This window comes from Bubalus kerabau, chromosome 1 (assembly GCF_029407905.1).
Source record: "Bubalus kerabau isolate K-KA32 ecotype Philippines breed swamp buffalo chromosome 1, PCC_UOA_SB_1v2, whole genome shotgun sequence".
NCBI classification, from domain to species: domain Eukaryota; kingdom Metazoa; phylum Chordata; class Mammalia; order Artiodactyla; family Bovidae; genus Bubalus; species Bubalus kerabau.
Window position 1 is genome coordinate 4,101,147 of NC_073624.1, and position 101,409 is coordinate 4,202,555.

Genomic DNA, 101,409 nt, shown 5'->3' on the forward strand with positions numbered 1-101,409 from the left:
GTGGCCTCACAAAGGCTGGGAGTTGGACATGTTCGAGTTACCAGACACCAGCCACACTGCAATCCCACTGTGGGGCTGAAAGCGTGGCCAGTGCCAGGGTTCCAGCCGCTGAGATGACCTGGGGCACGAATGGGATGCCTAAGAAGATGGGGTGAAGCCTGGGAGGAAATGTACGTGGAGACCAAGGGCACGGATGCTGACTCCTGCAGGCGCAAGCGGGCATGGAGGTGTAGGCTGCCCTCGGGCCACTGTCCACACCGAAGGTGGTGCCAGGATCCCCATAAATCCAGTCTGTCCACGTCTCTTCTGACACAGGCTTTTAGAGAGCAATGAAGTTTGGAATCTGATACTGAATCTGAATCCCTTCTCTGTCTCTAAAAAGCTGTGTGACTTCGGGCGGTTGAGTTGCTCTCTCTGAGCCCAATTCTGTTGTTTAATTGTTGTTCTAGTTCAGTTGCTAAGTCGTGTCCCACTGTTTTGCGACCCCATGAATTGTAGCCCACCAGGCTCCTCTGTCCATGGGATTTCCCAGGCAAGAGTACTGGAGTGGTAGCCACTCCTTTCTCCAGGGGATCTTGCTGACCCAGGGATCAAGCCTGGGTCTCCTGCATTGGCAAGTGGATTCTTGACTGCTGAGCCACCAGGGAAGCCCTGAGCCCAGTTTGCTTGTCTCTAAATCAGGCACAATCGCACCCACGTGGGTGGGTTTCCAGGAGGAATAAATGAAGCACAGGCTGCTGAGTGCAGGGGGATTCAGTGCATCTGGTGGTCTCTCCTTCCCACGAAAGAGAAGCCTCATCTCCCCCGGCGGCTTCTAGAGGGGATCAGAAAGCCCACGAGGGACACCACCAGCAGAGCTCCGTGACGCGCCTGCTGGGCCGAGCTTGGGGCGCGGAGGGTGCTCGAGCCATGCTTCCTGGTCACGGAGGGGTGGCAAGCTGTCAGAAATGATGTGGGTTGGAGGCTTTCCCAATACACAGGCTGGGCCCCACCCCGGAGCCTTGGGAGGCAGGAGGGTTTTGAGAAGGTCTTGAGGAATATTTGAAAGCCCTTGGCTACACAGGACTGCCTCTCTTAAAAGATTCCCATGCACACAGCATCAGGAGGCTCACAAAGCTGTTTAATTTCCCACCTATGATACAGGATGGAGGCAGGGTGCAGAAAACCCAGTGACTGCTTGGTGAACATACTGGAGCTGCACACAAGCCTAGCAGGCTGTGGCTTCACCGGGATGTTCTGTTTGCACACAACTGTAATTGACCTTTGAAGGGCTCCCCGGGGCACTGCGGCCTGCTGCTTCTGGGCAGAAGTTATCATACCTGCTCTTCTTTGGTAACCTTCTTTAGAATTTCATATACAAAACTTGATTGGCAAAAAAAAAGTACCAAATGTCAAAATTTCATAAAACCAGGGCAAGAACTGGTCTTCTCTTGCCATTTGGACTTAGCTGCCCCTTGAAAAATGTTTTTTTTCCCCTCTTGGTCATTTAGCAACGCCCAGCCCCGAGATGGGAAAAGGGAGCAAAATTTAACCTTTGTGTTAAAAGAGAAGCAAGGTTTTCAACCAAACACTTAAGTCAATGGACTCATTATTTAAACACCAAAAGACAACAGATGGACTTAATTCATCTGGCCTAGCTTAATACATGTCGGCCTAACACTACAAACAGATGCATAAAACCGAGATACGTCTGGGTGGTACAAACGGGGACAGGGCGTCGGCGCAGGGCAATGACTTGGCCCGGAGGCACAGACGTGGCTGCGCTGCGAGCCGGCCCCTCAGAACCAATACTCAGAGACGAAGATGTGGACGTGGACGACGTTCCGGTGCGACACCACACCCCCAACCACGTAGTTCATCTCCAGCTTCAGGACGGCGTGGAACGGGCCCACGATGGGCCGCACCTGGCGCACGACGCCTGGGGAGAGAGCAGAAGGTGTGTGGGGAGTTAGCAGGGACCGAAGCAACGTGGAGACCGGGGACACGATTTCCCTCCGGGAATTTCAGAGCTGCAGGAGCGCTCGGACCTCATCAAGTCCCGCCTGAGCCAGGTGCTTGCATCTCCCTCCAAGTGACCACCCCCGGGCTCTGCCACCATCCTGGGGACGAGTGACAGCGGGCTCACTGCAGCCTGTGCGCTGTGAGCAGCTCGCACTGTGAGGGAGTCCGTGCGCGTGGGCTTTGGAGTCCCTGCCTTAGTCCGTGCCAGCTCCTCTTCTGTGAGCCTGCTTTCCTCCTCTACCACCGTCTATCCAACCAAGAACTTAAGAGTCTAGATAAAGGGCCTGGCATGGAGCAGATGCCCAGAAGACACCCGTCCCCCTCTCTCCTAACCCACTGTGCCCACTTGTGACCCATGGGAGGAAACAAACCATGTGTGAGCCTCTTCCCCCAGTCTCTCACGTTGAGGACCGTCCTGGGGGCCTGGAAACCTTTTATCTGAGCAGAGAAGTCCCAGTTCCCTATGGGACACACTCCTGGGTCCTTCTTTCTCCACACCTCTTTTTTGAAGGGTGACACCTGAACCCTTGCCAGGTGTTCATGGTGAGCAAGAGGCAGCTCGAGTCCACCTTGAGCAGCAGAGATGGGTCAGGGCAATCAGAAGGACAGACGGCACGGGGGAGACAGGTGTCTGTCCGGGGAAGCAGAAGCCTGCCATGTAAAGCTCCTGGGGGGTGGCAGGGAGGTCTGCCTGGACCAGCGCAGGGACCCGGCAAAGGCCATGATGGTGGCCTCCCCAGACGGGGCTCAGAAGGAAGGGCAGATAAGTTCAGCTCAGTCACAGTGGAGGAGGAACAACCCCAAGTGTCCTGTCCCCGCAAGTTCCATGTCTCCAGGCCGGACCCTGACATCGCCGCCTGCCCACGCGGGGCACCCAGCATCTCACGGAGAGAATGCCCCTGCACTCGGGGACCAGACGCTCTCCTCCTGGCTGGACGTGGAGAGCCCAGCACCCTCTCGGGGCCTCAGATTCCTCAGCGAGCAGGTGATGCACGTGAGCCTGTGCGTTGCATGGACTGATCCCGACCCATCCCGCCCCCCAGCTCGGCGTCCACCAAGGTGTGAGCTCGGTGCAGGGCCACCTCCCTGCTGGACGGGCAGACTCACTGCCTCACTTTTGCACGTGTTCACGCATTCCTCAACAGGTACCAGGCGCTGTTCATGGTGATGCTGAGAAAACAAACAGAGCCCTGGTTTCAAAGTCGGTGGGGACCTAGGTGAGTGCCGTGCTCTGACAGAAGTCCGCACGCTGTCCAGCGGGGCTGAGGATGGAGGTGAGGAGGCGGGGGAGTCAGGAAAGGCTTCCTGGAGGAAGTGCCTCTCTCCCTGCAGACCCCCGTGCCTGGCACAGAGCAGGTGCCACCCCTACAGCTGTCGACATTTAGGAGGGACCCTCTTCCATCGCCCCGGCTCTGATACTAGGACTTTCCCAAAGCCGTGTGGCGCAGGGCTGTGCTGCAGCAGCTGGTCATCTGGTCCTGCCATATGACAATTTCCAAGCCCAACGTGACGTCACTGAAGGCGGGGTCAAGAACCACCCATCACTGCAGGGCTGTCTGCAAACAACACCCTGGAGCCTGAGAACCAGCCAGAACGCAGATTGTTTGCTGTGTCCAACTGCTGACTGCAGGCTGGTTTGTACAAACAGCCCTGCCGCTGACTTGGGAAATGTGCACCCAGCGTGGCCCTTCACACCCACGCTGAGATCAGCGAAGGCTCTGGGGAGTCTAAAGGGGCCCAAGGCCTTTTGCACCCGTGGCTGGTTCTCGGTCAAGAACACCAAGTTCATGGTCAGGAAGGGGATTTGGGCAGGCCATCCCCCCTTTCACTCCCTGGGCTTGTGTTTCAAGGGTGAAGAGCCCAGCAGTGGGGTGGAATTCCAGGCTATTCTAAGCAAACAAGGGCTCTAGCTCCGATGAAAGATAAGCAGAAGCTTTGGTGGGCTGTCAGCACCCTTTCTCTGCCCCTGCCTGGCGATGACGTCCCAGCTGTTCTGTCTGAACGCCCACGAACACCATCAGCTCCCGGCTAAAGACAGGGGCTTGTCACCACTCTCGGTTTGCCCATGGCCCCTGTGGCGAGCACAGCCCCAGACTCTCCAGTCCCTCAGCACCCTCACCAGCATGACCGTCTCCTCTCCCCGGGCTGGAGACCGCCACTGGAGCCCACCAGCCTCAGTGGCCTTGGTTACCTGCACCCATCCCTGGGGCAGTGTTCAGAGGGGCTCAGGGGGCTTGAAGGAAAGAGGTGAGAGGCTCAGTGAGCCTGAGAGCTAGTTTAGGACAGAGAGCAACGAGGTGGAGGGAACACTTCCGCAAGCTATGATCAGACACGTATTTATTTCCATATATTATCATTATACTGTGTGTGTGTGTGCACGCACGCTAAGTTGCTTCAGTCGTCTCCGACTCTTTGCGACCCTATGGACTGTAGCCCTTTCAATATCATATAGTTAATATATGATATATAAATATATGGGCTTCCCAGGTGGGGCAAGGAGTAAGGAACCCACCTGCCAATGCAGGAGATGCAAAAAGACATGGGTTCAATCCCTGGGTTGGGAAGATGCTCTGGAGGAGGGCGTGGCAGCCCACTCCAGTATTCTTGCCTGGAGAATCCCATGGACAGAGGAGCCTGGTGGGCTGCAGTCCATACAGTTGCAAAGAGTCAGACATGACTGAAGTGACTTAGCACACACGCAGCACACACACATATAAATATATATAGTTTAATTACTATAAATACAAAGTATATATTGCTGTTGCTGTTAGTTGCTCAATCGTGTCTGACTCTTGGCGACCCCATGGACTGTAGCCCACCAGGCTCCTCTGTCCATGGATTTCTCCAGGCAAGAATACTGCAGTGAGTAGCCATTCCCTTCTCCACTGGATCTTCTCGACCCAGGGATCGAATCTGGGTCTCCTGCATCGCAGGCAGATTCTTTACTGTCTAAGCCACAAGGGAAGCCCTTTTAGGACACAAGGTTTGAGTCCAGCTGACCTCAGTCAGCCGCATGATCCCAGGTTGGTTACTGGAATTTTGAGTCCCCACTTCCTCCTCTGTGAAACAGGGATTAAACGGCCATCTTCAGAGTCAAAAACAAAACCACCCCAAGGCCGTGTGCTGCTTCCCCCTCAGAAACAAGCGCTGGACCCCACAAAGCTCCACAGCATTCCAGCGTGATATGAACTTCAGTGCGAGTAGGACTGGATTCCTCCATGATTGAAAAATAGAGCAAATGCTGGACATTTTTATTAGACTGCCTTAAACATTGACGAGAAAGGAAAGCTCTGGATGTATAGAAAATATATTTAAATCTCAATATGTACTGTTAGGGCACTTTATGAGGTTTAGTTTCTATGATGCCTAAAGACCAGAACGTCACGCTGTTGGCTAAATGTTCCGACTGTGAGCAGCTAAGAGGCCAAACAGAACACTAAAGGAAGCTAAGAGCTGCTTTAGAGAAGAAGGGCGTTGAGAAGGGGAAGAGGGAGCAGAAGGCTGAACTTCAGATGTAGGTCACACTCAGGGCCTGGACTGTCTCAGGATCTTTGCATTTAACAAGAGAACGACTGAGGTGGAAGGCACAGGCATCTGCAAGGGTTAAACAAGGCATTGTGGGAGTGACACAGCAGGTGAGCAGGGGGTCAGCCGCCCTGGCCTTCTCCTGTGACCTGGGGTCCACATCCCAGGCCACACCCACTCTGTGGATCTGACCACTTCTTCAGCCTAGCCACACTTCCTGGGGGCCTGATTTCAGTGAACATGCTCCCTTCATTCCCAGGTTAGTTCAAGCTTGACATCCACCTCCTGGTCCTCACCTTCAATGAACCTGGACTTTCTCCTGATATCACTTCTTTCTTCACAGCTTTCCCACCCATCCATCCACCCACCATCCATTCATCATTCATCTACACATCCATTCACTCGTCATCCATCCATCCATCCAGTAGAGGCCATTCTGCACAAGGGAAGTTTAAGGAAGATTCTACAGAGGAGCTGACTTCAAATTGGATTTTAAATACTAAGCAGGGGGCTTCCCTGGTGGTCCAGTGCTTAGAATCTGCCTCACAATCCAAGAGACACTGGTTTGATCCCTGGTCGGGGAGGATCCCACATGCCATGGAGCGAGTAAGCTCCATGGAGCCATGGAGCATGTGCCACAGATACTGCAGCCTGACTGCCTACAGCCTGTGCTCCACGAGAGAAGCCACAGCAGTGAGAAGCCCAGCGCAGCCAAAAAATAAATGAGTTTAAAATAAAAACGACTAAGTAGGAGCCAACGAGGCAAGTAAAGTGAAGGTGTCAGGAGCTCAGTGGTGTCCGACTCTTTGCGACCCCCATGGACTACAGCCAGGCTCCTCTGTCCGTGGAATTCTCGTCAAGAATACTGGAGTGGGTTGCCATTTCCTTCCCCAGGGGATCTTCCCAATCCAGGGATCGAACCCAGGTATTCCACACTGCAGGCAGATTCTTTATCATCTGAGCCACCAGGGAGGCCCAAGATAGGTAGGACCTGTGCAAAGGCCCCAAGTGTGAAGGTTTCAGTCAGTTCTGGGAACAGAGTTAATCTTGGGGAAAGACAGACAGAGGAGGGTAAGGTGGTGGTAAAGGGCTTCTTCAGGGACCTCACACCTTGTCAGGCTCACAGAACTGGGAACCCAGAGCAGTAGTCTCCTGGTTTCCTCACCACCACTGATTCTAGACCACTGTTCTTTCAGAACCACCACCAACCTTCCGGGTGCAGGGAAACAAAAGAGGGAACTAGACAAACCCTTGCTGCCCAAATGTGGCATCACAGACATTAGAAACTGAACCTCCACCAGGGGTCCAGCTGCATCCGTCACTTGCTTCTACAGATGTGTGGCTGGCATCCACTCTGCGCCAGGTGCTGGGGACCAGCTAGACCACCTGCATCCTCTCTCATGAAGCCTTGCCAGCCCCACTCTGCGTCACCTGGTACCTGGTCTCCCTCGAGGGAACCCTCACAGTCGACTCCCCCTGCAGACGCAGGGTCTACATCATGTTCATCTCTGTCCACCGTCCCCAGCGCAGGGCCTGGGGCAGGACACAGTGGGAGCACCGTTACAATTATCCAGTGGGATGAAGGCAGAGGAAGAGAGAGAAAAGAGAAGAAGGAGCGAGGGGAGGGAAGAGGGACCCTACTCCTTGAGGGCCCCTCAAACCTTTGTCCTGAAGGGAAGGGGCCACCGAAGGCTCTGAGCGGGAGCAGCTTTATGTGCAAAGACCATTCCTGCAGCAAAATGCAGGAGAGAGGGAAAGTCTCTTTCCAGCATGCCTGCCTTGCCCATCTTTCCTGCCGGGGTGTTTACCTCCCTAACTTTCAAGAGCTCCAGAAAAAAAAAAAAAAAAAAGGCCACGATGCCGAGTTCAACTGTGTTAATCTTCCAAATCCTCATCTTTGGCATTTCTGCTTCGGGTCCCAGACACTGCTGGTATTCCTCGGCGTGTCTGTGCCTCTGAAAGATATAATTAAGTCTTTTTTTTTTTCCTTTGAAAAATGCAGGTCCCCTCGGGCACTTCACCTTCATGTCTCATCTCTGCTTTGTAAATTGCAGCCGATGTGCCAGGAGCCCGAACACAGAGCCCAAGCGTCCAGCAGGAGACATCCATCGCCTCCTGGGGACTGTGGTCTGGATTCCGGGCCCCTGCAGCCATCCCCAGGCTTCTGCCACTTGACTGGGGTCGCAACTGATCATCCACAGATTGTCTGAAAGGAGGAGGATCATCCACGAGGGCCTCTGCACGAGACACCGGTCTGCGGAGACCTGGAATCACAGCCTGGCATTCCTCTGCTGCGTCCTCACCGAGCAGCCCTGTGACCTTGTACGAGACACTGTCTTTCTGAAGTTCAGCCTCCGACTCAGAAGTCCTGCGATTCTAACGGACTAAGTGTAATGGCGTGAACAGGGCTGTTGAAGAGCATCTTAGCAAAAACGACGATCCATCCAGAGACGGCATGGTACCTCATGCCAGTGGAAATGAACTGTGCTTTTCAAAAGACAGAGCTTCAAGTTAAAATAAAGGCAGAGGGAAGAAAGTCAGCATCAGATGAGAATAAGACGCTACCTGAAATCAGGGTACGGAGTCATTGGTCTTCTCGGTTGTCAGGGTCTCCCCACCGCCATGTGAGGCCAGAGGTCAAGGGCACAGACTTTCTTTTCCGGTCAATCTTTTTAAAATTTAATTAATTAATGTTTAGTTGCGCTGGGTCTTCGTCACCGCAAGCAGGATTTCTCTAGTTGAAACGAGCAGGGGCTATTCTTCGTTGTGGCGGCCTCTCTTGCTGCAAAGCACAGGGTCTGGGTGCAAGGGCTTCAGTAATTGTGGGCACATAGGCTTAGCTGCTCTGTGGCCTGTGGGGCCTTCCAGGACCAGGGATCAAACCCGCATCCCCTGCACTGGCAGGCGGACTCTTATCCGTTGCGCCACCAGGGAGGTCCTCCTGGTCACTCTCCTATCTCTGGTTCTTGGAACATAGTAGGTCCTGGGTCCTACTACAGACCTGCCACATAGGAGGCCCGCAATAAGTGAATTGCTAAATGAACGCATGAACTAGAGACCGAAGCAGTAAGCACAGTTTATAAAGTAGAAAGTTATCATCCGGAGAAACAAAAGTGGCGGGAAGGAATGGGTGATAGCCATAGGTCGCTGGGTTTTCAGGTGTGGCCCATGTGGAAGCAGAAAGGCAACAGGTTAGAACCAGGCCTCCCTGTCTGGCCCTGGCGGCTGCCACACAGAGCCATGAGCTGGGGGGAGGTGACGAGTCCACCTGGTCAGACAAGGTGCCAGGACCGAGAACCTTGGAGCTCAGAGGAGACCCACGTGGTTTCACCAAACACTAACACAGCGGGAGACTGGGAGAAAAGCAAACCATCACCCGGATCTCAGCACATTTTCCTAGATAGGGATAACTCCAGGCCAGGATGAGCAGCACAGAGCAAAGGCAAAGAGAAAAACGCAAGAACAGGAAGAAATATGGTCCGTACGTCTAACATCCAAAGCTATAGTGGTGATGGGCCAGGAAGGAGGTCCACAGCGGGGCAGGAGATGGGAACGGACGGGCCCCCACGTCCACTGTTCCTTCCCGTGGTCCCCACAGTCCTCGGGGGGAAGGACCATCACCTCCCTCCCACTGGGGAGGAGCTCAGGGCTCTGTGGGCTAACGTCCCAGATCACAGGGCTCTCAGGGCACAGCGCCACCCAGACAGGACGGACCCTGAGCTTAGTTCTCTCCACCCGACCGCACCTGCCCTGATGTGGTGTGGAGGAAACTTCCAGAATGTACTGCCCTTGGCTGAGTCATCCATACAGGGCAAAAACGGCAGAGAGGAACTACAGGGCAATCATATCGGTCATGGGCGGTGAAGGAACGGAGCTCCCCAATCTCTGTCTTCTGTTCTTGCCTGAAAAACACCCAGTAAGAGCTTGGAAGGTGGAGGACAGGGGTCTCAGTTGCAGATTTAAAGTCTGCCTTAGCAGAACCAGCCTCCCGACTTCTCGGCTCTCATAAACACACTTCCTCCGGGTCTCTCACAACCAAACCTGAGGGTCTACGTGGGGAAGCATCAGGGAACCGGAGCCAACCCCTGGGGGCCCGCCTCTCCCTCGGGCAGAGAGAGGAAAAGAAACGTCAGCTCCGCACGAAGCCTTCCAGGCTCCTTCCTGGATGCAGGAACCAGCATTTCCAGGGGCACATGGTGGGTATGAAGACACCCCCGTCCACCATCTCCTCCCCCAACATCTCAGCCACACACGCTGGGGCCTCATGGTTCCAGGAGGAGCAACGGGGGCTCTGGGGGTGAAATGAGTTCTGAACCAGAAACAGCAAACCTGCCCCCGAAGCCAGACCCTGGGCCGTTGCCCTTCCACCAAGCTGCCTGGCCTCACCGGAGGGAGAGACAGCCTGGGCAGTTTTCCAGAAGGGATTTGCTGTCTGATGCACCTGCTATTACCCGGTTGGCCCAGGATGCAAAGGTGATGGGAAGGGCGAGAGACCTCCCCTCTTTCTCTGTGAGTCTTCCCACCTGGATCAGCCCCACCCACCTACCTGATGGGGCCCCGTCCCCATCGCTAGACCCAAACTCATCAGCCCCCTTGCATGTCTCCAGGTGCCCCCAGATGAGAAATCTCAAGGCTGGGACAGACCTCAAAGAGGAGGACTCTGCCTGGTTCAAGGTCACACAGGATGGTCGTGGCAGCAGAAACCCCACATCCAGCCCCACCAGGCTGTGTGCAGGCCTCAGTCATGCCGCCCGAGCCTGGAAGCCCCTCTGAGCCTCAAGTGTCCTCAGCTGGAGAAGGGCCATCTCCCACAGGGGTAAGCGACACAGCTGTCGTTCAATCGCCCAGTCGTGTCCGACACTGTGCAACCCCATGAACTGCAGCCCACCAGACTCCTCTGTCCATGGGGATTCTCCAGGCAAGAATGATGGAGTGGGATGCCATTTCCTCCTCCAGAGGATCTTCCCTACCCACGGATTGAACCCTTGTCTCCTGCATTGGCAGGGGGATTCTTGACTACTGAGCCATCAGGGAAACCCAAGGGACACAGGACGTGTGGCCCACATGCTGGGAGTGTCCAGCACACAGCGGTGCCCTCGCTGTTGAGATGACTGTGACCGTCGAGGACCCGGCACTCGGAGTTCTCAGCCATAAGCACAGATGGAACGTTCCGTCCGGGAACACCCGACTCTGAGGCCGCGGGAAGTGCGCTCGGTGACAGTGGCTGATGGTGGGTGTCTGGGTCCTCTGTGTAGTTACGGTTGTCAGGTGAGGCCGTCGGAAGATCTGTATCATCATCAGACTCTTCCCCCCCCCCCTCAATTTCACACAACATGCCTCTGCTGCTGTTTGGCTAAAAACATTTCATTTTCTTAAAAAGAAATAATAATTTATGAACATGCCGGTGATCTCAAAGGCTTTTCAGAAGGTGCATAACAGCAGCGGTAAGAGCATCACAAATCATTCTGGACGCAGCCGATCTGCAGGAGAACTCAGGAGACGCTGAGAGCCCACTCTGGGCTCATTTAACCCCCTGGTGACTCTGTACGTGAGCAGGCAAGTGTGACCCTGCAGCCTGCTGGGCACCGGGCCTGGGAACCTCCTAGTGGGCACACTGTGTGCACCCACGTGTGTGTGCATGCAAGGCTGTGCAAGAAAGAGAGACAAATAGGGTGATGGGGGGCATGGCACAGATGAACCCCTTGTAGGCTCTTGCCTCCAGAAATTTACAACCGGTGGAAGAGGAAGTCAAGCAAAAACTCACAATGGGGACTTCCCTGGTGGTCCAGTGGCTAAGATTCTGCGCTCCCAACACAGGGGGCCCAGGTTCAATCCCTGGTCAGGGAACTACATCCCGCATGCTCACTAGCGCTCACATGATGCAACTAAGACCCAGTGCAGCCAAATTAAATAAATAAATATTAAAAAAAAAAACAACTCACAATGCCGTGACCACACCGCCCCTCCCCGCCAACTGGCACCAGCATTTCTCCATTCGCACGCACAGCAGACCTTCTGGAAGGAGTCCCCCTGTGGTGCCTCCAGGGCTCCCACCCTGATGTGTCTCCCCTTGACCCCACTCCACTGAGAATGGCCTGGTCAAGGTCGCCATCAGCTAGGGCGATACTGAATCCAGTGGTGAATCCTTTGTCCTCATGGTTCCAAAGAGGAAAAGGAGTACGTCAAGGCTGTATATTGTCACCCTGCTTATTTAACTTATATGCAGAGTACATCATGAGAAACGCTGGGCTGGAAGAAGCACAAGCTGTAATCAAGATTGCCAGGAGAAATATCAATAACCTCAGATGTGCAGATGACACCACCCTTATGGCAGAAAGTGAAGAGGAACTAAAAAGCCTCTTAATGAAAGTGAAAGTGGAGAGTGAAAAAGTTGGCTTAAAGCTCAACATTCAGAAAACTAAGATCATGGCATCTGGTCCCATCACTTCATGGGAAATAGATGGGGGACCAATGGAAACAGTGTCAGACTTTATTTTTGGGGGGGTCCAAAATCACTGCAGATGGTGACTGCAGCCATGAAATTAAGAGACGCTTACTCCTTGGAAGGAAAGTTATGACCAACCTAGACAGCATATTAAAAAGCAGAGACATTACTTTGCCAACAAAGGTCCATCTAGTCAAGGCTATGGTTTTTCCAGTGGTCATGTATGGATGTGAGAGTTGGACTGTGAAGAAAGCTGAGCACCGAAGAATTGATGCTTTTGAACTGTGGTGCTGGAGAAGACTCTTGAGAATCCCTTGGACTGCAAGGAGATCCAACCAGTCCATTCTGAAGGAGATCAGCCCCGGGATTTCTTTGGAAGGAATGATGCTAAAGCTGAAACTCCAGTACTTTGGCCACCTCACGCAAAGAGTTGACTCATTGGAAAAGGCTCTGATGCTGGGAGGGATTGGGGGCAGGAGGAGAAGGGGACGACAGAGGATGCTCAGTTCCTCCATGAGCGTGTCTGGTCTCCGGGCTCCAGCCGCCATCCACCCACGATCACCTCCCAGACTTACTCTACCCCTGCGTGGCCAAGGGTGTCCCACAAGGCCCACAGTCTTAATGCCGAAGGGAACATGCGACCTCCCCAGAGCTGCCATGTCACAATTTCCCCCAGCTCACCTGCTGACAACCCCAGTCTGCTTGTTCTTTAGGTCAAGACCCATGCATTCATCTTTGTCTCACACCCAACTGGTCAGCAAAACTTGGCACTACCCCCTGATGTATCCAGAATCTGTCTGCTGCCCACCCTTCCTGCCGGGGCCACACGGTCAAAGCCACGGTCACCTCCAGCCTGGATCACAGGTCTTTTGAAAGGTTTTGCAAGAAAGTGAAAGTCACTCAGTTATGTTCGACTCTTTGTGACCCCATGGACTTTTCCAGGTCAGAATACTGGAGTGGGTAGCCTTTCCCTTCTCCAGGGGATCTTCCCAACCCAGGGATCGAACCCAGGTTTCTCGCATTGTGGATTCTTTACCAGCTGAGCCACAAGGGAAGCCCAAGAATACTGGAGTGAGTAGCCTATCCCTTCTCCAGTGGATCTTCCCGACCCAGGAATCAAACCGGGGTCTCCTGCATTGCAGGCGGATTCTTTACCAGCTGAGCTATGAGGGAAGCCCACAGAGCAAGCCACAATATCCAGAGGCTAAGACTCTGCACTTCCAAAGCAGGGGGCCCGGGTTTGATCCCTGGTCATGGAACTAGATCCCCAGGCTCACCCAGGCGCCCAGACGGAGCGTCTCCCACCTCAACCCAAAACCTTCCTATGGCTCCCACCTCACTTGGCAGTAAAGCCCAAGCCATTGTGGTGGCCTCAAGACCCTGCCTCATGGGCCCCTGCAAGTCGAACATGCCAGGCTTGCCTCTGCCTCAGGGCCTTTGCACCTGCCATCCCCACTGCCTGGAGCTCCCCCTCCAGATCTCCGCACGGCTCATCTCCTCAGCTCCCCGGGTCCTTAGACGAACGTCTCCCACCACCAGACGCACAGTGGCTGCCCGCTCCCCTCTCCTCCCCCGCCCTCTGCACAGCACTCACACTGCCTGACAATGCGGATGTTATACTTGTCTCCTGCCTGCCCCTAACCCCGGAAGAAAACGTGTGCATGGCTAGGATTCACATCTGTCTCTCTTGGTGGCTGATGCATCCCTAGAGCAGAGCCTGCTCCCTTGGGACACACACATTATTTGCTAGAAGAATGAAGACCAGAGTCCTCTAAGAAGCTCGGCCCTGGGGCTTTGGGAGCACAAAGCAGCAAGCCACACACTCTGCCTGTGGGGGTTGGGGCGTGGAGGGCATGTGAGAGGAGGTGACGGCTGTCTTGGGCTCTGAGGGATGAATAGGAGCTTAACCAAGAGGAGAAGGAGGTGAATGCCATAGCTCAAGTCCAGGAGACGAGAGAGGCCATGAAATGGCTGGGGTCTGGGGCATGGGCTGGTGTGCCTGGAGCAGAGTGGAGGGAAGAGGGAGGGAAGAATGCTGGACGCTGTGGAGCAGATGAGCAAGCTGAGGCTGAAGACGTCTCCAGCTGGGCGGCAGGACTGGACGTGAAAGGTGGGGTTAAAACCTGGCAGACCCGTTAGCAACCGGCTGCGGGGGCGGGAGGAGGGGAGCAGAGGGCCCCTGGCTTCCGGAGCCTCGTGGCTGGAGCACCTTTCACCACCATGTGGAAGCACCCTGCTGAGAGAGGAGGGAGGCTCCAGCCAGGCCAGTGGACCTCGTGGCTGGGAGACGACGTCAGGGGTGGGGGGCAAGGGGCCAGCAGGTGTGAGAAGCAGCCCACGTGATGCATGGGTCCACAGGCAGGAGCAGAGAGGTGTCCAGTGAGGCCCACGAAAGCAGAGGACCCCTCTGAGCCCTAAGAGTCCCGTGCCAGCCTGGGGGTGGCCTCTGAGAGTTTCTGCTTCTCTGAAACTGGGTGTCGGGCACCCTCCTCAAAGGCCTTTGCAGCAGGAATAGCTCCTTCTCTGTGAGTCACGATGGCTCCGGGCCCAGCACCTCTGGCCCATCGCTGCTCCGTGAGGCCCCGGCACAGTCAGCACAAAAGGTGCTGGTGTCCGTCACTCTCACGCCCCGTCTCAGGCCTCCGAGAGGGCGCGCCTGCCCTCTGCACCCCCTGCCCTCCAAGGCCCGCCAGCCTCCAGGTGAGGTCGGCGAGGCCCGCCCCTTTGCATCCCCTGGGAAACGACTTGGCTGCCGGCCAGGGTGTGGCCCCGGCGGGTGGGGCGGGGGCTGTGCCTCCCCGAGAAGAGAAAGCGCCTAATCCCGGGATTTGCCGTGAAAGCAGGACAGGGCCGATCACTCATCACCAGCAGAGACGGCCGCGCTGTTGTTTCTAGGTGGAATTTCTGAATCTCATCCATAATGTGTACTGATCCTGGGCCAAGCTTTCCGAATCAGGCTCCCGGACGGGTCAGCAGTGTGTGTTTAACCCCTTAAGAGGTAAAGATTTCGAAGAGGCCATCTGAGCCCTGCAGGCTGGAATGACTGAGAGTGACTTGAAGGCAGACGGCTGGGCAGGCAAGCTCTTTGCTCTGCATGAGGCGTCCCCTGGCCAGGGGCTAAGGTACAGCTGTCTTTACTCACAAGCTCTTGTACTGGGGCTGCTGTGTACAGCTGAGTAAGCTGTGCACTGCGCGTAGAAGAGGCTGTGAATGGTACCCCCCTGGGTTGTAAAGTGCACAAAATAGTCAACTGTACACTGCAGCCTTGCCACATTATTACTTGTCTCTCTCGCTGAGACATTAACAGAGAGAAAACCTACTGCTGAAAAATAAACTGTAGGAACTCATATGGCAGGGGAAGCTAGGAGGCAGCTTCTTGAAAGCAGGATTTGTGGCTTGGGTGTAAACTTGTTCCCCAGCACCCAGCACAGGGTTAGGCATGGAGCAGGAATCCAGGAGGTTCTTGTTGAATAAATAATTCAAGGATGACAGAACTCAGGAGGCATGGCCTCCACCATTCTGCTTCCAGCCTGACTCGTCAGCCCAGGCCACGAGGGGTGCCTATGACACAGCTCCCAGGTAACTGGAGCCACTTTGGGGTGAGCAGTCCCAGTAGCATCCCACGTGCCCCCCGCTGGCTGCTCTCCTGTCCTTTCAGGGGGCTCCGAGACCTCACCAGCTCTCTAGCCCCAAACGGCCTCCTCACAGTGGCTCATTTATCCCCTAACAACCTACCCAGCTATGTTACAATACATACAACTCCTTGCTTATACCCTGGCAAGGCAAGCATTACTACGGCAATCTCACCGAGAAGAAAACCGAGGCTCTGAGAGGTTGTGAGACCTGCCTGAGGTCACACAGCTAGAAACAGACAACCAAGCAGGAACCAATGCTGGGACATCTGACCCCAAGCTCAGTGCTCCAACTGTGGAAGCAGAGGCTCCAGGGTGTTTTGCCCTAAAAGGGCTACCCCAGCCATTGATATTTTTCCAAAGTGAAATACAGTAACAGTCCTTGTATGCTCACAAATAAAACTTAGAATGCTCTTTCAAAATGTAAAAGCTTCTGGTTCCCTTGAGGACGGGCAGTGAGGATATTGTTATGAGGGAGGTGGCATAGGGGCCACATTTGGAGGCTTTGGCACAGACAACGTGGGCTGTGGGAAAAGGGCTGGGTCCACGAATACTGACTGCGCCTACTACAAGCCAGGTGGTGCTAGGAGCTTTCCTTATCATTTCACCAAATGACAAGAATGGTGTCCGCAATTAGGGAATATCCGTCCTCAACCTAACCCACGTCCATGCGTACGTGCTCAGTCACTCAGCCGTGTCCCACTCTTTTGTGACCCCATGGACTGCAGCCCACCAGACTCCTCTGTCTGTGGGATTCTCCAGGCAAGAATCCTGGAGTGGGTCGCTATTTCCTCCTCCAGGGGGATCCTCCTGACCCAGGAATCGAACCCACGTCTTCTGTGTCTCCTGCATTAGCAGGCGGATTCTTTACCACTGGGAAGCCTTACAAGGTGAGCTGGACCATCTCCATTCATTCAGACTTTACTGGGAGCATGACTGGTTGCCATGGTACCCAGGCAGGAGCTGAAGATAGGAGCACCTCTGTTTCTCAGGGGACCCAGTGGGGGATGAGGAGCCCAGGGAACAACCCAGAACAGACTGGACGTCCAGCACACCTGCTTGCCAACTGACACTGATGCTCTTTGTTTTTTTTCCTATAGAAACGGTGATGCCCACCAAGGATCGAGAGGGCCATTCATGAAATCAACCACTGGGTCTAAAAAGTAGCTTGAGCTGAGTGATGTCTAGTTCCTATTGGCTTTGGGGAGGTTCTAGTAGAAATTTTGGCAAAGCACACCCTCTATATAGACAGATTTTTTTTCCTCCCTGTCCTTAGAAAACAGTTTAAAAGGAGTAGTGAGCAAGGAGGGGTCAGGGAGGGCTGAGGCTCAGATACCACCAACCAGCCAGGGCCTGGGAAGGCCCAGGGGAGGGTCCCCCATTGCTGGTTGCTGATGGTACACACACTGCACCCACCTCACCACAGCCCCACGTTACTCATCTCCAGGAACTATTACCTGAAAGACCCCTTCTGGAGCAGCCCCTGATCACAGCCAGTGCTCTGCTGGGCAGAGAGTGAAGCCGGGGCTGGATAAGGAAGGCTTTGTAGTGGCCCGAGAATACCTCAGGCATTAATAGAGCATTTTTTGCACAGGTCGAAAATGCATTCTTCATTTTTCATTGACAGCTGGTGAAAGAGGAATGTAACAGGGCGGCTGCACCCGGCTTTACAGAGAGAGCAGCTCAGCCCTGCTCAGAGCCACCTTTATCCCTGCAGAGAGCTGGTTTTTAAAGAACGCATTAGGGGAAGGTCTGGCCCTTTCAGGTTCTTAATCAACATGGAGTGCTTTCTCCTTCTTCTGTTATCTGGGGGAGCAACGACCTTCACCATCTCACGGTCTCGGTGGCTTGTGCACTGGTTAATTTTCTGGGACACAAACTCTTGGTAACTCTGCCCGAGTCAACGCCCACCATCCAAGAGCTCCAGCTCTGGGTGTCTGGGGAAGACTGGGCTCTAGGCCTGCTCCGCCTCCAGCAGCAGGGGTGCCGAGGACAAACCACACCTGCCTTCTCTGGCCATCGGTCCATCCTCTGTTAACGGGAGACTCCCAACATGTCACAGAGTGTGGCAGTGACGAAGAACTTGCTTCCAGCACTGAGTGTCAGCTGCTCCTTCACGTGCATCACAACCCAGCTCAGACCTCACCTCTTCCCAGGAAGCCTTCCTGACCCAGTGCCCAATGTCCACTCAGGGTGAAGCCTAGAGCAGGCAGGGGTTCAGCCTATGAATAGGTGCAGCCCCTTCCCAGGTGCTAAAAGCAGGAGGGGGCTGCCCAGGGGGGTCTCAATGGATCCAGGAACCCCCCATGGGAGGCCTGAGTGGCCCACAGAACAGTTTCTCCCTCTCCACGGACTTAGAGGGTTTCTATCTAAGACATTGCTTGAAACAAGAATGCACAGCTGAAAACACGCCTGCAAACAGGGCCCTGCGGTTTTCGTAGCTCAGTCTCAAGGTGGTCATTTCCTTAGCTCCCTCCTCTGCCTGATGGAGACAATCACGGCCCCAGAGGCGTCTGCAAAGACCGAGACGGGATGCGGGGGTGAGCGTGCCCAGTGACGGCTCCCATGCCACTCAGACTGGGCTGGAGTCCAGTTGGACAGGCCCATGCCCAGGCCTGGCGTGTGCCAGGGTGGCTACCCTCAGAGTCCAGATGCTCCAGGGGGCACAGGAGTTCTTTGGGGCAGGAGAGGCACTGGAGGGAGCGGCGGATAAGGAAGTCCAGGCAAGATGCTCCGAGGAGAGAAGCAAGGCAGCGCCCGCGGGTGTCAAGACGGGAGCCCAGCATAGCCTGGGTCGCACCCCAGGGAGACCCCGTCCCCACTGGCCTTCACCCTCCACGTGGGAGAGCTCACTGGCAAACTCCAGGGGCCCAACCAGATGAGACGTCCGGCAAACGGACTGAGAAGCTGAAGACACCAGGCCCACCCAGGAGGCCAGACTGCAGGCAGGACGACTTCCCCAGGGCCAGCCTGGGCCCTCTCCCAGCACTGAATCCGAAGACCAGGGCCCGCGGGACCAAATGCGGCAAGGAGAGGATGCTGTGGTTCCACGGTGGCACCCGTGGTCGCCTCTCACACCGGGCTCTGTCCCCTCCTCGCCCCCCACCGCCCTGGCCCGAGTCACCCTGGGAAGACCAGCCAGCTCCCCCTCGCTGCTCGGGAGTCCCCCTCCAAGAAGGAGTTGGAAGGGGTGGCCTCCGGGAGCCTCCAGGCTCCGAGGTGCCAGGATTTTCTGTCCCAGTGGATGGGAACCCAAGAAACACAGACTCCCAGGTTGGTTCTGTTTGGAGTATCAAGGCGGCTAGAAAAACGTGCTGTGAGCACTGGCTCTGGGCCCAGCTGCGCCCGGCCCTTGGCTCAGGTCACTCCAGGAAGGGTTTAGCTGGGAACCGAAGACACGAGCACTGTCCGAGTCCCCAGAGAGGCCTCGCAGCTGCTCGTCACTGTCTCTCCACCACTATGTTCCCATGACCTGTTTCTGCCTCCCCACTGCCACCCGGTGGAATGCAAAGCCCTCAGGGGCAGGGGCTGTGTGGGTACTGACCCATCTCTGTATGCAGAGCGCCAGTACAGAGAGGGAAGAGCCCAGAAACCCAAAGAATGAACGAGTGCGTCAGAAGGATCTGACTCCATCTCCGGCGGTCTAAGAGCTGAGAAGTGCCCCCAGGGCGGCCGTGCTGCAGCCACGCCTGCCGGCCCAGCTTCAAGCACAAAGGCGGTCCCAGGTGGGCTGCTGTGTGCAGGTGCCCGCGAGCTGCTCACCAACCCCCATGCCAGGGGTTGGGGGGGGCGGCGGGGGGCACACAAACCCTCGACCCCGCTTCCTCCAGCCTGCCCCCATCCCCAGGCGCCTGAAGGTCCCGTAACGCATTGCTCCACCTAACAGTGGGGGAAACTGAGGCCCAGGGCGGGCAGTGACTCAGGGGCAAGCAGCAAGTTTTATGGCTGCACGCCCTCCCCTTCTAATCCCAGCGAGGACTCCTGTACTATTAATTGTAATTAACTAATTATTCTTGCTGCCAGCTAGCGGAGGAGGAGGCCGGGGGCGGGGGGGCCCCCAGATGACTCAGTCATGTTTACAACATGCAAACCCATTTAAGAGCTTGTAAAGTCGCTATAAATGGCTCTTTGGCAACAGAGGAGTTAAGGATCCTGTCTCCAGCTGCAGCTCCACGGTCAGGACTGGGGCCTCAGGGATGGGCTTCTGAGGGCCAACAGTGCCACCTGCAGACCGCGTTCCGTAACGCTCCGCTCAGGCCACCAAAACCCAGGACCTAGGAGGCCTGGAGGGGCTTCCCAGGAGGCTCAGTGGTAGAGTCTGCCTGCAATGCAGGAGAGGAGGGGTCGATCCCTGGCTCGGGAAGATCCCCTGGCGAAGGAAAGGGCAACCCACTCCAGTCTTTTTGCCTGGAGAATCCCATGGTCAGAGGAGCCAGGTGGGCCACAGTCCACGGGGTCACAAATGAGTCACACACGACTTAGCAGCTAAACAGCAAACAACAGCCGCAGGTGGGGAGACTGAGGCTCCCGGGATCACCCGAGAGCAGGTGGCTCCGCCCTGCTGGACGCTTTTAGCACTGTGAGTGACAGGTGTGGGTTTCCAGCTGGGCCCTGAAGGACCAGGAGACCCGGGCGGGAGCCAGGCTGGTCTGCGACAGGCCTCGGCTGAGCCACGATGGGCTGGAGGACCAGGGGCATCTGGGTGAACCTGCCGTCTCCGGCCACTCACCCACAGTCATGCCGTCCATGTAGCGCTTGATGATGTCGAAAGAGTCACGGAGGTTCCCGTCCGTTATGTCGAAGATGATGTCCGCGTGGTTGGCAGGATACGCAGGCGTGATGGCCCGGAGGAAGATGATCTCTGCCAGAGAGAAGCGAGGCATGGAGAGGGCGCAGCGCTGGGCCCCGCGACCCCGGAGAGGCCTGACCCAGGGCCGTGAGAACCCAACACGAGGGCCCCATGCATGGAGAAGGTGCAGGGGCCCCGAGGGACCCCAGGTCACAGCCTGTGCCCCCTTTGCACCAACAGGGAAGCCAAGGCCTGGCGAGACTTTGGATCCTCCCGGAAGCCATGGAGCGCGTTAGCTGGTGAGGCCAGTGCTGGGAAGTACCTGATTGCTCAGGAGTCTCCCTGAAGCTGGGAAGATGGGGAAGAGGGGCGGATGAAGGATGTGGGAGAGAGGTCGAGATGGTCCCTGCCCCACCATGATAGGGGTCGGGCAAGGCCCTCCTCGGGCCGGGCCCCAAGCGGGTGGGTGGCTGCGTCCATCTCCCGGGCCACCTGATGTGAAATCAGGGCTGGGAGCACAAGGGCCCGATTTACGCAATCTGGGGGGTGGTGGGGAGCCCTCTATGAGCCTCCGTCTCCCCACCGTAAAGTGAAGCAGGCGCCCGCCGCTGCCCACTAAGGGTCCTCTCCACGTGAACAGTCAGGGTCCAGGTTTCCTGGCCCAAGACGCCAGCAGGTAGCTCTAACCACGCCCAGCTCCCCGTAGCACCGAACTGCGGGTCAGCAGCGGCCGGGGGGCCACGGCACGGGGGAAAGGGATTCGGGAAGGATCTGCGTGGTTTGGTGGAGCCCGTCATGGTGCACGGGCAAACCGCAGTCAGTGATGTGCTCTGAGCCAAGTCTGTGCCACCCTGCAAAGGTTCTGCGCCTCCCTTTTCTAGAGGGATGAGGAGGTGGGGGGCTCAGCTCTCCTGCAGGTGAGCCCGTCCCTGGGCGCCTCTCCTGCCCTCCCACCCCCACGGCCAGGCTCAGTGTTCTGGTACGCACACCCGAGTCACTCCCTGGACCCTGAGGCCATGTGTAGACACGAGGCAACCTGTCCAACCTTCCTGAGACGGACGGAGGGCTCTTGTTCACCACGGCGTCCCACAGTCTGACACCCAGAGGGCTCAGTTGGCTGAATTAATTCTCGTGGGGAGCTCTTCCGAAAGCCACAGGGGAAGGGTGAAGACTCCACAGAGGAAGGGGGTGTCTGGAGACCACGCCGGCCCTGGCACATGGGCCGCACACCCCAAAGGAATGCACACAGAGCAGCTTCCTCCCCACAGCCTTCTGCCAGGCACAGGGAGCCCGCTGCCCTGGCCCCACGTGTGGACAGGGGCTGTGACGGCAGGCTGACACTACAGTGGGAGCTGCCTGTGGCGGGCACCCTGACCCCTTTACCAAAGGGTTCCCTGGGGTCGGTCTAGCCACACCAACCCACCTGCCCCTCGGTCTCCAGGATGCGGCTTCTGTGTGCAAAAAGCATGAGTCACGACCCTCTACTGGCTCCCAAAACCTTGGAGTTGAAGCCCCAACTCCAAGTGCAGGCTCCCACCTACCTTTGCAGCCCATCTCTTGCCAAGCCTCCACCACTCCAGCCAGAAAAACTTGGCTTCCTTCCTCAAAGACTCACACTCCCCACTCACCTCCAGATTTTCCGGAGGTATTTTGATTTGGCCCTCTCTCCCACTCCCCACTTCCCTACATTAACATCCTACTGGCCTCTCAGGACCCAGAGTAGGGTCACTGCCTCCTGGAAACCCTCCCTGATAACCCCACACCTGGCAAAGAATCAACACTTAATAGCTATTCGCTGAACGACTGTTATCCCCCAAATGAGATCCACACCCCCTCCACTGAACTGAGGGCGGGGAACAGGCAGGAACCGGATTGCCTTGTAGTCTGGGGACACAGAGGAGATGCAGAAACAGGGAGGGGTCAGCATTCCAAGCCCCAAACACACATCTCGCCAAGGAGCTGCTCCTGCAGGTCAAGCTATCAGCCTCAGCAAGGGGGCTGCCCTGGCAGGGATGGTCCCCCCGACGCTGGCCTCCGCCGGGACCCCCGCGCCGGCTCCAGACTTGGGAGCGGCCACTCACCTTCTGGGCGGGTGAACTCGCGGAAGGTGGGGAGTGAGACGACGGTGTGGGAGATGGTGTGCACCGGGTCCAGCACGCAGGCGACATCGTTGGGGCGGCAGGACTTGATGCAGCGGACAGTATCTGTCTTCTCTTGGCGGAGCCTGAGGGGAGCCACAGCACAAGACGGGGTGGGAAAGGCGGCACCTGGACACCCACAGAGACAGAGCCCAGGGTCCAGGAGAGAAGCAGGTGGCCGGGCAGCAGCACCCGCCCCAGGCTGGCTCCGTCGTTGAGAGACCCACACCAGCCTCCCAGCCCAGCTGCTCCGAGGGGATGCTTCCGGGTCCTTCTACAAACCGGACCGGGAGTCGAACCCCCAAGACACACCCCAGTTTCCATCTGCCCCGGCCAAGATAAGCAAGGCTTTGCTATTTACCAGCTACACGAACTGAGCTTCAGCTTCTACAACTGCAAATCACGTTCATTCATTCACTTGCTCAACAAGTGTGTTTGGAGTGTCTGCTGGGTGCCACACACCAGGGACACCAAAAGCAAGCAAGGGAGACAAGGTCCGGCCTTCCTGGGACCCCAGGTCGGGGTGGCGGGTGGTCACAGGTAAAGCCCCCAGCTTGGTGCCCCACACAAAGCAGTCAAATCTCCAGTGTCACGTACGTGATGGACGGGGAGGAGGGGCCCGAGTTTGCTACAGGTCCAGGCATACTTTTAAAAACCTCTTAATCATAAGATAAAACACAATGCGAGAGCTACACAAAACAAGGTTACAGCTTAACGAGTATTATCAGGCAAACCGCTTTACAATCGGCACCCAGGTCAAGAAAGAGAACTTCAACCTGGCACTTGAGGCCCCTTCGTGGGCCCAGATCTGTCTTAACCCTCTTGTGCACCCCCAAAGTAACCCCTATCCTGTCTCTGCCAGCAATCGCTACCTGGGTTCCTTTACGTCTGTACCACACATGTGCATCTCAAGAAAATCACTTAAATTTGTCCATTAAAAAAATTTTGCTGTATCTTTCATTTATTTATTTATTTTTTTGCTGTGCCACGAGGCATGCAAGATCTTAGTTCCCTGACCAGGGAGCGAACACATGCCCCTGCATTTGGAGCACAGAGTCTTAACCACTGGACCACCATGAAGTCCTTGTTGTATCTTTATGTATTTTTTTAAAATGAGACATATTGTTTTGGAGACAGTTCTTTATTCTTTTTTGGCTGCGTTGGGTCTTCTTTGCTGTGCACAGGCTTTCTCTAGTTCTGGCGAGTGGGGGTTACTCTCTAGTTGCGGTCATTTCTTTTGCTGTGGAGCATGGGCTCTAGAGCGCGCGGGTGCATGGTGCATGGGCTTAGTTGCCCCAAGGCACGTGGAATCTTTCCGGACCAGGGATCGAACCTGTGTTGCCTGCATTGGCAGGCAGATTCTTAACCACTGGACAACCAGGGAAGTCCTCTCCTGAGTCCTTTGGACTCAGCCCCAGGAATCTCTGATGGCTCTCTTGCTATCTGGCTTAACAAGGTGTTCCAGCCTCATCTTACACTTTTACTGTCCCAGCTATTTCCTAGAAGTGTTGGGTTTGTTTTTTGTTTTCTAGTGGAAAATGATATTTTAAGACCATAATCTGGATACCAAGAATGCTCAGTGCTACTGAGTTGGTCATTGTTCCTAGGCCTCTTCAGTGGAAATTTTTAAAGATCATATACAGTATGAGTTCATACTGATATTTACAAACAAAATAAGAAGCATATAGTTTTTTACTTAACCTCTCCTATATACCAAAGGAATCTCCTTTTTTTCCATATCAAAATTCTGGCTCTTAAGAACACAGGATATGGTAGAATATCCCATAATTATTTATTTTTGTTTATTCCATATTTTGATCCAGTAGTCTCAGAATAACAAAACTAAAATTACTACCACTAACATAATTACATAATTACTTAAAGTAATAATTTGGGGGCTAAGTTCTCCTAATTCTACCTACAACTTTAATAGATGTACTAGATCTACATAGTCTGAGCCTACGGTGATTCATACCATACTCTTTTCTTATAACACTCACTTAACTGTAGTTCTATGGGTAATTATGTTTAATGCTCTCAGGCTGACAATTTCGCATGGTGCTCATAGTGTGTGCCCTTTGTACATAAAGGCACAAAGGCTCAGATGGTAAAGAGTCTGCCTGCAATCTGAGAGGCCTGGGTTCGATTCCTGGGTCAGGAAGATCCCCTGGAGAAGGAAATGGCAACGCACTCTAGTAATCTTGTCTGGAAAATCCCATGGATGGAAGAACCTGGTTACAGTCCATGGGCTCACAAAGAATTGTACAAGACTGAAGGACTTTCACTTTTGTACATAAAAGTCTGTTTTGTTGGGTATAAAATCCTTGACTTACATTTTCTTGAGCATTCTAAGTATTAATTTTCTTCTGGTGTAAGTGTTGTTATGGATAAATTTGATGATAACACAGTTTTTTCCCTTATAAGTCTCTTGCTGTTTTTTACCCAAAGGCACAGGTATTTTTGTTTTCTCTTTATATCTTGGTGTTGGTTGCTCTGAGTCAATATGTTCAAATATATTGGGTGTTCTTTCAATATGGAATTTAAAATCTTTTCCCTAAAATATCTGTAAAGTCTCTTGAATTATCAATTTTAGTAATCATTGCCACCCTCCTTTGTTTCACATTAATTCTTCAGAGATTTCTATTGCCTGTATGTTGGATGTTCTTTGTCTTCAACATCTGTCACTTTCTCTTCAAGTCTTTTCATGTTATTTATTTTTCAATTTATGAGATCTTTTTTTCAGCTTTTCCTTAAGTATTTATTTCTGAAACTGCTTTTTGCTTTAATTTAAAATAATTTCTTGAGTCTCATCACTTCATTTCTCAGTTTTTCCTAATTCTGGCTGACATTTTTCCTTCATTTTTGGTTATATTTTCAGTCCTTTTGGTTTGTTTGATTAGGTTACAGCTTTGATCTAGTCTGTAAGCATATCTTCCTGGAGTACTTTCATTCTCCAGAGGAATGTCATTCTGTTCTTTATTCTCTTTTTCCCTACAATAGCTTTATATGAGATTTAACCTGGATACTTTTTGGCTAACCATCTTTATCTGAAACCAGTGTCACATAAGCAGTGGTCCACACTTCTGATTTCACAGGGCCGCTTCATCTGTTGTTTTTGGCAGCCTGCTCTCTGACAGGCCTCTACACTTACCTGGAGCTTCATTTTCCCCAATAGTCTCTTTCCTACTCAACTTTCTATTTCATTTCCAGCAGTTTCTTCATAGTATGAGTTCCTGACTTTTCAAGGAAGCCTTGGTGGCCGTTTTAAAAGTTTAATGGGGCTTCCCTGGTGGTCCAGGGGTTAAGAATCTGCCTTGTCCTAGGACTAAAACTACTATACGACCCAACAATCCCACTACTGGGCATATATCCTGAGGAAACCATAATTGAAAAAGACATATGTATCCCGATGTTCATCGCAGCACTATTTACAACAGCTAGAATATGGAAGCAACCTAGATGCCCATCAACAGATTGAAGGATAAAGAAGCTGTGGTATGTATATACAATGGAGTATTACTCAGCCATAAGAAGGAATGCATTTGAGTCAGTTCTAGTGAGGTGAATGAATCTAGAGCCTACTATACAGAGTGAAGTAAGTCAGAAAGAGAAAAACAAATATTGCATATTAACACAGACATGGAATCTAGAAAGATGGTACTGATGAACCTATCTGCAGGGCAGCAACGGAGACGCAGAGAACAGACTTGTGCACACGGTGGGGAAGGAGAGGGTGGGATGAACTGAGAGAGGAGCACTGAAATATATACATTATCATATGTAAAATAGACAGCCAGTGGGAATTCGCTGTATGATGCAAGGAGCTCAAACTCTGTACTCTGTGACAACAGAGGGGTGGGATGGGGTGGGAGGGAGGCTCACGGAGGGGACATATGTATACCTGTGGCTGATTCATGTTAATGTATGGCAGAAGCCAACACAATATTGTAAAGCAATTATCCTCCAATTAAAAAAAAAAAAAAGAATCCATTTTACAGTGCAAGGGACTCAGGTCTGGGAAACTAAGATCCCACATGCCAAGGGGCTACTAATACTGCACACCACAGCAGAAGATCCTGCATCACACAACGAATACCCTGCATGTCACAACTAGGACCTGGTGGAGCCTAAAGAAATATTAAAAAAAAAAAACCAGAGAAACTTCCCTGGTAGCTCAGCTGGTAAAGAATCCGCCTGCAATTCAGGAGATCCCAGTTTGATTCCTGGGTTGGGAAGATCCCCTGGAGAAGGGAGAGACTACTCACTCCAATGTTCTTGGGCTTCCCTGATGGCTCAGCTGGTAAAGAATCTGCCTGCTGTATGGGAGACCTGGGTTCTATTCCTGGGTTGGGAAGATCCCCTGGAGGAGGGCATGGCAACCCACTCCAGTATTCACGCCTGGAGAATCCCATGGACAGAGGAGGCTGGCTGGCTACAGTCCATGGGGTCGCCAAGAGTCGGACACGACCGAGCGAGTAAGCGCAGGACGGCCTGTTCCACCCCTTCTTCAGTCCTTGCACACGCTCACCACTGCGGTGAGCAAAGTGGCTCCCAGCCTCAGCCACTCTTCTCAGACTGCGCTACTGCGCTTTCTACAGGACACTGCTGACTGCCTGGGGTTCTTCCACTGCTTCTTCCTGCACAGATGCCAATACCATGTGGGTGGATTTCATTTGAACTATATGTGGGGGTTGCCTTTGTTTAGTTAAAAATGTTTCCCATGGATGAAAAACTTTATCTGGTCATTGTGGTTTTGCTTAGGATCCAGAGAACTTACAAAACTATGCTGCAGCGTCATCCCAGATGTCTGTGCTGGACGGTCTGCACACATCACTTCCTGGACTCCTCACAGCTCTTCCCTCTTCGCCACACTGTCTCCTTCCTCAGCCAGGAAAACACTCTGTGTTTCACTTGAGAATTTTAGAACTGGGCTGGTATGAGGGCTTTCTGAGAGGAAGCTAGAGTAACAAGCTGATGGGCGCTGAGTGATCCCAGCAATCCTGCCCCCTTCAGCATGGGGCTGGGTGTCTGAGAACAGACTCCAGAGCCAGGCTGCCTGGGTCGGAATCCCGCCCCACCTTATACCAGCACTGGGACTTAGGGCGGGTTACTCAACCTCTCTCTCCCTCCATGTCTTCATTGTGAAATGAGAATCATAACCGCACTTTCCTCAAAGGCTCCATGCTGCTGCTGCTAAGTCGTTTCAGTCGTGTCCAACTCTGTGTGACCCCAGAGATGGCAGCCCACCGGGCTCCCCCGTCCCTGGGATTCTCCAGGCAAGAACACTGGAGTGGGTTGCCATTTCCTTCTCCAATGCATGAAAGTGAAGTCGCTCAGTCGTTCAACTCTTAGAGACCCCATGGACTGCAGCCTACCAGGATCCTCCGTCCATGGGATTTTCCAGGCAAGAGTACTGGAGTGGGGTGCCATTGCCTTCTCCCAAAGGCTCCATGAGGGTTAGTTAATTGCTTGGCCCACAGAAGGCACTGCCTAAGTGTTAGCTGTGATAGTTGTTAACTATTTTATCATTATATGATAATCATAATTATCATCCTTCACCTTTGGGCTTCCTGGTGGCTCAGTTGGTAAAGAATCTGCCTGTAATGCAGGAGACCTGGGTTTGATCCCTGAGTCAGGAAGATCCCCTGGAGAAGGAAATGGCTGCCCACTCCAATATTCTTACCAGGGAAATCCCACCGACAGAGAAGCCTGGCAGGCTATAGTCCACTGTGTTGCAAAAGTCAGACATGACTTAGGGACTGAACACCACCACCACCACCACCTTTGGGAGCTTGGTGTAAAAGTGCACAAACATGGGACTTCCCTGGATGCCCAGTGGTTAGAATGCTGTGCTTTTACTGCCAAGGGCTCAGGTCTTTGGTGGAACTAAGTCCCTGTGGAACTAAGATCCCACAAGGCAGGTGGTGCTGTCAAAAAAAACCCAAAACTGCACACACAGGTGCAAGAGCTGGACGTGACGGCAGCTCTACGAACCCTCTCAACGTTCAGTCTCCATTTAAATCAAGATCCAGATGAACACTTGAGAACCTTCCAGTGAACAGAGGCACCAACACTCATTAACTGCCTACCACAGCCAGACGCTGCCTTGGCTTAAGTAACTTCATGTCATTTCCAAAATAGTTCAGAAGTGGGCCTCGAAGCTCTGAAAGGCAAGTGACTTATCCGAGGTCACAGAACCAGTAAATGGCAACGAGGACACTTGAACTCTTGTGTTTCGTTCGGTTGGTTGGGTGGGCTGGTTTGTTTTTTCTGCACTGTGTGATCTCAGCAGGCTGATACAGGAATACTGCTATGTAGCCTCCAGGGACTGCAGAGAGGTGAGCTGCCGTCCCCATGAGTGCACGCAGGTACACGCGCAGACACATCAGAGGTGTTCTCGGATGGAGCAGGCCACCTCAAGAGGCAGGAAGTCCCACAAACAAGGCAAAGTGCAAGAAAAGCTCAACAGCCAGTGGGAATGTAGAGGGATTCTGGCAAGCCTTGTAAGGCCGCTGAAAGGCTTCTAAAGCCCCCAAGAATCCCCCCACATCTTAACACTCCCAGGGCAAAAAGCTCCCCCAGCCTCAATAAGCAGGACCATGATGAAAGAATAGTGAAGTCACTCAGTTGTGTCTGACTCTTTGCAACCCCATGGACTACACAGTCCATGGAATTCTCCAGGCCAGGATACTGGAGTGTGGAGCCTTTCCCTTCTCCAGCCAATCTTCCCAACCTAGGAATCAAACCGGGGTCTCCTGCATTGTGGGTGGATTCTTTACCAGCTGAGCCACCAGGGAAGCCCAAGAACACCGGAGTGGGTAGCCTATCTCTCCTCCGGCGGATCTTCCTGACCTAGGAATTGAACGGGGGTCTCCTGATTGCAGGTGGATTCTTCAGCAGCTAAGCCACCAGGGAAGCCCAAGAATACTGGAGTGGGTAGCCTGTCTCTCCTCCAGCGGATCTTCCTGACCCAGGAATCGAACAGGGGTCTCCTGCATTGCAGGTGGATTCTTCACCAGCTAAGCCACCAGGGAAGCCCCCAGATGAAAGAGTAACTGAACACAATGACGAATCCCTGCTGTGTCTTGTTGATTTCACAGAAGAGGTGGTATCTGAACTAAGCCTTGAAAATACTATCCATCCATCCATCCATGTTTATTCAGATGTTTACTGAGCTCCTTCTACAGGCCAGACATTCTGAAAAGTGTAGAGAATACAGACACAATCTCTGCCTTTAAAACGGTGATGATAAAAACACAAACAAGGACTTCCCTGGGGGTCCAGCGGTGAAGACTCGCACTTTCTGTGCTTCCACTGCGGGGGGCATGGGCTCGATCCCTGGTTGGGGCACTAAGATCCTACATGCTGCGTGGCGCGGCCAAAAATAATGGAATTGATAGCACCATTTACAAGTATTAAAACAAGAACAAGATGCCAGGGTAACTGCTCTGATGGAGTCTACCTGGCTCTGGAAAAGCTCAGATTAAGGAAAGCCTTCACCAACAAGGTGACTTTTAAGCTACGTCCTCAGGGAGAATGGCAATTTGCAGGAGGAAGGCATGGCGCGTGCTATGGCCTGGAGAAAGCGAGTGTAGAGAAGGGCAGGAGTTCTGCGTAACTAGAACACTGGTCACTAGCAGGGGGTCAGCCAGAGTGGGGAACAGGGGGGACACGTGGCTGAAAAGGTGGGCAGAGGCTGGAGCAGGCACGGTCTCAGATGCCATTCCAAGGGAGTTGGGCTTCGTCTGCTAGTCATAGAAGGTTCTAAAGAGGGGAGGGACATGACCAGACCGGTCCTTCAGAGAGGTCCTCTGGCTTCAGCTTGGGAGATCGCAAGCTGGTCCAGACCAGAGGTGCTCAGAGAGGGGTCTGGCAGGACAGGGGTTTGGAGGCAAGTGGCTAGGAGCATGTGTATGCTCCTGTGGCAAGTTACCTGCTGCTTCTGCCACAGGGCACAGAGCACCGTGTTAACTGTATACCTGTCCTCTCCACTAGATAGTAAAGTGGACCCCTTCCCCATCTTCTTCCAAGCCCTTGTAGGAAGGACCTTAGGCCCCTCCAGTATCCTTCACTTGATTCCTCTTGACATTCTGCCTCCCTTTCATGTTCCTACTTGAAAACAGCATCAGCAGCCACAGAAATGCTAGACATGCAAAGCGACGTTGGCAGGAAGTCATCCATTCCGTCAGCAGACAGAAGCAGAGGACCTACGGCATGCTAGGCCTCGCCAGGAGCTTAGGGACATGGCCCTGAACGAGACAGACTTGCTCCCTGACTCCCCAGAGCCTTCTGGGTGGTGGGGGAAACAAAAGTGAAACACAGACAAGAGACCTGCCAACTATGAGGAGCATCACAGGCGGATTAGGGCGAAGACTGACAGAGGAAACATAACCCGGGGCGTCCAGGGAGGCCCAGTGGCGATAGGAACACAGTGACTGAGGTCCAGCCAACAACTGAATGGTCAAGGGTGCAAACGCATGTGCAAAGGGCCTGTGGCAGCAGGGAACTCAACAGTGTGGTTCAAGGGAAGCAAGGCTAGGGAGAACAATTTGAGGTCAGGCTGGAGGTGGATGCCAGGAATAAATGATGCCGTGCCTTGAGAGGCACACGGGGGGCTTGGCTGGGATCACGGTGGAAGAGATCTTCGAAGACAGGCAGGCCCATCGAGGTTCATGTTGGCAGTGTCGTGACGGAATGGAACAGTCAGAGCTGTGCCGTCAGCAAACCGAGGTTCAAAGATCAACTGTGTGACCTGCGCACATGGCTCACCCACCCCTCCCCGAGTCTCTCTGGGATGACACGCCTGCCCCACAGGATGGGAAGTAGCGCACAGGAAGGCCCAGGGCTTACTGAGGGGGCCCAGGAGCGACACATTCATCAGGCTCCCTTTGCCTCCTCCTGGTACAAAGCTGGGGTCCTCTGTGGAGGGAACAGACCTCCCTTAGGTAAGGGCTGCATCTAGGATGCTGTGATCATGTTCAGTGTTCTTCCACAAGTTTGGGCTTCTCATCAAGACAGAATGGGAGGTTTGAGTCCCAAGATGGAGCTTTTATGGTCTCAGTTAAAGGCTCAGCTCCTGGCAATACAGCAAGGAAACCAGGCTGGGACCAGAAGACCTGGCTCCTAGACTGCCTTCTACCACACACAGGCCACGTCACCTTGGTCAAGCCCCTCCCCTTCGCTGGGCCTCAGTTTCCACATCTGTGAAGTGAGAGGGGATGGAGCTCAGCCATCCCTAGGGGCCTCCGTCACCTCGTCCTCCGGGCTCAGCACAAGTAGGGGACAAAGAAGCATCTCAGATGAAACATCCGACCTTGCCCTGCCCTGGCCTGGGGCGCCCTGGCGGTATGGACTGTGACTCCCACTCTCAGGGGCTCCTGGACACAGACCCCTCACAGAAAACACTCCTTGGCCACCCTTGGGGGCGCCAGGCAGTGTTGGGCTCCCCCTTCCCCACCAGGAACAAGCAGCACAGACACTCCCGACCGCACCAAATAAAACCAAGGCACGCCAGCCATGCTGTGTGGGATTGCCCGCTGAGCCTTTATTGGCATCCCGGAGGGGAGGGTGGGGAAAGCAACAAGGGGGGCCCCTCAACGGCCCAAAGCGCGTGCTCAGAGCTCTGCAGATACAAAGATGTAAAGCTTGGCCACAAAGGAGCTGATGGTGCCGTGGCGGGAGAGGTCCATCCTGACGGTCAGGAGCATGTCCCTGGGCTCGGGGACAGGCTTGGTGAGGGCCACCACCCCTCTGTGGTGGTTCACCTTCTGGGTGGTGAAAAAGCCCTCCTCGTTGCCGCCGGTGATGGCCAGCTGCATGCTGTCCCCGGGGACGACATTGGAGGGGCCCATGCGGAAGACCACGGCGGGCACTTGGATGTTGGTGGGGAAAGAGAGGTGGTAGTGGGTTATTCTCAGAGGCAGCTTGGGGCACTCCTGATTCTCATGGCAAGGCAAGCGCTCGCAGCGGCTGCAAGAAAAGTGGACAGAGAGACAAGGAGAGGGTTAGGGCCCATTCAGCAAGCGGAGAAACAACAGAGCGTGGGGCGGGGTAAGCGGGGGGCCTGCTGGGCGGGGCCTCCCGCCGCCCCTCTGGCCAATCAGCCAACGAGAAGAGCACCCCTCACTCACCTGTGGGAGGTGCCGGGGACCTCCAGCCGCTGCCTCAGGCACTAGCCTCTTCCAACACCCGCGGGGGCGCTGGGTGGCTGGGGCCAGGGTTGTGCCTGGAGCAAGGGGTGTCCCTCTCTCACCGGCAGACCCCACCCCAGGCTGTCCTCACCAGGCACACCCTGCTCTCTGAGTGTCGTCCAGGCTCCCAGCTCCTCTCCCAGACAGTGGTCAGGGCGACGCTGGGCGGCTCTCCAGGCCAGCAAACATGGCTGCCACCATTTACAGAGCGTTTGGCTATTCGTCAGCATGCCTTTGCTAGAGTGATCACACCCACACTCTGAGGGGGCGTGGAGGGCCATTTTTCAGATGAGGAAACTGAGGTTGAAAGAATCAGTGGCTTTCTCAAGATCACAGAGTGTGTAAGGAAGCTAGATTTGTGCTCAGTCAAGTATTTTCCTGTGTTTCCTCACTAAAGCTTTGTACTCTAGGCTCAGTTCCCTGTCTGTATTCACAGGACCAGCCAAGGCTTGGGGCAGAGATGGAGACAGGTTCTAACTTCCTGGGTCAAGATGGAGACAGGTCCTAACTTTCTGTGACAATATGAGGAGCGGTTTTAACTTCCTGTGACAGGATGGAGACATGTGCTAACTTCCTGTGACAGGACAGAGATATGTCCTAACTTCCTGTGACAGGATGGAGACACGTCCTAACTTCCTGTGACAGGTCCTAACTTCCTGTGACACGATGGAAACACATCCTGACTTCCTGTGACAGGATGCAGACAGGTCCTAACTTCCTGTGACAGGATGGAGACACGTCCTAACTTCCTGTGACAGGTCCTACCTTCCTGTGACAGGATGCAGACAGGTCCTAACTTCCTGTGACAATATGAGGAGCGGTTTTAACTTCCTGTGACAGGATAGAGACACATCCTAACTTCCTGTGACAGGTCCTAACTTCCTGTGACAGGTTCTAACTTCCTGGGTCAAGATGGAGACAGGTCCTAACTTTCTATGACAATATGAGGAGCGGTTTTAACTTCCTGTGACAGGATGGAGACACGTGCTAACTTCCTGTGACAGGACAGAGATATGTCCTAACTTCCTGTGACAGGATGGAGACACGTCCTAACTTCCTGTGACATGATGGAAACACATCCTGACTTCCTGTGACAGGTCCTACCTTCCTGTGACAGGATGCAGACAGGTCCTAACTTCCTGTGACAGGTTCAGGTCCTAACTTTCTGTGACAATATGAGGAGCGGTTTTAACTTCCTGTACAGGATGGAGACATATCCTAACTTCCTGTGACAGGTCCTAACTTCCTGTGACACGACGGAAACACATCCTGACTTCCTGTGACAGGATGCAGACAGGTCCTAACTTCCTGTGACAGGTTCTAACTTCCTGTGACAGGATGGAGACACGTCCTAACTTCCTGTGACAGGTCCTAACTCCCTGTGACACAATGGAAACACATCCTGACTTCCTGTGACAGGTCCTACCTTCCTGTGACAGGATGCAGACAGGTCCTAACTTCCTGTGACAGGTCCTAACTCCCTGTGACACAATGGAAACACATCCTGACTTCCTGTGACAGGTCCTACCTTCCTGTGACAGGATGCAGACAGGTCCTAACTTCCTGTGACAGGTCCTAACTCCCTGTGACACAATGGAAACACATCCTGACTTCCTGTGACAGGTCCTACCTTCCTGTGACAGGATGCAGACAGGTCCTAACTTCCTGTGACAGGTTCTAACTTCCTGTGACAGGTTCTAACTTCCTGGATCAAGATGGAGACAGGTCCTAACTTTCTATGACAATATGAGGAGCGGTTTTAACTTCCTGTGACAGGACGGAGATATGTCCTAACTTCCTGTGACACGATGGAGACAGGTCCTAACTTCCTGTGACAGGTTCTAACTTCCTGGGTCAAGATGGAGACAGGTCCTAACTTCCTGTGAGAGAATATTTATTGCTCCTAAACTCCTGTGACAGGATTATGAGGATAGGTTTTAACTTCCTTTGCCAGAATACAGACAGATTCTAACTTCCTGTGACAGGATGCAGACAGGTCCTAACTTCCTGTGACAGGTTCTAACTTCCTGTGACAGGATGGAGACACGTCCTAACTTCCTGTGACAGGTCCTAACTCCCTGTGACACAATGGAAACACATCCTGACTTCCTGTGACAGGTCCTACCTTCCTGTGACAGGATGCAGACAGGTCCTAACTTCCTGTGACAGGTTCTAACTTCCTGTGACAGGATGGAGACACATCCTAACTTCCTGTGACAGGTCCTAACTTCCTGTGACAGGTTCTAACTTCCTGTGACAGGATGGAGACACATCCTAACTTCCTGTGACAGGTCCTAACTTCCTGTGACAGGTCCTAACTTCCTGTGACAGGTTCTAACTTCCTGGATCAAGATGGAGACAGGTCCTAACTTTCTATGACAATATGAGGAGCGGTTTTAACTTCCTGTGACAGGATGGAGACACGTGCTAACTTCCTGTGACAGGACAGAAATATGTCCTAACTTCCTGTGACACGATGGAGACAGGTCCTAACTTCCTGTGACAGGTTCTAACTTCCTGGGTCAAGATGGAGACAGGTCCTAACTTCCTGTGAGAGAATATTTATTGCTCCTAAACTCCTGTGACAGGATTATGAGGATAGGTTTTAACTTCCTTTGCCAGAACACAGACAGATTCTAACTTCCTGTGACAGGATGGGGACAGGTTCTAACCTTCTGTGAGATGATAAGAACAGGCCTATCTTCTGCCTCTTGAACTCTATCACAATATGAAGGCAGCTGCCTTAGGAGCAGAGCCAAGGTGCTGAGCCCCACAGGACTTGACAGAGCATGTCCCAGGAAGTCTCGCCATCTTAACTGCGCTTGGATTCTCCAGTTGGGAGCATCTGCTACCGTCCTTGTCTTCCATCATGCCTCCACTTCAGCTTTTCAGTTTCCATGCTTCGTGTTGAGTGACTAGAACTTATTTAACACTTGGCCTTTATTGTTAGCAAGCACTGTCCCTTTTTATATCCTATGTCCAGGCTCTTTATCAGAACTCACTCATTGGAATCCTTTCATTTACTTGGCTGTTTACCATTTTGAGCTCTTAGAAATGAGCTTAGGAATGAGCTCCATGCTAGTAAAGGCATGTGAAAGTCAGGAACACTGAAGATGAAGGTTTTGTAAGGGAGGTGGCCGACAGGCAGAGGGAGAGCAGTGGGAAAGAAAGCAGGCGTGGGTACTGCTGAGGCGCAGCCCACCCCGACAGACACCCTGGTCCAGGCCAAAAGGGGGTGCGCCAGGTGACTGGAAAAACCAAGGAACGTGCCTGGCCTCGTGCTGGGTAAGTCAGAGTTTCTCTTTCCCCAAGCTCCCCTCGCTGTCCCACATGATTCTTGTTTTACTAACAGGAAGACCAAAGCTCAGTGAGGACATGTAACTTGTCCATGTCTCCAGTCTACTAAATGGCAGGCAAAGTTGGCCTGTATTGGCCTGCACTGGCTCAGTTGCTCAGTCATGCCCGACTTTGTGACCCCATGGACTGGAGCCCGCCAGGCTCCTCTGTCCATGGGATTTCCCAGACAAGGATACGGGAGCAGGTTGCGATTTCCCACACTAGGAGATCTTCCTGACCCAAGGATCGAACCCATATCTCTTGTGTTTCCTGCGCTGGCAGCTGGATTCTTTATCACTGAGCTATCTGGGAAGCCCTCGCTTCAAAGGCTATGTGTACACACACACACACACAGACACACAGACGCTCTGGGAAGCCCTCGCTTCAAAGGCTATGTGTACACACACACACCCAGCTGCTCTGGGAAGACCACACTTCAAAGGCTATGTGTACACACACACACACACACACACACACACACACAGCTGCTCTGGGAAGCCCTCGCTTCAAAGGCTATGTGTACACACACACACACACACACACACACACACACACCACCTCTGCTTCAGGAAGGGTCTGGTGGATCTGGCCAGCAGGTGGTCAAAGGCTATATGTGTACACACACACACACACCCTCTGCTTCAGGAAGGGTCTGGTGGATCTGGCCGGCAGGTGGTGCTAGAGTCTCCACCACACTTCAAAGGCTATATGTGTACACACACACACACACACACACACACACACACACACCCTCTCCTTCAGGAAGGGTCTGGTGGATCTGGCCGGCAGGTGGTGCTAGAGTCTCCGTCACGTGTATTAAATTTTCCCACGTCTCCCAGGGTTTTCATTTGCCAAATGATTAACACGGCATGTGTGGAAGGCAGGGAACGTGAGGTGTGTGTGAAGTTCTGGTATCGCCCCCACAGCCATCACACCAGAGAGCAGAACACTGCTTCCTCCCCGATGGTCTCCACACCCCCAACCCCACAGAGCACCCAAGCCCTTCCTCCCTCTGGGCATTTCTGGGCCCAGCTCCTTCCAGACCATTCCATTCCCATGGCTCTTTGGCTTGTCTCCAGTACCCAGCATCAGCTTGACACTGACTACATGCTTTATATTAATACATGCGCACGAGTAAATTCGGCCCTGATTTTCCTGGTCAGTTGCAACTTCAATGATTCCACTCTGCTCTACCCCATGCTTACTACAAACATCCCAGAAAGTGTAACTCACTGCCTCTGGCAAACTGCCTGTCAGACGGGGGGGTGGCGCTGAAGTCTTTGTTAGCGGGTGTGTCTGGATGGAGGAGGGGCTGCCGCCCCTGCATCTATTACAGAGCAGAGGAGGCCCAGAACCCGGGGACCACCCACCTCTGTTTCCATCTCGACCCGTGTGAGAGAACAACGTGCCCCAAGTTTTCAGTTCAATGACTTTGCTCAGGACACCCCAAGTTCCACGAAAATGCAATTATTGGAAGTTACCACACGCCAGAGAAGAAAGGCCCTCAAGGCCAGCGCCTTCTCCCGGGAGGTATGGCTGCTGTGGCCGCCTGAAGCTCGCAGCCATCCCCACCGGCAGTTCCTGTCGTTCTGGACACAAGCCCCAGGAACTAGCCAGGGCAGGGTTCCACCCACTCCGTCCACCAGGGTTACACCCTGGGGCCAGGAGCTGTGCCAACTAAGGCCGCCAGCCTCCCTCTGGCCCTGGCTTCTGAGAGCCCGGGTCTCGGGGTCTGCCCCACCGAGGGGGTAGAGAGGATGTTTTCGGTCCCACACCAGGCTCAGGGACACTGAATATCCCTGCTGTGGGGAGGAGGGAACTGCGTGGTCAGGATCTTAACAGCCTGGCCAATACTTGGGGCCCAGACCTGTGGTTTGTGGCCCGGCCTGCTGGGTCACGCTCCAGTTACCGCCCTTCGGCCACCAGGGAAACTAGCCAGAAGGAGGCTGTTTGTGGAGAGAGAGAGAGAAGGCCGAGGCCCAGCAACAGAGAGAGAGACTCAAATCTTGCCAGTCAAGGCTCCCTGAATGTTAAACCACGGAAGTGCCGGTTCCTTGGTCCTTTCTAATATAGCACTTTTAACTTGTACAAATCGCTTTCTGAAGGTCAGATAAATTCTTAAGAGAGTTTTTGCAGAAAAGGAAAAGGGCCGTGAAACAGAAAACTCCAGTCTGAGGAGTCGGCAGGGCTGAGAGGCTCAGCTCCGCCTCACCTGGCGCTCTGGCCTGCGTCCTGCCCACATCTACACGACGTGTCAGTGGCCCTAAGCTATCGGGGCTCCTGTGGTCCCAGAGAAACAGCCCCCCCATACGTGACAAGGCAACCAAAACAAGACCCCCACCCCCCAAGGCCTGTCAACTGAGGATTCCAGGCCTGGCCCCCACTTCCTGCGCCCAGTGCTGGGCTCCTGGCTGGCCCACGATTCCTCAACAGCCCTTCAGGAGCCGAGTTTCATCTTCCTGTCTGAGGAACGTCTGGATTCTGAGGAGGACGGGGTGGCTCGTGGCCATCTTCCTTACCACCACCCTGCGCCTAATACAGGCAGTGACGGTGCTCCCTCTTTATCACCCCCTGGGCCGGGCACCCGGAGCGTTACTGTTAATCCTTAAGGCGCTGACAAGCAGGTATTGTCAGCACGTGTTACAGGGGGAAATGAGCCCCAGGGTGACCAAGACCCCAGATCACAGGACCAAGGAACAGGAGAGCCAGGCCTGGAAGGCAGGATGGGAGTCCCAGGCCTGGTTCCTTCCTCCTCCAGGCAGCCTCCCAGGCTTTGTCCTCAATTGGACACCAGGGCCACCGTCCGCCTTCCTTCCATCCATAAATACTGGCAGTAAAATGGGCCTGGGGGCACCTTACCCGCAGCCCCCCAGGCTGAACCCAGAGCGAGCCGTACGGAAGCGGCTCTGCCCCCATAATCGCAGTCACCCAACAGGAACCCAGAGGGCGACGCCGCTGCTCCCTTTTCAGCAAGAAGTTCACGGGACCTGCTGACTATAACGGGGACCTGGAATGGACTGAATCTGGGAGGCAAACCTAAGCAAGGCTGACACCAAAGCCAGATAGCTCCAGAATGCCATAGCATTTCCATGAGGCTCAAGAACAGTGAGCGGAGCACAGACCATCGCACCCCCAGGGCAGGGGACACAACTTTCCCAGCTCCACCCGCCTCCCAGCCTCTGCTCGGGCTGCTTGGTGGCGCTGGCAAGCAGCATGTGCTCAATGGGGCCACAGTTTTCCCTGGAGGGGCTGCTTGGAGCCCCAACCCCTCCCCAACCTTGACCGTGGATGGAGCCTATGTCCTGCGCCTAATACAGACAGACAATGACGCTGCTCCCTCTTTATCATCCCCCAGGAGGCAGGGCGATGAACCCAAAGGATGGGGACAGACCACGCCCTGGAGCATCAATGCCTCAGTCAGCAGGCGTGGTTCCTTGCTGGGCAGCCCATTTCCTGGCCGGAACTCCTCTGTTGCCCTTTCACGCAGGTCTACACTCCACGCCCATCCCACCCTCCACTCCCGCCCTCTCTGCCCGACTCCTTCCCCTCTCATTCTGGCATCACCAACTCTAGGTACCCCTGCCTTCTGTGCTCCCCTCTCCTGCCGGCGGGGAGCCCTCACTGATGAGAGCACTCCTGCACTCTGCCCACGGCTGCTTCCGCATGGCCTCCTCCTGGGCTCAGAGCAGGGCCCAGGGGCCTTTGCGGGCCCACTGTCTGCCTAGGCTCACGGTGAACACTCCCCAAACATGTAAAGGACCTTCCCCCGCCGCGGGGCGGCAAAGGATTCCACAGCACCCATCAGTGTAAGGACCGGGGAGGGGAGCCAACCGCAGCCACAGTCTCGGCGCACGATGCCAGCCTGCCCACCCCCAGCGTCGGAGGCGTGAAGACCCCGCGCAGGGCAGCCTCCTCCTCCCCATTTGCCTTCATGACCGCACCCGAGTCTGAGGTCAACAGCAACCAGCCCATCTTCCAGAATCCTCGAACCCAGACACAGACAAGGGCCTGGGAGGGAGTGAGGAAGCACGGACAGACAGACAGACAGGAGCAGCACAGCCTCAAATCAAGGACACGATCATTCTTCCCAGCTCAGGAGCACTTGCACTGCCTGTAAGCTGTTGTACAAACCCCCGGCTCTCGGAATGCTGAGTGCTGGCAAACCCAGCCCTGGGGTGGTTTTTCCCTACCCACAAGAATGCCTGCTGGGGGAAACAGAGAGGGTGGGGGGTGGGCGAGGCCAGAGGATGAACATCCCCGATGCTGCGAAGAACACTGGGGCCATCTGAGCATCTCCTGCTCTAGCTTTTGGCCAGAACAAGTACACTCCGGGGCCTGGGACCTTTGCTCCAGATGGCCCTGAGCCCCTGGCGGGAGGAGCAGGGTCAAGGTCAAGAGGCTGAGTCTCCGAGGCAGCGTGGCTGGGTGCTGGCACTGCCCAGGGCAGGAGGGAAGGGATCCCGCGTCCATGCTCCTAAGATTGGCTCCCACTGAGAAGCTTTCCCTGAAATGATCTCTGGGGGCAAGAAAGGAGACCCACTGAACAAAACAAGGGCTGGGGTCGTGTGTGGCGAGACCAGAGGGTCCTCACTGCTCCCTGAGGAACAGGGTTTCTGGACACCCCAGCAGACATCCGGTAGCCTGCGAGTCAGCGAGCTCACAGTGACACGTGAACACACAGCTTCAAGCTGAGAACCCAGACCCTTCCGAGCTGCCCCCACACCATCGCTGGGCGGGACAGAGTGTGGTTCCAGGTGCAGCCCACCCGGAGTCATTGTATCTCCATCTGAGTCGGCACGCTCTGCCTCCTGTATCCCACAGAGGTGGACGCCGAGGTCCACAGAGCTGTCCCTTGCCGAAGGCTCCACCCCAGGGAGCAGAGGCCAGGTTTCTGCCTGGCTCCACGTGCAGGCAGATCAGCGAGGAGGTCCACCGACCTTCAGCCCGTTTGAGGCCAATTTCCTTCGCTTTCTGCGACCAGTCTTGCTGGCATTTAGGCGCCTGAGAACCGGGGATCCTTGAGTTTCCCAAGACCCACGTGGGAGGCCACAGCTCACGAACACCCCCTTCTGCCTCGTGCAGGCCCGGAGCCCAGCCCCCAGGAAGGCCGGCACAGACAGACAACCGCGGGGCCCGAGGGACTTACGCGTCTGTGGAGCGGCGGTAGTTCTCAGGACACTCGAAGGCCAGGCAGCGGAAGCCGCCCTGGATGTTGAAGCAGGTCTCGTTAATGGAGCAGTTGTGGATGCCGGTCACACACTCATCGATGTCTGCAGGAGACCCCAAGGCAGCACAGTGAAGGCCGAGGCCCCCCAAGCCACCCCGGCCCAGATGGGGGTGCCCAGAGTTTGGGGGATCGGGCCATCCTTGCCCTCCGTTGGCTGCTCTCCAGAGCACAGCCCTGTGCCAGCTCTTTTGTTTATAGGAGATTTATATCTAATTTACCTACTATTCATGATCCCTGGAGTAAGCATAATAACAACAGCAACCTCTAAATGATGGCCCTTGAAGTGTTTGGCAGGAAACACTTCTCATTATAATTAAATGAGGCACGTACTGGTTATTACCCTCATTTTAGGAGGAGCTCGTGGGCTTAAGTGACTGGTTTAAGGCCACACATGTGGTAAGTGGGGGAGCTGAGCTTTGAACCCAGGCAGCAGGCACCTCTCCAAGGCTCTCGAGGTGCATCAGTCTTACCTCGTGTGCCACTTCTAACGTCTGAGGAGGGAACGGGCAGAAGCCACCAGCCCCACGTTATAGATGAGGAAACTGAGGCGGAAAGGGAGTCTACGTTGTGCCCAGTTCCCAAAGTCAGTGATCGTCTGGGTTGGACCAGAACCAGGCCTGGGGCACATCAGGAGGTCACCTGGACATGAGGAGTCATCCCCCACCCCACAGCTGTTCGGAGCAGCCAAACGGTGCGTTCAGGGGACACCACCATGCCAGAGGTTGCAGGGGTGCGTGCTAAGTTGTTTCAGTTGGGTCTGACTCTCTGTGACCCCATGGACTGTAGCCCACCAAGCTCCTTTGTCCATGCGGATTGTGCAGGCAAGAATACTGGAGTGGGTTGCCATGCCCTCCTCCAGGGGCTCTTCCCACCCCAGGGATCAAACCCACGTCTCTTGTCTCTTGCATGGGCAGACAGGTTCTTTACCACTAGCACCACCTGGGAAGCCCTGAGGCATCTGTGAAGAGGTGCCAAATCCTGACCATTGGTAGCAAAAACAGCAGTCCCCAGTCTCAAAGCCCGAGAGAGGCTCAGGAATGTGTTTTCGCTGTGTCTGGCAGGACCCCAGGCTGCAGTGAGGGCACCTGGCCAGGTCATCTGCTCCTTCAGAAATGTGAAAACAGAGCGACTTCCATCCGGAGCTCTGGACAGCCAAGCAGTCCCTCCCAGGAAATGCCGCAGCTCCTGCCGCGTTTGATCACAGTCTGCAAACCCTCTTCGTGACCAGAAAGGACATCTGCAGAACCCCGGCCCCCAGAGCCTCCGGGCCCCGTAGGAGGCTCACTGCAGGGGCTGGACAGTCCCAGCCTCTGATTCAGCTGCTGCAGCCACTGCTGAGGGGAAGGCCAGCACGCCCGTTCCGGGGTTGCTCATTCACAAATATCTCCTTAGCTCCCCTCTCAGTAACCCAAGAGACAGTGACGCAGTGACCCCTGGAGTATTCTTAGAACTGGGAGCCGAGGATAGGATGCAGGCCACTCACCCTTCATTTAGCTGATCCCTGGGCCCCGCAGGAACCCCGGCCGTAAAGGCCTTCGATATAGAGAGCTCAGGGTGGGGACACACCCTGACCAGGTCCATCCCCCTGCCAAGTGGAGACCAGCACCCGGGGACAGAGGCCTGCACCACCGGCTCACTGCTTTGCCCTTAACACCTGGCAGGGCCTGGGTGTGTGGAGTGACTGAATGAGAGATTAAACAGCAGTGCTAAGCTGTGGGGTCCTCTGGGTACTGACGGCCTGCTTCCTTGATGCTGGGCATCTTCCTTTTAAAGGCTGTCAGCCCCACTTCTGGCCCCCCAGGGGCTGCCCGGGGCAGAACAGGAGGACTCAGAACCCCCGGTGGATAAGCGTGCCCGAGCATGGGAGACCAGGGTGCCCATGGGGCGAGGGCACACCCAGGATACAGTCGTCCCCCTCAAACGCACCCCACCTGTGCTGTGGCTGCGGGGCCTTAGTCCCCCCCGCCCCGCAGAGCCCCGGGACGGCCTGGGAGACCCCGGGGCCCTGCCCTGCTCACCTTGGCAGTTGCGGCCGTTGGGGGCCAGCCGGTAGCCGGTGGGGGGGCAGCTGCACTGGAAGCTCCCGGGGACGTTGATGCAGCGGTAGGAGCAGATGTGGCCCCCCGTGGGCAGGGCGCACTCGTCGATGTCTGTGACGGCAAAGCCCACCCTCAGCACCGTGCGGACCCCCCGGCTGGGCTACATCCCCCAGTGGGCTGAGCTGTGACCTGGAAGTCAGCCCGAGGGCGAGCGGGACACAGGGGGTCTCAAAGTGCCAGGGCCGGGGTGGCCTCCGAGGCCATCCCGCCAGAAGGGCGCGCTGAGTCCCAGAGAGGGAAAAGGCCTAGCCTGGGGCCACACAGCAAGTTCTTGTGTGAAGTTTGCGGGGCGGGGAGAGGGAGACTGGGGAACAAAGCGGAGCCAAAGGCTTTGGAATGGCACACACAGAGGTACCCTGCCGGCTCCATCCTGATGCCGATGATTATAAACGTGCCAATAACAGACACACTTTATATAATAAAAATAGGTATAACCTTACAAACAGTTGCCTTCTGAGCACCAACATTGTGCCATGCGTGTATGAAGTGCTCTTGAATCATAATATGTTTTCATCCTCCGACCACCGGGTAAGTGCAGGATGAACCCAGATGTTACAGAGGATGGTGGCCCAGGCCCAGTGAGGGGCTTCTGAAAGAGGCAGAGGGTCGAGCCAGGGGTGTGACTCCTCAGCCCCGCCTCCCCCACCCCCGCCCTGCTCGAGGTCCGGGCGGCACCCATGGCCATCACCACTGTTCCCTTTTATGTCACTAAAGAAAATCTGGGAGTGGGTTTCCTCCTTTACAAACCTCACACTCAACAATGGGCAAAGTCCATCCAAACACATCTCAGAGGGAAGAAACCCAGGCCACTTCCCAGCCAGGAGGAGCAGGGAGTGGGGGACAGGAGAGAGGCGGCCTCTCCCCGCTCACCTTCGCAGGTGACCCCGTCCACGTCGCTGAGCTGGTAGCCTCGCCGGCAGTAACACTGGTAGGAGCCGTAGACGTTGGCACACTCCTGGCTGCAGGGGTTGCTGTTACACTCATTCACGTCTGAAAGAGACAAGGTCCCGAGGCCACCGCTCAGAGCTGAGTCCCTGGTCCCTAGTCGAGTAGGTCATGACCTCTCTCCCACGTCCATGGGCCATGACCTCCCTCGAGTTAACACACACAGAGAGGCAGAGGCTACCACATGTAGGGCCAGGGACCTGCTCGAGGTTTCCCCAAGGGAGAGAGGCTCCCACTCGAGCCCTTCAAGGCTGGGGGATCTGGCATCTCCCCACTCCCACCACTGACTGCTTCAAGCCACACCAACCCTGGGGCTCTTGCTCTTCTGTTCTCTTTGCCTAGAACTGGGATCAGCAAACTTCCGGCCCACCACTTGTGTTTACAAATAAAGTTTTATTGGCACACAGCCACGCTCATAGTCCACGGCTGCCTGAGCACTATAATGGCAGAGTTAAGGAGGCACAATCGAGACGTGGCTGGCAAAGCCTAAAATATTTACTGTGTGGCTTTTAGGACAAAAAAAAAACTTTGCCGACCTCTGGCCCAGAAGTCCCTTCTCATTTTTGTTTACTGCTAAATCTTAGCAAGGCAGGAGGGGTGAGCAGGGGAGAATGTCCTTTAGTGCCTCAGCCCCTCTCACCCCTGCAGCACCCCCACGCCTGGCCTGGCTGCCACTTGACCCTCTGTGCGCTTGGTCCACTCTGCCCAGTGTGGTGTCTCATCACATCCCAGAGACACTTCCTGAAGGCAGGAACCATGTTCTTGCTGCACGCCTGGAGCAGGGGGTGCTTTATAACTGCTCGGCGGAATGACACAGCAAAGCTGGCCGGGTCCTGGATTTGGGCAAAATCGTCCACTAACAGGTATGAGTATCTACTATTTGGTCATTAAGGAGTCACCACGGACAGCACAAGCCACAAATGATAATACCAATGATGCCAGCAGTCCCCATGTCACAAGCGTGGCCTCTCACGCGGGGCACTGTGAAACGCTGGAGGCTCCATTGTATTTCATCCTCATGGCCCCTACTGGTGCTATTAGGCGGGTCTCACTAGCCCCGTTTTGCAGATGAGGACCCTGGGGCCCAGAAATGCCGAGTTACTCTCAAGACCATAAACGTGACAGAGCTGGGATTTGAACCCGGGCCCGAAGGACCCCCCACCCCTGCCCCATGCATGAATCTGGTTCCTTGACATTACATGTGTGTGTTGGGTCTGGTTCCTGGGGATGAATCCCAGAACCTCAGGGGAAGCCTAAGACCCAGGAGCCCCTCACACTGTCCATCCTTCAGGGTGAGAATTACACGCCGGGGTGCATCCTGGCATATCTGTGATCATCCATCTTAATCCAGAATTGTAAGACCTGCCGTGTCTGGAGGCTGGCTCTACAGGTCACCCCTGGGCACTGCACTGCAAAGAAGGGAGCGTGTGAGGGACTGCCGAGAGTGGTCAGAAGCCCTCAATCTCTGCTGACCTGCTCACCTAATTCCTGTAAAGATGTGACACCCGTGGAGCACCTACTATGCGCCAGGCCCTGGGCTCTCACCTCATCTTAGTCCATCCCATCAGAGGGAGGCAGTGTTATTCTTGGCACTAATTCAACTTGGTCGAATGCTCCCACCAGAGATCTGACCAAATATCAGCATCAGCCCAAGACCATGACCCTTGAAATGCTGCCTGGGAAATCTCTATACTGCTAAAGAAAGAATTTCCTGTGTGTTCCAGCCAACGCCGGACTGCAGTCCCTGACCTCCCTTTTTCTTAGAAGCACTTACTTCAGAAAACCTGCAGCTGTAAATCCTTCCTCTGTCCCTTTGAGATGTATCTTCTGCAATCCAGGAGTGTCCTTCTAAGGACATGGGAACCAAGCCTTTCAAATGCAGTCAAGAAGAGGGAGCCCCCCCCTCCACCAACTCCCACACTCTGCAGGAGGGTCAGAGCCAGGGAGCAGACACAGCTGGCCTAATTGCGCTGACCACTGACCTTACCATCCTTCAGTGCTACTCCTTAGCAGGCCTCAGCATTTAGAAGGCTTGCACTTTTTGTCCTGGTGGAGTTGAGACCAGTTTATGCCAGACTCTCTTTCCTCTATTGCAGGAGTGTAAATAAAATCTGTCTTACTACTTTAAACAAGTATCCAGCTTTTGCTTCCCTCTGGCATTGCTGTTGTTTAGTGGCTAAGACAGGCATGACTCTTGTGTCCCCATGGATGGCAGCCCACCAGGCTCCTCTGTCCATGGGATTCTCCAGGCCAGAATACTGGGGTGGGTAGCCATTCCCTTCTCCAGGGGATCTTCCTGACCCAGGAATCGAACCCACATCTCCTGAATTGGCAGACAGATTCTTTACCACCAAACCACCAGGGAAGCCCCCCTCTTTGGCATATACAACCTCATTTCCCCCGTGAGGACACTGAGGCTGGTGAGGTTCAGCCAGCCCCCAGGGTCACGTGAGGACGGCGGTGGGTCAGACACCCTCAGATTCCGCACTCTCAGCCATATCCCACTCGTCCAGCCTCACGTGCGCACAGGCGTTATCTGCACCCGCTGGACCCAGGGGAAACTGGGAGGGCCGTCATCTCTGACAAGCACATTTTTAGAGGCATCGCCCCTGCTGACACGTCATCTGATGCGTGTTGGGGCACGAGGGAGTCGTTCCCAAGTAGGCCTACCGGGGGAGCGGCGGGGAAGTGGGCAGTCGGGGAAGGGAGCGGATGCAGGCCCAGCGGTCCCGACCCCTGCCCACGGCCGGCCCTCACCTTCACAGGAGCGGCCGTCGGAGGAGAGCCGGAAGCCCATGGTGCAGCTGCAGTAGTAGGAGCCAGGCGTGTTCTCACACTTGTGGCCGCACAGGCGCCCCGGGTACCGCCGGCACTCGTTGATGTCTGAAACGGAGCGGGCGGGCGGCTCAGGCAGCGTTCTCCCTGGACGGGGCTGCCAGTCCTCCCTGGCAGCTCGCGACCTCTGTCCCCCACCTCCTCCGCCCTCCTCTCCTGGGGAAAGGTGCAGTGACCGGTCCCAAATGCACGGCAAGTCAGCAGGAGCGCTGGGACCACCCTGCCTCTCTGCCCACTGGGGAAGCCTTGCGCTCCTTCCAGGACAGTGACTCTCTGGGAAATCACAAAGACTCTGGGGCATCTGTCCAGGGGGCTGGAGTCTCGGGGCTAGCAGAGCACCTGTTCTACAGCTGGGGAGCACCCCCCAGGAGCTGCATGACTGGACCTAGAATGTGGGTCTCCTGATCCAGGTCTCTTCTCCAGCACTGTCTGAACTCAGGATTGTCAGAGGTCGGGAGCAGACCACGCGGTCACTACAGGTGCACCCCAGGCTGGTCCTCCTTGGTGTCACCTGGCCAGCCGCCCCCTCAGGGATACACACACATACCCACACATGTCCTGCTGATGCCGTCGAAGTAGTACCCGGCTTTGCACTCACAGCGGAAACTTCCAGGGGAGTTCACACACAGGTGCCCCGGCCCACAGGGCTCAGAGGGGGGAGAGCACTCGTCCACATCTTGCAGAAAAGAAAGACACATTGAAAACCCTTTAGTGGGGGAGGAGGCGTTATCAGAACGGAAGGCAAGGAAGGAGCTCACAAAAACGTAACTGACAAAGTGGCATCGTCTAATTCTTCAACATGATTTCCCAGATTACGTCCTATGCACTGGAGAGACAGCTGACCCGACATAGCCTCTACACTCGGGGGATTCCTGCTACTGCGAGCTAGCAGTGGCCGCAGTTAAGTAAGGCAGAAAGTGCCCAGGGACTGGGGAGAGGCTGAGGAAGGAGGAGACTCCTCTGTGTGGCAGGGATCTGGGCAGGATGCCTTTGCCTGAACCCACAGGAAGGTAGAAGCAGGTGGCAAAGGGAGCAGTGTAAGAGCAAAAGTCACACAGACAGAGACGGGCAGGGCTTGCTGGGGAGCAGCAAGACCTGTTCCATCTGGATTATAAAGTTTGTGAGGTTGGGGTCAATTCAGGAGGACTGAATTGTAAGTGGGGCTTCCCTGGTGGTTCAGATGGTAAAGAATCCGCCTGCAAAGCAGGAGATGCAGGTTTGCTCCCTGGGTGCTCTCCCTGGAGAGCATGGCAACCCACTCCAGTATTCTTGCCTGGAGAATCCCATGGACAGAGGAGCCTGGCGGGCTACAGTCCATAGGGTCGCAAAGAGTCAGAAATGACTGAAGTGTCTGAATACCCTCGTACATACACAAATTGCAAGCTGGAGCATCAGTCATCTGTCTGCCCCAGTGAGGGGCCATCACCAAAGGGAGCTCTGAGCAGGAAGGGGCGAGAGAGCTTTCAGCTCAGAACAAATTGGACAGACTTGAAGGGGCAAAGCTGAAGGCAGTAGGTGGGCTGGCATTCTACTGCAACGGTCCAGGCAATAGCCAGTAAAGACCTAGGCTTGGCGATCAGCCATGGGATAGATGGACAGGTGCACACCACTTCCTTTGGGGATCTGCTCTCTCCTTCCAGAGAAGGGAGGGTTGTGCTGGAGCAGACAGAAAAGTCCATTTCAAACCAGCTTTCGTTTTTAATACCAACCAACGCAGCGGGTTCCCTCCTCGTTGAGATGGTAGCCACGGCCACAGTTGGGCACGTTCTTCTGGCACGTGTAGGAGCCCTCTGTGTTGATGCACGTCTGCCCAATAGGGCACGGGGCACTGATACTCAAACACTCATTGATATCTACGGGGGGAAAGATAGAGATGGCAGGGTTAATCCTGGAGGGCTTTCCCAAACCCAGCACCCAGATCTCCAAAAAAGTCCCATCTCCCTCCTCTTTATGAAACCACAGTTGGAGTTAAGATGATGTGCTCGGCCTGGACCACACGGCAGCCTCCCGCCTGGCTCCCAGGTCACAGTAGCACACCCCACCTTAAGCACCCCCCCCCGGGTCCATCTCCCTGCCCCTAAACCCTCAACACCTCCATCTTCCACTGCACCAACGCCAAGGCCACCTGCCTGTGAGTCCCACACAGTGAACCTGGCAATTCAGGTGCCATCCTGGGTTCACACGCTCCACACGGTCAGTGAGTCTCTTCCCTGAACTGAGCAGGGGTGAGGAACAGACGCGGCAGCCCCTCCGTGTCGGCACTAGCGCTCTGGGCGCCTCCAGTGACTGCCGGGCCCTGCCCGCCTCCCAGCCACGTGGCCGGTCTCTCCTGCAGCCCAGCCTCCAGCCTCAGCCTCCAGCAGCCACGCAAATCCCCCTCTGGGCCTGTCCGGGGAGCCATCGCCCCAGTCTGCCTGGTGGACACACCTCTCGTATGAGCACAGCCTCTGGGGCACAGCTCCCCCGACATCCCCATCCCTACTCCGGGGTCTGGGGGGCCTGTGTGAACTCAGGGCCCAGGGAAGGGCAGTTCTGAGCTCGTGGCCCAGTGGGGTCCCTCCCCGACTGCACACCCCTCTGACGGGGGACCCCTTTGACAAACACAGGCCCAACACATGTAAACCAACCAGAACTGGGTTTACATGACTGCTCACGCTCAGCCCTGGTGCAGAACTGCACAGAGTGAAATTCCTACCAGAAGTAGCCTTCTGAAAGGACCTAAAGGTTTCCCAAATCACCTATAAACATCTAGGGGGCTAAGAGAAGGGGGTGATGGTACAGGACCAGCTGTGCTCCTCCCCTCGCAGCCCAGCCCCATCCTCCCCAGACAAGAGCCAGCCCGACTCCCTCCTCGCCCTGTCAACAACAGCCTTTGTCGGGATGGTCTCACCGGCGCAATACTTTACAGTTTACGAAAGCTTTCGCCTCCAGTCCCACCCTCAACCAGCACATCGAACCCACAAGACAGGCTTGCAGGGATTAAAATCTGCATTTTATAAACAGGAAAGTCCCCGAACTCAGGCCAGAGCCAGGGCCCACTCTGTGCAGAACCAGGGTCTCCGGCTTCCCGGCCGGGACAAGGGCCCTGAAATCTGGGGTGGGCATAGCCCACCAGCCACATCCAGTCCACTTCCTGTCTTTGTAAATTCGGTTCTCCTGGAGCACAGCCAGGCCCGTGCTTTTACGGATCGTCTACGGCCGCCTCCATGTGGCTGCGACAGAGACCCCAGATCAGTGAGGTCGCTATTTAGCCCTTTAGAGAAAAAAGCTCAGCCGTGCATCAAGAACTAACGCAGCATTCAGAACCGTCACCGCTACCCTCCCCCAATCGGGCCCACAGCTCCCAAACCCTGTGCCACGGAACACCAGTGCCCCTTGAGAAAACACGAGCTCCACAGAGGGGTGAGCCCTCCAGCCTGTGAGTGCCACAAGGTAGGGACCAGGCCATCAGGGAGGGGGCCAATGAATGCGTGGCCGGGAGAGGGAACAGAGAGAGCAAATAACACACAAGGTCTGAGGAGGTTGGGAAGGCCTCGTACAAGCCTCTTAGGGCCCCACTGGGAAAAGCCCGGATGATCCCAGCTGTTCCAGGGCCCCCGCTCGCGCCCTTTAACCCCATGGCCACAGAACCCAGCACCCCTGGAGTGGATCAGCCATGCAAGCAGCGCAGTGCTGGCCTCCTCTCTGGTCCTCACGAAAGCAGAAAGGAAGGTGGGCCGGCAGGGGGAAACAGAAGCAGAGAGAGAGCCTGGAGAAGACGTGATAGTGGCCAGGCCCTCGATGACCAGACCTCAAGGGCCTAGAACACTCTACGCTTTGTGACCGGGATGGAGGCCTCTGCTGTGAAAACCCGCTCCCATCCTCTGCGCTGGTCCCCCGCGTGGGGCCCTGCAGCTACGGGGCCGCCGGCCTGTGCCCAGAGGGGAAGAGACAGGCTCCCGGGGCCCAGGGCTGGCTCCAGAAGCCCCAGGAAGATAGTTCTGGCTACACTCGAGGTCAGAGTTTCCCAGCACAGGTCACTGTGTCCTGCGGGAGGGAGAGTGGCATCCCAGCAGTGTGCGAGCAGGGAACCCAGGAGCGCGGGTGGCAGAGGGGGACTGCCCTGGCCCCGAATCATCCTGACACCCTCCTTTTTCCTTGATTCATCTTCTCCTTGTGAAGGTTTTTTTGGCATGATAAAAAGATGACATTAAGGTACTGACATGAAATGATATCAAAACACTTCAGCAGGTCAAAAAAAAAAAAAGCAAGTAGCAGAACTGTGTGGCCCCACTTTGAATAAAAACCAAAGTCTAGGGCTCACAGGCATCGCCGAGCAGGGAAGAAGCCGGCCCTTTCTACGTTTGGGTTTTGCTCACTTTTTCACAAATAAAGAGGGACAAAACTTTTGAAATAAATAGCAATTTTTAAAAAGAAAAACTCCTGAACTTGGTTGCAAGGATCGTGGGCACACAAAAACAGAGACCCCTCTAGGACCTCCAAAGACCCAAGTTCAGGGAGTGGGGGGCGCTGGGCTGCGGCCAGTCCTGGGTCCCTGGCTCCTGCTCTGGCCCCTCCCCCGGCACAGAGCTGCACCCTCAAACCAGGGTGCGGGTGGGGAGTGGGAAACCGGGGCTAAGTTGAGACTTGTAAATGCTCCTTCTATGTGGAACTCGGGCTGATTTTGCCATGAGTCAGGGTTTCCAGCCCCGACAGAAGCCCTCCTCCGCGGAGCCCCCTGCAAGCCCCCTGAAAGTCTGGGCAGGCCCCTCCCCGTCTTGGCCCAGGGAGAGCGGTAAGCCTCCTGCTCCCCGGCCCCCTTCGAGTGACGGCAGCTCCGTGGGCAGGGGGCTGGAGAGGGGCCAGTGCAGCCAAGCTGAGGCCCCCACCGTGCAGACGCCCCGTGAAAAGGGGGCAAATTTGTTTCAGGAACAAAGACTGGGGTTGGCTGCAGATAAAATCACCCCCATCCTAAGGGGCTGCTGCTGTTTGTCTGTAAACATCCTGGGATGGCAATAAAAGGGGGCAGGGCTTTCAGTCAAATCAAAGATCAATGCAGATTTATCTGCGAGGGCGTGAGACAGACACAAGATGGAAAGTCCCGTCCCTTGTCATGGCGCTGCCAGCCTTTCCAGGGGGCTGACAGGGCAGCCCCAGCAGCGTGGGTTCTGGCTGGTGGCACCTGCAGCTCACATCCAGGGGGACGACTGTCTGACCTCAAGGGAGGCCCCAGAATCTTCTGCTGGGGCAGAGGGCAAGGACAGTTGGCAGACCTGGACTCAAATGCCAAGAGCATACAGTGATCCGGCCAGGTGGCGGCTGCAGGAGAAAGCAGGCCCACCTCCTGTCTCCTGGGCTGGTCCCAGGGCGGTAGTGTTTAAAACTACTGAGGGCTTCCCTGGGGCTCCCAGGTGGCGCTAGTGGTAAGGAACCCGCCTGCCAATCCAGGAGACCTAAGAGACACGGGTTCGATGCTTGCGTTGGGAAGATCTCCTAGAGAAGGAAATGGCAACCCACTCCAGTATTCTGGAGAATTCCATGGACAGAGGAGCCTGACAGGGTCCATGGGGTCGCAAAGAGTCAGACACAACAGAAGTGATTTAGCACACACGCACACACACCTTCAGTTCAACACCAGTGTCTCTGATTTCAAAACTCAAGCTCTTTTGTCTGAATCGGAAATTGCTAAATTAGAGCCCTGGGGCCCAACACTGCCTGTCGCCTGTGCTTGTAAATAAAGCTTTATTCGGACACAGCCCTGCCCACTTGTTTACATAACCGTGGCTGCTTTCCAGCTGCAACCTGCAGAGCAGAGGAGTTGCGACAGAGACCACACGGCCTGCAATGCACAATTTATTATCCAGCCTTTATAGAAAAAGCTTGCCGACCCCTGTTCTGTCTACCCTGTGCAGTGCCCCGCCTGCTAGAGACAGGGCCCGTGACCGGACGGTTCCCCTGCCTGGCGGACCCCCTGAGCCCTGGCAGCAGTGTCTTACCAATACAGTTGCCTAGAGCATCTTGTATAAAGCCACTCTTGCACTGTAGCTTGGGTCTGCAGCGGAAGGATCCCAGAGTATTCTGACAGATAAAATCGGGGAGGCAGTTATGAATACCACTCTCACACTCGTCAATATCTGGTACATCATAAAAAAAGGAAATTGTTAGCAAGAGTCCTGCCAGAAGCATCTTACAACACTTTAAAATCACAAGAAAGCTTTTTTTTTGTTTCCTTTAAATGCTCATTACTCAGACTATAACCCAAAACATCCCAATAAAGAGGTCACATACAAGAGCCTTAGCCAAACGGGGCTCGTGTTGCTAAAGACTTAAAACTCTGACTATCCCCCCAAGGCTCTTATGATGCAAATTTTGTTATATAATAAATAACCCAGACATTTTCCTGGCAATAGGTGGTTTGGTTTGGTTTGGTTTTCATTTCAGGCTAAGCACATGTTAAGTTTTAGATTATAAAGCGATGATGATCTTAGTGGCAATAAACACAGTCCCTATAAACTTATTCATTCTTCAGTCCTTGCAATATCCCAAATATTAACAATGGTGATTGTCATGACTGAACGTGTTGGCTGCCCTTCCCTTGAAGTTCATGGGCTGTCAGATGTTCAAAAGTGTATACTCAGCTGGCAGGGACCCTGGGTTCTCGTGGTCCAAGCTGCCCAGGGAGTCTGCAGGGGTGGGGAGCACCGAGCTCGCCCAAAGGCCCTCGGACGTCAGGAGGGTGTGACTTGCTTTTGCGTTACCCTCATAATTCAACCAACATTTTTACACAAGTGGTTTTGTCGTTCCGAAGGGTTGGAAACCCTCAGCAGAAAAGTATGTTCTAACAGATCCTCATCAAAGGCTTATCTGCCAAATAACATCTATGGTTTGGCGGGGGAAAGCCAGCAGCCAAAAATGTCATGCTTTTTACGCAGCGGAAGGGAATATGCTTTGAACTTCAAGGGAGCCTGGAATCAGATGGACAGCAGCTGTTGTGCAAAAAAAAAAAAAAAAATTGGGGGGATGGGAGCAGAAAGCACATGCGAGCACCTGAAATTCATCTCCGGTCTTGTTGTTATTTTAAAATTGTTTTTCAGTCTTTATTCTTAAATTGTTATAATACTGCTTCCCTTTTATGTGTTCTGGTAGTTTGGCCACAAGGCATGTAAGATATGAGCTCTCCGACCAGGTTCGGAACTCATACCTTCTCACACTGGAGGGCAAAGCCCCAACCATTGGAAGGCCGGCGACGGCCCTGGTCTTGTTTTTAAATGATCGTGCTTTGAGCCTTTTCAGAAACCCAAACCCTCCACTGTCATTAACTCAGCACGACGGTCAAGAAGCTAAATCTTCACGAGTGACAGGGTCGGCGGTGCCCCAGGCAAGTCACGGGGGGACACAGCATGGAGCCCTGCACCCCCCCAGCCACCTTCTCATGACATCACAGCTACTCCCGGGGTGAGGTTCTGCGACCCGGAGCCTGTCGTACCTTTGCAGTCATTGTCCTCTGTGAGCTCATAGCCAGTTCCGCAGCTGCTGTCACGCTGGCAGCGGAAGGAGCCCACTGTGTTGATGCAGCTTTCCCCGAGCCGGCAGTTCTGGCTGCCCGTGATGCACTCGTTGACATCTAGGAGAGACACAGGCAACGCAGGAGTAACCGGCAAGCACGCCCGATCCTGACGCTGCGTCAGAAGGACGGACCAGGAGGCAGAGTGGGGTCAGTTCTCTGCATCCATCAAGGGCCGCAGGCCTGTGATAGTCACGCTCTGTACCGGAGTGGAGCCCTGGGTGCTCCCCACCAGAGCAAAGCAAAAGCAATGGTTTCTCTCCCCGGCTGATCTATTTCACATCTATGGCTCCTTCTGAGCATCTGCTAAGCAAGCTCCAGGCCCTGAACTGGAGTCGTGTGACCCTAGAGACCCCCCCTATCAGGGCTGTCGCCTCCCTCCATCTCCCCCATCTCACAGATGAGGGGCCAAGAGAGGCTGGGGATGCCCCCAGGGCCACTCAGCAGATCCTGGACTCAGAGCCCAGTCAGACCCCAAGCCTGCCCCCTTTTCCCAGCCCGGGGTTCACATTCTCCTAGCTGAAAGCCGTGGCTGGGGGATGCTGGAAAGCTGGTCCTGGGCCGTAGTTCCCCTATGAACAGGGCCCCAGGTTGTGCAAAGCGGGCCCTGCCTGGGTGTCAAGCGGAGGCAGAGGCTCTCAGAGCAGGACGACATTTACCTTCACAGGAGACGCCGTCGGGGAGCAGCTGGTACCCCACAAAGCAGGAGCAGACAACTTCCTCCCCCGTGTCCCGGCATTGCTGTTTGCAGGGCCCGCCGCCTGGAACCAGAGCAAATGTGAGCAGAGGCCCGGCGCACCCAGGGACCTCCTGGTGATTTCTCTTTGTTTGGATGGGGCCAGAGGGAGTGCCCTCAAGGTGGACTGATGCAGAAAGGCAGGCTCCCCAGGCTGGAGCCCACTGCAGCCTTCATAGCAACCCCCTTCCCATGAGACACCCCCAAGGTCTGGCCCTGATCTGACAGATGGAGGGGCGTGCGGGACCCCAATACCCCATTTTCACTGGCAGTGCTTCAGTTCCGGCTGCTCACTCACCTGGCTCTCTGAGCATCCCTGGTACCCAACCCTCCAACCACGCTTCCCATAGGGTGGCTAGCGAGATGCTCAAAGAGCTAATCTCATGGGGACAAACCTCCACCAGACAGATTCCACAAAATGAAGTTTGGACTGCTGCCCAGGGCCTGCATGGCCTGCCCACTTGTCCAGCCTCTTCCCCTCTCCCTGTCCCCTGCCCCTCCCCCGACCTACCGCCCACCAGGGCCCAGCTGCTGCGGGTCTTCAAGTCTCTGCTCCAGTTGCCGCAACCCCCCCACCCATGTCACTTCTCTGGCTAGTCCATCCTGGCCCACTGCAAACCAACTATCCGCCCCCCTCCTCCAGGAAGATCCCCCCCACGCCCCCCAGGGAGGATTACGGGTCCTTCTGGGGCTCTCTGCTCTCCCTTCCCCCACCCAGGGCCTCGGTGCCAAATGCCATTGTAACAGACCGCATTATTTTGTGATTAAACTGGCTCCGTAATTAAAGCCCAACATAAGGCAAGTCACTATATGCCCTCAGGGAGCAGACCTGCCAGTCCAGATGTGTAGGAATGTTCCGTCATGAGAAATAAAGTCTTATCTTATGGAAAACAACACTGTAAGGCCCCACTGACTTTAAATTTGAAAGCATCGCTCTTATGAGACAAATGGATATTACAGATGGTATGGCTGGAGCGCCAGGCCACAAAATGAAGCAACACTCACCCCCATCCCTTAAGGGGCCCCCAGCCTTGGCAGTCCCTGTTTAGAGTGACCCCCCCATAGAGTCACCCACAGAGTCTGTGGGCCGTGATGAAAGGGCTTTGAATGCTAGCTTCTTTGCTACAAGCCACAAGAACGCAGCCCTTCGCTACAAGTCCACCCTCTCCCTCACTCGCCCACCAGGTCCCAGCGAGGAGGAGAGGAAGGGAAGGAGTCCAGGAGTGCAGGTGACCAGGACTTGCAGCGGACTCCCAGCCAAAGGGCACATCTCGGGTGAATCCTAGTGAACCCGAGCAGAGCCTGAGGTCAGCTCCCAGACAGATTAGCATTTGACCCTCCCTTGGGCCTCGTTATCCACCAGCTGGGGAGGCACAGGGCTCACCTCGGCAGCGGTCATTCAGGTAGGGGTCCTCTTGTTCCTCCTCGATCTCAGAAACCTTAGCTAAGGGGAAAGAGGCAAAGACACGTTTGTGCACACGCTGTCCACACGGTGGTCCACACCCACATGAGCACACAGGCCACTCCAAATGTTTTCTCTTCTTGTAAATATCAGGCAGCTAATACCTGTCTGTACGTCTTCTTATAAACAGCTCAGTGTTCATTTCATCCTTTTGAAAAACAGAATCACACTTATAAAACAAAATGTCGCTAAGTCTCTAAAAGATCTATTATACCAGAAACGGCAGCGGCATGAGGGCCTGTTAGTCATCCACGCAATGCCAAGTGTGGTTATGTTGTCAACATTACTTGAATATTTCCACAAATGCAACAACCACAGCCCTACTATAAACTCAGTCACACCCTCCAAACAAGGCAACGCACCTGGTGAAAGCTTATTGTTACGGGTTGAACTGTGGGTCCCATCTCCCCACCCACCCCCCCCACAGAAGATGTGAAGTCCTAACCCCCAGTGTCTGGGGACATGATCTTATTTTGGAGAAGGGTCACTGCAGATGATCAGGTTTAGATGAGGTCGTGAGAGGGGGCCCTAATCCAAAGACAAGTGTCCTTACAAAAAGGGGACATTTGGACTCCATGGCAGATACACAGAAGAAAAGAGAGTGGAGAAACAGGGAGAAGACAGGCATCTCCAAGCCAAGGGATACCGGGGGAGATACTTGGAAGGCCTAGCCCTGCCAACACCATGGTCTCGGACTTCTGGCCTCCAGGCTGGGAGACAATATCTCTGTTGTTTAAGCCCCCCAGTCTGTGACGCCTTCCTAGGGCAGCCCCAGGAAGAGAATACACAGATTTCATCCACTTGGCCTGCAAAGTTCAATTTAGTGCCAGTCATCCATAGTCACTCACTCAGCTTGTTCAACAAAGGTATCTGAGCACCTGCTCTGAGGGTGAAGCACTTGGCACAGACAAGGCCCCCCACCTTAATAAAAAGAGTCAACAGAGGGGGTGGTCCAGTGGCTAAGACTCTGCCCTCCCAATGCAGGGGGCCCAAGTTTGATCCCTGATCAGGGAACTAGATCCCACAAGATGCAACGAAGAGTTCACATGTCAGAACTAAAAGATCCTGCATGCTGAAACTAAGACCCACTGAAGTCAAATAAATAAATAAAAATGTTTTTAAAAGAGATTCAACACGGCAACAGAACAAAGAGTGAGGCGGCGGGGGGCCAGGGCCCTGATTTAAAGGGCGGTATTGCACTGCAGTTCTGACATAAAGGAAATGCGTTAGCCCTTTTAACTCCGGTGGATACACCCAGGAATCCCTAGACAACTTGAAAACCAAGCCCCCTGCTGATGGAAGCCGCCACAAGATGGAATGACAGTGACCACAACTCCATCGCAATTCAGCAGCCATCACATTGCAAGGCTGGGTGGGAAAGTACAAACCCAGGGTCTCCTCAGTGCAGCCACGCCTACAGGAGAGAAGCAAAGAAAGACAGAAAAAAGACGGAGAGGAAATGCGACCCAATGGAAACAGTGCCCATCTCTGTGTTGATTTCCTCTTCCTTCTACCTTCCCGTGTCTTCTAAAACACATACGTGTGAGAGCATGATACACCCACACAGAAAACAGACCTCAGCAAAAACACACACATTAGTAATTCTGCAGTAAATTTCAATATAACATAATTTATAGACACTATGCAAAGGACACAGGAAGGCTCCCCTTGTGGCTCAGACGGTAAAGAATCTGCCTGCATTGCGGGAGACCTGGATTCGATCCCTGGGTCGGAAAGACACCCCAGAGAAGGAAATGGCAATCCACTCCAGTATTCTTGCCTGGAGAACCCCATGGACAGAGGAGCATGGTGGGCTACAGTCCATGGTGTCGCAAGAGCTGAACACGACTGAGCAACTGATACTTTCACATCAAAATATGGGAAGGGTCCCTAAATAATTCAAAAACTTTTCAGCTGGGAAGAAACTAAGCAAGAGACCTTTAGGGTGTGAGTCATCTCTAGGTTGGGAGGCTGGGAGCACCTTTGCTCAGAATGGTTAATTTGGATGCAACTAGAGATGACCATTAATGGCAGAAAGAGAAGGGGAACTAAAGAGCCTCTTGATGAAGGTGAAAGAGGAAAGTGGAAAAGATGGCTTAAAACTCAACACTCAAAAAACAGATCATGGCATCCGGTTTCATCACTTCATGACAAATAGATGGGGAAAATGTGGAAATAGTGTCAGATTTCATTTTTTGGAGGGGCTCCAAAATCAATGCAGACGGTGACTGCTTGCTCTTTGGAAAAATAGTTACGAAAAACCTAGACAAATGTATTAAAAAGCGAGACATCACTTTGCCAAGAAAGGTCCACAGAGTCAAAATTATGATTTTTCCAGTAGTCATGTACGGACGTGAGAGTTGGAGTACAAAGACTGAACGCTGAAGAACTGATGCTTTTGAACTGTGGTGTTGGAAAAGACTCTTGAGAGTCCCTTGGAGAGCAAGATCAAACCATTCAATCCGAAAGGAAATCAATCCTGAATATTCATTGGAAGGACTGGTAATGAAGCTAAAGTTTCAAAACTTTGGCCACCTGATGCAAAGAACTGACTCATTAAAAAAGACTCTGATGCTGGGAAAGATTGAGGGCAGGAGGAGAAGGGGAGGACAGAGGACGAGATGGTTGGATGGCATCACCGACTCAACGGACATGAGTTTGAGCGAGCTCCGGGAGTTGGTGATGGACGGGGAGGCCTGGAGTGCTGCCGTCCGTGGGGCTGCAAAAAGCCAGACACGACTGAGTGACTGAACAAGAGATGATCACAGGGCTTCCCTGGTGGCTCAGTGGTCAAGAATTGGGATCCCTGGGTCAGGAAGATGCCCTGGAGAAGGAAATGGCAACCCACTTCGGTGTTCCTGCCGGGAAATCCTATGGGCAGAGGAGCCTGGTAGGCTACAGTCCACAGAGTCGCAAATGAGTCAGACACGACTTCATGACTAAACATGAGATGGTCACACTGAGTGAAGCGAGTCAGAAAGAGAAGGACAAATACCACATGCTCTCACTTATTTGTGGAATCTAAAACACGACTCAAATGAGCCTATCTATGAACAGACAGTGTCACAAACAGAGCAGACCAGTGGCTGCCACAGGAGAGGGTCCTGGTGCAGCATGGACTGGAGGCTGGGGTTAGCAGATGAAAGCGATTACAGACAGAACGGAAGAACAACAGGGTCCTGCTGCGCAGCCCAGGGAACTGCATTCCACATCCCGTGATAACCCATAATGCAAGAGCATATGAGGAAGAACGCCCGTGTACGCATAACAGAATCACTGCGCTGTGCAGCAGAATTTAACACAACACTGTAATCAACCCTCACATCAAGAAGTAGTAATCAACCCTACTAGACGCTAAAAAAAGAGAGAGGAGAAAAAAGGAGGTTTGATCTGGGGACCCTTCATTCACATGGCATTACATCCTGGCAAGGCCCAAGTCCCTGCCACGTCCAGGCACAGGCCAGGGTGATGGAACCATCCTCCAGAGGATTCACGGTGACAAGGTCAGGGGCATTTATGAGAAACTGCTACCTGGGTGATGAAGTTATCGAGATTTCCACAGCATTCTTTGGGGGCTAGTATGCTGGGCAAAGAATGAGAGAAGAGGAATCTGGAATCTAAGCTTCTTGCAGCTTCAGTCGCCCAATCTGTAGAATGGGCGTAACCAAGATACACCCCAGCACAGCTCTACCCAAAAGAACAGGGTTCTTTCCCCCATCTTAGATAACTCACACTTCCATATAACAATAACAATATCGAAGATAAAAACACTTCAATAACTCATAATACAGCTTAGTAGAGAAAGAAGGTTAAGAAAACAGACACAAATCCCAATTTTATATTTAGATTAAACAGATCTGTGTATGTGTGTGTGTTCAGTCGTGTCCAACTCTGCGACCCATGGACTGTAGCCCGCCTGGCTTGTCTGTCCATGGGATTGTCTAGGCAAGAACACTGGAGTGGGTTGCCATTTCCTTCTCCAGGGGATCTTCCCGACCCAGAGATAGAACCCAGGTGCCCCGCATCACAGGACAATTCTTTACCATCTGAGCCACCCGGAACGCCCAGACATGAGTTACTCTATATCAAATGCTTAGAGAAGTTTCTAAAAGGCTTACTGTCCATTTCTGTACTTATTTTACCTCAGGCCGTACTGGTCTGTGGGCCCCCCATGTGGCCCCGTGGTAGCACACAGTAGGCCCACAGTAAACGTCAGCGGAAGACAGGAAGGCAGGTCTGTGCCTGAGTGGGGAGGGAACACAGGAAGTCCTCACAGAGACACCGAGCAAAGTCTGGGGCAAGGAATGAAGCCGATGAAAGGCAAGGGAGAAATAAGACATCTGGAGCAACAGAAAAGCTCAGAGACCATTAACGAACCAAGATATAAATCAACAAAAGTCCTCCCTGGAGACACAGGAGAAAGTCTCCACCAGGGTGAAGAATCTGAGTTTGTTTAGAGTGAAAACGTCATCTCTGATTTCAAAAGTCAAGGAGGGAGCCAGAACATGGTTCCAGTCCCCCTTTATGACTAAGAAATCTGAAGTCAGCTGCATGGCAGAGTCCAGGACTTGAGAAGTCAAAACAAAGAATGAAAGACAGGTCACTTGACCCAGGACCCCAAAGCCACAGGAACAGACAGCCTGGCTCAGGGAGCACTGGCCTGTGAGCTCTTCCTCTGACCTGCTCCCTGCCCCTTCCCCCACACTGAACAGAGGGCAGACGGAGCTCAGACTGAGAAGGCAAAGGTCCCACGCAGGCAGCAAGCTTGGGGCAGAGCAGACGCCTGAAATTTTCCAGGGCTGTTTCCATTATGGCATAGGAAACCATTGCATAAGTGGAAGAGATGATTAGACAACCGAGAAGTTTCCTGAACCGTGTAACTGAACCATGCCCCAAGGCTTCAGGACTGACGTGGCTTCAGACAAATGGGAGGGTGGGGAGCTAAACTGATGGAAATACAGCTGGGAGCTGTCTTGAAGCTGCTTTAGGGGGATCACTGGCCCCTACATTATGTTTGAATGCTCACAGCCTGCTGCTAATGAGTGGTGCCCCCAGCCTCTTGTCCACGTCGTCAGCTCCAGATGGAGAGAGGGCACTGGCCCAGCGTCGGAAGGCCAGAGTTCTGCCTCCGCCGTGTGCTGGCCACGTGACCTTGAATGCCAGGACCTCATCTGTGAAACATGGTGAACGACAGCGCGGCCAGCTACCTATGCTGCCCGAGGCGGCTGGTGGGACGAGACGAACTGTGACGGCAAACGCCGTGTACCGCTTCTTCCATTTCATCCCCGAGTGAGTGGGACTGTAGGCATCCCCATTTCACAGATGAGGAAACTGAGACCTGGATCCATCAGGTTGCCCCAAATACATGTCAGGACAGGGACATGAACACAGATTCGTCAGATCCCAGATTCCAAGCCCTCGGTTTCACTCCAGGACAGCGAGAAGCATGAACCTGCTCTGACAACCAGAACTGGTCTCTGCAGAGTTAAGGCAACGGTCAACACACAAGCCCACACCACCCGTGACGGTCAGCTTTAGATGTCCACTTGGTGGGGCTACAGTACTCAGATATTTGATCCAGCACCAGTCTGGACACAGCTGGGATGGTATGTTTTAGATGAGATTGACCCTTCAATCAGCAGACTTTGAATAAAGCAGACAGCCCTCCATCAAGTGGGTGGGCCTCATCCAATCAGGCAAAGGCCTTAAGAGAAGGACTGGCCTCCCCCAAGCAAGAAGGAACTCTGATAGGAGACGGCCTTCCGAACTGAGCCAGAAGATGAGTGTTCTCCTGGGCGTCCAGCCTGCGTACACAGCCTGCAGGTTTCGAACCTGCCAGCCGCCCTAGTTGTGTGAGCCAGTGAATTAAACCCTTCTCTCCCTCTCTCCCCACACCCTATTGGTTCTGCTTCTCTAAATAACCTCGACCGACTGCCCTGCCCCAGAGGAAAGAAAAGGGGGACTTACCTGTTTCTTGGAGGTCCCCGCCGTCCCCCGGGGCAAAGTCTGCTGTCTCCTGGCCCTTGACGCAGCACGCCCGGAAGACCAGCCCGCACTGGTAGCCGACCATGAGGCTGTACTCACAGCTCTGGCCCTGGGCCTGGGCCGCCCGCCCCAGCAGGCAGCAATGGCAGCACCTCTGCAAACACAGGCAGAGACTCGATGGAGAAGCCAGACCCGTGACACGGCGGATCCCCCGGACCCCTCATCCCCCCCGTGGTAATTCTCCCCTGACGGGGAAGTCACACACCTGACTCGGCTGCCTTTTCTAACCGCTGCCAGGAAATAGCAAAGCCAGCTGAGCCCAAGGCTTGCTGCCCCCCGAACCTCATAGGTCCTGCCTTAAAGGCGCTGATCCTAGCACACGCTCCACAACACCTGTCTGCCCCCCAAACCCCAGCCGGTCCAGCAGGGCCTCCAGGGAGAGGGGGGCTAGGAGAGGGGCCCCTGGGGCTCCCACACGGGCTCCCTAAGGGTCCATGTCTTCTGCACGCTCTGAGATTTCTCTACCACGCCTGGAACGATGAATATACACCCGTCTCCTCCTCCTCACCCCAGGCAGGGTGGTTCAGATCGCAGGAAGAGAACCCCAAGACTGGTCAGCAGGTGAGGGACAGGGCTGCCACAGTCCCCTGTATGCCCCAGGGGTCCCCAAAGTCACGTCTGAAGCCCGGAAACAATATTCACCCCTGGCACATGAAAAGTTCCATTTCGGTCATCATTCTAAGAAACGCACAGAACGTTCCAAAGGTCTATGGCAGGAGCGGGGGAGGTGGTTTAGCCTGAGCTTCGTGGAAGCTGAGGGTCTCGCATTCTCCAGGAAGCACAGGAGCCCGTGACCTCCTCCACCTCACACGTCCCGAGTCATACTTCCCGGAAACATAAATGGCTCATTGGCCGAAGCGATCAGTTTCCACACCCGTTAGAATGTTCCAGGCCTTTCTCTGAAGTCTGAGGACCCAGGCAGAGCCCCCTTTCTGGAAGGCCGGCTCTAAGCATCTCAGGTCCCAGCTCCCAGGAACCCCCTTAACCAGCCCCCGCTCCCCTGCCCACCCAGCCTCCTCCCATGAAAAGCCCACAAAGGCTGAGGGCGGGCAGAGGGGCACTGGACCCCCAACTCCTCAATGTGGAATATCCCTCCACATCCCACTCTGTGTGAAAAGACGAGCCCCACAAAGGAGCCCCACTCTCCCTCCCGGAATCCAGACTTCATTCCAATTATCGCTCCTTGAAATTACTTCATGGGCTCCTAACGGGGAACAGGAAATCTTTCTTCCAGGGAATCCGGTGTCGTCACCTGGCACCTCCACCAGAAACCCAGATGACAGGTTAATTAACTTTCCAAACTTGAGCTCCTCCTGGTCGGGCTGTTTTTCTCCCTTGGTAAGTGGTAAGGGAGGGACAGCCTAGTTTATTTGCAGTTTTCAGACCTCGGAACGCTCTCAGGAACCTCTCCACATCCGTGCAAAGATGCAGGCCTTCCACAGGGACAGAGGCCCCGGGGACCTGGCCTGGACCTGGAGTCGAGGGTGATGACATCCACTCATCGCTGACCTTCTGGACAGGGTTCCCTCTGGGCCAGATGACCCCGTCCCCAGCCCTGCCTCACTGCTGATCTCGAAAGGACCCTTGCTGAGAGGTCACTTTGGAGTGTGGGCCTCTCTGAACCTCAGTCTTTTCTTCTAGGGCAGTTATGGAGGCCATGCGTTCTCAGAGGCATACGTGGGGGCCCATTCTGAACTCTGACTAGCTGGGGAGAGTAGAGGCGTTTGAGGGCCTCCTGAGGGCGGGGGTGGGGATGCCTACCTTGAATTGAGGGTTCAGAAGGCCATGAGTCCAGGTAACCCATGCTCTGACCTCTGCGTCCCTGTTTGAAGCCCTGGGACTGGCAGTCCGTGGGCCTCAACCTTTGCGGCACCGGGGGCCGGTTTCACGGAAGACAGTTTTTCCATGAACTGGGGTGGAGGATGGTTTTGGGGCGATTCAAGCACACTGTTTATTGTGCGCTTTACATCTGATCTGATGCCGCTGCGGATCCAACAGCAGGCACCGGCACGCAGTCCGGAGGTTGGGGACCCCCGCTGGCAGTCTTCAGGGCAGGGCTGGGTCACTTCACCCCATTTCCCAGTGCTGGAAGGGGCCTGGGCTGCAGAGCTAAGAGTCTGCGCGCCCAATGCAGAGGATCCGGGTTCAATCTCTGTTCAGGGAACTAGACCCCGCATGCTGAAACCCTGGGGTGTTGCCCAGAGTTTACTGGGTAAATGGGAGCTGGTGGGGAGACCTGAGTGGCCCTTCCAGCCCCCAGGGCTTTGCACACCCTGCTGCTCAGAGGGAAAGGCTGTCTGAGTTCGGGGTGCAGGGAGGAGAGCGCCCCAGGCCTCGGACTGCAGAAGGGACGGCTGCGCCGGGAGGGCGGGTCCTCACCTTCACGAACATGGCCTCGAGGCTGGTGTTGTTGCCGCGCGGTGTGGCGCAGCTGTCCTGCTCGTTGGCCAGGTTGATGCCCGTGGCGCAGTGCAGCTCCTCCAGCTGGTTCTGGCAACACTGCTCCTGAACCATCCTGTGGGCAGAGGGTGTGGGATGTGCCAGGGGCTCTGCGGGGTTGGGAGGGTCTGCCAGGTGTACCCAGGGCCTGGGAGCAGTAGCCCCTCGGGGACGGCAGCCCTGTCACATTTGAGGGTCCCCCTCCTTCCCCCACCCCTGCCGCTCATCCACAGACACGCCGAGATACACACACAGCACCCGCATGCGGAAGGTGGTCAACAGTGTTTGATTAGAAAGACTGAATGCACGGCGGTGTCTGGGAGTGGTTTCGACAGGCCGACTTCATCTCTCTTGAGCGCTGAGCCTCATCCAGAGAAAGTTCCCAGCTATTTATAACACAAATCAGATTATGGCTGGGATTTTCCTGGTGGTCCTGTGGCTGATTCTGCGCTTCCAACGCAGGAGACAAGGGTTCGATACCTGGTCAGGGAACTAGACCCCACATGCTGCTACTAAAGATCCCACATGCTGCAATAAGACCCAGCACAGCCCAATGAGTTGGGTTTTTTTTAATTAAAAATAAATTTAAAAAACAGATGAGGGCTGGCTCGCGTCTGGACCCTCTCATCCTTTATTAATATGCATCTCCCCAGGTTCCAGAATCAGAGGAAGTAGCTCCAGCGAGGCAAAGGAGGTTGCCACGGCCAAGGGTGATGGATGGTAGCAACATTGAGCCTGGGCCACCGCACCCCCATCTCCTAGCCCTGCTAGGGTCTCCGGGAAGAAGGTCCACGAGGTGGATCTGCCAGAGGTGGTCCCTCAGACACAGCTCCAGGCAGGAGGGAAGGGACGTGAGGGAGCAAGAGGTGTGTGGTCACAGGCGTGGCTCCCCTCAGACCTCGGAGAACCTTGGCTCTGGGGTTGCCAACAAGGGCAGGAAGAGCTGCCAGGCCTGTGCTGGACCGGAGAGGGTGGGGCCCCGCCGGCCTCCCCGTGTGGCCGGCCAGGCGACCTTGGCCCCAGCCTCCACTCTGTGGGGCTGGAGCTCCTCACCCAGCTTCTCATGCACTTCTAGAACTGTCCATGGGTTCCAGCCTGGATCTATCAATACACACAGAGATAGACTGCAGGTTTAGTTCCAGACCACCACGGTAAAGTGAGTCACACAAATTCTCTAGTTCCTTGGAGCATATAAAATTTACGCTTGCACTGTGCTGCAGCCCATAAAGTGTGCAGTAGCATTATGTCTAGAAAGTAAAACATACCTTAATAAAAATCATCATTGCTAAAGAATGCTAGCCATCATCTGACAGCATGGAATTACCACAAACCTTCAATTTGTTAAAAAAAAAAATTCCAACCTTTGAAGCATAAGAAAATGAAACATGCCTATACTCTGTTACCACACATTGGCTCATGCCCTTGGTGAATTTGCAAATAACCGGCATTTTACTAAATTGTTAGGGAGAGCAAACAGATGTGGGTCCAACTGTCCGTTCATTCAAAGATGTTTACTGGCTGAACAGAAAAAAACGAGTGTTGTGGAGAACTTGAACCCTTGTGCACTGTGGGTGGGAGTGTTAGATGGTGCAGCATGGCAGTTCCTCAAAAAATTTCAGACAGAATGAGCATAGGATCCAGCGATCCCAACTCTGGGTATAAACCTGGAAGGATAGAAAGCAGTTGACTCAGACACTGGCGCACCTAGGTTCACGGCAGCATGATTCATAACCGCCAGAAGACGGCAGCAACCCAAGCATCCATCGAGGAACAGACAAGCCAAGTGTGGTCTGCACATACGAAGGAGCTGAACATGGCCTCCACCAGGAAGAAAACCCGAACACGTGTTACAAGGTGGAGAAACGCTGAGGACAGAGAGCTAAGTGAACGAAGCCAGACACAAAAGAATACTGTGATTCCATTTGCATGAGGGACCCAGAAGAGTCAAACTCATGAAGATGGGAAACAGAAGGGATGGGCTGGGGCAGGGAGGGTAACAAGGAGTTTCTGCCTCAGCTTAGGAAGATGAAAAGTTCTGGGGATGGTGAGACAGTGATGCAAATATACTGAACTGTACCCCTAAACATGGTCACAATGGTGCAATCTGCAGGAAATGGCACCCCACTCCAGTATTTGTGCCTGGAAAATTCCATGGGCAGAGAAGCCTGGAGGGTTACAGTCCAGGGAGCCATAAAGAGTTGGACATGACTGAGTATTATGTATATTTTACTGCAATTAAAAAACAATTTTTTTTGGTTGCAACCCTACTGTGTGCCAGGCCCATGCAGAGGCTTCAGGGATGAGAGGGATGTCCTGGAGGTCTTTCTGGGATAGCAGTTATGACACTCTGCACTGGGTGGGCTTGGGCCAGAGCTAGGCGTCCAGAGAACTGGACAGTGGTTTAGTTGCTCAGTCATGTCCACCTCTTTGCAACCCCATGGACTATAGCCCGTCAGGCTCCTCTGTCCGTGGGATTTCCCAGGTAAGAATACTGGAGTAGGTTACCATTTCCTCCTCCAGGGATCTTCCTGACCCAGGGATCGAACCTGAGTCTCCTGCATTGCAGGCGGATTCGGAGCTGCTCTCCCCTTACTACCCTTCGACTTGGACAAGAGATCTTGCATTCACCTGGCTGGCTTGCTCGCCTCCTTCAGGCCCTGGTGAGACACCCATTCTCAGCAAGGTGCCCTCAAACATCTCTATCTGAAATCTTAAACCCACTCTGATCAGGAGACCCAGCCTCTTGTCCCTGGGCTTTCCTTTCCCATGATACCTCGTGCCTTCTTACAAACCAGAGGCTTTACCATGTCATCATCTGCATCCTCTGAAGAGATTTTGCTTATTTTGTTCATTGATTTATCTCCATCTCCTCCAGGATAGCCTCAATACAATTTGTGAAATAAATGAAGGGCTTCAGAGAGTGACTGGTGGATTGAGAAACATCAGCTCAGGATCTGCTTTAGGTTTCGACTCCATGCTAACATGCTAAGTCAACTCAGTCATGTCTGACCCTTTGCAATCTTATGGACTATAGCCCGCCAGGCCCTTCTCTCCATGGGATTTTCCAGGCAAGAATACTGGAGTGGGTTGCCATTTCCTCCTCCAGGGGATCTTCCCTACCCAGGGATTGAACCCACGTCCCCTAGGTATCGTGCATTGGCAGACAGGTTCTTCACCACTAGCACCACTTGTGAACTCCATGTGGATCCAAATTCCCTCGTGGGCTGCATTCAACCCAAAGTTTTAGGCAAATTTATATTTGGGCTTCCCTCATAGCTCAGTCAGTGAAGAATCTGCCTGCAATGGAGGACACCCGGGTTCAATTCCTGGGTCGGGAAGATCCCCTGGAGGAGGAAATGGCAATCCACTGCAGTGTTCTTGCCTGGAGAATCCCATGGACAGAGGAGCCTGGCGGGCTGCAGTCCACGGGGTCACAAGAGCCGGACACGACTGAGCGACTGAACCACCACATTTGGGTCACAAGGCCAATCGTATTTGGTTGAGACTATAATGCACGGCGATGCCTGAAGTGAAACCTCACCTGCCATCTCTCCTGATCACCCCCAAATGTGCCATGTGTCAGAGGCTTGGGCAGAAGCCACACATGCCCGGCTAGAACCCGGGTGCGCTGGGAGGTGCCGGGGCGCCCACAGTCCTCTCCGATCCTCTCACTTACCAGTGTGTCAACCCTGGGCTTCTTAGGCACCACAGAACCCTGGGCGCCCTCCTCCCCCAGCTCTGCCCAGGAGGGCTCGGCCTGGGGCCTGTCCACCCATGCAATCCCATTCTCCTCACCCTGAGCTTAGAACAGCACCAGGGATCAATCAGGATTTGCCAAATGAATGAAAACTTAAAACCCGAGGGCCTGGCACAATGACACTTTGAAGGAGAAAAATAACGCTGGAATTATTGAGTGACCAGGTAGGTGGCTGGTGGTTCTTGTTTCCTGTACCCTTTAACTTATAAATGCACCCTCATAACCCAGATTTGATTTCTGACCTGCTCTCTCCCTTCTCTCCCTTCATTAAAAACACTGAACTTGTGGGGCCTTCCCTGGCAGCCCAGTGGATAGGATTCTGTTCTTCCTCTACAGCAAGCACAGGTTTGAGCCTTGGTTGGGGAGCTAAGATCCTGCATGCTGCGAGCTGCAGCCAAAAAAAAATTTTTTTTAATAAAAATGTTTTTTAAAAAAGAAAGACTAGGACAGAAACACAGAGAGAGAGAAGACATGAGGACGTGGGGAGAAGGTGGCATCTCCAACCCCAGGAGAGAGGCGTCAGGAGGAACTAGGATCTCAGACGGCTGTCTTCAGACTGTGAAGCAGTAAATGTCTGTGGTTTAAGCCGCCCGGGCAGAGGTGTCTGTGCTGGTGGCCTGAGCAGACAAGTACACTCTTCTGCCTAGGGTGGTGGTCCCGGCTGCTTCCCTCCCCTCGGTCATCATCACTGTCCTGGTTTAACATTTGGGGAAACCAAGGGTCCAAGCTGGCTCAAGTCACACAGCCTGAAAGCAAGCCCGATGGGTCCCCAGGGCCTGTCTGCCTTTCTGGGCCCAGTCTGTAAACAGAATGTTTGGCACTCACCAGCTAGCTTCGCCCCAAACTGCCAGCCACCCTCTGACATTTCTAGTGCGAAGCCTCACGCCAAGATCTCAGCTCTTACTCATCAGACACGCCGTAAATCCTCATGGCACAGTCTCCCACTCAGTTCAGACAATCCGAGCGCCCTCTTCTCTCCTTCCCTTGTTTGGTCTATAATGCTTTCGACTTTTCAAGAATTTCCTCAATGGAGCTTTACATCCTCCGTCACTGCTGGCAGGCAGCAGCCTCTCAATGCTCGATGCCAACACAAATGCAAGACTCCAGAACGAGGCGGAAGAGCCTCCCCTGCGCATTCTTTCTGTCTGTGGCAGCTCTCCATCCAGCACCCCCAGGTCAAAGCTGCCTTGGCTCGGACCAGGAGCAGAGAGCATGAATGGATGGCATTTGATGGAACATGTTCATACCCTCGCCTCCCGACCTCTGCTCCCCAGGCAAGCAGATCTGGGTCCAAGTCCTAATGCCTCTAGCTGAGCACTCTGGGGGAAAGCTCAGTTTTCTCATCCGTAAAATGGGCCAGTAACAGAGTTAAACAAGATGCTGGGCAGCAAATGCCTAGCACAAAGTAGGTGCTTCCTAAAGACTTGTTATTATTTTTATATTATTTTGACCGTGATGATTGACATGACATGTATTTATCATTTATTATAAGCTTCCAGTCAGGTGTTCAGTCGCCTCAGTCGTGTCTCTTTGTGACCCCATGGACTGTAGCCCACCAGGCTCCTCTGTTCATGGGGATTCTCCAGGCAAGATTACTGGAGTGGGTTGCCATTTCCTTCTCCAGGGGATCTTCCCAATCCAGGGATCGAACCTGGGTCTCCTGCACTGCTGGCAGATTCTGTACCACTGAGTCACCAGAGAAGCCCATTGTAAGCTTGCTGCTGCTGCTGCTAAGTCGCTTCAGTCATGTCGGACTCTGTGCGACCCTATAGACGGCAGCCCACCAGGCTCCCCCGTCCCCGGGATTCTCCAGGCAAGAACACTGGAGTGGGTTGCCATTGCCTTCTCCAGTGCATGAAAGTGAAAAGTGAAAGGGAAGTCACTCAGTCGTGTCCGACTCTTAGCGACCCCATGGACTGCAGCCCACCAGGCTCCTCCATCCATGGGATTTTCCAGGCAAGAGTACTGGAGTAGGGTGCCATTGCCTTCTCTGATTGTAAGCTTACGTCCTCCCAAAACTCTGAAGGAGCTTGAGTTAATTTAGAGAGAGAGGAATAAACATAGCTGATCCAGATGCTGGCTACCGCATAAAGTGGACAACGGCCTAGGAGGACTTTTGCTCTGGGACTGGCTTCGTCTGGGTGTCGGGGTCTGAAAGCGGCCGTGCTTTTACTGGCAAAGCACTTCCAGTGCTTTGAGATCACATGACCTCACCGGCCCCCAGTAACCACCCGCTTCTGGGTGACTTGGTCACAGTGCCCAGCTGTGGCAGCAAGGGCTGCAAACCCAGATCTTCTTGCGTGCAGCCTGGTGAAATGTCAGGATGCCCTGATAATGCCAGGGAGGAGGGGGAAGGGTAAGCGGAGACATGTACGAGGACCGTGGGGGCACAGAGGAGAGAGGGAGGCAGGGGTCAGCAGCCCACTGCACCCCCCGGCCCACAGCCTGGCCCTGGCGCCTAGCCTCCCCCCGGGGGTCTGCCACCCACTCTCCCTTCCTCTCCTGCTTTTGTCTAGAGGAGAGCTCTTCTGGTGAAGTGCTGGCAGACGTACCTGCATTCCTGGGATTCCGAGGCGTAGGGCAGCGAGCAGGCCCTGTGCTCAGTGGCCATTCGATGTCCGTCTGCACAGCAAGCCTCCATGGAGACATCTGCGCCCACTGTGCAGGGAGGAGAACAGGGTGACAGGCGGCAGGCGACTCACCACACCCCCCAGGGCCCCTGGGATGGGCAGCCTCCATTGGGTGGCCGAGGGCGCCCTACTCCCGGCCGCACCATCTGCACACAGCATCCCAGGGTGATGCTGAAGCACCGTTCAGTCACTCAACAAGCACGTCCTGAAAACTCCACTGGGGCTGGGGCTGGGAGACCCAGGAGCGTGCTCCTCCTGGAAGGGCCTGACACCTCAACCACGATCTGTCAGGGCTGCGGCTCAGCACCCAGGATCCCTGCCCCAGGGCCAGAGGCTGGGGACACGGACAGCCCAGTGCTCAGGGTATCCAGGACACAACCAACTCACTCCTGCGGGGCTCAGAGACGGTTTGTCTCACTAAAGATAACAGTGCAGAATGGAGGAGGCCTGGAGCGTCCCCCAAATGGGGACAACCAAGGAAGGCTTCCCCCGAGAGTGGAGAGTGAACACCCAGGGGGAGGGCACCCGGGGGGAGGGCACCCAGCGGGGGGGAACCCGGGGGGGGCACCTGGGGGGGAGGCACCCGGGGGGCAGGCACCCGGTAAGAGGGCACCCGGGGGGAGGGTACCTGGGATGAGGGCACCCAGGGGGGGCACCCAGGGGGAGGGTACCCGGGGGAGGGCACCCCGGGAGGGGCACCCAGGGGGGCACCCGGGGGCAAGGAACAGAAACCCAGGTGCCTCAATTGCAGCCAGCCTGCTCCGGGGGGAAGCAAGGAGCCTGCATTTCTGAGACCCACTCTGTGTTCTCATTTAACCATCACTGGCACTTGCTAGGGCCTCAGAACTGAAGCTGGTGAAAGTTTCTGCCCCAGACTTATCACAGATTCGCCTCTTTGCTTACAAAAATGAAAGATGGCCGCTGGCACACCCACGCCCTCACGGCTGCGCTGGGCACCCAGCCTTCCATCCACGGCCCAGGCTGCCCCGTGACGGGCCCCCCGGCTCACAGAAGGAGAGGACCCCATGGTTACCAAAGGCAGGAGCCGCCCAGCACCAGGGTACCCTCAGCCCCAGTTCCTTTCACGGCCAGGAGAGGGCGAGAGGGGCAACCGTCTCTGCACCAGGGCAGAAGGTCACCTCTGGGCAGGACATTTCAAAATTGGACTTTATGGAACATGCTTTCTCACGGCTAGCTTTTGCACACCCCATGGGGCAAATTCCACCACGCTTGGCACCGTTTCCTGGCACCAAGGGCCTTGGGTGTTCTGTTTGAGCCCACCATCCTTCTAAGGCCCAGCCCTCGAGGTGGCCCCAGAAGAGAGGGCCACTCCTGGACTCAGCTTGAGGCCAGTGTGTCCAGTAACACCAGCGGTGACGACCTGCCCACGGCCACCTCGACCGCCTCTGGGGAGAAACTGTGCCTGGAGCCCTGAGGCAGCAAGTGGTCACCCCCAGAAGACCCAGTGAGTGTGGTCCATGCCGGCGTGAAGAGCCAGAGGCTGGACAGGCCGTTTCCTCTTGAATTGCTTTTTATTCACTTATTTTTTAACACCAAAAACATTTTGCATTGAGGTACAGCCAATTAACAATGCTGTGGTAGTTTCAAGCCAACAGCGAAGGGACTCAGCCATACATAAACACGTATCCATCCTCCCCCAAATCCTTCTCCCACCCAGGCTGGCACATAACATTGAGCAGAGTTCCGTGTGCTATGCAATGTCTTTCTTGATATCCATCTTAAATAGAGCAGTGTGTACATGACCTTCCCAAAGGCCCTAGCTATCCCTTCCCCACCCCCAGCAACCATAAATCTGTTTTCTAAGTCTGTGAGTCTCTTCCTGCTTCGTAAGTTCTTTGTATCATTTCTTTTTAGATTCCACATCCAAGGGATGTCACATGGTATTTCTTCTCCTCTGTCTGACTTACTTCACTCAGTATGACCATCTCGAGGTCCATCCATGTTGCTGCAAATGTACCGGCCACTTTCTGAGCCAGGAGAAGAAAGGGCCTCGCCAAGTCCCCTGACGGGGACCCCAGGACCCCCATCCCAGGCCTTCTGGGGAGCGCTGAGCAGAAGATCCACCCGCCCAACCCCGGCCTGGCAGTGGGAGTCCCCGGGGGCTGATTAAGGGTGACGGTCCATCCCAGGGCAAAGCCTGCCGGCCCACAGCCACGCGGCCACTTGACCCCTCCCCATCACAGCTGTCCTCCTCCACGCTCCCCCTCAAAGCCGTTTGGTGACTGTGGGGGACACCGTGGCCTGGGGCCCAGATAGTAATAAAGTGAGTGTCACTGGCTTCTCAAATGAGTGCTCCCCCATGGGGGGAGACTTCCGGTTGCAGGGATGACCTCCAGGGGTCCCACTCCTTCCTTCCTTCCTTCATTTTTGCTCCAATTGATTTTAAGAAAAGTTTTCACGAAACACCAGCCCTGACTGTCACAGATACGATGCCCGTGGTTCACTCGCAGGATGACGGTGACCAGCCACGTGGCCGGATGCTGAGGCCAATATCCCCCCGCAGCCCAACCCCTGCGGGCCCCAAGTAGCTCTCCCGCCTGCGGCCTTGCCCCCTGGGGCTCTCATAGCGCCTCCAGCCCTGGCCCACCCCGCCCCTGCCCGATCCAGCCTCTCCCCGCCTCCTGTAGCCCGCCTGCCAGCAGCCCGGCCTGGAGCAAACTCTCCATTGACAACATGTGTCTGCCTCGCCCTCCCACCCACGCAGAGCTGGGCCTGCTTCTCATCCCGAACCTCAGCTCAAAGCTGGCCCTTCACAGTGACAGGGTTGAATAGGAAGAGGATCAGCTTTGGAGCCAAACAGGCTTGGGATCTGATCCCAGGTTCAGCGCTTGCTTGCTCTGTGACCCTCCCTGGGCAGGACGCTTCACCTCTCTGAACCACGGCTTCCTCAGCAGCAAAATGGGGGTTCACGATGCCTTTGCAGAGTGGCTGAGGAGACGGATAGAGCTTATACAGTTCCGAGCACACAGGGAGCTCCAGTAAACAGTGGCTGCAGGACACGTGATAGGAACAAAGGAAATCTGCTTGCCGTTGCCCGTGAGGAATGGGGCAACACGGCCCCGTCCTGGGGTGCAGAACGGCTGGGGTACGAGTGGCGGCTCCTACACCTCCCTCAACTCTGGAAAAGGCGAGCGTGGGGCAAGAAAGCTCAGACTCCCGCAGCCTGCTCAGCAGGGCGAGAACTCTGTGCCCCAAGCTGCAGAAACATTTGGAAATGATTCCTGCTGGGGAGCCCTGAGCACTTTGAAGCTTATTCTCAGTAGAACAATAAAACGTGAAGTCCTTCCCTCAATCCAGAAACTTAGAATGTCCCCAGAATGCTCCAAGCCATAGAGCCGGAACTCCCAGCGGGGGGTCAGCACACCCTCCTCGGGTGGGAGGTGCCCCCCCAAGCACTCCCCCATCAGAGGGGTCACGGGGAGCCCACGGCGAGGCAGGACGGTGACTCGGCAGACGTCAGAGCAGACAGAACACTGTTGTCTTCCTCATAACAGCCCCACACGGAAGGGTCCCAGCCCTCCCACCCCCAACCCCTCACCCCCTTAAACTGCTGCTGATGCCACCATGCCAGGCACGTCACACTGTTGGGTAGAAGTAGCTTTGTCTCCAGCCCACGCCCCGTCTCTGGGCATCTACATCACTTCTGATATTTCACTACAGGAACACACAGCTCTGGATTGAACATCTTCAACCCACCTTGTCTTCAGATTCTAAAGGTCCCCAACTTGGCTACTCCAATGAAACCAGGTTGAGTGCGACACGCTATCTTTCCTTATGTCCTATGGACATCAGTTACGTATGCATCCTTGGGTCAAAATTACTTTGGGTAACTTTCCCATAATTGTTGTTCTGAGGAGCTGACCACCCAACATTAAACAAAAACCCTTCCTTCAAACTGTTATTGTTGCTTTCTGGAGGTGATGGGAGAACCCCCTGCCGACATCACTTCTCCCACCCACACTCAGCAAGGACTCAGCACCATCGGCAGAAGGGGAAAGAGGGACGGAATTCTAGGCTGTGGCCCCACTCTGTCACAGGGCACATGGCTAGGCCGGGAGGGAGGCAAGAAGAGAACCGAGGTGTCAGCCCTACCTGATGCTACACCTCACCGGTACCAAGGGTTTCCGCAGTCGCCAACGGCATCAGGCCCACCACTCACACCAGCAGACCCTGAAAGCATCTCCCAAAGGGTATAAAATGGAAGAAACCTCAGGCACAGCCTCCGTGTCTGAGCCACCTTCCTAAATCATGCCATGAGAGCAACCTGAAGCGACAAGGCCATCACGGCTACTTCGGTCCCCAACCCTGGGAGCGATGCCACTCACTCACGCCCACCACACTCTCACTGGTCACTCAACACCCGTCCTGGGCAGGAAGTGCTCTTTAGAGAGAAGTGGAGCTTCAGGCGAGTCTGGAAATCTACCTCGGGTCGCTTCCCTCTCCAAGAAGAAACCTCAGCAAAGCACAGTTTTCATCTCCAGTCCCTGTGATCTGACTGTATGGATGAGACCCACAAAGATGGAATCCCAAGACCTTGTCCTTCCAAAATGTGGGGCATCCGAATGCCCTTCATGCGCATGGAATGCTGAGATACGAGATGGTGGTTGCTTAGCTCTCTACTTGGTTTTATTTTAATCCCCTCATTTGGGAAAATGAAGAGTTAAAGCAAGGCTCGCACCCCAGCTGCCAAACGGCACTGCCTGAAGCTGCAGCAGAGAGCTGGAGGGGGTCCCCATGGTGTGTAGAACCCACATAACTGGGAAGCCTGAGCTGCAATGAGATGCCAACGGGAAATTCCAACCAGACGGAATCATGCCAGACTCAGCCCATCCCCACCCCCTGCAGGGCCCCCCCCCGACCTCCCAAGCCTGGGGAGCCAGCAGACACCCCTCTTAGGGCTCTTTCGTGTGCCAGGCTCTCTCTGACCCTGGGGTGTGGGCTCCAGAATCAGGACTCTGTTTTCAAGGAGACGACAACCCAGGGAGATGCCAGGAGACTGTTCCTGGGTGTGTCCCAGGGCCCCTGCGTCCCTTTGCGGCCGAGGATGAGGACTGACCCATCTCCCTCCTCGAGGCCCCCAGCCTCCCCGGGAGGAAGCAGGGGGCGCTGAGGCTGTTCTTATGGCTCCAGTCCCGTCCCCAACATAAGAACAGCTGGTGCCCACACCCCCCCGGACATCAGCCCCCAGCAGAGAGACGGGGTCTCAGATAGAGAACGAGCTGGGAGGAGGCAGCAAGAGACAGGACCAGATGGCACACCCCTGAGAAGGTGACGAGAAGCCCACTCCATGTTGCTCCCTCCAGGCAGCTCACGTGAGCTCCTGGACCAACCCCCGTGGACGTGCGGGCCATCCTCCTTCTGCCCCATCTCTCCAGCATCACCCCCTGCAGGACCCAAATCCTCTGCTTCCCCTCTCACCTCTCAGAACACGTGTGCACACCTGTCAAATATCCTCTGCACCCGGCTTTTAGAAACTGAAGCTCTGCCAGGCTGGGGGGTCTTGGGTCCACTCCTCTGCTTGGACTAGCTCATTCACACCCATTCAAAGGCCCTCTCCTCCAGGAAGTCCTCCCTAACCACCGCCCCCACCCCCAACACACACCCATGCACACGTGCGAACATGGGGCAGAGGCCTTTCCTTTCGTGGTCTCTTTGCTCCCCAAACTTCCCAGCACTTCAGCACAAGTAATGAACTGTATGTGTCTCTGTGCCACAAGGGCTAGACAGGAGACTCTTCTGCCCCCGGACCCGTGGCCATCCCGGAGCCAGAAGTGTCCAGGAAGAGACGAACAGATGAATGATCTCGTGTGATCTGAGCAACCCTGGACACAGAGGATGGAAAGAGATGAAGCATGTTGCCCGAGGCCACGGGACAAACAGAGGCAGCATTCGAATCCCGCTGTGACTCTCAAGCTGACACCCACCCACCATAAAACCAGCAGCGGCGGCTTCTCCCTGAAGCTGGAGTTAGAAACATGGGAGACTTTTCAGACGGAAAGACGAGTGAGGCGGTTCGTTCCGCGTCCTGCTTCCGGAACACGACGAGAGAGCCAAGCCGCCCGTGTTCACATCCTGGCGCTGCCACGAAGCAGCTGTCTGTCCACAGCCATCCTGCCTGGCCTCTCTGTGCCCGAGGTGGGGGCGGTCATACCAATGATGGAAAAGGTGCAGCGGGTTTCGGAGAGAAGGCTCACATCAAAACGAGAAGCACGTGTAGGTTAACAAAACTTCCAGGACTTTTCACTCAGGCAGGCAACACAAGTCAGAAGGAAAAATGGGTTCAAAACAAATACAGGCTCATAAAAAAAGAAAAGAAAAATACTGGTTCAAGCCATTAGCACAAAGACACTCTGAGAGCCGGCCTCTAAAAGCCAGCCCTGGCAGCCTCCTAGCTGCCACCCCGGGCCGTGGGGGCGCCCCTGCAGAGGGGTCCTCTCATGGCTCTTTCCTCCTCAAACTGCCCGGGGGGCTCAGTGCCTCCGCCCCTTGTTCTCTCTTCTTCCACACCCGCCTCCCTGGGTGGTCTCGTCCAGCCTCACCTATGGGCTGAGACCCTCATTTCTGTCTGTCCAGGCTCCACCCAGACGTCTAACAGGAGACTTAAAGTGTCCACTTGGGACTCTGAGGCCCACCCCCGTCCCGCTTCTCCACCTCAGTAATTAGCAGTCATCCTGCGTCCGGAGGCTGAGGCCAAAATAACTGGGTCAGCCTGAATGATTCCAGCTCCCTCACCGTCCACATCAAGCCCTCAGCAAGTCCTGTCCACTCGACCTCCCCAACTCTTCAGCTCTGTCCGTTTCTCCCCAGCCCCCAGGCCACTACCCTCTCCAGGCCATCTTCCACCCTGGACCCTGTAGGAGCCTCCCCCACCACCACCCCGCCGGCTTACTCAGCCTCCACTCTAGTCTCCCTGCGATCCATCTACCATGCACCACACAGAGGGGCTGCTGAAAACATGAGTCAAGGGATGTCACCCCCCTGCTTGAGAGCCTCCAGCCCCGGGGCATTGGGATAAAATCCACAGTCCGAAGCCCGGCTTTTAAGGCCCTGCACAAACTGCCTTGGCCCCGCCCGCCTCCCCTCCCTTCACTCCATCCCGTGGTCCTCTGACACACCTGGTCCCCCCGGGGGCCCGTGTACGCCTTCCGTCCCCTTTGCCCAAACGCTCCTCCCCAGGTCTTTTCACAGAGGGCTCCCTGCCGCTGACGTCTGAGTTCCAGTATTATGGCCCCCCCACCGCCCACCCGAGAGCCGCTGGAGTCCCGCTCTCACGCGTCACAGTCGCCGTGGCAGAGGGCCCCACGGACTTCTTGTTAGCGCATCTGTTTCTGTGCTTACTCTCAAGGGTGTATAGCGGCTTCAGAGGCGTCCCCTAGAAAAGACACGTCCATGTCCCGACACCTGGAACCTAAGAATGTGACCTTATTTGGAATAAGGGTCCTTGCAGATGTAACTAAGGATCTCCCAATGACATCATCCTGGATTATCCGGGTGAGTCCTAAGTCCTAGGACAGGTGTCCCTAGAGGTGCACAGGGGAGATGGCCACGGGAAGATGGGGGCAGAGGCTGGACTCACCGCCTTGGCTCTGGGCCCCTGGTGTGGGGAAGGAATAACCAGGTGCCCGTGCGCACGGGATTCCCCAGGAAGTCAGGGACAGACCCAGGTGGGAATCTGGCCCCCCCTCCCCGCACCCCCCACCACCACCATGGAAAACAGCTGTCCTTTCAAACGAGCCCCTCGGCTACACAGCGAGACGGAGCAGGACCTTAAGTTCCTCCCCTTCCCCACCACGTCCTCTGCCTGCCTCCGCTCTGTGGAAAACTTGAGTCAAAGAAGTTCAATCAGAGAAATGAGAAACACAGAGGCAGAGGGAAGCAGTCAGAGGAGACCAGAGAGTAATCGTGTCGTCAGCAGACACAGTCGAGGACCGTCGGTTCTTTCTCAAGGACTAGATAATATTCTGAGCCACATCCTGCGGGCTGTCTTATAGATACCGAAGCCCCAAGTAGAAGTTAACTGCGTGATGACCAGAATGTACCCACGACAGAAGCTGCCACGATTTCGAGAACTGGCCTCAAAGAAATGGGAACAAATGGACCCTGGAACTGAAGATTAAGTGTACCTAAAACAAGCAAGATGACGCCGGTCAGACCACCGATGACCAAGCTGAAGATGACCGTCAGAGCTGACTGTGCTGTTTCTGCGTGTAGCCTGCCCCCCTCCCCACTTCTGTCTACAAAAGCTCTTGCCCACAGTTTGCCAGTGGAGGGGAGGAGTTGGCCTTCGGATAGATGTCTGCCCTGCCCCTGTCCAGTTGCGGGCACCCAAAATAAAGCAAACTTTCCTTTCCACCAACCTGCCCTGTTTACTGGCTTTTGGGGGGCGAGCAGCCGGGTCCCACACTCTTTCGGTAACAGGAGTGCTCAGGGACTGAAGTGTCCGTCCAGTCGAGTGGTGAGGAGCACGGAGTCCCGTGTCCTCTAGGGATGGGCACGCTGTCATGAGCAAGGACTGGTTCCCAGGACCGGCTCTGAAATGCCAGAGCGCAGAGTGTTTCACACTAATGGGCTGAGCCAGTATTTTTTTTTTTTTTTTTGAACCTGTTCTTCCTTTTGGGTCATGTCGCCCGCTGGAGTAACCGCTCTGGCCCCTTGCTGTTGTTCAATCTCTAAGTCACATCTGACTCTTTGCGACCCCGTGGACGGTAGCCCACCAGGTTTCCTTTGTCTGTGGGGATTTCCAGGCAAGAATACTGGAGTGGGTTGCCATTTCCTTCTCCAGGGCGTCTTCCCGACCCAGGGATGGAACCTGCGTCTCCAGCATCAAAAGTGGATTCATTACCACTGAGCCACCTGGGAACCCAGCAGTAAAATGGAAACAACAGTTGTACCTATTTCATGGAGTTGCTGACAGAGCTAAATTAGTGACTAAATGTAAAAGACTTCAATTATAATAATTTCCTAGAGCAGAGAGCGTTCCTTCCACATTTAAGGAAACAGAGCAGAAAGGCTGTGGGAGTCGGTCAAGCTCTTTCGGGCGGGTCACTTTCGGGTCCAGTCTCCTAACCTTGGTCGAGTGCCCGCTCCCACCCCTGGGTGGGCTGACATAGGACCCTCCTGATAACATGCAGGCAGCCGGTTCCCTCCCGCCCCAGCCTCTTGTTTGGACCAGCCTTGGGGGTTAAAGGCGGTGACCAGCAGAAAGAGTGCCGGCCACAGGGCACAGCCTCCGGTCCAGCTGTGCCTGCTACGAGCTGGATGACCAGGAACATACGGCTTGCCCTCAGCGCCACACTGTCTCAGCGCTAAGCTCCCCTCCAGGCTGAAGGGTCTCTGACCCCAGGAAAGTTGACCTAATAGGTACCCGCCCACCTCAGTTTCATTTGAAACCACTACGAGGAAACTGAGACCATGTGCAGCCTGCACAAGCATTTATTAATGAAACTGTTAGGATCTGATGTTTTGCTAACCTTTTATTGTGTGAGATATACTGGCAAAATACTCGTGCGTCCTATTAGAATTGTTTTCCTGCAAAGTTGCTCCACCCACCGCATCCATTGCTCACAGAGACCCCCGCCTTCAGAGGAATGGCGGGGGCTGTCTGAAGGATGTTGGGGTGGGGGCTTCTGAGGAAGCTCCCCAAGCACGAGGAGGGGACAGAACTCCTGAAAGCCCCACGTTCTCTCTCACCTTCTCAACCTTTGTCCATGCTGTTCCCTTTGCCTGGTGACCCTCCCCACCCCCCATCTGCTCCTTCACATCCCAGTTTGCATGCCACTTCCTCCAGGAAGTCTTCCCTGACTCACTCCCAGCTGGAGTTGGTTTGTAATCATCTACTTTTCAGGGTCTCCTGGAAGTTACGCCCCATGGGCAGAAGGCTCCAGCTTCTCTTCCTCTCTGCCATATCCCCAGGACCTAGAACAGTGTCTGGCACAGAGCTGGCCCTCAGCAGATACCTTGCATACAGATGATCAAACGCCTAAGGAGGCCAGCTGGGCCCACTTTGCATGACCTTTACCAATACGGCTGCCTCCCTCCCAGCTCCTGGCTGGGGACATGCAGTCTTAGTAGAGCAGTCTTGGGGGAAAGGACACTGTCCTACTCTAGGAAGGGGACAACACATATAACAAATAATAATAACACAGCCCCCACGACAAGCATCCTCCTATGGTCTTGCCACAGTCCTCCTGCATGCTCAGTAGTGTCTGACTCTTTTGCGACCCCATGGACTGCAGCCCGCCAGGCTCCTCTGTCCACAGGATTTCCCAGGCACGAATATTGGAGTGGGTTGCCTTTTCCCTCTCCAGGGCATCTTCCCGACCCAGCGATTGAATCAGTATCTCCTGCTTTGCAGGTTCTTTACCACTGAGCCACCTGGGAAGCCCCCTCAATCCTCAAAGAGACCTAAAAAGTCAGTTTCTGTTATGTCCATTTTACAAATGAGAACAGGTCATCCCATGCGTCTTCTCTGAGGGACAACAGGCAAAGCTGTTGTCAGTTCCACAAATGAGCTCTCTCCTAGAAGCCTGCTGGGTGCCAAAGGGGAGTGAGCTCCCTCCTCCCCCACCACCATCAGGGCACAAATGCACCCAAGCTGGGGTGGCCCCGGGCAGTGCTGGAAGGGGCGTAACCTGGAGCTGTGGCTCCCCAGAAGAGGCCCTGGCGACGCCTCCTGAGACACCCTGAGTCTCATTCTCCTGCAGCCCCCTCAGCCTGTCCAGCCCCCGCCACCGAGTGGGAAACTTCAGGAGCAGCCGCGGTGCAGCCACGTGTTTTCAAGCCAAGTCCTCTCTCCCCTTTGTTCTCCTCCCAGCAACGTTCTCTGTAATCAGTTGGAAAGGCAGCCCAGCTGGAGCCAGGGGCCAAGAAAGTCTTGAAGAAAACACAACCATCTTTCCCAACACCCTCCTCTCTTACTCCCTCCCTCACTGGCTCTCAGGAAAGCTCAACGGCACAGACAAAAGGATGCAGGACAGATTGATGGTTCCCGCTCTGCCCCGCGGCTCGAAAGTGCAGCGCCCCTCTGCCTTCCCGTGGTCTGGTCACCAGAGGAGTGGCCGAGGATTAGCTCAAAGGCTCACCATCAAGGCTTTTTCCGCGATCACTTTTAAACTACACATTTCCTCCGGACCCCCTCGGCTCTACGGGGGGTGGGGACAGCGTCACTGTCAGCCTTCCAAGGCTCCGGGAACCTTACACTGTCTGAGTTTGCAGGTACAGAAAGGAACCTGGCAGATCTCTCCCCTTCTCTCGCCCCAAACCATACCAAACTTGTTGAAATTCAAGAGAGGGACCTCCCCAAAGATACAGGCATTCTCATCAGCGTGCAAAGAAGAGAGGCTTCTTTACCCACTTCAAGTGAGGACCTGCTCCAGGAAGAAGACAGCAGTAAACCATCAGTCAGGGCTGGGGAGCCATCCCAGCCTAGCACACCTCGGCACTCCTTCAAAGCTGGACCCTGCCAGTCTGCAGGGGACCCTTCTCACACAGGAGGTGCGAAAGAATATCGGTGGAAGGTCTGGGGACTCAGGCTCAGCGAAGTCCAACTACACCTTCTCTCTGTGACTCAGTTTCCTTGTGTGTTAGATACAGGGGGGTGCCAGGGCCCTCTGGGCTTTCGATCCAGCCAGCAGTCCCCTGAATCCCTTCCTCCCCTGCCTGCCTGACAAGCTCCCACTCAAGCATCCGTCTCCTCCAAGAAGCCTCCCATCAACCCCAGGGCCTGGGATGGCTCTCGCTGCGGGTGCTGAGCCCTGTTCCTCCACCCACGACATGTCCCTGGGCACAGGCCCGTGCCTGGAACAGACAGGGTTCCGTGAAGGTCTGCTGCAAAGGGAGCCAGGGAGCCAAGAAATCTCTGCAGGGCTCTCCCCGCCCCCACCCCTCCAGCCTCCCAGGGGAACCCCTGAATCCTGGCAAGGCATTAGCTGGGACAAGTGACCTTTGACAGAGGAAGGGGAGTGGTCACCAGAGAGTTTAAAAGCTCAACTAAGCCAGAGATAAAGAACCGGAGATGCCGAGGGTGGTCGGAGCCCTAATCTGCGCCTGGCCCCAGGAGGGCTAGCCTGACTAATGACTGATAAGTAACTGGGGTCAGTGGAGAGGTCAGAGGTCACAGCTGTGATTGGCAGGGCCTTGCAGTCACCCCTGAGGAGTGGAGGCCTTGAGGATTAAGGGAGAAAGGATGAGCTGGGTGCTTGCCATTCCAGCGCTGTCAGTCCCAGGGCTGGGGGCTCTGTTGATGGAGAACCCCTTGCACCCCCTTGACACCAGACGGCTGGATGGGTTTGGAGGTGGCCTGACCCCAGCCGCAATGAATACGGAGCCTGGCGGCACCTCCGTCTTGAGATCCTCAGTGTCCCAGGAGGGCAGACAGCAGTCTCCCCACACATAGCTGTGACCCTGAACACCTCCAGACCACACCCTTCCTCTCTCCGTCCTGCACGGGCGCCCCCTACTCCATGACAGGGTCTGTGTCTCGAAAAATTTACCGATCCCCACCCCCTAGTCTGTTTTCCCATCAGAACGCTGGGTACCACAGCCCCTGCATAAGGGTGGAGGTGGGAGGAGTGAGAACAGGTATGCCAAAGGCGCTCCAGGGGCAAGGGCAGCCACGCGGGTGGAGGAGGGGTGAGGGAGGGGACGGCGACCTTGGCCACCACCGGCCAGCCTTCCTCTCCCACAGCCGGCACTCTGGCCCCGGCGGGTGGATGGGCGCTAGGCTGGACAGGGTTTGGAAGCGAGAGGACCTGCGGGAGAATGTGTTTGGAGGCATCCATCTCTAAAACAAGTCCCCAAGTCAGCGGAGGTGATCAGGTTGGAAGCCAGGAGACGGGTAGTTGGGGGGGGGAGGGGAGCGCCGCGGGGCAGCTCAGATGTCTCAGGACCGCCGACGGGGGCGCAGCCCCGGGCCGCCTCCCCAGGCGCTGGCAGTCCCCAGAGTCCCACGGGGCGCGGGGTCCCCAGGGGTCGGGGGGGATGGGGGAGTCACTCAAGCGGGGCCGTGGACTCGGGGCGTCCCCTCCCTCCCGATGCCCCCCAGCACCCCTACCTGGGGCCACCAGCAGCGAGAGGCCGCCGAGCAGCAGCAGCAGCAGCGGGACCCGGCGCGACGGGGCGGCGCGCTCCATGGGCGGCGGGCGGACAAAGGCGCGGGGCGCGGCTCTCGGCTCCGGGCAGCGCGGGCTCCAAGCTCCGGCCGAGCCTCCGCAGCCAACGCTGGGCCCCGGCCGCGCGGTTCAATTATCCCGCCCAGGAGGAGGGCGCGGCGGGGGCGGGGCCGCGGGTCGCCCGCTCCCCTCCCCCCGGCCGCTCCCCGCTGGGGACCTCCGGGCCCCCTCCCTCCTGGGGGGCCCTCCCTCCTGGCACCCATCCTCGAAGGGCGCGCAGGCCCACGGCCGGGGCGGGGGCAGGGACCCCAAACTTCTCCTCCGAGGGGGGGGCCTGGGAAAGGGGGGGCGCCATCGGCGGGAAGCACCCCCACCCCCACCCCCGCCCACATACCCCCCGCCCCTTGCGAGTGAAACCCGATCCCCTCCGCACCCGTCGGCCAGAGTGGCGGGCTGGGTATCAAAGGTTAGCTCCGCCTGGCTCCTCCAAAAGCGTGGGTGGGGGGAACCCTGCCTCAGGCAGCGAGGGGGCCCCAGGATCAGAGGCGCCTTTTGAGGGGAAATAAGGGCGGTCCATTCGGGGAGCCCCCTGCGGGACTCGGCCCCGAGTGTTGCCCGGAACCCACAAGTCTGCTGGTTTCCCTCCCCTTCCTGCGCGCGGGTCTCCGGGCACTCTGCAGGTCGGCGGTCGACCTCAGGAGTGCTCGAGACTGCCACCTGGCTCTGCCCTCAGGGGACCCCACGTCGGGCTGACTCCACCAGCATCCCAACGCCCGTGGAGGGTGATGAATCTGGGGCACCCAAGCTCGGGGGAGAAAGAGATTTCTTTTTGCTGATTAGGAAGCAGCCTTTGAGCTGGGCCTGCAAGAGCCACTCTGTGTAGGAAATTCATGGCTGCAACCAGTCAGTGGTTACTGAGGATGAATTAGTCTGCTGAGCTCAGAAATAGAATTATTTAAAAGAATAAGAAAAACAAAGATGTGCGAGATGGGAGCAGTGGGATGAGACCCACAGGGACACCCTTAGCCAAGTGTCGGGGTTCCCTGACCCAGGAATCCCACTCGGTTTTATACCAAGCAGAAAGGCATACGCTCTGGGCACTGAGACAAAGTCATGGACCAGAGTGCTCATTGCTGGGCAGTTCAGGACAGCTTCCAACAGGGAAGGGTGGAGCTCAGCCGCAGCAGAATGAAGGCATTGGGCAGTCTGTGTGGAGCACTACGCAGCCCTGAGAAGGGAGGGCTCAACAACCTGTCTGGAAGGCTCTCAGACAGGAGCCACTGTGGAGCCAGATGCTGAAGAACACTTCCTGCAAGATGTCACGAAGACAGGAACAAGTTACAAGTCAGGAGAGTGATGGGTTAGGGACCAGAGGGGGCCCGAGGTGGCTCTTTAGGGAGGGGGGCTGGTTAGGATGTATTTTTAATCTCTGCGTTTGTTCAAGGTAGGGTTCAGTTTGTGAGATTTTATCGGGCTGTTCACTGACTGATAACGTGCCCTTTTCTGAATGAATGTTAGATTTAAACATCAAAGATGGAGAGACATGGCACTCATTCCCCACACAGGGTGCCTCTCCAGTCTGAGATTTGCAGAGAGCCAGCAAAAGCACATGAAAGGCATGGGACCGGCCCTTTAAAGATGAGCAGCAGCATAAGAAGGGTTTCCTGGGCAGAGGGGGTTGCGTCTACAAAGGCGTGGGGGCAGCAGAAACTCTGGGCAGCTTAGGAAGATGACCTGGTCCATTTTGGCTGCATGGTGCGGGTCTCTGAAGCCCGCAAAGCTGGTCTGGTAAAGTCCCGAAGGCAGTGGATATGGGGATATGGGAGTTTTAAGCTCGAGGCAGATGGAGACTCGTTACTACTTTAACATTAATTTGATGTTTTTAAGCCATGGGAGAATCAGGTTGTCCTGGAAGGACGTTAGAGAACCAGAAAAAAATGTGTTTGCAGCAGATTACAGGCTTGTCTGTTATTTTATTAATATTCACAACAGCCCTGGGAGGTTCTTTAGTACCCCCATTCTACAGATGAGAAGACCAAGGCTCAGAAAGGTGAGGTCGTTGGTCAGATTCTCATGACCAGTGACTGGTGGCTGTGGGTTCTGACTCCAGGCCAACCGACTTCCAGTCCTGGGCTGGAAGGGCTTTGTTTTTCTCCAAACACTATAGCATAAACCGTTCCCTCCTTATTGGAAACCTGCATTATACGTCTAGCCAATGAATAGTATACAGGTTGCACACATGTGTACTTCCATGATCATTTCTAGGTCTATCTATGTTGTTGCAAGTTGATTCCAGTGTCGTGTTTGTTGTAGATGTGCAGAGTCTGGTTCATTTACAGATGAACCACTTTCCTGTTACTGGATGTTTAGATTATTCCAATATTGGGGGTTGCAAATCGCTGCTCCAGTGAAACCTGTGTGCTCTGGGCTCAACTCCCAGTGTGGATGCCCCAGCCAATGCTGCACGCAGACCTGGACTGATTCACCCCGGAGAGAGACAGGAGCCAGGCCTTGGGCTGCTGCACTTCCTCTCCAGCACTAATATCCTTGTTCAGTCTGGACTATTTCCACAGGCAAAAGGACAGGCGTCTCGATGCTTCAATGAATGTTTTTAATTAACACAGAGTTTGAACATTTTTCATAGTTGTATTTGTCTTTCATAACTTTGATTCCTTTATTTTTTAAAGGTTTTTTTATGTGGACCATTTTTAAAGTCTTTGTTACAATATTACTTATATTTTTTAATGTTTTTTTGGCCACAAGGCATGTGGGATCTTAGCTTCCTCACCAGGGATCCAACCCACACTTCATTGGAAGGCAAAGTCTTAACCACTGGACCACCGGGGAAGTCCCTTATTTATTTTTATATTGGCAGAATTGTTTATTACAGTGAAAATTTAGAAAAAAATGCAGTGTCCAACAATAACCTATGGCCGGTATGTACGATTAAATTCAACAATGTTAATAGTGATTCAACAGAATATTGTGCCTTTGTTGAAAGGGCTAACTATGATGCCTTGCTAGAAATATGATTTTTGTGAACTAATTTATGTAGAAAGAGGGAGGGGGGACAAGATTGGGTGAGAATGTATAGATTCACATTGCAGTTATGACTCTGTAAAAGCTACATCCATGCTGCTAAAGATCAAACGGGAGCTAAATGAAAGTGGGGGTTGTGTTTGACTAGTGAAAATATTGTTATTTTAATTTTTTAGGAAACCATTGAGCCAGGAAGGAATAATTAATTGTACCAGAAACCTGGAGTGGCGTAATTCCTGCTCTTAAGCCTGACTTTTGAGTTTCTCGGCAGCCAAAGTAAAGATCAGATTAGGATCACTTATGCAGCCCGTTTTCTGACCAAAGGAAGTGTATCATTTTATCAGGAGAGACAAGCTTCTTTCTGGCATGAGCTTCTAATCAGTTTCCTTCTGGGTCTTGATGTTAGAGTCAGGAAACTTGATGAGCTGCACATTTCCCTGTAGCTGGTGGAAGCTGGGCTCGTCTTCAGAGCGGTTCCACTGGGGGGATTAGGGACCGAGGAGGCCCCCACCATCTGGCCCCTGGTCCAGGGCAAGATGACACACACCCTTGGATTCTGCTCCAGGCAGGAAGTCGTTCGTTATGTCCCTCTGTGACAGTCCAGCTTTCTCCCATCACTGAGGAGCAGAACAAACGGCCACCCCCATCCTCTCCGTAACAAGCAATGCTCTGTTTGTTTGAAAGATCATTTTTGGCACACGTGGACTGTTTTTTCCCCAAGTCAGAAAGTAAACGGCTTTGATGCTGCCCAGCCTCTGGAGGACAGGCTGCTGTGGGGCTGCCATGGGGTACTGCTACCCCCCGAGCGGTTTCCTCAGGGCAGCGAGTGCCCTGGCCCCTCCCCACCTCTCCAGGTGTATCTTGGTCCCTTGTATCTTGTATCAGCAGCCCCGGGTTCTTTGCTCTGCTTCTAGAACAGCCAAGCACCTCCCCTCCCTGCCTCTCGGCTCTGCCGGCTCCGTCCTCTCATTCAGGTCTCAGCTGAGAGGTGGCCCCTTCCTGACACGTCTCCCGCTTCATACTCCCCTCTTTCTTTGTTAAAGTCTTAGTTTTCCCTCCACCCACTAGCTTATGAGCTTCTTGAGGGCAAGGACTGTGTCTGTGCTCCTTTGGTACTCAATAAATCCTGTCGAGGGACTTCCCTGGTACTCCAGTGGCTAAGACTCCCAATGCAGGGGGCCTGGGTTCAATCCCTGGTCAGGGAATTAGATCCCACATGCCACACCTAAAGCATAGAAACAGTAGGAAACAATAGAAAAAGTGAGAGACTATTTTCTTGGGCTCCAAAATCACCGCAGATGGTGGCTGCAGCCATGAAATTAAAAGACGTTTGCTCCTTGGGAGAAAAGCTATGACCAACCTAGACAGCATATTAAAAAGCTGAGACATTACTTTGCCAACAAAGATCCATCTAATCAAAGCTATGGTTTTTCCAGTAGTCATGTATAGATTTAAGAGTTGGACTATAAAGAAAGCTGATTGCTGAAGAATGGATGCTTTTGAACTGTGGTGTTGGAGAAGACTCTTGAGAGTCCCTTGGACTGCAAGGAGATCCAACCAGTCCATCCTAAAGGAAATCAGTCCTGAATATTCATTGGAAGGACTGATGCCGAAGCTGAAGCTCCAATACTTTGGCCACCTGATGTAAAGAACTGACTCACTGGAAAAGACCCTGATGCTGGGAAAAATGGAAGGCAGGAGGAAAAGGTGACGACAAAGGATGAGATGGTTGGATGGCATCACCAATAAATGGATGTGAGTTTGAGCAAGCTCCAGGAGTTGGTGATGGACAGGGAGGCCTGGCGTGCTGCAGTTCATGGGGTCACAACTGAGCGACTGAAATGAACTGAGCTGAACCACCACAACTAAAGATCCCACAAGCCACAACTCAAGACCCGAGGCAGCCAAACTAATTTGTTAAAGTAGACTTTTAAAAACTCCCGTCCAGTGTGTGAATGGAGAAAGCACCTCTCTGGAAGCTGGCAGTGCAGCGTGGAGGGAAAAGCAAGGCTTTGAATCAGAGCCATGTGATGCCCAGTGTCACCACCTCCTGGGCATCTCTTCTTCCCCTGCGGGAACAGCTGGGGAGACCATGGCTCAAGGAGGTGGCAGAGCTGGCACCAGTGTGGCCCGGATGTTGCCCTCTGCCCCCCGCCGGGGGGCGGCCCAGGGCTGCCATCCACCCGCCTCCACTTCAGAGCCCATCCACCGCCCCCTCTGGTCCCTTCTCCACGACACTTGTGTCTTTGCTCAGGAGGAAGGTCATGGGGGCAATTGTGTGACTAGAGTGACAAATGAGAAAAGAATTCCATCCCTTCAGCTCAGAATGAGAACTTCCACATTTTGCCGTGCACACAAGCTGTGGAGAAGCCCTGGGCTCTTGGTCCGCTCCCAGATGTCTGACTTCTGACTCCTGCACCCTGAACCTGTGCCCCACACACAGCGTGGCAGCCCCCGCCGTCAGGGCTGGTGGTGACTGGGACGTGATTGGAAGCCCCTGCCTGGGCCAGTCCCATTGGTCCACTTCCCCACTGGGCTAAGGATGCTGTTCCCACCTGTCCTGCATCTTTGCACGCCTCTGGCTTTGAGCCCATTTCACTCTGCATGTGTGCGTGCTCAGAAGCTGTCATGTCTGTTTCTTTGCGACCCCATGGACTGTAGCCCGCCAGGCTTCTCTGTCCATGGGATTCTCCAGGCAAGAATACTGGAGTGGGTTGCCGTTTCCTTCTACAGGGGATCTTCCCAGCCCAGGGATCTAACCTGGTCTCCTGCATTGCAGGCAGATTCTTTACCATCTGAGCTAGCTAACCACTGTGGTTCTGGAAAAACTGTCTCCTGGAGCCGTGGAGACCCGGAAGCCTCGAGAGTTGGTGGATTTGGTCATTTCAGGGCAGATTTTCATTTCTTTGGCTGTTGGCCATATACAAAAGAATGGCGATCTTTAAATTTCCTACTAGTCTACAAAAGTGAACAGGATTATAATAGGCATCTATCTCTGGCGATAGAAGCAAGGTCCGATGATGTAAAGAGCAATATTGCATAGGAACCTGGAATGTCAGGTCCATGAATCAAGGCAAATTGGAAGTGGTCAAACGAGATGGCAAGAGTGAATGTCGACATTCTAGGAATCAGCGAACTGAAATGGACTGGAATGGGTGAATTTAACTCAGATGACCATTATATCTACTACTGCGGGCAGGAATCCCTCAGAAGAAATGGAGTAGCCATCATGGTCAACAAAAGAATCTGAACTGCAGTACTTGGATGCAATCTCAAAAACGAAAGAATGATCTCTGTTCGTTTCCAAGGCAAACCATTCAATATCACAGTAACCCAAGTCTATGCCCCAACCAGTAACTCTGAAGAAGCTGAAGTTGAACAGTTCTATGAAGACCTACAAGACCTTTTAGAACTAACACCCCAAAAATATGTCCTTTTCATCATAGGGGACTGGAATGCAAAAGCAGGAAGTGAAGAAACACCTGGAGTAACAGGCAAATTTGGCCTTGGAATATGGAATGATGCAGGGCAAAGACTAATAGAGTTTTGCCAAGAAAATGCACTGGTCATAGCAAACACCCTCTTCCAACAACACAAGAGAAGACTCTACACATGGACATCACCAGATGGTCAACACCGAAATCAGATTGATTATATTCTTTGCAGCCAAAGATGGAGAAGCTCTATACAGTCAACAAAAACAAGACCAGGAGCTGACTGTGGCTCAGATCATGAGCTCCTTATTACCAAATTCAGACTTAAATTGAAGAAAGTAGGGAAAAACCACTAGACCATTCAGGTATAACCTAAATCAAATCCCTTATGATTATACAGTGGAAGTGAGAAATAGATTTAAAGGCCTAGATCTGATAGATAGAGTGCCTGATGAACTATGGACGGAGGTTCGTGACATTGTACAGGAGACAGGGATCAAGACCATCCCCATGGAAAAGAAATGCAAAAAAGCAAAATAGCTGTCTGAGGAGGTCTTACAAATAGCTGTGAAAAGAAGAGAAGCGAAAAGCAAAGGAGAAAAGGAAAGATATAAGCATCTGAATGCAGAGTTCCAAAGAATAGCAAGAAGAGATAAGAAAGCCTTCCTCAGCGATCAATGCAAAGAAATAGAGGAAAACAACAGAATGGGAAAGACTAGAGATCTCTTCAAGAAAATTAGAGATACCAAGGGAACATTTCATGCAAAGATGGGCTCGATAAGGGACAGAAATGGTATGGACCTAACAGAAGCAGAAGATATTAAGAAGAGGTGGCAAGAATACACAGAAGAACTGTACAAAAAAGATCTTCATGACCCAGATAATCACGATGGTGTGATCACTCACCTAGAGCCAGACATCCTGGAATGTGAAGTCAAGTGGGCCTTAGAAAGCATCACTATGAACAAAACTAGTGGAGGTGATGGAATTCCAGTTGAGCTATTTCAAATCCTGAAAGATGATGCTGTGAAAGTGCTGCACTCAATATGCCAGCAAATTTGGAAACCTCAGCAGTGGCCACAGGACTGGAAAAGGTCAGTTTTCATTCTGATCCCAAAGAAAGGCAATGCCAAAGAATGCTCAAACTACCGCAGGATTGCACTCATCTCACATGCTAATAAAGTAATGCTCAAAAATCTCCAAGCCAGGCTTCAGCAATATGTAAACCGTGAACTTCCTGATGTTCAAGCTGGTTTTAGAAAAGGCAGAGGAACCAGAGATCAAATTGCCAACATCCGCTGGATCATGGAAAAAGCAAGAGAGTTCCAGAAAAACATCTATTTCTGCTTTCCTGCCTATGCCAAAGCCTTTGACTGTGTGGATCACAATAAACTGTGGGATATTCTGAAAGAGATGGGAATACCGGACCACCTGACCTGCCTCTTGAGAAATCTGTATGCAGGTCAGGAAGCAACAGTTAGAACTGGACATGGAACAACAGACTGGTTCCAAATAGGAAAAGGAGTACATCAAGGCTGTATATTGTCCCCCTGTTTATTTAACTTATATGCAGAGTACATCATGAGAAACGCTAGACTGGAAGAAACACAAGCTGGAATGAAGATTACCGAGAGAAATATCAATAACCTCAGATATGCAGATGACACCACCTTCATGGCAGAAAGTGAAGAGGAACTAAAAAGCCTCTTGATGAAAGTGAAAGTGGAGAGTGAAAAAGTTGGCTTAAAGCTCAACATTCAGAAAACGAAGATCATGGCATCCGGTCCCATCACTTCATGGGAAATAGATGGGGAAACAGTAGAAACAGTGTCAGACTTTATTTTTGGGGGCTCCAAAATCACTACAGATAGTGACTGCAGCCATGAAATTAAAAGACGCTTACTCCTTGGAAGGAAAGTTATGTCCAACCTAGATAGCATATTCAAAAGCAGAGACATTACTTTGCCAAAAAAGGTCCGTCTAGTCAAGGCTATGGTTTTTCCAGTGGTCATGTATGGATGTGAGAGTTGGACTGTGAAGAAGGCTGAAGACTCTTGAGAGTCCCTTGGACTGCAAGGAGATCCAACCAGTCCATTCTGAAGGAGATCAGCCCTGGGATTTCTTTGGAAGGAATGATGCTAAAGCTGAAACTCCAGTACTTTGGCCACCTCATGCGAAGAGTTGACTCATTGGAAAAGACCCTGATGCTGGGAGGGATTGGGGGCAGGAGGAGAAGGGGACGACAGAGGATGAGATGGCTGGATGGCATCACTGACTCGATGGACATGAGTCTGGGTGAACTCCGGGAATTGGTGATGGACAGGGAGGCCTGGCGTGCTGCGATTCATGGGGTCGCAAAGAGTCGAACACGACTGAGTGATTGAACTGAACTGAACTGAACTGATCTGTTTTCCACCTTCGTTTGGGTAATTCCCTGCTGAAGAACCTCACAAGGAGGCACAACTTTCTCCTCGCTGCAGAAACTAAAGCTTTACATCCCTCTGACTCCCCCCACGCCAGCCTCCCTTAAAGATCAGATGCTGGCCTGTGACCCAGGCAAACCAATTTCACAGAACTTCCCCGGATTTTGTAGAGGAAGCTAGCTGGCGATGGAAAGAAACAGGGTTGGTGGTGAGTTCCTCTTGTTAGCAGTTAGAAGCAGCAGCAGGAACATGGAGTTTCTGGGGTGAGTCCTGGAAGCAGAGCAAGCAGGGGCACCCAGTCCTGAGTGGCAGTGACATCCCCGACTGGTTTTGTGGCTGAATTTGGCTGGAGTTCTGGTAAAGAAACCTGAGCACCAAAGAATGGATGCTTTTGAACTGTGGTGTTGGAGAAGACTCTTGAGAGTCCCTTGGACAGCAAGAGGATCCAACCAGTCCATTCTAAAGGAGATCAGCCCTGGGTGTTCATTGAAGGGACTGATGTTGAAGCTGAAACTCCAATACTTTGACCACCTGACACGAAGAACTGACTCATTGGAAAAGACCCTGATGCTGGGAAAGATTGAAGGCGGGAGGAGAAGGGGATGACAGAGGATGAGATGGTTGGATGGCATCACCAATTCAATGGACATGAGTTTGAGTATACTCCGGAAGTTGGGAATGGACAGGGAGGCCTGGCGTGGTGTGGTCCATGGGGTCGCAAAGAGTCGGACACGACTGAGTAACTGAACTGAACTGGTTTTATTCCAAATATCCTTAGTCTAGCCCAGCTTTTCAGCTTGGTCTGCAGGATTCCTGATAGTTCTACAAGCTTTTGTCCAATACCATTTCAATAAATTTCTTTCTACAACCAGCATTGGTTTCTGCAGCTTGCAACTAAGAGTCCTGATTGATACTGGGGTTGTTGCAGAATTAGTGGAGGACAGTCTTCTAAGGATGGTAGACTGAACAGCGGCCTTAACTTGATTGCCTGTGGATGTATCATCTGAACATGACTTTGGTTGCATCTGGCTGGGGGAAAGTTAATAACTGCAGTTGTGTGTGACATAGTTGGGTTGAGTTAAGCAAAAACAAGTTTGTAGGTAGAGAGCAAGGGGGTATGGGTGTAATGAGCAGCCAAGTGGTGGGATGTAATAGGCACCTTTGGAAATGAAACACAGCCCCGCTTCCCTGAGTGCCACAAATTTTTTTTCATATAAATTTCACTATTTTAACTTTTTTTTCTTTAGTTTTTTTGGCACACTGCACATGTTGCAGGATCTCCGTTCAGCCAGATATTGAACCCAGGACACAGCAGTGAAAGCAACCCTAACCACGAGGCGACCAGGGAACTCCCTGAGAGCTGCAACTTGCGTTACAATTTTGCAGTTCTTTTTAAAGTGCAGATCTTACGTCTTACTTCTTTAGCTCTGAGCACTTTATGTTTTTATTGTCATTCTGAACAGAAGACTTTTCCCATCACATTTTCTAATTTGTTACTGCTGATAGAAAGGAAAGCTGTAAGATTGTACATATTTATTACTGACGACTATGTGTACATTATGTATTAATACAATTATATTTATTGCCATGAGGTTTATAACAGAAACAAACAGAAATGGAAACATCATAATTAGTGTGTAACACAGAGGACCAGTTAAGTTAACATGTGACAGACCCCCACTATGGAATATCGTGTAATTCTTTTTTTTTCAATTTTTATGGAAATATAGCTGATTTATCATGTAACCTTTTCAAAAGATTTTTTTTGATGTGGACCACTTTTTAAAAGTCTTTATTGAATGTGTTATAACACTGCTCCTGTTTTTGTTTTTTGGCCCCAAGGCATGTGGGATTTTAAAGCTCCCCAATCAGGGATCAAACCAGCACCATCTGCATTGGAAGGTGACGTCCTGACCACTGGACCACCAGGGAAGCCCCTCATATAACTTATTAAATTCAGAAGACTGTTATGAAGACTTGTAATAGAGGTGCTTGTTTTTTAAAGAAAATAAGAAAGCAAGACTTAAAAATGCATATATGCTAGGCTTTGTTAAACTGTATATAAATATGGAGAATACTGGAAGAGGAACACAGTGTCATTAGGTTAGTGGCTTTTGTGGGCCTTTTTGCACTAATTATTTTTTACTCCGTACAGTGAGAAAGGATTCATCTGCCAATGCAGGAGATGTGAGTTCAGTCCCTGGGTTGGTAAGATCCCCTGGAGGAGGAAATGGCAACCCACTCCAGTACTGCCTGAGAAATCCCTTGGACAGAGGAGCCTGGAGGGCTACAGTCCACAGGGTCGCGAAGAGTTGGGTATGACTTAGCGACCGAGCACACACACGTATTACTTGTACATTAAAGAAAAAGAATCTAAAACAGGCCACACATGTGGTTCTTTCCAACTTGTTTTTACAAAGTCGAAAGTTCTGTCTCTACCCTAGGAAAACCAGGCATTGTTTGTTTTGATTTTTTTAGGATTAGAAGGTACTTTTAACTGTAACCACATTGCAGAAGATGGGGGAGACAGAGGGAAAAAATTACCCATTATCTCATCTTCTTGACCTAAGTAGAATGGTGGTGTATTTTGTTCCAGTATTTGATATGCATAGTTTACATAGCTCTGCTCGGAGTACCTAGTTTATAACCTGATATCCTTAATTAACCTTCTTCATAACCACCATCCGGGTTGCTACAAAGCCCCCACAGCCAACCCTCCAAGTGGGCAATAAGATGCCGTCAGCTCACCCCTGTTGGATGCTCAGGCTGACTCCAGGTTCTTTGCTGTTAAAAGAAACACCGTGAGGACCGTGTATTTGTCCATGAGCCTTTCCCACATTTGGGATTATTTCTTTAGGACAGATTCCCAGAAGTCAGATGAGTGGGTCAAAGGGCACATGCCCCTCTAATGAGCATCTCTTTCTAAGCCACCTGCCGTTTGCTGGAAGGACAAATGGTTCTAATTAAAGGCCTGAACTTTTCTCACAGGTCCCAGCTGGGTGTATGCGGGAGCCGCTGGGGTCTTTGCAACCAGAGCAAACTTGTTTAACTAAAGGAAGAGGGGGGAGGGGGGAGGGAGTCTTTGTAGGTAGTGTTTTTCTAAAGGAATGCACCAATCTTTTCATTGTAAGGATTCATATTTTAGGAAAATCTGCACAGCTGTGAGCTTTACCAAGTGTCTGCTTCGCTTAGCAAGGCCTTCCCTGGAGCCACCGTCATCCCTGTTTACAACTCAGTTTACTAAGGGCTTTCTTTCATCTCTCTTTGCCACAAACTGCTCCCTTTATAAAGATGAGGAAACCCAGGCTTGAATAGATGAAGGAACTTGCCTGAAATCAAGAGTAATTAAGTAGCAAAACCAAGGCTCCATCTCCTCCCTCCAACTCCAGGGCCTCTTGAGAATCAGTCATGTTGGATTGGATTTGTTCATTCACAAACACTGAGCATAGATCTGTGCCAGGCCTGGAGGTGTCAGGACTGGCTCCCAGAAGCTCATGGTCTGGGGGAGACCACAGGTGCCCTGAGATGACGCAGGCTGCAGGGGTGGGGGTGGGGGGGGTGGCTCTCAGGGATGCTCAGAAGAAGTTTGCCAGGTGGACAAGGAAAGGAGACATGGAGGAGAGGCGGTGTTGTTCAGCCGCTCAATTGTGTCTGACTCTGCGATCCCATGAATTGCAGCACACCAGGCTTCCCTGGCCTTCACCATCTCCCCGAGTTTGCACAAACTCATGTCCATTGAGTCAGTGACACCATCCAACCATCTCAGCTTCTGCCACCCTCTTCTCCTTTTGCCTTCAAAATTTCACAGCATCAGGGTCTTTTCCCTGGAGGCGAGAGGATGGTGCATTTGGGCAAGTGGGGCCTGGCCTGGCTCTCAAGAAACTCAGCTCCGGGTCTCCCGGATGGAGACCATGTGTGTGAAACACACCCGTAAGGAAGATGGTCACAATCCCCCCCATACATATAGAATGCCAAGGGACAAGGTTAGAGACCACAGCCTCCTGTCTTACATCTGGCAGTGACTCCTGATGACCAAGAGCAAGCTCTGACCTCACAGGCCTCTGTTAAAACACTGTCTCCACCCATCACGGGCTGGATGACCTCCGTGAGGCAAGACACTTACCTGCTCTGAGTTGCAGTGGCTTCTTCATTAAAAACCAAAAACAAAACCATACTGACATCAGCCTCTCACAGGGTTGGGAGGGTTAACTTGGATATCATATGTGAAGCGTCCAGACCTGTGCTGCACACGTGGAACCGGTCTGCGAAGTGTCAGCTCTGATGGAGGAGGAGAAGAAAGCGGTGGGAGAGAGGATGTAGGGGGAGAGCTGGTCTTGGAAACTCCATGGAAACTTGAGCTGAGGGTAGGACAGGGAGTTCTGTGGGGAGAGATGGGAGGGGAGCAGCGCCCAAGGCAGAAAGAACAGCAGAGGTTTGAAGAGAGGCCTCTGCAGGTGCGCATGGCATTTCCACACGTCCAAGGGCCGGGCCCCATGCCACGTGCCGGCCCACCAGCTCAGGTCCTCCTAGAAGCCGGTGAGCTGTGGAGCTGCCATCTTCCGGGGAGGCCCTGGGGGCTGGATGACCCGGTACCCAGGTGCCCACTGTGCTCGGGGCACAAGGTGGCCTCCTCCTCCTTGCAGTCTCTAACCTCGTCTCGCCCTGGGCTGCGGGACCTGGCTTCCTGGGCTTGGACTGGCCGCCCGTCTTCCTTCGGGCCACCTGGCTGTTCTCAGGATGGTCCCCCGCCTTGTCTCTCCCTGTGCCCATGCGGAAGGCAGGGCCGGGAGAAGCTTTGCGGGCACCACCAGCTTTACAGCCCAATGCTGGGCCAGGCCCCGGGGCTGTGCTGGAGGGCTGCGATGCTTGTGGGTGTGGCCACAGCCCTGCCCTAGGGCCAGCCGGCCCCGCACCCACTGCTCCCCCACCCCCACCCCTGCCGGGGCCCGCACAGCTGGGCAACAGCAGAGGGATGTTTCTGCATCTCTGCTGGCTCCTCGCTGTCTGCAGGACGGCGTCCAGACCCTCAGACGGTCCCAGGAGGCCCGGGACGCTCTGCTCTGGTTCTCTCCGTCTCCTCTCCAGCCTCTTCTTTCTGCATACCCAGCCAATGGCTCACTTACCAGCTCCCTCGGCAAGTATTTTCTCGAGGACCTACTTTGTGCCAGGCGCTGCCCTGGGCACAGCCATGGACCAAACAGACAGACCCTTGCCTTCGTGGAGCGCACACTCGGGGGTCGGGGCTGCCTTCAGGCCTGGAATACCCCTCCTTGTCTGCAGCTGCTGCTCCCTCCCCTGCAGGCCCTGCTCCTCCTGGCAAACCATTCTTATGCTTCAGAAGCTGGCCCCAAGTGTCCCAGTGGTCTCAAAAACAGTGTAAGGAGGGCCTGGGACACCTCAACATCACCCCCCCGGACCCCCCAACCCCAATCACAAACAGAAACTTCGGGATCTGAGAGGCACAGTGGACAGGGTGCCGAGTCACACCGCAGGGGGTTCCCACTTTATCTCCAGCTTTAGGTTTTAGTCTCGGTCTTAACATGAAAAATGCAGTGTTTACCCTGACACGGGAAAAAGTCAGCCTGTGTCTTAGATTTCACATTCTACGAGGCTGACTTCACTTACGAACATACTTTACATGCTCTCGTGTTTCAGACGCCAACGCCTCTCACTCCGTCTGGGATTTGGGGGTTTGAGGTTGGCCGAGGCTGGGTGGTCTGTGGGCATGTGGATGTGCAGGCCTCCTCTCCCCCGGCCCCTCTTGGGGTGTGCCCCGGTCCTCTGCCCTCACTCCCGCACTGGCCAGCTCGTCCCGGTGCTGACGCTTTGTCCCTTTCTCCCATCGCTGGGTGGAGTCACCCTCTGCTTATCCCAGGGACCCCCCCATTCAGGAGAAAGTGCACCCTGGTCCTGCCATGGCCCAGTAGTGCCCATTTAAGCGTAGGGTGTGAACGGCAGGCCTGACTCATGAAGGTGTCTGATCGGATCAGCCCGCACGCCCTGGACCATACACATGCCCTGGACCATACACACATCCTGGACCATACGCACGTCCCTCCACTGACGGCCTGAGCCTTGCAGCATCGTCTGCTCCCGTCCCTGGACCCCAGGGCTCGCATGCAGACTCAGCCAAACTCTGGCCAGCCACACACAGCATGACCTTGAGTCTCAGCAACCCCGTGAGATAGGGGTACCATGCCCACTTTACAGATGGAGAAACCGGGCCTCAGGAAGGCCAGGGGCTCAGCAGGCATCCTGCAGCCCCTGAGAGCCCAGCCTGGTGCTCCCCTCTCCCCAGCTCTCCTGACTCCAAGTCTCGATAGAACTTGGTCCACTAAAGCACCAGGGAAGGGACCAAGAACCTGGGACCCCATCGTGCAGCAGACCTCAGGCGGGACCACACAGTCCAGCCTGGATTTCTAAAATAATATTTTTGAAAATTCTATAAACCAGATTTTAATCATATTAAAAGAAATCAGAAGTCCAAGAAAAATGGACAGCCTCACTGCCCCAACCCATTAGGCTCATTTTCCACATTCCTCTCTAGTTCTTGTTCACTTGCATGAAAGATGTTTACAGCTATAATCATGGTGTTAATACAATTGTGTATTTATCATGTACTTAAGCATGACCTCTTTTTACAAAAGCAATTTTGTGGATAAACTGTGTAGGAAGCATTCCTTTTCTTCTTTTTAAATTGGAATAATGTGCTTCCCTTGTGGCTTGCTGGTAAAGAATCTGCCTACAATGTGGGAGACCTGGGTTTGATCCCTGGGCTAGGGAGATCCCCTGGAGAAGGAAAGGCTACCCACTCCAGTATTCTGGCCTGGAGAATTCCATGGACTGTATAATCCATGGGGTCACAAGGAGTCGGACACGACTGAGTGACTTTCACTTCACTTCACTTCAATAGGCTGGTATTCCCATCACCTCAATTTGAAAAGCTGGGTAAATTGCAAAAAATCATATTTTTAAAGACACCAAAGAGCTGTGGAAGCAATGAGGCTTAGATTAAATGCTAGCATTGGAGACCCCAAGAGGAGCTGAGAGTCTCTAGCCATTGTTCTCTCTGAGGACTGAAGATAGGGCTGCTTTTGGCTGGGAGGCTCAGCCAGGGGAAGGAGAAGCCAGCTGGTACCCAGTGGTCACACTGGACAGTGGGGTAAGGAAAACTGAAGGGCTTGGGATGCACAGGCCGGTTTTCCTGGGAGCACATTTGCTGAATTCCGGGGCTGTGCAGGGATCTGGGGAACTAGGAGGAAATCAGAAAGGCAGAGTAGGGCTGAGGACACAGAGCCCAGGCTGAAAGAAGGCCTCCCTCCAACACGCAGCCCGCCGTCCTGTGCCACGCAGTTGCCAGGTGTTGAAGCTGCTTGGGCAGGACGTGGGACGGCTGACTGTCCTGTAGTCTCTCGGGGCTGGGGGCACAAAGCCCACCAGGTCCCCAGTCAAAAGCTCAGGAGGGTGAGAAATGGAATATTTCCTGCCACATCAGTAAACAAGGATGTCTCAGTCATCAGCGATCGCAGCCCTCTGGTGTGAGCTGGTGAGCCGTGAGGACAATCGGGAAGAAGACTGTGTGTGACCTAGCAGCCATCAGCCTGCAGCC

At 54.0% G+C, this 101,409-nt stretch overlaps 1 protein-coding gene and 1 non-coding gene across 3 annotated transcripts; one reads left to right on the forward strand and one right to left on the reverse strand.

Annotated features, from left to right (window-relative positions):
• Positions 1-649: 649 nt before the first annotated feature.
• On the reverse strand, positions 650-85,032 carry FBLN1 (fibulin 1). 2 transcript variants are annotated; one of them, XM_055563017.1, is made up of 17 exons: positions 84,847-85,029; positions 71,697-71,802; positions 65,328-65,463; positions 62,871-63,042; positions 56,826-56,885; positions 55,365-55,466; positions 54,628-54,765; positions 53,138-53,275; positions 48,872-49,015; positions 47,710-47,838; positions 47,085-47,210; positions 44,253-44,372; positions 43,302-43,433; positions 41,203-41,326; positions 22,474-22,616; positions 20,333-20,464; positions 650-1,918 (listed from the first exon to the last, which is right to left on the reverse strand). In XM_055563017.1, exons 1-17 carry the CDS (start codon positions 84,923-84,925, stop codon positions 1,779-1,781), a joined length of 2,121 nt encoding a protein of 706 aa, XP_055418992.1. In that variant the 5' UTR covers positions 84,926-85,029; the 3' UTR covers positions 650-1,778. The 2 variants fall into 2 exon arrangements, with proteins under 2 accessions (XP_055418992.1, XP_055419056.1); XM_055563081.1 differs by lacking the exons at positions 650-1,918; positions 20,333-20,464; positions 22,474-22,616 and adding an exon at positions 32,048-32,499 and having other exon boundaries at positions 84,847-85,032.
• TRNAG-CCC (transfer RNA glycine (anticodon CCC)) lies at positions 11,301-11,373 on the forward strand. Its single transcript has one exon. It is a non-coding gene; the product is annotated as a tRNA-Gly (tRNA).
• Positions 85,033-101,409: the final 16,377 nt, after the last annotated feature.

What these genes read in the sequence shown, in the direction of transcription:
- FBLN1 (XM_055563017.1), bottom strand. Translation starts at nt 84,925, where the DNA reads ATGGAGCGCGCCGCCCCGTCGCGCCGGGTCCCGCTGCTGCTGCTGCTG. An exon ending in TCGGAATCCCAGGAATGCAG is followed by an intron (nt 65,464 to 71,696) that starts GTACGTCTGCCA and finishes CTCTGCCCACAG; the next exon opens with GATGGTTCAGGAGCAGTGTT. An exon ending in GGACGGGGTCACCTGCGAAG is followed by an intron (nt 43,434 to 44,252) that starts GTGAGCGGGGAG and finishes TTGCCGTCACAG; the next exon opens with ACATCGACGAGTGCGCCCTG.